The 136110-nt window shown below is 50.0% G+C and overlaps 12 protein-coding genes and 1 pseudogene across 25 annotated transcripts; 7 read left to right on the top strand and 6 right to left on the bottom strand.

Annotated features, from left to right (window-relative positions):
* Window positions 1-14913: 14913 nt before the first annotated feature.
* On the bottom strand, window positions 14914-28395 carry WFDC3 (WAP four-disulfide core domain 3). 2 transcript variants are annotated; one of them, XM_027558419.1, is made up of 6 exons: window positions 28255-28395; window positions 27815-27897; window positions 26139-26373; window positions 16997-17128; window positions 16036-16222; window positions 14914-15138 (listed from the first exon to the last, which is right to left on the bottom strand). In XM_027558419.1, the coding sequence occupies exons 2-5, from the start codon at window positions 27869-27871 to the stop codon at window positions 16053-16055; spliced, it is 594 nt and encodes a 197-aa protein (XP_027414220.1). In that variant the 5' UTR covers window positions 27872-27897; window positions 28255-28395; the 3' UTR covers window positions 14914-15138; window positions 16036-16052. The 2 variants fall into 2 exon arrangements, with proteins under 2 accessions (XP_027414220.1, XP_027414221.1); XM_027558420.1 differs by lacking the exon at window positions 16036-16222 and having other exon boundaries at window positions 14915-15138; window positions 28255-28361.
* Window positions 28396-28407: 12 nt separating this feature from the next.
* On the top strand, window positions 28408-50575 carry DNTTIP1 (deoxynucleotidyltransferase terminal interacting protein 1). Of its 4 annotated transcripts, none has more exons than XM_027558415.1 (13): window positions 28408-28582; window positions 29159-29229; window positions 30283-30379; window positions 36795-36893; window positions 38572-38640; window positions 38903-38959; window positions 39214-39272; window positions 40606-40654; window positions 43606-43664; window positions 43765-43825; window positions 47951-48022; window positions 50048-50103; window positions 50200-50575. In XM_027558415.1, exons 1-13 carry the CDS (start codon window positions 28478-28480, stop codon window positions 50336-50338), a joined length of 993 nt encoding a protein of 330 aa, XP_027414216.1. In that variant the 5' UTR covers window positions 28408-28477; the 3' UTR covers window positions 50339-50575. The 4 variants fall into 4 exon arrangements, with proteins under 4 accessions (XP_027414216.1, XP_027414218.1, XP_027414217.1 ...); XM_027558416.1 differs by having other exon boundaries at window positions 28409-28582; window positions 40609-40654; XM_027558417.1 differs by lacking the exon at window positions 38903-38959.
* Window positions 47213-47318, top strand: LOC113903753 (annotated as a pseudogene).
* Window positions 50576-51620: 1045 nt separating the features above from the next.
* On the top strand, window positions 51621-56309 carry UBE2C (ubiquitin conjugating enzyme E2 C). Of its 4 annotated transcripts, none has more exons than XM_027558425.1 (6): window positions 51621-51804; window positions 52358-52385; window positions 53430-53516; window positions 53956-54160; window positions 54267-54326; window positions 54823-55078. In XM_027558425.1, the coding sequence occupies exons 1-6, from the start codon at window positions 51704-51706 to the stop codon at window positions 54879-54881; spliced, it is 540 nt and encodes a 179-aa protein (XP_027414226.1). In that variant the 5' UTR covers window positions 51621-51703; the 3' UTR covers window positions 54882-55078. The 4 variants fall into 4 exon arrangements, with proteins under 4 accessions (XP_027414226.1, XP_027414222.1, XP_027414224.1 ...); XM_027558421.1 differs by lacking the exon at window positions 54823-55078 and adding an exon at window positions 56136-56309 and having other exon boundaries at window positions 51623-51804; window positions 53430-53537; XM_027558423.1 differs by lacking the exon at window positions 54823-55078 and adding an exon at window positions 56136-56309 and having other exon boundaries at window positions 51629-51804.
* Window positions 56310-60452: 4143 nt separating this feature from the next.
* On the bottom strand, window positions 60453-63438 carry TNNC2 (troponin C2, fast skeletal type). Its single transcript, XM_027558414.1, has 6 exons — window positions 63329-63438; window positions 61656-61710; window positions 61368-61511; window positions 61179-61293; window positions 60862-60998; window positions 60453-60632 (listed from the first exon to the last, which is right to left on the bottom strand). The coding sequence occupies exons 1-6, from the start codon at window positions 63329-63331 to the stop codon at window positions 60601-60603; spliced, it is 486 nt and encodes a 161-aa protein (XP_027414215.1). The 5' UTR covers window positions 63332-63438; the 3' UTR covers window positions 60453-60600.
* Window positions 63439-66628: 3190 nt separating this feature from the next.
* Window positions 66629-73114, top strand: SNX21 (sorting nexin family member 21). The gene is made up of 3 exons (XM_027558408.1): window positions 66629-67239; window positions 67670-67848; window positions 71404-73114. Exons 1-3 carry the CDS (start codon window positions 66978-66980, stop codon window positions 72076-72078), a joined length of 1116 nt encoding a protein of 371 aa, XP_027414209.1. The 5' UTR covers window positions 66629-66977; the 3' UTR covers window positions 72079-73114.
* Window positions 72476-84480, bottom strand: ACOT8 (acyl-CoA thioesterase 8). Of its 3 annotated transcripts, XM_027558410.1 has the most exons (7): window positions 84245-84480; window positions 82641-82777; window positions 78425-78650; window positions 74909-75066; window positions 74195-74389; window positions 73421-73480; window positions 72476-72720 (listed from the first exon to the last, which is right to left on the bottom strand). In XM_027558410.1, exons 1-7 carry the CDS (start codon window positions 84361-84363, stop codon window positions 72602-72604), a joined length of 1014 nt encoding a protein of 337 aa, XP_027414211.1. In that variant the 5' UTR covers window positions 84364-84480; the 3' UTR covers window positions 72476-72601. The 3 variants fall into 3 exon arrangements, with proteins under 3 accessions (XP_027414211.1, XP_027414210.1, XP_027414213.1); XM_027558409.1 differs by having other exon boundaries at window positions 72476-73480; XM_027558412.1 differs by lacking the exon at window positions 73421-73480.
* Window positions 84481-84565: 85 nt separating this feature from the next.
* Window positions 84566-103125, top strand: ZSWIM3 (zinc finger SWIM-type containing 3). The gene is made up of 2 exons (XM_027558406.1): window positions 84566-85030; window positions 100719-103125. The coding sequence occupies exons 1-2, from the start codon at window positions 84876-84878 to the stop codon at window positions 102640-102642; spliced, it is 2079 nt and encodes a 692-aa protein (XP_027414207.1). The 5' UTR covers window positions 84566-84875; the 3' UTR covers window positions 102643-103125.
* Window positions 103126-104038: 913 nt separating this feature from the next.
* Window positions 104039-107228, top strand: ZSWIM1 (zinc finger SWIM-type containing 1). The gene is made up of 2 exons (XM_027558407.1): window positions 104039-104246; window positions 105180-107228. The coding sequence occupies exon 2, from the start codon at window positions 105326-105328 to the stop codon at window positions 106694-106696; it is 1371 nt and encodes a 456-aa protein (XP_027414208.1). The 5' UTR covers window positions 104039-104246; window positions 105180-105325; the 3' UTR covers window positions 106697-107228.
* Window positions 106950-109173, bottom strand: SPATA25 (spermatogenesis associated 25). Its single transcript, XM_027558413.1, has 2 exons — window positions 108947-109173; window positions 106950-108570 (listed from the first exon to the last, which is right to left on the bottom strand). Exons 1-2 carry the CDS (start codon window positions 108999-109001, stop codon window positions 107969-107971), a joined length of 657 nt encoding a protein of 218 aa, XP_027414214.1. The 5' UTR covers window positions 109002-109173; the 3' UTR covers window positions 106950-107968.
* A 973-nt stretch (window positions 109174-110146) lies between these two features.
* NEURL2 (neuralized E3 ubiquitin protein ligase 2) lies at window positions 110147-112597 on the bottom strand. Its single transcript, XM_027558405.1, has 2 exons — window positions 111564-112597; window positions 110147-110381 (listed from the first exon to the last, which is right to left on the bottom strand). Exons 1-2 carry the CDS (start codon window positions 112303-112305, stop codon window positions 110266-110268), a joined length of 858 nt encoding a protein of 285 aa, XP_027414206.1. The 5' UTR covers window positions 112306-112597; the 3' UTR covers window positions 110147-110265.
* Window positions 112598-112650: 53 nt separating this feature from the next.
* On the top strand, window positions 112651-122291 carry CTSA (cathepsin A). 2 transcript variants are annotated; one of them, XM_027558404.1, is made up of 15 exons: window positions 112651-112755; window positions 112981-113171; window positions 113522-113633; window positions 113910-113960; window positions 114053-114139; window positions 114366-114521; window positions 114939-115030; window positions 115432-115516; window positions 116322-116413; window positions 116497-116575; window positions 116669-116808; window positions 117457-117532; window positions 118228-118317; window positions 118491-118595; window positions 122229-122291. In XM_027558404.1, the coding sequence occupies exons 2-15, from the start codon at window positions 112981-112983 to the stop codon at window positions 122274-122276; spliced, it is 1404 nt and encodes a 467-aa protein (XP_027414205.1). In that variant the 5' UTR covers window positions 112651-112755; the 3' UTR covers window positions 122277-122291. The 2 variants fall into 2 exon arrangements, with proteins under 2 accessions (XP_027414205.1, XP_027414204.1); XM_027558403.1 differs by lacking the exon at window positions 122229-122291 and adding an exon at window positions 118841-119286.
* On the bottom strand, window positions 119220-130409 carry PLTP (phospholipid transfer protein). Of its 4 annotated transcripts, none has more exons than XM_027558400.1 (16): window positions 130320-130409; window positions 128979-129089; window positions 128773-128872; window positions 128113-128241; window positions 127664-127819; window positions 126608-126671; window positions 126439-126502; window positions 125302-125393; window positions 123945-124121; window positions 123812-123871; window positions 121836-122000; window positions 121673-121740; window positions 120327-120369; window positions 120158-120221; window positions 119989-120065; window positions 119220-119536 (listed from the first exon to the last, which is right to left on the bottom strand). In XM_027558400.1, exons 2-16 carry the CDS (start codon window positions 129076-129078, stop codon window positions 119405-119407), a joined length of 1491 nt encoding a protein of 496 aa, XP_027414201.1. In that variant the 5' UTR covers window positions 129079-129089; window positions 130320-130409; the 3' UTR covers window positions 119220-119404. The 4 variants fall into 4 exon arrangements, with proteins under 4 accessions (XP_027414201.1, XP_027414200.1, XP_027414202.1 ...); XM_027558399.1 differs by lacking the exon at window positions 130320-130409 and adding an exon at window positions 129716-130061; XM_027558401.1 differs by lacking the exon at window positions 130320-130409 and adding an exon at window positions 129440-129648.
* Between the last annotated feature and the right edge of the window lie 5701 nt (window positions 130410-136110).

The raw sequence follows: 136110 nt of genomic DNA, 5'->3' as shown, positions 1-136110 counted from the left end.
GATGCCAACTTGGCCCTGGAAAGGAAAACCTGACTCCAGGACTCTCCCAGTGTTATAGGGTCAGGCAGATTCACACAGGGTGATGGGCATCAGTAGGCTGAGTCTGTGAGGAGAAGGATGCCAACTTGGCCCTGGAAAGGAAAACCTGACTCCAGGACTCTCCCAGTGTTATAGGGTCAGGCAGATTCACACAGGCTGATGGGCATCAGTAGGCTGAGTCTGTGAGGAGAAGGATGCCAACTTGGCCCTGGAAAGGAAAACCTGACTCCAGGACTCTCCCGCACAGAGTACTGCAACTACCCTCCTTTGTCAGGCAACTGTAAATTAGTTTTGACCAGATTCTACTACAACACTTACACCTTTGTCTGTGAGCCCTTCATCTTCACTGGCTGCGGAGGCAACAGAAACAACTTTAAACAGAAATATATCTGTGAATATTTCTGTCTTCCTGAAAGGTAAATCTCTCAGCCCCCTCTCCTCCAATTCCAATGACACCAAATATTAGTGAACCATGGTTTTTCCAGAAAAATCAAGGAAGAGGTCAGGAGAAATGGAGCAAGGGTGACAAGATATTTTACTTGGGTTGGGCAAAGTCAGTCACAGGCACCAATTTCCAACATCTCAAGTCATTTAGTCCCAAGGAAACTCTTTCGAAATTGTGAAAATTGAGGGACTTTCTTTGTGGCCCAGTGGTTAAGAATCTATGCCTCCACTATAGGGGGCCCGGTTTCCATCCCCACTCGGGGAATTAAGATTCTGCATGCCACTTGGTATGGCCAAAAAACAAAAAAGAAACTGTGAAAATTGAGGCCCAGGGAGGCTAACAACTTGGAAGAAGGACATAGATCCAGACGCCCTGACTTCCACCCCCAGTGTCTCTACTACCATGATGGCCTCAGATCCTGGAGATTCTGCCAAACTCCTTACGTTTGCACAGCTAAAAGAGAAGTTAATGAGAGTGTCAGAAGAGTAGGTGGTTCAGTATTTATAGTGAATGCCTAAACACTAGACTTGTGCTCAAGAGCAGAGCCATCACTTCATTAATTTGTCTGTCCTCAGGGTCTAGCACTTTATTTGCTCATTAATATTTTATGAATAGATAGATACATGGATCAGGAGAGATAGGAGTGTTTTAAGAATAGCTATGAAGTTCTGCTAACATTCAAAAGATTAACGGATTCTTCCAATGTCTGTACGAATCACTAAATTTGTTTATTTTTTTTAACAGCGACAGAGAAAAAGAGATCGAGAAGGAACCATCAGAAAGAAGAAGCCAGGGAAAATAAATATTCCTTATGAAGAATTATGCCACCCAAAAAAAAAAAAGAATTATGCCCAAATTATTCTGAGTAAATAAATTAGGCTATATTGCAAGAAGGTTTTCAGATTTCTTACTTTCTTTGCCCAGATTTGCCCTTCACACTGATTAGATATATAAAATTTTAACTGAAAAACATCTATATGTCAAGCCTTGATCTAAATTCATTCACCTCTCCCACGCTACATTTCTCCAACATCAACTACAAATGATCTCTTTGAGGTACCAACCCACCCATGTAATGAGTCAATCTGTATTGAAGCAATCATTGTTGCCATCTCCTCGGTGTGCCCTTCCAAAACTGAGTTTGCTTCCGTATTTTGTCACTGACTCCAGGGGATTTCCATGTAAGTGGCACAAAAACAATCATCATAAAATTATTTCCTCTGCCCCAATCAACAACTATCCAACCCACAACAATGCTTGTATGCTAGAAAAATGTCTCCAGTGCTCCCAAGTGCCAGAAATACAAAAATTATGACTTTGCAGCTGGAAACTGAAAATCTTAAACCAAGCTGAACCTCTACAGTCAGAGTATAGAGTTTCATTCCCCTTTGCCCTAACTGCCTTATCCATAGTCTCATCAAAACCAGCCTCACAAATGGGTTCAGAGATACAAGTGTGTACACACACATACTCAGTCATGTCCAGCTCTTTGCAACCCCATGGACTGTAGCTCGCCAGGCTCCTCCGTCCACCGGATTTCCCAGGCAAGAATACTGGAGTGTGTTGTCATGCCCTTTTCCAAGGGAATCTTCCTGACCCAAGAAAGGAACCAGCAACTCCTGTGTCTCCTGCATTAGCAGGCAAGTTCTTTACCAGCTGAGCCACCGGAGGAATCCCCTAGAGATATGTGTAGAGTAGGCCAATATGCTAAGGACTATAACAGTAAGAGGAGCCATAGCTTAGAGCAAAGCCACATGTGAATGTGCTGAATATTCCAGCTTAATTCCATCAATGGCAACCCCTGCCTGTGGCCTGTGGAAACAGCCTTGGAGATATCTCTGCAACTGGCAGAAAACATAGGTTAGGGATGTCACCCTAGCCCCTCACCCAGGAATTACTCTTGTGTAAGTGTTGAGTCAGAGTGCAGTATCTTGCCCCTTCTGAGTCCAGATCAGATTGTTCTAGGCCTCACATCATTGGTATAACCTACCTGGTGCCCATCCATGGATTCTCAAGAGTTTCCTGCCTCTGACTATTATGAAACACAGTGTTATAACACAAGACTCGTGTCATTTCCTTGGAAGTCTTTCAAAACTATATTCTGGTTTTCCAAAGAAGGACTCTTGTAATTTTTTTTAATTAAATATTGAGGGGGTGGGGAGAATGTAACATAAGAAGGATAATTTAAAAAAAAAAAAACAGCAGCTTCAGCACTCCCTAGGAGCTTGGTAGAAATGCAGCTCTTGGGCCCACCTGAGAATGTTAACAAGACCCACTTGGAGGAATTCCCTGGTGGTCCAGTGGCTAGGACTTTGTGCTTTCACTGGAGGAAGAGTGGGTTCAATCCCTGATTGAGAAACTAAGATCCTGGGGGGGCGGGGGTGGGAAGGGGAAGACTCCTTGTTGATGTGCATTCTCATTTCACAAATTGTTGTTTGTTGTTCAGTTGCGAAGTCGTGTCTGACTCTTTGTGACTCCATGGACTGCAGCACACCAGGCTCCTCTGTCCTTCACTATCTCCCGGAGTTTGCTCAAATTCATGTCCATTGATTCAGTGATGCCATCCAACCATCTCATCCTCTGCCACCCCCTTCTTCTCTTGCCCTCAGTCTTTCCCAGCATCAAGGTCTTTTCCAGTGAGTCAGCTTTTCACATCAAGTGGCCAAAGGATTGGAGCTTCAGCTTCAGCATCAGTCCTTCCAATGAATATTCAGGGATGATTTCCTTTAGGATTGACGGTTTGATCTCCTTGCAGTCCAGAAACTCTCAAGAATCTTCTCCAGCACCACAATTTGAAAGCATCAATTCTTTAGCGTTCAAACTTCTTTATGGTCCAATTCTCACATCAGTGCATGACTACAGGAAAAATGATAGCTTTGATTAGATGGACTTTTGTCAGCAAAGTGATGTCTCTGCTTTTTAATACACTGTCTAGGTTTGTTATAGCTCCTCTTCCAAGGAGCAAGCATCTTTTAATCTTAAGGCTGCAGTCACTGTCTGCAGTGACTTTGGAGCCCAAGAAAATAAAATCTAGCACTGCTTCTACTTTTTCCCCTTGTATTTGCCATGAAGTGATGGGACCAGATGCCATGATCTTAGTTTTTTGAATGTTGAGTTTCAAAACAGCTTTTTCACTATCCTCTTTCACTCTCATCAAAAGGCTCCCTGGTTCCTTTTCATTTTCTGCCATTAGAATGCTATCATCTGCATATCTGAGGTTGTTGATATTTCCCCTGGCAATCTTGATTCCAGCTTGTGATTCATCCAGTCTGGCATTTCACAGGATGTAATCTACATTTAAGGTAAAGAAGCAGAGTGACAATATACAGCCTTGTCATATTCCTTTTCCAGTTTTGAACTAGTCAGTTGTCTGGTTCTAACTGTTCTGGTTCTAACTGTTGCTTCTTGCCCCCACTGCCCCCTCCCCCACCCCCCCCACCACCCACCCCCCAGCCCAGTACAGGTTTCTCAGGAGGCAGATAAAGTGATCTGGTATTCCCATCTCTTTAAGAATTTTCCAGTTTTGTTGTGATCCACACAGTCAAAGGCTTTAGCATAGTCAATGAAGCAGAATTGACTTTTTTTATGGGACTTTTTTTTAACTGTTTTAAAGAGTGACTTCCCCAGCAGTCCAGTGGTTGGGACTGTGCCTTCCAATGCAGGGGACGCAGGTTCGATCCTTGATTGGGGACCTAGGCTACCACATGCCATGGTGTGCAGCCAAACATTTTTTTTTTTAAAGAAAAAAGTAATAGATGGCTAATTATTTTTTAATTTAAAAAGAAAAGTAAAAAATTTAAACGGGGAGAACACTAAAAATGGAAACACATAAACTCCATATCAAATGGATCATGATGGAGCAAAAGAACCTTAACGCTGAAACCAAGAACACTCAGTATCAAGAAAAACCAATAGCAATCTATCTGAAAGCTCAAGAAGTATTGAAAAAAGATAGAGGCTTTGTTATCTAAACACCTGCTGGCTTCATTGAAACAAAATTGAAAGTAAAAGATTTTGAAGCCATTGGAAATAGAACAAAAACCTTGCTAAATTAAAAAAAAAAATTATTTAAAGAACAGAATAGCAATAAAAAAACATTGTGACACACTGCTGAGTGACAAGAGAATCACAGGCATTTTGGCTGCTTGCTACCCATATCAACACCAGCAAAGATTATCTATGGGCCCGGAAAGATTCCTCCTTGAACTTTTTGGTATGTCTGGATATCTCGACAGTGATTATGCAGCTTTTTTAAGAGATAACAACCCGGAGCTGTGGTACATATATACAAAGGAGTATCACTTGGCCATAAAAAGAATGAAATAATGCCATTTGCAGCAACATGGATGGGCCTAGAGACTGTCACACGGAGTGAAATAAGTCAGAGAAGGAGAAATACCGTGTGACATCCCTTACCTGTGCACTCTAAAGAGAAATGGTACAAATGAACTTACTTACAAAACAGAAAGAGACTCACAGACTTAGAAAATGAACTTAAGGTTGCCAGTGGGAGGAGAGAGAGTTTGGGAAGGTCATGTACACACCACTGCATTCAAAGTGAATAACCAACAAGGGCCTATTGTGCAGCACATGGAACTCCATGCAGTGTCACGTGCCAGCCTGGAAGGCAGAGGGGTTTAGGGGAGAACGGATACATGTGTACGCATGGCTGAGTTCTTTCGCTGTTCACCTCAAACTACCACAATGTTGTTAATAGGCTATATCCCAACACAAAATAAGAAGTTTAAAGTTTGAAGACAATAAAAAGATAACAAACCAGGAAAGGAAGAGGAGACGGAAGAAGGGGAGGAGGGGAAGGAGAAAACTAAAAACAGAAAAGACTGGGTGATCCCAAGTATAAACAGCTCTGACCGTGCGGGCAACCTGAAGAAGAGAAAGAAGAGAGGGACTTCCTGACGGTCCAGCGGTGACGACTCTGAACTCCCAGTGCAGGGCGTGTGGCCGGCCAAAATCTTGGCCTTCCCCGCACCCCAAAGCCGAATGAAAAATACGGAGACAGGGCGTGGAGGAAATAGGTAGATGGCCTTTATTCTAGCCCGAGGAGAGGGGCACACAGTAGGCTCACGCCTCAAGGACTGTGCCCCGCCCCCCATCTCCATGAGGAACCTGCTGCTAAGTCGCTTCAGTCATGTCCGACTCTGTGCGACCCCATAGAGGGCAGCCCACCAGGCTCCCCCGTCCCTGGGATTCTCCAGGCAAGAACACTGGAGTGGGTTGCCATTTCCTTCTCCAATGCATGAAAGTGTAAAGTGAAAGTGAAGTCGCTCAGTCGTGTCTGACTCTTAGCGACACCATGGACTGCAGGCTACCAGGCTCCTCCATCCATGGGATTTTCCAGGCAAGAGTACTGGAGGGGCTTATATAAGTCACCGGCTTGCAGTCAGGAGTTGCTGATGAGGGGCAAAGGTGATAGGCTCTTGGTTTCTTCCTCTTGCATTGTTTCAAAGACAGTCATCAACTGGCATCCATAACCCAGTCATCGAGTCTGGCAGTTCGGGGGCTCTGCGGCCTCCTTTCTGATGTGTTAACTACAAGGGGAAGAGTGTTGTAAGGGTGAGCACCTTGTATTTAGCATGGAGTCAAAGGAAATAAGTGTGAAGCGTGGCTCCTGCGAAGTCAGCGAACAGAAAAGCAAATTTAGTTACAGACATGCAGAGTTAAGAGCAGTTAGAGTAAAAAAAAAAAAACGAGGGATGTTCAGGCCTGCTCACTGTTCTCTTTAAATTCTTTGTTCTCGGGAAAGGGAAACAGGAAAACTCATTCCTCTTTTTCCCTTTTCACTGCAACAGGGGCACGGGTTCGATCCCTGATGGGAAACTAAGATCCCACATGCTGCGCTGAGTGGCCAAAAAAGAAAGAAAGAGAAGAAAAACAAGAGAGAGGCTGGATGAACATAAAGGTTACTGAATTAGGCTCACAGACCCTTGTAGCTGAGAGGGGATTTTGATGCTGACAACTCAGCCCTGTGCCAAATGGAATCTCAAGATAAGAGTTTGAGGGGAAGTAGAAAAGAACAGCTTTAGGGAATTCCGAGGCTGTCCAGTGGCTAGGACTCTTCGCTTTCACTGCTGAGAGTACGAGTTTGAACCCTGGTTGGAGAACTAAGATCTTGCAAGCCACGTGGCACTGCCAAGGAAAAAAAAAAGGAATAGCTTTATTATTTTGCCAGCGGAGTTTTATAGCAATAGTTCAAGGGTCAGGATGCTGATAAGGATCAGGTTTTACAGAGGTCCTGCCTTTCTTTAATCCAGCCTCATGTGGTTTCCTGATGAACTTTTGTAGTTGTCAAAGTTATAAAACTATGACCTTCTCTCTGGAATAAAAAATGCTTCATTAAATAGTTCATCTTCCATTTCCTGAAGATTTTAGTTCTGCAGAAGAGCTCTCAGTTCAGTTCAGTTCAGTCGCTCAGTTGTGTCTGACTCTTTGCAACCCCATGAACCGCAGCACGCCAGGCCTCCCTGGCCATCACCAAGTCCCAGAATCCACCCAAACCCATATCTATTGAGTCGGTGATGCCATACAACCATCTCATCCTCTGTCATCCCCTTCTCCTGCCCTCAATCTTTCCCAGCTTCAGGGTCTTTTCAAATGAGTCAGCTCTTCACATCAGGTGGCCAAAGTATTGGAGTTTCAGCTTCAACATCAGTCCTTCCAATGAATGCCCAGGACTGATCTCCTTTAGGATGGACTGGTTGAATCTCCTTGCAGTCCAAGGGACCCTCAAGAGTCTTCTCCAACACCACACTTCAAAAGCATCAATTCTTTGGCGCTCAGTTTTCTTTATAGTCCAAGATCCAACCAGTCCATTCTAAAGGAGATCAGTACTGGCTGCTCTTTGGAGGGACTGATGCTGAAGCTGAAACTCCAATACTTTGGCCACCTCATGTGAAGAGTTGACTCATTGGAAAAGACTCTGATGCTGGGAGGGATTGGGGGGCAAGAGGAGAAGGGGACGACAGAGGATGAGATGGCTGGATGGCATCACCGACTCGATGGACATGAGTTTGGGTGAACTCCGGGAGTTGGTGATGGACAGGGAAGCCTGGCATGTTGCAATTCATAGGGTCGCAGAGTTGGACATGACTGAGTGACTGAACTGAACTCACATCCATACATGAACACTGGAAAAACCATAGCCTTGACTAGATGGACCTTTGTTGACAAAGTAATGTCTCTGCTTTTCAATATGCTGTCTAGGTTGGTCATAACTTTCCTTCCAAGGAGTAAGCAGTAGAGCTCTCGGATAATGTATATGTGTCTCTTGAGGCAGAACCAGAAAACTTCCCCAAAGCTACACTACTGTGTTTCTTGATTGCTTCTTCCTTGTTTCTGCATCCCCTCCTTCCTTGATTCAGTTCAGTTCAGTTCAGTTGCTCAGTCTTGTTCAACTCTTTGGAACCCCATGGGCTGCAGCACACCAGGCTTCCCTGTCCATCACCAACTCCCAGAGCTTACTCAAACTCATGTTCATCGAGTCAGTGATGCCATCCAACCATCTCTTCCTCTGTTCTCCCCTTCTCCTCCTGCCAGTATCAGGGTCTTTTCCAACGAGTGGGCTCTTCATATCAGTTCACTTCAGTTCAGTTGCTCAGTCGTGTCCAACTCTTTGCAATGCCATGAATCACAGGAGGCCAGGCCTCCCTGTTCATCACTAGCTCCCAGAGTTCACCCAAACTCGTGTGCATCAAGTCGGTGATGCCATCCAGCCATCTCATCCTCTGTTGTCCCCTTCTCTTCCTGTCCCCAATCCCTCCCAGCATCAGAGTCTTTTCCAATGAGTCAACACTTCCCATGAGGTGGCCAAAGTATTTGAATTTAAGCCTCAGCATCAGCCCTTCCAATAAACACCCAGGACTGGTCTCCTTTAGGATGGACTGGTTGGATCTCCTTGAAGTCCAAGGGACCCTCAAGTCTTCTCCAACACCACAGTTCAAAAGCATCAATTCTTCGGCACTCAGCTTTCTTTATAGTCCAACTCTCATATCCATACATGACCACTGGAAAAACCATAGCCTTGACTAGACGGACCTTTGTTGGCAAAGTAATAGCTCTACTTTTTAATATGCTATCTAGGTTGGTCATAACTTCCCTTCCAAGGAGTAAGCCTCTTTTAATTTCATGGCTGCAATCACCATCTGCAGTGATTTTGGAGCCCAGAAAAATAAAGTCAGCCACTGTTTCCACTGTTTCCCCATCTATTTGCCATGAAGTGATGGGACCAGATGCCATGATCTTTGTTTTCTGAATGCTGAGCTTTAAGCCAACTTTTTCACTCTCCACTTTCACTTTCATCAAAAGGCTTTTAGTTCCTCTTCACTTTCTGCCATAAGGGTGGTGTCATCTGCATATCTGAGGTTATTGATATTTCTCCTGGCAATCTTGATTCCAGCTTGTGCTTCTTCCAGCCCAGCGTTTCTCATGACATACTCTGCATACAGGTTAAATAAGCAGGGTGACAATATACAGCCTTGATGTACTCCTTTTCCTATTTGGAACCAGTCTCTTGTTCCATGTCCAGTTCTAACTGTTGCTTCCTGACCTGCATACAGATTTCTCAAGAAGCAGGTCAGGTGGTCTGGTATTCCCATCTCTTTCAGAATTTTCCACAGTTCATTGTGATCCACACAGTCAAAGGCTTTGGCATAGTCAATAAAGCAGAAATAGATGTTTTTCTGGAACTCTCTTGCTTTTTTGATGACCCAGCAGATGTTGGCAATTTGATGTCTGGTTCCTCTGCCTTTTCTAAAACCAGCTTGAACATCTGGAAGTTCATGGTTCATGTATTGCTGAAGCCTGGCTTGAAGAATTTTGAGCATTATTTTACTAGCGTGTGACATGAGTGCAATTGTGCGGTAGTTTGAGCATTCTTTGGCATTGCCTTTCTTTGGGATTGGAATGAAAACTGACCTTTTCCAGGCCACTGCTGAGTTTTCCAAATTTGCTGGCATACTGAGTGCAGCACTTCCACAGCATCATCTTTCAGGATGTGAAATAGCTCAACTGGAATTCCATCACCTCCACTAGTATATTGTCACCCTGTTTATTTAACTTATATGCAGAGTACATCATGAGAAACGCTGGGCTGGAAGAAGCACAAGCTGGAATCAAGATTGCCGGGAGAAATATCAATAACCTCAGATATGCAGATGACATCACCCTTATGGCAGAAAGTGAAGAACTAAAGAGCCTCTTGATGAAAGTGAAATAGAAGAGTGAAAAAGTTGGCTTAAAGCTCAACACTCAGAAAACAAAGATCATGGCATCCGGTCCCATCACTTCATGGCAAATAGATGGGGAAACAGTGGAAACAGTGGCTGACTTTATTTTTCTGGGCTCCAAAATCACTGCAGATGGTGATTGCAGCCATGAAATTAAAAGAGGCTTACTCCTTGGAAGGAAAGTAGTGACCAACCTAGATAGCATATTAAAAAGCAGAGCTATTACTTTGCCAACAAAGGTCCATCTAGTCTGGCTATGGTTTTTCCAGTGGTCATGTATGGATGTGAGAGTTGGACTATAAAGAAAGCTGAGCACTGAAGAATTGATGCTTTTGAACTGTGGTGTCAGAGAAGACTCTTGAGAGTCCCTTGGACTGCAAGGAGATCCAACCAGTCCATCCTAAAGGAGATCAGTCCTGGATGTTCTTTGGAAGGACTGATGTTGAAGCTGAAACTCCGATACTTTGGCCACCTGATGTGAAGAGTTGACTCATTTGAAAAGACCCTGATGCTGGGAAAGATTGAGGGCAGGAGGAGAAGGGGAGAACAGAGGATAAGATTGGATGGCATCACCGACTCAATAGATATGGGCTTGGGTGGATTCTGGGAGTTGGTGATGGACAGGGAGGCCTGGCGTGCTGTGGTTCATGGGGTCACAGAGTCGGACATGACTGAGCGACTGAACTGAAGTCTTATTTTATTACATATAATTCAGTAAGGATCTGTATTATAGATCCAGCTATGTAACTTCTCAAAGTCAATTGAAAAAGGTGGGACTAACTCCGATTTAGTCTTAACTAGGCTTCAGAAGCTGATGCTGAAGCTGAAGCACCAATATTTTGGTCATCTGATGTGAACAGACGACTCACTGGAAAAGTCTCTGATGCTGGGAAAGATTGAGGGCAGAAGGAAAAGAGGGTGTCAGAGGATGAGATGGCTGGATGGCATCACTGATACAGTGAACATGAACTTGGTCAAACTCTGGGGGATGGTGAAGGACAGGGAGAGGCCTAAGGTGCTGCACTCCATGGAGTCCCAGAGTCAGACACTACGGGAGATGGAACAAGGCTTCAGAAGTGGTCTATGACAGACCTCTGCTGCCCTCTGGTGGCTTTAAGCATAAAAGCACCAGCAAAGAACTAGCACTCAAAACTTCCAGACATCAAAGTGCAGCTAAGCCTGGGGTCCCAGGGGAGGAGCATCTGAACCTCACCACCACTCCAAATAGGTCTTGACCCCTCACTGAACACCCTCTTCATCTCCAATCTGGATAATCACCCTCACAAACTATGCTTCATTTCCCTGTCCTGGATGGGCTAGTGTACTGGTCCAGATTGGAGCTAGGGGGTCCAGGTAGGTGGTTGTTGTTGTTGTTGAGTCCCTAAGCCTTGTCTGACTCTTTGAGACCCCATGGACTGCAGCACATCAGGCTCCTCTGTCCTCCACTATCTTCCAGAGTTTACTCAAATTCATGTTGAGTCAGTAATGCTTGCCAACCATCTCACCCTCTGCCGCCCCCGTTCTCCTTTTGCCCTCAATCTTTCCCAGCATCAGGGTTTTTTCCAATGAGTCAGACTGGTCACATTAGGTAATCAAAGTACTGGAGCTTCAGTTTCAGCAACAGCGCTTCCAATGAATATTCAGGATTGATTTCCTTTAGGATTGACTGGTTTGATCTCCTTGCACTCCAAGGGACTTTCAGGAGTCTCTCCAGCACCATAATTTGAAAACATCAATTCTTCAGTGCTCAGCCTTCTTGATGGTCCAACTCTTACAACTGTACATGACCACTGGAAAAAATATAGCTTTGATTAGATGGACCTTTGTCAGCAAAATCATGTCTCTGCTTCTTAATACGCTGTCTAGGTTTGTCATAGCTTTTCTTCTAAGAAGCAAGCATCTTTTAATTTTATGGCTGCAGTCATCATCCAGAGTGATTTTGGAGCCCCCAAAAATAAAATTTTATTAAAAACCCCCCAAAATAAAACTGTTACTGCTTCCACTTTTTCCCCTTCAATTTGCCATGAAGTGATGGGACCAGATGCCATGATCTTAGTTTTTTTAACGCTGAGTTTCAAGCCAGCTTTTTCACTCTTCTCTTCCACCTTCATCAAGAGGCTCTTTAGTTGTTGGAAAAAAACAGTTCAAGAGCTGCTACCTGATAGTCTGATGGTCAGTGCAAAAGAATATGATTATAGAGTACAAATGAGGAACTATGAAAGGGAGAGTCTGATGCAGAGTTACCCTGGCCTGTCCCTCTTTTTCTTACTTCCCAGACTATCACAGGGGATCCCAAGCAACTAGCCTTTCTCTAGTTTATAATGAGAGAAATCAGAATATCAAAATTAGAAGAATTTTGAGGTCAAACAGACCAAGGTTTGAACTAGCCCTCTGACTTACTCTGGGACCTCTGGGCAAGTTATCTAAACTTCCTGACCCTCTAGGAAGAGAAAAACAAATACCAGATGATATAATGTATTTGGAATCTAAAAAATGACACAAATGAACACATCTGTGAAACACAAACAGATTCACAGACAGAGGGAACAAACGTGTGGTTGCCAAAGGGGAAAAGGATGGAGGCGGGATGGATTGGGAGTTTGGGGTTAGCAGATGCAAACTATTATGTAGAGAATGGATAAACAGCAAGGTCCTGCTGTAGAGCATAGGGAACTATATTCAATATCCTGTGAGAAAACGTAATGAAAAAGAGTTTGAAAAATAAAGTATACATATGTATATCTGAGACACTTTGCTGTACAACAGAAACTAACAGACTGTAAATCAATAAAACAAATTTTTAAAAAATTAAAAAATAAACTTTCTGACTCTGTTTCCTCATCTGAAAAACACAGGATTTCTCAGGCCACTGTGAGGATTCAATGAGATGGTGCGTGGAAAGTTCTTAGCTCAGCGCCTGAATGGGATGAAGTCAGCACTCAAATGTTACCTGTTAACTCCTATGGTGGGGACGGGGGGAGTGGGGGGGCTTCTTCATTCTTCGCTGATGCTGGTGAATCTAGATGAGGCTGTCCTCTGCACTGATCCGCTTGTCAGAAGGGCCCCTTGCCCATGGGTTCAGCCTCCTGCCCCTCTCATCCCATGTACCCCACTCACCAAAGACATTCCGCCTCACGGGACAGCAGTGAAATCCAGAAGGATGACAAGGAGAGGATACAGAGGTCCACGGTGCTCTCAGGTCACCTGTGGAGCCTCGAATTTCTAACACCTGATGGTCAGGAAGCAGAGGGAGAAGGAAGACGCACTGGGTCTGGTCAAAGAATGGGTCTTGCTTGACCCACACTGGAGGCCTGGCAAGTGTCGGAGCCTCAGGAAATCCTGCTCAGCATGAGAGGTTGTTAGGGGAGGTCATCGAAAGGATGTGACCGTTGATTGACACGTGAGTTGAACCTGGGCAATCGGAGGCTCCAGCCCTCCCGTCTTTGGAATGGACCTTGTGCCCACTGTTCCCACAGCGGGAGTTCTAAGGATACAGCCTTAAGAGAGGGAGGCTATTAGGTGCATCGGCACTGTATATGCAGCTGAACCCCGCTAAGACCTCCCGATAAACCTTTTAAGTTTCTGAAGGTGAGTGCAGAGATCTGCTGGCCTTGGGGCCGCCCCAGACAAAAATGTAAGTTGCCTTACATGTTAGAACTCCCACCTACCAATCCAAGTGGTCGGCTCTTTCTTTTCTATCCCTCCCTCTGAGTGCTCTCCACTAGGGGTTGGTTTCAGATTTCACCTCGAAAGCGCTCAAGGTGAAACAGGTGGAAGCTTGAGGGTCAGGGAGTGGGAGGTGTGTGGCTTTTCTACCTGGTCAGAAGCTACTTTCAGGGTACAAGGTTACGGAATGGGACCAGGGTCCACAGAGGCCTTCAACCCTCAGAAAGGAAAGGTTCTGATGGCTTCTTTGGTTTTACAATGTGGGAAATAAATAATAATGTCTGCCTCTGCTTTCCCCTCCCCCCACCCTCTCCCCGCCATTCCAGGCAGACAGGATAGGCTGGCCCAGATGAAGAGGACGGGAGGTCTGGAAGGACTCCTCTCCCAGTGCTCAGCCTGAGCTGTACCTGGAGCTCACACCTCCCTCTCCAGTCCTGCTCCCCACCTGGCAGAAAACCATCCTACAGTATTTTAAGATCCTCTTTTTTTTGACTGCACTGAGCAGGATCTTTGCTTCCCAACCAGAGATCTAACCCGTGCCCCCTTAAGTGGAAGCATGGAGCCCTAACCACTGAACTACCTGGGAATTCTCTGTGCAAAGATATTAACGTCCAACAAGGGATAACTGGTTAGTTATTTTTATGGAGCTCTATTAAAAGAATGTATGTGATGGCATAAAAGATCTCCCAGATATAGAATCCGATCCATAAAAAATAGAATTTTTTTTAATTATCTTGGTCTGAAGAACCTAAAGAATGTCCAACAAGAGATAATTGGTTAGTTATTTTGATGTGTGTGTGTGAGTCGCTCAGTCATGTCCAACTCTTTGTAACCCCATAGACTGTAGCCAGCCAGGCTCCTCTGCCCATGGAGTTCTCCAAGCAAGAATACTAGAGTGGGTGGCATTCCTTTCTCCTGGGGATCTTCCTGACCCAGGGATTTAACCTGCGGGCAGATTCTTTACCATCTGAGCCACCAGGGAACCCCAGTTATTTTTATGGAGCTCTAGTAGAAGAATACATGTAATGGCATAAAAGAGCTATATATATATATATATATATTTTTTTTTTTTTTTTTTTTTAATTATCTTGGTCGAAAGAGCCTAAAGACATCCCACCCTATAGCAAAGTTTCCTGGAGGGGACAAAACACCTATCATGAAGCCAAGGGCTGGCCCCCAAGGAAGGTGGACCATGGTGGGATCATCCAAGTGACTCAAAAAACTAGCCATTCACCCCAGCTCCACCCCAACCCTCATTCTCCAACCAAAGAAAAGTCAGCAAGTCCAAAAAGAGGCCTGACTCTCCCCTTCCTGGAGCTGAGATACATGTCTATGGCAAGTCACCCTGGGTTTGGCATCCACCCATCTCCCCCTTGGCCACACCTAACCAATATCCATTTGTTGGTGTTCTCAGAATAAATCGCTTATCCCTCCTAAAGAAGTCAATCCCAGAATCCCACAGGCACACTCAGACCCTTTTGCTCTTTCCTCATCTTAGCCCTCAAACAGCACAGACAAGAGGGTCAGCACCAGCCTTTATTGGGGAAAAGACACACCACACACCCACTGCCCAGACCCAGGGCCAGGCTTCCCACAGTCAAGGCAGCAGTAGGAACAGAAACAGCGACGAGGGCAGTGACAGTGCCCGGGGGTGCCACAAGTCCCAGGACAACAGCCTCTCCCGGCTGCCAGGACAAGCCCCCTCGACGCTCAGGACACACCAGATTGACGAGAGCACCGGGGCCTCTGCAAGAAGAAGAAACATCAGGTCATAACTGTGCCCTCCTGGCTCCAGCTCCCCAGCATGTTCATCTCCCCTTCTACACTGGAGAAGTTAAGCAAAGATTGCTCTCACGGACCTTAAATGGCTACCTGCTTTCCAGACTGGAGAAGGCAATGGCACTCCACTCCAGTACTCTTGCCTGGAAAATCCCATGGACAGAGGAGCTTGGTGGGCTGCAGTCCATGGGGTTGCTAAGAGTCAGACACGACTGAGCGACTTCACTTTCACTTTTCACTTTCATGCATTGGAGAAGGAAATGGCAACTCACTCCAGTGTTCTTGCCTGGAGAATCCCAGGGACAGAGGAGCCTAGTGGGCTGCCGTCTATGGGGTCGCACAGAGTCGGACACGACTGAAGCGACTTAGCAGCAACAGCAGCAGCTTTCCAGACAATCCAGGCTAAACTGGCATTGAAGACTATATATCATGCAGTGATCAACCTTATATTTCCTGTTGTAAACACAGCCTGCCTGGTCCCTTACCCACTCTCTCATATCACTCCCATCTGTTTCCCAAATGTGTCACACACAATCCACCCTCTGTGTCTTTGGTCACCAGGCCACCCTGGTGTCCAGCTTGTTCTCTGTGTTCTCCTTGCTGGGTCACATCTAGCCTAGCCTTCAGGGCCCAGATCAAATCCTACTTCTAGGAGAAGGACCTTCCCAAGGAACCACACTTACTCTGATCACTTGTATGCCCATACGGCCTATACAAGAGTCCTGACCTGTGAAACAGAATCTAACTAGACTCTCCAGGGCAAATACTGCCTTGCCCTTCTGGAGTTCCCACTCAGCATCTAAGTTGGTGTTTTGTACATAGCAGTGAAGACCACTGTTACTGATAACGAGGGACTGTACTCACCTAATTCAGAGTCAGACCTAGTGGTCCAGGTGGGGTTCGGGGCCGGCTGGGGTGATGGGACTGGGTGGGACACAGAAGCGGCCACAGCCTGACTTGCAGCACTTCTCCCCAGCCTGGCAGTTCTCATCGACCATGCAGTTGACAATGCACAGCCCCACTAAGGCTTTTGGACAGTCACCGTCCCACCCTGGCGGATAAGCAGGCAAAGGTATAGAGACGGGACGGTTGGTTCCAGTGACTCCAGGTGGGATCCCACCTGGGACTTAGACACAGAGGCTCAGATGACTCCACCCCTGATTCTGACTAGATCTTAATCAAACATCTGGCTGGGACACCTTGAAGCTAGAGGATCTGAGCCCCCGAAGGGCCCCAAGAGAGCACCTGGATTAATGATTTCCAAATGGTATCTCACAAGGAGTTCCCTAGAGGTACCTTGCTGGTGGCTCAGATGGTAAAGAATCTGCCTGCAACGCGGGAGACCTGGGTTTGAACCCTGGGTTGGGAAAGCTCCCCTGGAGAAGGGACAGGTTACCCACTCCAGTACTCTTGCCTGGAGAATTTCATGGATGGAGGAGCCTGGCAGGCTACAGTCCATGGGGTCGCAGAGTCAAATATGACTGAGCAACAAACACTCACTTTTTTCTTTTTCCACTTCAGGACCTGATATCACTGTAGGTTTGGGGTGGGCCTGGGTGGGGTGCAGAAGCAAGGTCCCGAGCCACCACCCTCAACCCTGGTGTTTGGGCTTCCTACTTCCCACCCCCTGCCATACATGGGCCCCTTGATCCAGGAGGAGGATTGCTTTGGCTTGAAGGGGGGCAGGGTATGAGGACTGGAAGGATAAGGATTTTGACTTCCTCCCACAAACAGAAAGAGAAGACGATCACAGATGGCTCCCTCCCTAACCAGCTCTGGGAGCCCAGGAGCACCCAAGGATTTCTTCCCCAAAGAGCTGACATACCTCCCTTAATGTCTCCGAAGCAGGCATGGCCACAGCCGGTGCTGCAGCACTTATGTCCCTGGGGACAGGACGTGTCCCCGTCACACAGCTCTTCACACGGAAGGGGGTCGGCCGGACATTCACCGCCAAACTCTGCCACAGAATCAGAACACTGGGGCTCAGAGACACCCCAGCCCAGTGTTGCCAGTTATTTTTATCGGGACTCCAGTACAAAATGTACAAAAAAAGATGTAATGGAAAACGATACATTTTCCATTGTTTCCTGTTTGTATTTCATAAATATTTATGCTTAAAGTGTGTATATTATGTGCATTCATGAATATTCAATGCTGATACTTCTTATTCTATTTCTTCTCTTTTTTAATGCTGGCCACAAAATACAAAGTTGATATCCAGATTCAGCTTGAAAAGCGCGGTTGAGGTCTAACAAGTTGTGACAAACTCACTAGTTGCCGCCCCATACTCGTCCTCCCTCCTTGCTTCCTGTGGTTGACATCAGCACTGCTGGCTGCTGAACTCATGCCCACGGGGAGCCCCCTTCCTACCATCTCTGGGCTGGACTGGGTGACTTGCTTTGACCGACAAGACCCCAGCAAGTATGATGGAAGCAGCGTGTGTGCATGCGTGTGTGCTCAGTGGCTTCAGTCATGTCTGACTCTTTGCGACCTTATGGACTGTAGCCCACCAGGCTCTCTGTCTATGGGATTCTCTAGGCAAGAATACTGGAGGGGTCGCCATGCCCTTCTCCAGGGGACACGTTCACGGCCTCTAGACAGACAATGAAACTCAGAGAAGAGAAGCTGTTGGCCCCGAACCGCAGAGTGAGTCAGCGCCAAAGCAGGACGAAACCCAGCCTCTTGGTCTGTAGTGAAGCACTCTTTCTACTACACCATCCCTAAGACAGGTGGGCAACGGGCCAGCTCCACAGGGCAGGCACACCCAAGAAGTCACATCCAAACCATACCCACTCACCGTGACTCACTCCTCTCGGTGTTCCAGTTTTTTAAATGGAGGGAAAATACAGGCCATTCAAGGCTTTGTAGAAAACCAAGACAGGACTGGCCCAGTGCCTCCGAGAAAGAACATATACATACGATTGGACACAGCTGGTTCCGGGAAGTCTGACATGATGGAAAAAGCACGTGCTAGACTCCAAGAGAATTCGTGCAGCTGAACATGTGCTCGGCCGCTCCGCTGTGTCTGACTCTTTGCGACCCTATGGACTGCAGTCCTCCAGGCTTCTCTGTCTGTGATATTCTCCAGGCAAGAATACTGGAGCAGGTTGCCCTTTCCTCCTCCAGGGGATCTTCCCCACCCAGAGATCAAACTCCAGTCTCCTGCATCTCCTGCATTGGCAGGCAGATTCTTTGCCACTGAGCCACCTGGGAAACCTCATACAGCTGGACAATCCAAGGTATGATAACCTAGCATCCTTAGATTTTCTAAATAGCCCCTATTTCATGTCATTCCATATTACAACTATGTGTCTTGATTTTTTTATTCAGAAAATAAGATCATTGTTCATCACCACATGTCTCTCCCCACACCTCCCACTTGTTTGACAAACACTAAAATCCCTCTAACAAGGAACAAACCCTTTTATCCCCAAGGCTGAGAAGACAGCATAAAATAATCTCCCCAATAAAGAAAAAACCCAGCAACATAAACATCTCACCAAATTATACCTTGTACCATAGAGAGTGGAGGTCTAGAATCTCAAACTTCCCAGATTAAACCATTATGCTGGGCCTGACTCTGAAGTAGCTTCCCAGGTGGCTCAGCGGTAAAGAACCCACCTGCCAATGCAGGAGACAGAGGAGATGCGGGTTCAATTCCTGGGCCGGGAAGATCCCTGGAGGAGGAAATGGCAACACACTCCAGTATTCTTGCCTGGAGAATCCCACAGACAGAGGAACCTGGGAGGCTACAGTCCATGGGGTCGCAAAGAGTCGGACACGACTTAGCGACTGAGCGCACACTCACGACTCTGAAGTAACCAATGCCAGGAGCACCCGGCTTCCCCTGCTTTCATCCCCAGGACCAGGAACAGACACCAAAGCCCTATTGTCTCCCAGGCCAGACTTCCTTGAGTTCCCTGGGGATTTATCAACTATCAGAAGCAACAAAGGGACCCTTGGAGGATAGGCTGAAGCCTTGAGGCTCAGAATATATCCCTTCGGACCAGTGCCCAGCAGGGCCACCCAGTCCAACACCCTATCTGATGCCTGAATCCCTGCCAAATGATCCCCCATCCTCAGCTTGGAGAGCTGGAATTAAGGAAGCCTTACTAACTCCAAGCCCGACTACAGCCAGCCATCCTTATATTTAAGCTAGACAGCCTTAAGGAGAAGAAAGTCTTCTTTACACTCAACTGAAATCTGTTTCCCCATCGGTCCTTTACCTGCCCCCAGACACCCGGTAAGATCACAGCTTGCGTCACCTTTGCAGACATCCTCTGCCTTTCTCTGTCTCAGCTTTGCCAGGCTAGGGAGCTCAGTTCCTCCTATCACATGGTTTCTAGTCACCTCAGTTATCTCAGCAGGAATCAAGGTGAGAAATATGAATGACAGCCAGAATAGGGGTGGTCAATCTAGCCTCCGGATATGCCCAATCCCAAGATCCCAAGCTATCAGCAGAAAGGCAGGATACAAAGCTGAAGCCCAGACACACTCACTCACTGAGTCTCCACTGCTGCCTCAGCTCCAACCCTCCACTAGGGAAAGACGCCAGCTGCTGGCGGAAAGTGACATGTCAAAACTTCTTAAGCCAAGAAGGGCCCTGAGTCTTCAAACCTACTCCTTTCTTCTCATGTATATAGACAGATAGACATCCAGAAGGGGGAGAAACTGGCTGAAGTCAGTGGTCCCAGAACTGGGCCCCAAACCCGCAGCTTTGGCACTAGGTCCAGTGCCCTTTAACCCACATGATTACAATCCCCTACACTCTGCAAGGATCACCTAAAAACAAATCAACAAGCACTAAGACTCAGCTCAGTTCTGCCAAAACTAGTAGACAGCTTTAGAGGTTAGGAAAACTTACAAATAAACTAGTGTGTGTCTGGAGCCCCCGCAACCACTCCTAGTTTCGGTGATTCACCGGGACTCAGCATACAGGTGTACATACGGCCATGATTCACACAGCACAAAAATGCAAAGCAAAACCCATCAACGGGAAGAGGCGCGTGACGCGAAGTCCAGAGGAAACCAGGCGCAAGCTTCCAGGAGCCCTCTCCAGGAAAGTCGCACAGGATGGTCTTTATTCTTCTGGCATGAAACTGTGACAACATGTATGAAGTGGTATTCTACCAGGAAACCCACTGGAGACTCAAGATTTTTCCTGGGGGCTGGTCACACGGCACTCTCTGCCTAGCCCATACCACTCTTAATAGTTAGGGTGGCAGGAACTCTCTCAAAAATCCAAAGTCTCAGAAGCCAGCCAAGGCCAATCTTGTGAGCAGGCCTTTCTGGGAATGTTAACGTTGGACCCGCTGTGTTAACTCTCTCAGCTGTACAAACAGCGTGGAGGTTTCAGGAAAGGGGGGCCCAAACACACATGGAGCCCACACCCTCGATCCATACAAAAGGACATAATGCGTATGTCCTAATAAGAAAACGGAGGCTCACAGGGGCTCAGGAGGGGCCAGCCTTCACGCAGTGGGAGGGGGCCATAAGGGACCCAAGATAGACAGTCGTGTCCAACTCTTGGCGACCCCACATACTGCAGCGCACCAGGCTCCTCTGTCCATGGAAGTCTCCAGGCAAGAATACTGGAATGAGTTGCCATCCTTTTTTCCAGGGGATCTTCCCAACCCAGGCATTGAACCTGGGTCTTCCACATTGCAGGTAGATTCTTTACCGTCTGAGCTACCAGGGAAGCCTCTGGGACAACATTAAGGGAGCCAAAGGGGACAACATTAAGGCCATTATCTGAATCTTCGCTCCAAAACCTTCTCCTCTCAAAGTTATCCCCTTCTCAGCAAAGAGTACGACCATCACCCAAAGGCTCCAGCCAGCCACTCAGCATTCTTCTTGACACCTCCTCTTCCTCATCACCCACATCTGCTAACCAGGCCTGTCAGCTCCAACTTCAGAAGTATTTCAGGGACTTCCCTGGTGGTCCACTGGTTAAGAACCTGCCCGCCAATACAGTGGACACGGGTTCAATCCCTGGTCCGGGAAGATCTCACATGCCCTGGGGCAACTAAGCCAGTGAACCGCAACTGCTGAGCCCCTCTGCTGCAACTGCTGAAGCCTGCTTGCCATGAGCCGGTGCCCCGCAACAAGAGAAGCCCGAGTGCCGCAACTAGAGAGTGGCTCCCCCTTGCCACAACTAGAGAAAGCCCACACGCAGCAACAAAGACCCAGCACGGCCAAAAACAGTAAATAAACTTTTTTTTTCCCCAAAAAAAGTACTTTGAGTCTGCCACTTTCCCAGGTCTGTACTGTCACCACCCTGGTCTGAGCCATGGCACCCCCTTGCCCAGCCTGCCACAGTGGCCTCTCACCTGGCCTACCACCTTCTACATTTTCCTCATCCATGCTTCACACACCAGCAGAGAGGTCTTTTTAAAATGAAAACCCAACCAGGTCTCTCCTGCTTTAAAGGCCTCCCATTGCACTTACAATAAAGCCTTAGACAGAGGCCCTGGAGGTTCCCCGAAAGCCTAGACCTGAACCGGAAACACCCTCCTTCCCCGTCTCTCGTCTCCAACCACACTGACCTTCAGTTCAGTTCAGTCGCTCAGTCGTGTCCGACTCTTTTCGACCCCATGAACTGCAGCACACCAGGCCTCCCTGTCCATCACCAACTCCCGGAGTTCACTCAGACTCACGTCCATCTAGTCGGTGATGCCATCCAGCCATCTCATCCTCTGTCGTCCCCTTCTCCTCCTGCCCCCAATCCCTCCCAGCATCAGAGTCTTTTCCAATGAGTCAAATCTTTGCATGAGGTGGCCAAAGTACTGGAGTTTCAGCTTTAGCGTCATTCCTTCCAAAGAACACCCAGGGCTGATCTCCTTTAGAATGGACTGGCTTGGATCTCCTTGCAATCCAAGGGACTCTCAAGAGTCTTCTCCAACACCACAGTTCAAAAGCATCAATTCTTCAGCACTCAGCCTTCTTCACAGTCCAACTCTCACATCCATACATGACCACTGGAAAAACCATAGCGTTGACTAGATGGACCTTTGTTGGCAAAGTAATGTCTCTGTATCTAGGTTGGTCATAACTTTCCTTCCAAGGAGTAAGCGTCTTTTAATTTCATGGCTGCAGTCACCATCTGCAGTGATTCTGGAGCCCAAAAAATAAAGTCTGACTCTGTTTCCATTGTTTCCCCTGGTTTTAGAAAAAGCAGAGGAACCAGAGATAAAATTGCCAACATCCGCTGGATCATTGAAAAAGCCAGAGAGTTCCAGAAAAACATCTATTTCTGCTTTATTGACTATGCCAAAGCCTTTGACTGTGTGAATCACAATAAACTGTGGAAAATTCTGAAAGAGATGGGAATACCAGACCGCCTGACCTGCCTCTTGAGAAACCTATATGCAGGTCAGGAAGCAACAGTTAGAACTGGACATGGAACAACAGACTGGTTCCAAATAAGAAGAGGAGTATGTCAAGGCTGTGTACTGTCACCCTGCTTATTTAACCTATATGCAGAGTACATCATGAGAAACGCTGGGCTGGAAGAAGCACAAGCTGGAATCAAGATTGCCAGGAGAAATATCAATAACCTCAGATATGCAAATGACACCACCCTTATGGCAGAAAGTGAAGAGGAACTCAAAAGCCTCTTGATGAAAGTGAAAGAGAAGACTGAAAAGGTTGGCTTAAAGGTCAACATTCAGAAAACGAAGATCATGGCATCTGGTGCCATCACTTCATGGGAAACAGATGGGGAAACAGTGGAAACCATGACCTTTCACCTCCTGAAAAGAGCAAGCCTGGCCCCACCCCACAGGCTTTGCCCCGGCAGTTCCCTATTCCTAGCATTGCACCCAACAGCCAGATGCTTCTTCTCATTCTCCAACATAAAATGATACCTCCTCTTTCCCTCGCTTTTCTTTCCTTTCATAGCACCAGCATGACTGGTACTTATTATTGTCCGCTTATGATTATTTCCTATGTCTCACATCAGGGGCTGAGCTCCACGAGACCAAGGACCGTGACTGCTCTGTTCACCCCTGGATGCCCAAATGCCAGATAGTACAGACCGACTCAGTGTGTACTGAATCCATTTATAAGCAAGCAAGTGAAATACACAGGCCGGACGTCAGAAAGGTGGGAGGAAATCTGATCAGCAAGGTGCTGGGCATAACTCTATAAGCTCTTGGGCATTATTTGGCAGGTTTTGTACAAGCTTCTTATATACATTTCTTCTCAACTACATGATTGGAGAAGGCAATGGCAACCCACTCCAGTACTTTTGCCTGGAAAATCCCATGGACAGAGGAGCCTGGTAGGCTGCAGTCCATGGGGTTGCAAAGAATCGGACACCACTGAGCGACTTCACTTTCACTTTTCACTTTCGTGACTAGAGAAGGAAATGGCAACCCACTTCAGTGTTCTTGCCTGGAAAATCCCAGGGATGGGGGAGCCTGGTGGGCTGCCGTCTATGGGGTCGCACAGAGTTGGACAAAACTGAAGCGACTTAGCATCAGCATCAACTACATGGGATAGACTGAATACTTGTACTCTCCGAAAATTCTTATGTTGAAACTAAATACCCAAAGTGAGGGTATTTGGAAGTGGGGTCTTTGGGAAGTGATCAGGTCAAGAGACTGGAGCCCTTATAAGGGCTAGTGGCCCTTATTGGCCTTCTGTCAGATGAGGTCACAGCAAAAAGAGAGCAGTCTACAAACCAGGAAGCAGGCCCTCACCAGACACTTAATCTGGCACCCTGATCTCGGATGTCCCCGTTTCCAGAATTGTGAGAAATAAATGTCTGTCGTTTGTAAGCCACCCAGTCTGTGCTATTCTGTTACAGCAGTGGGAATGGACACTACCTTATCGCCCTATGCGATAAATGTCCTTGCATGCACGTGTTTAGTCCATCGGTCGTTTCAGAGTCTTTGCAACTCTTTGGAGTCCACCAAGCTCCTCTGTCCACGGGATTCTCTAGGCAAGAATACTGCAGCAAGTTGCCATTTCCTCCTCCACAGGATCTTCCTGACCCAGGGATCTCCTGTGTCTCCTGCACCGCAGGCAGATTCTTACCTGCTGAGCCATCAGGGAAGCCCTGATAAGAGATAAATATGCTTACCTCCATTTTAAGGATGATAAAAAGAGGCCACAGAGGAGCCAGGCTTCTTACCCATGTTCAAACCCTAACTGCCTCAGGAGAGCAGGTCCAGGGTCCAGCCTGGGCCCTCAGGAACTCTGATGTGCCTCTACCTTACCAAACAGACAGCACAGGAAGCCTCTGGCGAATCAGGGCTTAATGAAAGCGGAAGTTGTTCACAGCCCAGAAAGAAGAGCTCCCAGTGCCGGTCATCGGGTGTAGCAACAAGTCCCATTGGGTGAGTGGGCCAGCCCTGCTCTAGGACTGGAACTGTAGAAAAGCACTTAACTAATAACTCCGTGGCCAATATCACTTCCCACCAGACGAGGAACCCCACGCAGCCAGTGGGCTCCGGGAGATCTGCAGAGAAATCACTGTTCTAGCCTGCTGAGCTCCCAGGAAAGAAGCAGCCCCAACTGGGCTGGCCAGGGCCCAGAGCAGCTCACTGAGGTGCCCGGCTGGGCTGCCAGCCTCACCCTCAGCCCCTATAATTCAGTCATCACCTTCAAACATGGGGAAGACTGTACCAGGCCCAACAAGCTGCCAGGGAGTGACCCGTGGGAGACAGATGCCCAGCCCTGGTTCCAGACAGGGCCTCAAGAGTCCTGGCAACGAGTACAACCCTCTATTCTCTTTTATGGGCACGCTGCCCAAGGGAGCTGCCAAACTGAGGTGCAGACAATCCTACTGGGTAGAGGGAAGGGACCTGCTACATGGGGAGATTTGGCTGGCAGGTCAGCCTTCACAAGAACCCTGAGTTCCAAGTAAAAGAATCACAGATAATCAATGGTCTGTTCTTTCCTGACAGAAAGCAAAGAAGTGGGGACTCTAGTGATTAAAGAAGAGACAGCTCCCCCACCAAAAAAAAAGGGGGGGTGGGGGTGGGGAAGAGGTGCTCTAGGTGAGCTAGATTCCAAGAGCCAACCTTGAAGACAAGAAGCTGGCTGGGTCTACGTAGCCCAGAGGCAAGATCGGAAAGGAGACATGGATTTCGCCTCTCGAGACATCCTTAGGGATGCCTCCTCAGCAGAGCCAACTACAGCATGCACTGCAGCGCATCTGCCTAGCCAGACAGGATTCATCCCCCTGGTATGGCTCTTGGCACAGGTTCTTATCAGGTGAGTATTTTTCTTCTTTCACTGCAAAAGAGATCACCTGAGATTGGGGGTAACTGATAAGGCCTCAAGAAATGGGGAATGGAAGTCAAATGCACTTTGGGGACCTTTAGCCTCTCTGGCACTCCACTCCAGTACTCTTGCCTGGAAGATCCCATGGACGGAGGAGCCTGGTAGGCTGCAGTCCATGGGGCACTAAGAGTCGGACACGACAGAGTGACTTCACTTTCACTTTTCACTTTCACGCATTGGAGAAAGAAATGGCAACCCACTCCAGTGTTCTTGCCTGGAGAATCCCAGGGACAGGGGAGCCTGGTGGGCTGCCGTCTATGGGGTCGCACAGAGTCGGACATGACTGAAGCGGTTTAGCAGCAGTAGCAGCCTCTCCCAAATTCTTATCTGAAATATTTCTGCAATCACTTTCCCCTCCTCCCACACCCCCACCATCCACCAACACACACCCAGCACCACTGAAGGACCAGCCATTCTGCAGAAAGAGAGAAAGGTTGGGCAAAGCCAGAACCTCTAGTAAGCCAGACTGGAAATGTTATCTCCTTGTCCAGAGAGGACAGAGAAAGCCAGGAAGACCTATCCTGGCTGCTCCCAGAATTGATCCATCCAGGTCTGTCCTACAGAGGAGACCATCATCTCCCCAAATGAGGACCCTCACTCTGGGGGGAGGCAAGGGGTGATTTCTTCTCTAGTTATTTTCAGTTACTCTTAGTCAGGGGTCCCAAAGGGTAACTCACCACGCTCTCCTACAGTCAGCCTGGATGCCACAGACCCAAGAGCCACTACTGTCTTCAGGAGGAAGAGGCAGCTCAACATGACGAGGATGCTGAGAGCTGAGATGAAAACTCCAACCCGGCCAGACATGTACATCTTGCCCAGAAGATCAACCGAGGGAAGGGCAAGGCAAGGGGACTGGCCTAAGCCCAGCCCCAGATCCTTCCCTTTCGCAATAATTCCCAAGGATGTCTTCTCCTGACAAGAAGAAGAAAAGTGATTGGTTGCTGGTGTGTGGAACATTCCTGGTGCTACCAAAAGACACATGTGATCAGAATGATCAAACTCTGTACAAGGGACAATGATGAGGAATCTAGGGGGAGCTGGGGAAACAGAGGGATAGACACTGGATCAAAGAGAGCCCCAGAGGGTTTTTCAGGGACATGGCTACAGCTGAAATGAGAGAGGAAAGGACTAACGACACCACGGAAGGAAAGAACCAACGCTAATAAAATGCACTGTGGCTCCTGTCCATCATTGCAACCTAGAAAGCAGAGACTAGAACCAACTGCACACAAACTAGTCAAAAACTATAGAAAAGTAGTGCTTGAATTTCTTCAACTAACATAAATGCACCAAAAACCTACATCTTGGTCCCTCTGGCCCATATAGGACATTTGTGGCCTATATGAAGGCCAGTTGACAAAACCCCAAAGAACAGTTGCTGACTCAAGTAATAACCTAGGCCATACAGACTCCTTTTCTTTATCTCTTCTTCCTATATTTCTTTTTATTTTTCTTTATCTGTCCCCTTTGATCAACCATGATACCTGTGTCCACTGGCATTGCTTAGTCTAACAAGGCTAAAGGGCAGGGGACATTCAAGGCACAAGGTTAAAAACCTCAATAGGGCCTAGGAGTTTGTTGCCAGAAAGTCACCTTATTATTTTAAGGCTGATAAATGAACATTTGTTGATCTAACATGTGCTTTACATATTTTATTTCTCACAATTAACTTGCAAAAGTAAGAAAACTGATTCTTTTTTTAGAGAAAGAACTGCCCAAGGTCATTAAGCTAGTAAGTGGTGGCTGCTGGAATTTAATAACAGTAATGACAGATAGCATTGTTTGAAGGTTTATTACTGCCAAGGGTCTAAGTACTTTACATAAGTTAACTCACTTAATTTCACTGCAACCCTACGAGTTAAGTACTATTATCCCCATTCTACAGACGGGGAAACTGAATCAAAGAAAGAAATGTAGGTCACAGCTAATAAGTAGTAGAATAAAGGTGTGTGTGTGTGCATGCTCAGTTGCTTCAATCGTGTCTGACTTTTTGCAATGTCTGAGTCTTTTAACTCTATGGACTGTAGCCCACCAGGCTCCTCTGTCCATGGGATTCCCCAGGCAAGAATACCAGGAGTGGGTTGCCATTCCCTTCTCCAGGGAATCTTCTGACCCAGGGATCGAACGGAAGTCTCCTGCATCTCCTGTGTTGCAGGAGGATTCTTTAACCACTGAGCCACTTGGGAAGCCCAGAACAAAGGTAAGCAGTCCAATTCCATAGTCAGTGTTCTTTATCATCATATCATAATGAATTTGAACTCAGATCATTCTAACTGCAAAACTCATGCACTTTCTACTACCCCGTATTATGACCTGGTAAAAGAAGATCCAATTCTATTCAGGGATGTCTTACCTCTAATGCAGAGCAAAAGGGGGTCTGGGGAACTCCACAGCTGTGAAACCCCTGCATCCTCAACCTATCCCAGAATCAACCATCTGGGGAGAGAAGCCCAGGATCTTCATTAGATGCCTTCCGAAGCCAAGAGGCAACCCCTGGGATAAAGGCCTGGAGGGACCGCTGAGTGAGTGTTTAGGATGCCATGGGCCAGACCCCCTCCCCCTCTTGTTGGGTTTTGGGGTCCTCGCATGAGGCCCATCCAATTCTGGGAGCTGAGTGCCGGGCATATTAAAATCTAGTTTTCCAAAGACAACCGCAGACGCCCCTGCACCAAACGCTCCCCACCTCTCCCCAGCTCCAGCCCGTGGAAACCTGCTCCCTTCCTCCCGCCCTGCACTTCTCCACGGGCCTTGGCCCGGCCAGAGAACGACCCTTGATTGAACACCCCCAGTCACACCCGAAGCGAGGCCGCCCCCGAGAAGGAGACAGGCCACCCGACGCGCAACGCCTCTAAGCAGCCGCAACCGGACGGGAACCAGCGGTTCGGTTTCCCTGGCAACCCCGCCGCTCGCCGCGTCGCGCTTCCGGAGCCTGAGGGCGGCGCGCTCCAATGACGTCACGGGGCCACTTTCCGGCCGGTGGCAGAGTCGGACTGAAGTTGTGGGGGCCCGTGGCGCCATGGGGGCCACTGGCGACGTTGAGCAGCCGCGGGGACCCGGCGGGGCAGAGCGGGGTGGCCCCGAGCTGGGAGACGCGGGCGCAGCGGGGCAGCTGGTTCTCACGGTGAGGGCGCCCCCGGGGAGGCCCCGGCCGGGCCTGGGCTCGGGCCCGGCAGGGCCTCGGGCTCCTGGGACCCTGGCCCGCGGGGGAGAGAACGCGGCGGCTGATCTACCGAGGGGGTTGGCATTGTCGCAGTCCGACGACCTGGCTTCAAATTCTGGTGCCGCCCTCCTAAAGCTAGGTGACGTGGGCCGGCCCTGTCAAGCCCCTGAGCCCCAGTTTTATCTTCAGGAAGATGGAGATGCTTAGCTCTTGCCTCATAAAGTTGTCGGGGGGAGGGATAATAAATGCGGGTAAAGCTCCCAGCACATCATCTGGCAGAGTAGACCCTCGGTAAACACTGGTCTCCTTCCTCCACCCTTTTCTGAAAAGTAGGGTTGGGACTTTGGAGGCAGGAAACTTTCCCTCGGTTCCTCTTCCCCGGCCGGGCTTTCCCCCGCACCGCCCTACCCCCAAGGTGGCAGAGACGGTGAAAGCACCCGAGAAGCAGGAATGTCTGAGGTGTAACTTAATACCCACGCTCCACCTCCACGCCAGTGTTACGGACCTCGGTGACATCTGCTCCCTTGGTCCCCACAGAACCCTTGGAACATAATGATCAAGCACCGGCAGGTGCAGCGGAGGGGCCGCCGCTCACAGATGACCACAAGGTAAGGTTAGCCCCGGATGGCATGTCTCTTCCAGGCACTGGCGTGGAGGGCAGCTTTGCGGTCCCCACTGCACAGGGCTAAGAAAGAGTTCATCAGCCAGTAGAAAGAGGAGATTCAGATTCTGTAACTCTCTGTGTGATCTTGAGCAAGTCATTTCCCCCCTGAACTCAAAACGAGGGGGAGGGGTGTTGATTAGGGTTAGGGTGTAACCTAGGGACAATGCCCAAGGTCCCTAACATTCAATGGCTCTTGTGTTTAAAGCTGCCAAAGAGGCAGAATAGCATGGAGGTTATGAGAAACATGGGCCTCATAGTCTCCATCTCAGGGAAGGGAGGGAGCACAAGACGGGTCTTTGGGATGCTGGTTGTATATGTTTCCTGACCTGTATATGTTTCCTGACCTGTGTGTGTGTGTGTGTGTGTGTATGCTAATTCGCTTCAATGGTGTCCAGGTCTTTGCAACCCTATGGACTGTAGCCCACAATGGGATTCTCAACCGAAAATACTGGAGTGGGTAGCCATGCCCTCCTCCAGAGGGATCTTCAGACCCAGGGATTGAACCCTCATCTCCTGCATCTCAGGCGCATTCTTTACATCTAGTACTATCTGGGAAGTCTTGACCTGAGTAGTGATTAAATGGATGTTCACTAAAACTTACAGTGTATTAAGTATATCTACTAAAACACTTTAAAAATAATGCCCATTTCATAGCGTTATGAGTATGAAATGAAGTCCCACGTCTTTGTGGTTTGCACAGAACTTGGACACATAGCTAGTTTTCAGTAAAAGTCATCTGATTGTTTGGGGGTGGTTTGTTTTTTTCTTTTTCTAGCCACACTACATGGCATGCAGTATCTTAGTTCCCTGACCAGGGATCAAATCTGTGCTTCCTATAGTGAAAGCATAGAGTTTTAACCACTGGACTGCCAGGGAAGTCCCAAAGCCATCTGTTATTGTTGTTGAAGGATCTTATGTCAGTAATTGGCAGATTGGGAAAGGAAATGTTTGGAACATGCCTTCTGACTGTGGCTTATTCCCCTCCCTCCCTCTGCAGTTTCACAGATCCTGCCATCTCCATGGACCTCCTCCGAGCTGTCCTGCAGCCCAGCATCAACGAGGAGATCCAGACAGTCTTCAACAAGTACATGAAGGTGAGAAGGATGCAGAGACAAAAAAAAAAAATAGGAGTTAAGACTCATGGGTGATCCTTCCTTGCATCACAGTCTTCCTAGCTCTTTCTAGTACCTACACATACCTAAAGTTTTCCAATTTGGAATCCCCACTCCAAGAATGTTTTTTCTCTTTGGGGGTAATTTGAATACCTCTTATTGTTACCAAAGCAAGTTTGGGTCTCCTCACCCATGTGTGTGCTAAGTCACTTCAGTCATATCCAACTCTTCGTGACCCCGTGGACTGTAGCCCGCCAGGCTCCTTTGTCCATGGGATTCTCCAGGCAAGAATACTGGAGTGGGTTGCCACATCCTTCTCCAGGGGATCTTCCTAACCCAGGGATCAAACCTGCGTCTCTTAAGTCTCCTGCATTGGCAAGTGGGTTCTTTACCTCTAGCGCCGCCTAGGAAGCCCAAGCAAGTTTGGGTCTGCTCACCAACACGCAGTAAAACCAATCTACTGACAGCAGGTAGTGGTGAAGGAAAGTGCAACACTTACTGCTGGGCAGCGCCAAGCACGGAGGCTGGGGGCTAGTTTGTTTCTGTTATAGTTACTTAGTCACTAAGTCATGCCGACTCTGCAGCCCCATGGACTGTAGCCCACCAGGCTCCTCTGTCCATGGGATTTCCCAAGCAAGACTACTGGAGTGGGATGCTATTTCCTTCGCCATGGGATCTTCAGACCCTCATCTCCTGCATTGGCAGGTGGGTTCTTTACCACTGAGCCACCAGGGAAGCCCTCCGGGGACTAGACTAGTGCTTGAAACACCCAGACTCCCCAATAAGTTTCAGCAAAGCATTTTTAAAGACAAAGTGAGGGAGGGGCGTCCCAGGGTATGTGATCAGCTTGTGCACAATTCTCTGATTGGTTGATGGTGAGGTGGCCATGTGGTATCACAGGGAGTAACATTATTAACACTTAGGCTCTGCTCATGTTCATCAGGTAGTTCATTTCTTCCACTTCATGGTGGTTTTAACATCTATTAGACAACTCAGGAAATGTGCATCAGATGCTGTTATTGAGGAGTTTTAAAGCAGAGGATATGGGAGAGGAGTCTGCTCCCTGTCCTCCAAGGCCCCACAGGGTCAGCTCCATTAGTTGTGCCAAGCTGTGGTGAGGATGAAATGACTTGAGTGTAATGTGCTCAGCCTGTGCTTGGAATGCAAGTGTTTTTAGTACTTGTTTAATAGATAACCATTGTTACTGTTTAAAATTCATTTTAATATCTATTAATAATCTGCACGGCTCTACCTGAATTTGCCACAGATGCTTCAGTCCCAGCATATTAAGGACTGGACTCGTTTGTTTTTCTTCCTAAATCTTCTCTTGTATTTATTCTTTCATTCGAGAAGTATTTACTAAGCCCTTGGCAATGCACTCCAGTACTCTTGCCTGGAAAATCCCATGGACAGAGGAGCCTGGTAGGCTACAGTCCGTGGGGTCACAAGGAGTCGGACACAACTGAGCGACTTCACTTATTCACTTACCGTAATTCAGGCACTGTTCTAGGCACTTAAGGATGTAACAGGGAACAAAATGGGCAGCGTCCTTGCCCTCTTTAAATAAATGTGTCCTTTGTCGGGGAATGCCAGAGAGAAGGAGAAGACAGTGACCTGTAGGGAACAGAGGTGCTCTTTCATAGATTGTGTCTAGACAGGACATTTGAGCAGAGACCCAAAAGAGTGAGGAAGGAACAAGTCATGCATTTACCTGGAGGGAAAGCAATCCAGGCAAAGGGAACAAGGGCAGAGGCCCTGAGCCAGGAGCATACTTGGCACGTTCAAAGCACCAGAGTGGCCAGTGTGGTGGGAGCCAACCAAACCAGGAAAGAAGTAGGAGAGGTGACCAGACCGCTAACAGACTCAGCTCAGGCAGAACTTCGAAGCCGGAGTGAGAACTGTGAATGAAAAGTATTACCTGCCACATCAGAAAACAAAGGATGCTGCAGCCATCAAGCCATCTCTTTACAGCCCCCCTGCCTGGAGCCCCAAGGGAACTCGGGGTAGAAACAGGATGCCCGCCATCTAGTGGTCAACTGCTGCAACCACCCCCAACAGTGCACCCCGAGGGGACTCGGGACTGAGAAAGCACAGGATTCTGGCCCCAGGAAGCTGAGGCACACGTCAAAAGAATGGTTTCAGTGAGCCCAGACTCTTGCATCTTTCCGTACATAGGAAAGCAGTAAATTCCTTAACTGGACATAGCTGGTTTTCTTTATTTAACGGTAATCTTTTGATGTTCCGACTACCTGCTCTTTGTTGCAAAAATTCCTGTGTCGATATCCTGGCTCCCCACCTTGCCCTCTTGGAGCCGTCTCTCAAAGCTGTCTTAGATGCTGTGTCCTGGACCTAAATCCTCAGTTTTGTCCGCCAAATAAAACATAACTCTCAACTTTTAGGTTGTGCTTTTTTTCCCCCAGTTGACAGAACTTTGGGTTTTATTACAAGTAAAACAGAGGCTCTTGGAGAGTTTTGAGCAGAGTTCATGAGGAACATTTTTTAAAGAGTCTCTCTGACAGTCATAGAGAGAGTAGACTTCAGGAGGAGCAGTTAGGAGGCTTGAGATGATAGTGGCTTGGGTATTAGCAGTAAGGGTGCCAGGAAAAGGTCAGATTCTGTATGTCTCAAAGGTAGCAAACAGGATTTGCCAGTAATTCAGAAGTGCCGGGTAAAAGAAAAAGAGAAGTAAATAACTCCCAAGTTATTTGCCAGAGGCAACTGTAAAGGTAGAATCACCTCTGACTTGGTATGAAGAAGATGGAAACAAGCAGAGGCATCGGGAGCTCAGGGACAATTTAAATGAGATCATCATCCACTTAAAAACCAGAGTCCAGTGGGCTCTGCCCTCCTGCATCTTCCAATTCAGTCCTGGGGTCCCGCACATTCCACCCCACACTCTGACCAGCCTGCCCTTCTTCTTTGCCTCTGCCTTGGTTCAGGCCTTCATTATTTCTCCCACTGTAATCCTTAACTGCCTCTGTTCTTTCCGTTTTTCAGCCCACCCTCCATAAATCCGGTGATTTCTAAAATGTAAATCCTTTAAAATCCCTCCACGACTTTTCCATTTTTTTCTGGGTGAAATCCAAATTCCTTTATGTGGCATATATGGCCCTCTGAGATCAGACCGCAGCCACCCCTTGCTGTATACCTAGTTATTCCTGCCCCTAACTTCTGCACTTCCCAGGATGCCCCAAGTATTCTTATACCTCTGCACCTTTGCATATGCAGAAATAAAGGGGTTAAGCCACTAGGAAAAGACTAGACCAGGATTATCTGTCTCCAAAGCACTTTCCTTGTTGCTTGTCCAGATAGTGGATACCATGATTCAGGAACTTTCTCTCCTGGACACATGCTGAATAAACACAGTTTGTGGCTTCACGTTGTCTGTGAAGATACCTCCTTGCCACGCTTGTTTTTAGAACAAGGTACAAATGACTTGATTACATCACAGCTTCGGATAAGTCCAGGCTGTTGATCAGCCTCATCAGGTCACTTTGTTTAATAGTATTCCCAAATCTCAGCTACCCATTTTCTTAAGAATGTTTAGAATAATAACTTCTAGAAATGGCTGATCTTATCCAAGAAATGTTTAATTTTATCGATTTATTCTTGTTACTACTAAATGCACACCCCTTTAAAAATATTCTAATAATATAGCTTAGAAAATGGAGTGATAGATGGATTAAATGGGATGGGTAGATGGCTATGTGATAGCAAATACAGCAGAAGGTTAATTGTAAACCTAGAACCTATTATACAGAGTGAAGTGAGTCAGAAAGAGAAAGATAAATTCTGTATTCTAACGCATATATACAGAATCTAGAAAAATGGTATTATTTACAGGGCAACAGTGGAGAAATAGACATAGAAAATAAACATGGACATGAGGAGAGGGGAGGAGAGAGTGAGATGCAAAGAAAGGGTAACACGGAAATTTACATTACCATATGTAAAATAGATAGCCAACGGGAATTTGCTGTCAGGCTCAGGAAACTCAAACGGGCTCTGTATCAGCCTAGAGGGGTGGGACGGGGAGGGTATATATATATATACCTATGGCTGACTCATGTTGAGGTTTGACAGAAAACGGCAGAATTTTGTAAAGCAATTATCCTTCAATAAAAAATAAATCAATTTTTTTAAAAAGCTTAATTGTAGACTAGGTAATAGGTATTAGTATCAATTGAATAAAAGTAAAAACCAAAAATCACTAAAACTCACCTTACAGAATCCCAGACTGTTAATAATGATCACGTAGTCTCCTGTATTTATTTGTGTGTATGTGTGCGCACGCACATGCACGTTTAAAAAATACATAGGATCATTTTACACAGTCGTGCAACAATATATTTTGGCCATGTTTCTAGGTCAGCACATAGTCGCTCCCGCTGACTGTTTTGTAACATTGCAGAGCAGTCTAGTGTGTGAACGTGCTGCAGCTCAGTTAGCTAGTCCGTAGAACACTTGGACTATTGACGTGTTTCTCTATTACAAACGGTTCTACATTGAACACTTGGAATGTATATCTTTGTTCACCGGTGAGAGTATTTCTAAAGGATAAAGTTATAAAGATGAAATCGGTGGATAAAGGAGGAAACATTTTTCCCTCAAGAAAACTTCTCTCCAGAAATTCTGTGCCATTTTTGCATTCCTACCAATGGTGCTTGAGAATTCCGCATTTATTCTCATATCCGGAGGTGGCTCACACTTAGCCTACGTATTCCTTGTACTGCCCGCCTCACAGGGTGCTTGTAAAGTATCCATGTTGTTTCATTTAGCATTCACTTAGTCATTAGTCGACATTGAACACCAGTATTAATCTCCAGTTTTTAGTTTTTGTTTTGAAGTCAGACTCACCTGATCACTTAATTTTGCCTGCAGAATTTCCCCCTAAACTCTTTTTTTTTTTTCCTCCTAAACTCTTGAGCTCTCTAATCCAGTGCTTTCACTCTCTCCTCCTTGGTTTGGTGTACACAACAAAGGCATATATGTCAGTGATTGCACTTCCGCATGGTTGTCTCCCTCGGGGGGTTCATGGGTTTTAGGGTTCAGAAGTTTTCTATTTACCGGAGATAACCTGTCTTTTCTCCTAGAGACACGGACTGTCTTTGATGTATTCCCAGGGGGGTTCATGGGTTTTAGGTTTCAGAAGTTTTCTATTTACCGGAGAGAACCTATCTTTTCTCCTAGAGACACGGACTCTGTCTTTGATGTATTCCCAGGGGGGTTCATGGGTTTTAGGTTTCAGAATTTTTCTATTTACCGAAGAGAACCTATCTTCTCTCCTAGAGACACGGACTATCTTTGATGTATCCCAGTGTCTCGGTTTGGACCTCGCGTCACCTTGTCCCTTGGTGCTTTCAGGCTCCAGCTCTCCCTCGTACCTGGTGGAGGAACCGTTCTGCCTTTCCTTTCCCCAGCCAGCTGGGGCTGCTGATAGCCGGGCGCCTGGCCAAGTCTTACCCCTCCCAACCTACAGATGTTTCTCTCAGATTGGGTGAAGTCAGGATTCAAGTAGGCTTTTCTCCCACTGGGTCTTTTCTGGCCTCCCTGACCTGTTCATCTCAGGCACTGGCCTTTTTTTTTTTTCCTTCTATGGAAGTAAAACATGTACATTATAGAAATTGAGAAGAGGTATAGTTAAAAAAAAAAAGAGAGAAAACAATCATGATATCGCCACTTTAATACAGTGTATTCTCACAGTTCTTTTGTCTATGCTTGCTTTTTGCTATTTTAGTCTCATGCTATCCCAAACTGTTTAATAACTTCCTTTCTTCACTTTACTATATATCATGAATACCTTTTTGTGTCAAAAATATATTCTCCTGTACCTTCCTTACTGTGATTTTGATACTTGTCTACTTCTTCATGGTATAGATAGTCCATAATTTACTTCAGTTGTACTTGGACATTTAGGTTATCCTTTGATTTTGTACTGTCTACACATTACTGCTGTGAAGACCCTTCTTTGAGTACCTCCATGATGGTTCTCCTCTGTAAGAGTGGATGAAGAGGGGAAGTAGAGCCAGGGACCTGAATCTAAGTCTGGCTGATCTCACGGCATGGTCATGATTGCCTTTCCCTTCTTCATGCTTACGTGTGTGCTTACTCGCTCAGTTATGTCTGACTCTTTGCAACTCCATGGACACCAAGCTCCTCTGTCCATGGAATTTTCCAGGCAAGAATACTTGAATGGGTTGCCATTTCCTACTCCAGGGGATCTTCCTCGAACCTGTGTCTTGTGTGTCTCCTCCATTGGCAGGCAGATTGTTTACCACTGAGCCACCTGGGAAGCCCCTTCTCTTCTTTATAAGGGTAGATTTTATGTACAATTCCCTTCCCGTTGATGCAAATCAGCAGGACTTCTGGCTCTGTCTTCTATTGTACTTCTCCCTAGTTCTTCCAGAAGGCAGCACTGAATGTACGAGACAATGTCGGGGAAGAAGTGGATGCTGAGCAGCTGATCCAGGAGGCCTGTCGGAGCTGCCTGGAGCAGGTGAGATCAAAGAGGAAGAGAGATGTAGGCACAGGGGTTAGCCCTCCGGGCTCGGCGAAGACATACGGTCTCATCATGAGTGGTATTTGGAAGGAAACCCAGTGAGCTACTTACTTAGGGCTTGGAGCTTTGAAGACAGAGGGAAGGGAGGTAGCTACTAGATGCCAAGTACTATGGTAGACACTTTCACCTGCATGAGTTCGTTTCCATCTCAGAAGAAACCTGTACAGAAGGCACATTTCAATTCCTAGTTTACAGATGAAGAAATTGTGGCTTAGAACAAGCAGGAGGTAGAACAGCTAAGATCTGGCTCGCCTCTGTAAGCGCGTGGTGACTTGATCACGTAGTCACAGCCCCTTTTGGTGTCACGAGAACTACCACCCTTTCTGCCTCCTTGCCTCCCAAGGTGTGGTCAGGAGGCATGACGTCAGGTCTAGAAATGGCTGTGTGCTCAAGATAGTCGTGAACCTGTTTGCATGTGTCAGCTGCTGTTATTAATAGGAATTGTCAACATCACCCAGATTCTGTGCTTGACTGTGAGCCATTAGCTGTCAGAGATGGAATTTGCTTCATGACGACAGCCGCAAGGGCAGACTGGAGTTCAGTCCTCTTATGTTGTTGGTGTTCAGTCGCCAAATCGTGTCCGACTCTTGGTGACCCCACGGACTGCAGTACGCCAGGCTTCCCCGTCCCTCACTATCATGAGTTGAGAGAGTAATGTCTTCTGGGAGGTTGGCTGGCAAGCTGCTCAGGCACAGCCTCAGAAGAGAGCAAGACCAGGGCCTCGAACCTGAGATACGCATCTCATCTGTCTGAGGACCTGTTTTCCCAAAGCACAGAGTGCCTCTTTTTCATCTCGAATTTCCCTCGGCGTGCAGTCTACTTGCGGTGGGTTACAACTTAACCCTCATAGAGCTGAGCGGCGCTCTTTGTTTTGTTTTGTTCACAAATCCCGTCTCGTCTCTGGCTCCCTGTCCTTCCAGGTGCCTTTACCTGGTCCTGTGGCTTTGAAGCCAGTGTAGCTGTTGATGATTCTAAACATACAGCTCAGCCCTGAGCTGCTTCCCCATTTGCCTTCCTCCCCTCTATCCTCAGAGCAGCCAGCCCCAGGTTTTTGAAGATGAGTCGGATTGTGTCTGATCATGGTCCCAAGTCCCCTTTCTATGTGTTTGTTTCTTTGCTCGCCATCCAGATCACCCATAGAATGAGGCTCACAAGAGCAAAGCCCTTGCTTGTGCTATTAATTGCTGTGTCTCCGGCACTGACATACTAGGCACTCAATATTTATTAAAAACAAAACAAAACAAAACAGCAGCTTACTGAGGAACATGTTTAATATCAGTGCATATACTTAGAAAAAAAATGTTTAGCATATGTTTACATGGAAAAAGTCAAGAAGAGTCTTACATTGAAATGTTAATAGTATTCTGTGGGAACTGAGGTTTCAGATTTTTTTTTTTTAATTTTTGCTTATTTACATTTTTGTAATTTTCCAGGAATGATCCTTCATTATTCAGGGTTTTCAAAAAAGGTGTTTATTTGTATAACTATTTCAGGGTCCCTTTGTACTGACCATGAAAAAGTTTTAACAGAGTTTGAAGTTGTATCTAGTGGAGGTAGATAGGTTTACCCACCAAACGAGTGACTGATAACACTTTTTTTTGTCTTTTCCCTTCAGGCTAAACTACTGTTTTCAGATGGAGAAAAAGTAATACCCAGACTGACACATGAGCTTCCAGGGATAAAGGTTAGAGTCCCTGTGTGCCAGTGTTTTGCAGGGAGGACCAATCAGACTGGGAGGCTGGAGAGCTCTGTAGCCCCAAGGAGGCTGCACGGACCCCTGTTTGTGGGACCAGATCTGAATAGCATCGTGCCAAGAGGGCTGCTGAGTCCTGGCTCAGGGGGGTGCCAGAGGGTGTGTTCCAGGGCTTTTGTCTTCTGCGGCCCCGGGGACCTGCAGCTCCCGGGCAGTGGCCTCCATCTGACTCCCTTCCCTTCCCCACCCCCAGCGTGGCCGGCAGGCAGAAGAGGAGTGTGCCCTCCGAGGAAGCCCCATTCCCAAAAAGGTGAACCGTCTCCTCATTTTCTGCCTGGGTAAAGGCCCTGCAGCTCCAGAAGAGGGTGGGCTTCCTCAGCACCCCTTGGGGCCTTTCTAGCGTGAGAGGCAGGAGTCCTAGGCACAGTCACCCTTCCCGCTCACCCCCGAGCGTCATCTGGCCTCGCAGGGAAGTCGCCTCCTTCAGGTGACCCTGGTCCTGCCCGTGGGCTGGGGGCTCCCACAGGGCCAGGCCTCTCACGGCTGTTCTGTTCTCTGTGGCAGCGGAAGGGACGGCCTCCGGGACACATCCTGGCAAACGACCGGGCCGCCACGGGCATGGTGTGAGTAGAGGCCAGCAGAGCCACGGGGAGGAACGCGCGGGGGTGGGCCTGGGCGGGGGGGGGGCCGGAGTCGACCCCGCCGCTGCGGGCATGGTATGAGTAGAGGCGAGCAGAGCCGCAGGGAGGAGCGCGCGGGGGTGGGCCTGGAGGAGGGAAGGCCGGAGTCCACCACCTGGCAGCCTGGCAGACTCAGACTCATCTGTGCAAGAACCCAGGAAGGAGAGTTCTCTAGTCTGAGGGCTGAGGGAAGAAGGCAGCGAGGAGGGTGTCGTATCTTGCTTTTACCCCAGAACAGTTCAGCCCAGCTTCATTAAACACCAAAGTTTTTCTTTAAACACCAGAATTTTGTTTTATTTGTATGTACCAAATGCTTGTGGGGCTTCCCCAGTGGCTCAGCTGTAAAGAATCCACCTGCAGTGCAGGAGGCGCAGGAGATGTGGGTTTGATCCCTGGGTCAAGAAGATCCCCTGGAGGAGGGCGTGGCAACACACTCCAGTACTCTTACCTGGAGAATTCCATGGAGAGAGGAGCCTGGCGTGGGCTACACAGAGTCAGGCACGACTGAAGTGACTTAGCACACACACACGAATGCTTGTAATATGCCATCACTGGTCTGAACACCTAATATATACGTTTCCTTTTAATTCTTCCAACCACCCTCTGACAAAGGTATAATTAATTCTGCAAATAAGGAAACAGACTCACAATTACTTGCCCAAAGTCAGACGGCTAATAAAAGGCAAAACTATACCACATTGCCTCCAGGATGGTCATTTTCAAAGACTGTTGAAGGAACAGAATCTTTTTCAAACAGCTTTACGTGGAAGCCTAATACCAATATGTAAAAAAGATAAAGCCTCCCTGGTCAGGGAACTGAGATCCTGCAAGCTGCATGGCGTGGCCGAGGTTTGGGGGTAGGGTAAGGAGGAGCCGCACTGATCTGGTTAAGAGAGATGGAGATAGTTTGAAACCACCAGCTTAAGAGATGGATTAGTGTAATCCTTATACCTTAGACTTGTCTCCTGCCTGAAGCAAGTTCATTCCTCACTTACACAAGACTGGGAGTTGCTACTGTTACCTCTTCAGACAGGTGAGAAACTGCAGCCCAGAGAGGTTCCCGGACTTGCCCACACGGCTAGATGGTGTCAGAGCGAGTCCTCGAGTGGACTAGGACCCATTCTTTTTCCCTTTGCACCCCCTCTAACGGGGACCAGGCAGCAGTCTCCCTAGGGCTGGAGTGAGAGTGTATGAGGAGCTCCCACCGGTAGCAGCAAACTTTCTTGCAGTCCTAGGCCCTATCTCGGAGAATTCACCTTTCCTCTTTCCCTCCAAGCAGATGGAAACCAAAATCCTGTGAACCAATTCGCCGGGAGGGCCCCAAGGTATGATGCTGTGAGCATGGCAGTGACTGCTGTCCCAGGGAGACCCCAGTCCAAGCTCTGGGCTCCCCCTTGAGGGAAAGGGGGTGGGGCTGGGTGAAGGATGTGTGCGCCAGAGCCATTTTACCCGCCCGCCTACCTCCCCACTCTGGCTTCCAGGAGGATCCCAAGTAAGGATCGAAATTAGGGGCAAAACAAAGAGAGGGCTTGGTCTTTGCTGCAGCCTTCTCCCTGCAAAAGCTCGGCGTCACCAAGACTTACCCAGCACTTAATATGTCACAGGCACTGCCCTACATCTTTGGTATGGATTGCCTCATTTAATCTTTATCACAACCTGTTGAGAGAGATTCTGTTACCTTTCTATGGTTCATGAGCTTCCTTTCCTACCTCATGGCAGAAATTATTTTATCTGTTACCCTACACATTTGATACGCTTGAAGATACTAAGGACTACAGAGTTGCCCAAAGTCACATACCGAGTAAGTGGCAGAGCTGTGTAAAGCCAAGGTCCAGGGACACCAGTCTGGGTTCTTAAAACTTTAGCTTCTGTTGCCTCCAGAACAGTTGTTTGCAGGCTTTTTTTTTTTTTTAATTTTAATATTTTTAACACCAAAAACTTTTTGTTTTGGGGTCTGCCAATTAACAATGTTGTGATAGTTTCAACAGTGAAGGAACTCAGCCATACACGTACATGTATGCATTCTCCCCCAACCCCCCTCCCATCCAGGCTGCCACATAGCACTGAGCAGAGTTCCACATGCTGTACAGGTGTTTGTTATCCATTTAAACATAACAGAGTATGCATGCCATTCCCAAAGTCCCTAGCTGTCCCTTCCCTCCCTGCCCCACCCTCTACCCCTCCGCCAGCAACCATGAGTTCGTTTTCTAAGTCTGGGAGTCGCTTTCTGTTTTGTAAGTCATTCCATTTGTATCGTTTCTTTTTAGATTCCACATGTAAGTGGTGTCCCATGATATTTCTCCTTCTCTGCCTGACTGCTCTCAGTGTGACATTCTCTAGTTGCATCCAGTTTGCTGCAGATGACCTTATTTCATTCTATTTAATGGCTGAATAGTATTCCATTGTGTGCGTGCCACGTCGTCTTTATCCACTCCTCAGCTGATGGAGGTCTAGGTTGTCTCCATGTCTCGGCCATTGTAAACAGTGCTGCAGTGAACACTGAGGTGCATGTATCTTTGGGGAGCAAGTTTTTCTCTGGATATATGCCTAGGAGTGGGATTGCAGGGTCATATGGTAGCTGTTATTAAAGGAGCCTCCATACCGTTCTCCATAGTGGCTATACCAGTTTATGTCGCCAGCAACAATTCAGGAAGGTTCCTTTCTCTCCACACCCTCTCCAGCATTTGTTGTTTATGGATTTTTTGGTGATGGCCATTATGACTGGTGTAAGAATAGAATCTTTTCTTCAACTAAAATCATACATGCAAGCCCACCGTCCAGTCATAAATGATAGGTGAAAGCTCCACCATCCAAACTGAGGCTGTGTCCAGTGGAAATGGTCCCCCTGTTATTGTACTGGCCCGCTGCCTCCCCCAGTGCCCATGCCTGCCTTCTTCACCTCTGCTTCCTTGGAGCCGGTGATCCCGCAGCCTCCTAGAGCTCTGTCTTCCTCTCCAGACACCCCTGCTCTCTCTCCAGTGAGTCCTTCCTCTGCAGTGGCCTGTCTAAGTGGGCATTCCCCAGAATTCTCTCCATTGCCCACTTCTCCACCTCAGGTTTCTCTCTGGATGACCTAAAGCATCCACGCTTGTTAGATCTTGGGGACTAGTACTTGCTGAAGTTGCCTTACCTCTTGGTTTGTACCCCCACCTTTCCCTCTAGTTTAAAACCTGTATATCCTACTGTCTGCTGGAGCTCTTGGCCTGGAATCTCCATAGGATTTCAAACTCAGCGTATCCAGAGTTGAAATCAGAATCTTTCTCCCAGACCCACTTCAACCTTCTCTTCTTGAGGCATCTTTGCCTCTTCCTTCCCTTCCCCTCCCTACATCCAGTCCCGGCTGATTCTGCCTCCCAAATAAATTCCCTAAAGAGGTTCCTATTCCCTCTTCTTCCTTCATCCTACTACTGCGGCCCTCATCTTCCTTTTTTTTTTTTTGGCCAAACTGGCATGCAGGACCTTAAGTTCCCCAACCAGGGATCAAACCCATCCCCCCTGCAGTGGAAGCACAGAGTCCTAACCACTGGACCACCAGGGAATTCCCTCCTCATTTTCCAAACTGCTCTGTACAACTGCCTCTAACTGCCCACCCCTCCTATAGTCGAGCCACTTCACGCCCGTTAGCCTAGTTACAGAAGAGCAAGCTATCATGAACGCAGATCCAGCTCTTCCTGCCTAGAGGCCTTCAGTGACTCCATCACCTCCAGGATAAATAAATAAAAAGCCGTCCACATAGTGAACGAGCGCCCCCAGCCCCGCTCTGCTTCCCCCCAGCCCCATCCATTGCCACTCCCGAATGCTCACTCTTTCAGCAGCACACAGCTGCTGTGGTTTCTCCCACGAGCTCCCCAACCGTCACCTGCCTGTTTGCGCTACCCCTCCTGCCTCCCCTCTCACTGTCCAGCTGTGCTCTCTGCCAGCACCACCTTGGGAGTCACCCTTCAAGGAAGCCCTTCTGTTACCCTCCCCTTGACTCCCATCAGGCCTTGCACTCGTCTGTGTCACTGCCCACCGTATAGAGGTATCATTGTCCACATGTGCATCTGTGACCCTGTGGAGAACAGAGACTGTCCCTGATTCATCCCCTTAGCCCCAGTCCCCCATTCCCCTCGCCACAGTATATAGCACAGTGTGCAGTATTTTAAAAGTATTCAGTTTCTTAAATCAGCTGTTTGTTCAGTAATGGTCAAGGATGATGGTAGGAGAGGGCGGGGGAGAGTTTCTGTCCTGCCCACCAGATAAACCTCCACCTCACCAGCCTCTGTCTTTTGCACAGTGGGACCCAGCTCGGCTGAACGAATCTACCACCTTCGTGTTGGGATCTCGAGCCAACAAGTAAGTCTATACGGAATTGGTGCTGAGGGAGGGGGCCCTGAGGGGTCCCCCTGAGCACCACACCTGTTGAGATCCTCACCACTCGTCTGTTGCCTTGCAGGGCCCTGGGGATGGGGGGCACCCGAGGGAGAATCTACATCAAGCACCCACACCTCTTTAAGGTACGTGAGTGCCAGGAGTCGGGCCAACCCTGTCCGTGGAGTAGGCGGCACTGGGAGCTCTCCATGGCCCAGAGGAACCTGGAGTAAACCCTGACCCAGGAGCCAGGGCAGCAGGGTTCTAGTGGCCCCTCTGCCCTTAACCTTTACCTTTTGTAATTGACTCAACACCTCTGTGCCTCATAACATAGCTCCTGTCCTCGTCTATTTGCTGCGTGTCAAACATGGTTTTAAGTGCTACACTTATGTTACCGCTTGGATGTGAGTCAGGATTCTGTCTCCTGCAAATCCTGAGCTCTTAACCACTGCTGTATTCGTTTGTCTGCAAAATAAAGAGATTGCAAGCAGTTCTAACGTTTTCCAAAGAGGGGACTCCTCGTCTGAGGTATGCTTTGGTCTCCACTATTTGAGAAAATAATGGAGCTGGGAGGGCATGAATTCATGCTCTTAAATAAGTTTGTATTTTATCAGTCACAGGAGCATCCAAATACATTAGAAAAAAGGTAACATGCACGTGTTCAGGCTAATGGTTTTTGCACCTACGTGCAAGACTCGGTGCCCCTTGTCAGAACAGCTCCTGGGGTCTCAGAATCATGGGCTCTGGGCGCTACATTCGGTGCAAGTTCAAGTTCTTTAAAGGGTAAACCTACTTCTATCTTACCGGTCTTAGTTTGGGGATTTTCAACCTGTGTTTTGGCCTGCGTGCTACTACTTCATTTTCCTCCCTAGTGTCTTCAGTCCTGCTGTTCCTTTGATGACCTTCCCCCAGCACCCCCACCCTTTTCTCTGCCTGACTGTTCTGTAAGATCCACCTTGTCCAAGACCCTCGCTGGCGTCATTGCCAAATGGATATGCTCTTAGACCTACTTCCAGTTCCTTTTATGCAATGGTTTAGAGTATCATCTCAGTCCTGTTCCATTACTGACTAGCATGTGACCTTGGGCAAGTGGCTCCACATTTCTGAGCCTGTTTTGTCCTCTGTAAAATGAGAAGGATGCAAACCAGCCTTTTATGGTTGGTGGAATTAAGAGAGAATGCAGTAAAATATAGCCTTTTTTTGTAGTAACTTTTCCTTTTAATACTTACTTGGCTGCATCAGGTCTTAGTTGTGACTCACGGGCTTCGTTCCCTGACCAGGGATCAAACCCACATCCCCTGCATTAGAAGGCAGATTCTTAACCATTGGACCGCCAGGGAAGTCAGTAGTAATAACTTTAAAAGGAGTATAGTCTATAAAACGTTGAATCATTGTGTTGTACACTTGAAATTAGTATGATATTATGAATCAGCTATACTTCAAAAAATAAAAATAAAAAATGGACTTCCTCTATTAAAAAAAAGAGAGAGAGAGATAAAGCACAGTAAAGCCCCCAGACAATGCCAACATAGCAAGGGCTCAGTAAATTGTCATTACCAGCATGCTTTCCCAGTTCTTAGACCTATCGTTGGTAATAAACTCATGGCCAGTAGATACTCTCTTACTTTAATCTTTTCAGAATAATAAGTGGAGGGGAAAAGTTTTTGGTTTTTTACTTTTAATTCTTTACGACTGATGATAAGCATCTTTTCATCCATTTAGAGTTTTTGTGTTTCTTCTATAAACTGCCCGTTATACCTTTTGCCCATTCTTTTGTCCTTCTAAAGGCATTTTGCAAATTTCCTTTTTGTTTTTAACTTTTTTAAATTATAGAAATAATACATAAACCCATTCTTGTAAAAAGATTCAAACAATACACTAAAGCTCATAGGGAACAAGGCACCAAACTCCGCTTCACCCTTGACTCTGACTCTTCTCCCTGAAGGTCACCCCAGCACTATGGTAGCAGTTTTCAGTCCCGTGTGTGTGTGTGTCTCCTTGTCCTTCACTGATGTTTTGTTAATGTTATTGGTCTTATACTATATATATTGCTCTAATTTTTTTTTCACCCCGAAATTCATTCAGTCATTTAAATACCTATTGAGTACTGAGCAGTCTCAGACTGCAGAGATACAGCAGTGGGCAAAACAGACACACACAGCTCCTTGCCCTCACAGAGCTTACAGTCTAATGTAAAGCAAGCTGCATAGCCTGGAGCCAAATCCAATCTGTAGCCTGTTTTTGTCCAACGCAGAGTGATGACGTTTTTAAAGGGTAATTTAAAAAGAAAAAATAAAGATTACGTGACCAGCAAAGCCTAAAGTATTTAAGAAAAAGTGTGCTGACCACTATAAATCTAGGGAATAATACCTTAAGAGATTTGTCCATGTTATTAAGTCCCCCTCATTTAACTTTTTTTTTTTTTAAGATTTATTTTTGACTGTGCTGGGTCTCTGTTGCTGCACAGGCTTTGCTCTGTTTTCGGAGAGCAGGGTCTACTCTCTAGTTGCGATGCACCGGCTTCTCATTCCTTGGCTTCTCTTGTTGCAGAGCTCAGGCTCTAGGACACACGGGCTTCGGTAGTTGAGGCTCCCAGGCTTTAGAGCACAAACTCAATAGTTGTGGTGCGTGGGCTTAGTCGCTCCTCGGCATGTGAGGTCTTCCCAGATCAGGGATGGAACCTACATCCCTTGCATTGACAGGTGGACTCTTCACCACAGAGCCACCAGGGAAGCCCTTCTTTTTTTTGTTTTTTAATATTATTTATTTGTTTTTGGCTACACTGGGTCTGTGTCCAACCTTCTCTAGTTGCGGCAAGCAGGGTCTACTCCCGAGTTGTGGTGTGCGGGCTTCTCATCACAGTGGCTTTGCTTGTTGCGGAGCACAGGCTCCAGGCGCTCGGTCTTCAGTAGCTGCTGAATGCGCGCTCAGTAATTATGGCGCACAGGTTTAGTTTCTCCCCAGCATGTCGGCTCTTCGCCGACCAGGACTGAACCCATGTCCTCTGCATTGGCAGGCAGATTCTAATCCACTGGACCACCAGGGATGTGCTGACTCTGTTAATTTTAACAACAATCCTATAAGTGTTAATACTCTCTGTTTTACAAATGAAGAAACTGAGTCTCAAAGAAATCATTGCCTCGATTTACACCACCTAATAAGTAGAAGAAACTGAGATTTATGAACCAAGTTTTTTTTCCTTTCTTTCTTGTTTTTTTAACCTGCCACCCCCTAAAAGCCCACCAGGCCAAATTGGCTACCTGTGCATATGCTCATCTCCAACCTTCCACGCCACACGCGCTCCCTATGGGCTGAGCTCTGAACCCCACAATTAAGTTCTTACTCATGATGTTCTTCTGCCTCCAGGGCATAAAGTGTCCTCACTTTGGTTTTAGAAAATTTGGTCACCTTAATAACCACATATGTTGTAAGCCACCTCCAATCACTTCTTCACAGAGGAGTACAGCTCTCAAACATAGTCACCAGTCTGACCAGTTGCCAGAGGTGCTATGTTTTAAGGAAGGAAAGGGAGGATACTCTGGTTTCTCTTGAAATCGAATATATCTTTTGCCTTTTACTAAAGATTTCTGTAGAGAGAAACAACTCTGAGTGTTCAACTCAGAGCCCTTGGCAGGGCTAATCTTTGATGTTATGGTGGTGGTTTAGTCGTTAAATCATGTCCAACTCTTGGCAAACCCCCACTGTAGCCTGCCAGGCTCCTCTGTCCATGGGATTTCCCAGGCAAGAATATGGGAGTAGTTTGCCATTTCCTTCTCCAGGGGATCTTCCCCACCCAAGGATTGAACCTGGGTCTCCTGCATTGCAAGCAGATTCTTTACCAACTGAGTTACCAGGGCAGCCCCTTGATGTTATAATAAAAGATAAAAAAGTAAAGTAAAGCAAAGTGGGGAGTTCCTTGGTGGTCTAGTGGTTAGGACTCCATTCTTTCACTGCCATGCCCCAGGTTCAGTCCCTGGTTGGGGAACTGAGATCCCACAAGCCTTGAGTCTTGGCCAAAAGAAAAAACAAAAAAAAAAATTTTTTTTTAAGGGAAAGGAATTAGAAGTGTATTAAATCTCTGGGAATTGGGCCCCTTTCCCTGGCCTCCTGGACTCAGCCCTGTTTGCTCTGAAGAAGTCAGTGAGCCCTCTCTAGCCACCAGAGGTCTTGTTGGTAAGAAAGCCCCAAAGGCTAAAAGTATGTTCTGAACCAAATGAAAAATTCCCATCACACCAGACTAATGTCTCCCCCTGTGGCTTCATCCCTCACAGTATGCAGCTGACCCCCAGGACAAGCACTGGCTGGCTGAGCAGCACCATATGCGGGCAACAGGGGGAAAGATGGTAAGCACTGTTCACACGTGCCACTGCCAGGGACCCACCAGCCCAGGGACCAGGGCTGTTGGTGACAGCTGCCTCCAAACCTGAGAGAGTCCACACCCAACAAATGAGAAAGGAGACTTGTAAGAGTAGAGAGGGCCCGTTCCTTCATGCTGAAGACCCGTCTAGCCCCTGCCTTTCCTCTCCTGTGCCCGGGTCTCCCACACACTGCCCCCTCCCCCTCCCATGGCACCCTCTTATGTAGTTCATATTAGCTGTACGTAAGAATAGCAAGTACAAGACACACTTAACACTCTTTCCCATCATGCACTGCCTGTCGATAGATTTCACCCCTCCATCACAACTCTGCCATCAGACGCAACTATGGAATCTCTTCTCAGCACTGCCCCAGACTGTACCCCTTGTCAGAAAAAATTAGCACATGCAGTGAAACTTGTTTGCCACACCTGGCAGCCCCTTTCAGAATCACTTCTACTTGAAGAGTTCTCAGCTCAGATCAAGCAACATCCTTAGGAAAATCATCTTCTCATGTATTCTAAAACTGTCATGGTGGGGTGTGTCCATCACACGCACTGTCTCTCATCTGAAGATGCACTTAGCCCCACTGCTGGGACTGCTCCTGTTAGAATTCAGTGGCCTTGCAAGCCCCTGCACCATCCCCTACCTGGCTGCCTTTTATTTCCTAATATTTATGCTATACTCTCTTTCAAAAAAGATTTTAGGAAGCTTACTGTGAACACATAACATAAATAAGAAAAGAGAGGAAAAAAGGAAAGGCCGGATCGAAAATTAAGGCAGGAGCAAGACTAGTTATAAAAAAGGATTGTTGTTGTTTTAAGAAAAAAAGGCAGGGGAATTTTAAGTTACCAGACTGGGAGACCAGTGCATGTCTATAGGTTTTCACAGATTCAGTTCCTTTGCCCCTGAGGTGAAGACAGTCAAATGACTCAAGGGACACACAGTTATTTCTGACCCTAAGACTGGAAAGAAACGCCTCCCACAGAAGACTCATGTGATGAACATCATCGCCCACGTGGTAAATTCACAAGAGGGCTCTCCCAAGGCCGATCGTGGCATTGTGCCAAAGCAATTCTGCAGGCCCCGGACCAACACCCCAGCGCCTGGACAGCAGTGCAGTTTGTCGTGTTTGCCCTTTTGCCTCAGAGTTCAAAACCAGCTTATCTTAGTTCCAGGGTTCACACATGGCTTCCTTCTGATTTCCTGTTTCCATGTGTATTTTGCTGGCTCTCTGGCCCTTTTGTGATTGAAGGATAATTACAATATTGTGTTAGTTTCTGTCATACATCAACATGGATCACCCATAGGTACATATGTCCCCTCCCTCCTGAGCCTCCCTCCCACCTCCTACCCCATCCTATCCCACTAGGTTGTCACAGAGCCCCAGTTTGAGTTCCGTGAGTCATACAGCAAATTCCCACTGGCTATCTGTTTTACATATGTTAGTGTATATGTTTCCATGCTACTCTCTTCGTTTGTCCCACCGTCTCCTTCTTACTCCGCACGCCCCCATGTCAATAAGTCTGTTCTCTATGTCTGTACCTCCATCACTGCCCAGCAAATAGGATCATTAGTACCATCTTTCTAGATTCCATATATATGGGTAATATACAATGTTTGTTTCTCTCTTTCCAACTTACTTCACTCTGTATAATAGGCTCTAGGCTCCTCCACCTCATTAGCACTGACTCAAGTGTGTTCCTTTTTATTGGCCCTTTAATTTTAAAACACCTCAGGGTCCCTTTTTACAAGAGATGGCAGCTATAGATAAATTAGTCACCATTGCCCACTCTCGCACCCAGAAAGTTTCAACTTAAGTGAAAGAATGCCTCAAGGAACTGTTCCCCAGACAGACAGTCTCTCCCTACTCTCTCCATTGCTAAATTATAAACTGTGACTACCAGCCCCTCCCTTCCAGCCCTTACTTTAAGCAGACATTTAATAAAGTGCTAATCGAGTTGACTGAAATGAACCGTAGGCAATGATGACTCTCCTTTGCTCCTACTCTAGGCCTACCTTCTCATTGAGGAGGACATCCGGGACCTGGCTGCCAGCGATGACTACAGGTAAAACCAGTAGTCTCTGCTCTCCCCTCCCCACTGGGATGAACATGGACCTACATCCTCCCTTGCTCCAACTCTCCTCCTCAATGTCTGTTCCAGAGGATGCCTGGACCTGAAGTTAGAGGAGCTGAAATCCTTTGTCCTGCCCTCCTGGATGGTTGAGAAGATGCGGAAGTACATGGAGACACTTCGGACAGAGAATGAGCATCGTGCTGTCGAAGCACCTCCACAGACCTGAAACCGGGTCCCCTGGTTACACTTGGCAGCCCTCCTCCAAGGCCCTTGTACCCACATGGCTGAGGCCACTGCTGGGACTGCTCCTAGATGGATCTCAGCGGCATTAAGCTATGCCTGGGCTAGTTTGTAGTGACTCACTGCAGAGCACCCCCAGACTGGCATGTGGTTCTATATTTGTAAAGTTATTGGGATAAGAAGCAATTAAACAGTTTGTAATAAACACAGATGGTGAGCCTGCTGTGAGGTCTGCCAGTGGGGCCTGACAAAATATCAAGGGCTCTAGAGGAAGTGGGTGTAGGAAAAAAGGACCAGGCACCCTCACCCCAGGAAGCCCAGTGCCCCCGCGAACATCTGCTTTGTGAGATGAAGCTGGAGACACCGTGTATTTTGCCAATCTTCCCTGTCCCTCTGTTCCTGTTTCCTCTTCCAACTAAAGCGTGGAATACCAGAATGTGATGGCTGGCACCATGGGAGATTGATGACAAATCAGAAAAAAAAAATGTAAGGTGGCTTTTATTACCCCCGTTTTATAGGTTAAAACTCTAAATTTTGTGCCCAGGGTAATGCAGCAAACTTGGAGAAGCAGCCAGTGAAGCTGTTTTCCAATCAGGACTCTGGCTCTAACCATCAGCTTCTAGTTTTTTCCCTCACCTGCGTGTTCAGACACCTAAGGCCCCAACCAAAGTGCCTAGGACATTAATAACAGGTGGAGGAGCTGGGGTTTCCGGTTTGAGGGACGAGTGTGGCTTCCCAGGTGGCATACTGGTAAAGAATCCGCCTGCCAATGCAGTAGACAGCAAGAGACACTGGTTTGATCCCTGGATTGGGAAAATCCCCAGGAGTAGGAAATGGAAACATACTCCAGTATTGCTTAGAAAGTTCCATGGACAAAGGAGCCTGGCAGGCTACAGTCCGTGGGGTCGCAGAGTTAGGACTGAGCACACGCACACATCACAAGATTGGAGACTCTCGGTAAGGACGTGCAGGGTGTTGCCGACTGTAGCCAAGCGTTTGACCTAAAGGGATTCATCCCACGTGGACGGCTTCTAGGCCCTTTAATGGTTGGCGTTTTCCAAAGGCGACCAATCTATTACAGGTTCGTTAATCAATGACAGCCTCTTCTGCCAATCGCCAGTGAGAAGCCCGATTCCGTCGCCCAATAGTGGTAAGCTGGTAGAGGGTCTAGCGGTTGCGCGATGACATAGCACTCTGGAGTGCCCCATTGGCTGGATCAAACCCAAGCGAGCCACTGATTGGTTAACGCTGCCGGAGGGTTACAATTCAAACGCGGGCGGGCGGGCCCGCAGCCCTGCAGTTGGAACTGTGAGCTCCGCGTACCGCTTTTCTCCGTCTCATCGCCGCCCGGATGGCTTCCCAGAACCGCGACCCAGTCGCCGCCAGCGTCGCCGCCGCCCGTAAAGGAGCCGAGCCCAGCGGGGGTGCTGCCCGGGGCCCTGTGGGCAAGAGGTGAGTGGTGTGGAGGTAACACCCGCCGAGCCTGGCACGCCCTGGGCATTTGGGGCCAAGAGGGAAGACTTCCAGGACCCCCACCTCCTCCTGGAACGGGTGAGATACGGGAGTTAGAGAGACACGCCAGAAGCTCTCCTGCTCTTAAGAGACACTCCCGAAAGAGGACGAAAGGGGTAGGATCACTGCCAGGATCCTCTGTCAGTGAGCCGACATGAAGATACTCCGGCGACCCTCGGTGGCTAGGCCGGAGGGTGGCGGAGGAGCGGGGTGGGGGAGGAAGAAGGGGGGAAATTGAGATCCGGAGAGAGACGCCAGAGAAGCAGATGGGGTTAAGAGTAAGCCAGATCCGTCCTTCGAGATCCTCGAATTAGGGTGAGGGCTCACTAGGACCCTCCTATGGAAATGGAGGTGACTGTTACCCAGGTGAGTCCGACTTCAGGGTAGAGGAAAGCCTCCGTGACAGCTGCTCCAGAGAGACTGGGGTGGGAGAAGATACCTGGAGTCCTGGCCCATCCAGACTCCTAGGTAACTCCAAGTACTCTTTTTGCAGGCTACAACAGGAGCTGATGACTCTCATGGTGAGTGACTGGTGCCCAGATCCCCAACCAATTGGTCTACCCTTCCACCTCCTAGTCACTTATCAGTGGCTTCCTTTCCTACATCAGGCTCTTTGGTAGTCGTGGGGGTAAAAAGATGAGTCCACCTTTCTCTCTTTTGGAAAGAAGTTAATCCACCCCACCTACACGCCTTTTCTCCCACAATCTCTACTCCCCAGTACCATCCCCCCCACAGTGAAGTTATACCTAAAATACAGCTTTTATACAAGGCCTCTCCTTGTCCTGGCTGGCCCTACTTCCCTGCCCTAAGGTTTGAAAAAAGGGAAAATGTTAGTAGCTCAGTGGTGTCCGACTCTGCAACCCCATGAACTGTAGCCTGGTAGTCTCCTCTGTTGAGGGAACTCTCCAGGCAAGAATACTGGAGTGGGTAGCCATTCCCTTCTCCAGGGGATCTTCCCGCATTGCGGGCAGATTCTTTATTCTCTGAGCCACCAGGGAAGCCCTCAGGTTTATCCACACCCATCTCTCCATCCTTCTTAATATTTCTAATCCTGTCATACTTTGGAATGCTTTCTTCCTGGACTATGTTTTCTACATTAACCCTAGATACTCAACTCACATCCTTCAGTGACCATATTGTTCCTCTTCCCAGTCTGCGAATAGTTTCTGGGCTTCATATATAACCAGCACTCAATAGCACGTTGAGGGAATTCCCTGGTGGTCCAGTGGACTCAACGCTTTTACTGCCTTGGGCCAGGTTCCATCCCTAGTCAGGGAATGAAGATCCCACAAGCCAAAGAACAGCCAAAAAAAAATAGCATGTTGAACTGAATTCCTACAGCCAGCATTAAAGGTCCAGAGCTGCCTTCTGCTTCCCTACACAGCATCTCATTTCTTAGCCTGGCAATGAACCTCCACAATCCCAGTACTCCCCTCAGGAAAGCATATCGGTTTGGCCCAGTTGCTTTATTTTGGATCAGAATGTGAGGTTAAGAGGAACGGGTTCACCGACTGGCCCCCCAGGAGCGAACTCTTCCAGCCCAGCATGTGTTGTTTCCTCCCCAGATGTCTGGCGATAAAGGAATTTCTGCCTTCCCTGAATCCGACAACCTCTTCAAATGGGTGGGGACCATCCATGGAGCCGCTGGCACAGTAAGTGCAGGGTTGGGAGAGGTGAGTGTGACTAAGCTGAGTCTGGGTAGAAGTGGGAGGTGAAATCCAAGTGCCAGGTCTGCTTCACGTCTCTTGCCCAGCAGGACACTCCTCTGTGTCTGCTGTGGTGCCCTGAGCTTGTGACCCTGGTCACCCTGAGTACAGTGAGAGGCTGGGTTTAAGGCAGCGCTGTCCATCTGAGACGCGTACAGAGGACCAGACAGCAGAGACAACTGAGCACACTAAGGCTTGTGGGCCTTAGACCAAAGGATCACTGAGGACCCCACCAGATACAAGAGAACACACCAGACCAGTTTCATGCTTCATCTTCTGTTGAGTCCTGATGAACTCAGGGGTCCTGGCAAGTCCTTTATGTGGAGCTTGGGCTGGGAACTGAGGCTCGGGGCAGGAGGGTTAATCCGCGAATCTCTTTCTCCAGGTATATGAAGACCTGAGGTATAAACTGTCCCTGGAGTTCCCCAGTGGCTACCCTTACAACGCGCCCACGGTGAAGTTCCTCACACCCTGCTACCATCCCAATGTGGACACCCAGGGTAACATCTGTCTGGACATCCTGAAAGACAAGTGGTCTGCCCTGTATGACGTCAGGACCATCCTGCTCTCCATCCAGAGTCTGCTCGGAGGTGACTGTCAGGCCCGGCCCCTCCCCCAGAACCTGGGGACCTGTCAGGACTCCCCCCGGGCCGCCTCTCCTATCCACACCTGACCCTTCTTTTCCTCCACCTGCAGAGCCCAACATTGATAGCCCTTTGAACACACATGCTGCCGAGCTCTGGAAAAACCCCACAGGTAGGTCCTTCATCCTGAGGGCACCAGACCATCCCTCCCCAACCTTCAGAAGCTCCTTCAAACAACAGGAGGAATCCAGTGACTTGGCAATGTGTCCTGATGGCTTAAGGGGGCCGGGGAGGAGGGGAAGACGGTAACCCACTTCCACCTCTTCCTTGATGTGTCCGGTTCTCTTGTTTGCTATAAAATCAGAAAAACTAACCTATTCCACATTAATGGACCTTGGGGAGATTTTAAGTAGAAGACAAAGCTTTGTGCAAATGACTTGCTCTCTCAGGGCCGCTAGGCGCCTCCCCTGTCCCTGAGAGCAGAGCTACCCCCTAGAAGCAGAACCCATCCAGGGACCTGTCTGAGTGGCCAGCAGAGGGTTAAGCTGTTGTGCTGGGAAACCCCTCCGAGCTCCCCAAAGTCCTCCCACGTGTGTATTCTTGCCGCTCTCTTGCCCACCTTATCCCCTGCCCCCATCAGTCACCAAGACCCGCCTGTTCTCTTCCAGCCTTTAAGAAGTACCTGCAAGAAACCTACTCAAAGCAGGTCTCCAGCCAAGACCCCTGACCTGGGATGTCCGGCTCTCCTTGTGTTCTTTTTTTTTCTGTTTTTCCTTAGGCAGTCTGCCCATGCCTCAGTTTCTGTACAGGACTCTGTCTTATCTGTGGTGTCATTTTTGTTTTGTTTCTGTTTTTTAAATTAAGTGTGGTTAAACCCTTGTGATAAATATATTAAATAAATACATTTTGGGGTTTTTATAGCAAGTTGCTGTTTTGTCATTACCCAAGGGTTGGAAGTGCCCAGGGTCGGCAGAGATCAGGTTTAGGATTTGGGTTCTCTGCTCCACGGCCCAGGGAGTAGAAACAGCTGATAGGCTGTAGGGCTGAGCAAGGAAATGACAGGATTCCCTCCCTTGTAACCTGAGTTATTTTATGATTCTGCATCTGTTTCCTCATCTATAAAACAGGTGTCACAAAATGCTAGTTTCTGGGAGTTCCCTGGGGGTCTAGTGGTGAGGAGTCAATGCTTTCACTGCTGCAGCCCGGGTTCAACCCCTGGGAACTGAGATCCAGAAGCCACACAGCGTGGCAATAAATAAATACTAATTTAAAGAAAAGCAAAATGCTGATCTTATGGAGTGGTGACACAGACCAGGAACACAGGTGTTGTCCCAGTTGTTTTGCAGATGAAGCTGAGCCAGATCTTAAGACTGAAATGGAGCGATACAGTGTGTGTGTGTGTGTGTGTGTGTGTGTGTGTGTGTGAGAGAGGGCTGGGAGGAGGACCAGCTACCCACTTTAGGACAGTAGATTTTTTGACCCTGAAGAAGGAGCAAGATGACATTCAGGTAACCCTACAGCCGGCCCAGGGTCTGGGGAGACAGCCAGGGGAAGTTTTCTGGATGAAGGTCATAAGTCACCCCTGGCCCAGGTCCTCCACTGGTGGTTCCATCTCCACTGGGGCACATTCACCTGCTCCATCTCCCAGCATTTCCTCTGCTTGCTGCACCACTGGTCCAGAGCCCCAGCCCCCTGGGCCATCTTTCCACTGACCCACCATAGGCCTTTGGGCCCCTGGAAGGAAACCCCCGTGTTGACCAGCTGGGTCCCAGCAGGCCGAGGTGCTAGGCCCTGCCCAGGTCCTGCAGGAAGATCTCCATGAGAAGCTTAGGTGCACTCCAACAAAGCCCGAGCGTTGCCCTGCTCGCCTAGCCTGGTCAACTGTCTGCAGCTGCTTGTGCAGGCCTGGGGTAGGGCAGGAGGAGGAGATAGCAGGGAGACCATCAGGAAGGTTCTCACCCATCTTTTTCTCTTAATCCAGCTAGCCCACATCCCTGTGCCCCGACCAAGCTGTCACATGTGGAAAGAACTGCGGTTGGAACTTAAATGTCCTCTGATCAATTTCTTCATCTCAAATTGTGCTGTTGGCTCTCTCCTTGGAGCTTAGACTCATGTTGTTCAACCTGCTGTGCATATAAACCTTCCTGGGATTTTATTCAAATACAAATTTTGATTCCGTCCGTCTGGGTGGGGCCTGACGCTCTGCAGTTCCAATCGGCTCCCAGGTGGTATCACTGCTGTTGTCTAGTTAAAGGTACAGAGCTGTCTTCTCAAGGTGTGCTCCTTCCACGTGTCACCTGGATCTGGCTAGAAATGCAAGTTCTTGGCCCCAGTAATCTGTCCAGATGATTCTGATGCTGTCAAATTGAAAATCACCAGACCAGGCTTCCCTGGTGGCCCAGTGGTTCAGAATCTGTCTGCCAATGCAAGGGACACAGGTTCAACTCCTGGTCCAGGAAGATCCCATATGCTACAAGGCAACTGAGCTCATATGCCACAACTACTGAGCCTACACTCTATAGAGTCCACCAGCCACAACCCCTGAGCCCACGCATGCCCTAGAGGCCATGCCCTGCAAAAAGAGAAGCCACTGCAGTAAGAACCCCAAGCATTGCAACTAAGAGTAACCCCGCTTGCTGCAAATAAGACCCAGTGCAGCCAGAAATAAATAAAATTAAAAAAAAAAAAAAGTCACCAGGCCAGGAGATGTCTGAGAAGAGCAGCGCTCAGAATCTGACACTAAATTGGTTCTTAAGTGCTGACCAAGGTGGATAAGTCTTTGCCTGCCTTAGGAAGCCTCCTTATGTACTTTGCTAGATCATGGTGTCTGATCCCCCCAGATGGTCACGTGGCCTACAAGTGTCAGTCACAGAGACCCAACTCCACATTGTCATTCAGAACTAATCCCTCCAAGAAAGTAAAATTGCTTTATTGACTACTACTAGGGCTGCTAAAAGAGGAGGGAGTCAGTCTGGGCTGCTGGTGGAGACAGCTGCAAATAAAAAGAATGCCAAGCAGAAACAAATAGCTGAGAGATGACACTGAAACTCTGGCCTCCACTTCACGCCTTGGCATCCCAGTGTCATGAGTCAACAAATCTTTTTCGTGTAAGTCAGTTTGACTTCAGTTTCGGACTCTAGCTCAGTAAGTATGAGAAGGTGGTCGTGGTGGTTGCTAAGTCGCTAAGTCATGCCCGATTCTTGTGAAGCCATGGACTGTAGCCTGCTAGGCTCCTGTGATGATTGTCATTCTCATTCATTCAGTACAACGGTTGAGTGCCTACTAGGTAAAGGCCCTAGGTTGGGGGCTGGGGATAAGGCAGGGAAGAAGACACAGTGCTGTCCTCAAGGAGAGTGAAGTTTAGGGAACAGATAGACATATCAGTGGGGCATCCGAGGTGGCTCAGTGGTAAAGCCTCCGCCTGCCAATCCCTGGAATGGGAAGATCCCCCGGAGAAGGAAACAGCAACCCATTCCAGTATCCTCGCCTGGGAAATCACATGGACGGAGGAGCCTGGCAGGCTACAGTCCATGGGGTCACAAAGAGTCAAACACAACCAAGCGACTGAACACATACACAAGCGAAGGCATGTCAATAGCAGGAATAAGTGGTGGTTAAAGTAGAACTGTGTTAGAATTCCTGATCCACTCCCATATTACTTGTACACACTTGGGAACTCAGAGCAAACCTCTCTGTAAAATGGAAATATTAGTAGCTACCTCATAGGATAGAACAGCGCCTCAGAATAGTGCCTGACACACAAAAAGCACTAAATAAAAGCCGGATGTGGGAGATCCCTGGCAGTCTAGTGGTTAGGATTCCAGGCTTCCACTGACAGGGCTTGGGTTCAGTCCCCAGTCAGGGAACTGAGATAAGCCACGTGGTGTGGCAAAAAAAAAACAAAAACAGCGCTAGGCTCACATGTTGCTATGAGCACTCAGAGGTGAGTGAGGCACCTAACAAAGATGGGGAGGGTCAAAGAAGGCTCTTTGGAGAAAGGAATTGGGCCGTGTGGGAGGTAATAGGCAGTTCATGAAGCCTTGAGCAGGGCAGTGACATGATCAGATTTGGTTTTGGAAAGATCCTTCTGGCCACCATCTGTCTAGGTAGTGAGTGGCTGGAAGGAAGTTTGCTACTGTTATCAATAGCCTGGTAAGCAATGGTGGTGACCTGAGTTATGACGCTCAGTGGGCTTGGAGAGGAGGGATGAAGTGGTAGGGAGACAAAGTGGCAGGGCCCAGTAAGTAAATTAGAGGTGGGAAACGAGTTTCAGAATTTCTGACTTGGGTATCATCCCTGAGAAAGACACCACAAGACAAGATGGAGGAGGGAGATTTATCAATTTACAGCAGAGCCAGTTTGAAGCACTCAGGACGCCCAGAAAGAACTGTCAACTGCTAGTCTTACTCCTGTTTCCACCCCACAGCCATATCGTCTCGGTCAGTGGTCCCCAGCCTTTTGGGCACCAGGGACCAATTTCATGGAAGACAATTATCCACCAACCAGAGTGGTAGGTGGGGGGATGGTTTCAGGATGATTCAAGCACACTACATTTCTATTATTATTACATTGTGATAAATAATTATATAACTCACCATAATGCAGAATCAGATCATCAGGCATTAGATTCTTGTGCAATCTAGATCCCTCACATGCATAGTTCACAGTAGGGTTTGCACTCCTTTGAGAATCCAATACTGCCACTGATCTTACCGGACATGAAGCTCAGGAGGTAATGTGAGCGATGGGGAATGGCTATGAATACAGATGAAGTTTCAATCCTCACTCACTAACTCACCTCTCACCTCCTGCTGTGTGGCCCACTTCCTAATAGGCCATGGACTGGTACCGTACCCGGTACTGGGGATTGGGGACCTCTGATCTAAGTTATCATCTATATGTCTGGGTAAGATGGTTGGATGGCATCACCAGCTCAATGGACATGAGTCTGAGCAAGCTCCAGGAGCTGGTGATGGACATGGAAGCCTGGCATGCTGCAGTCCATGGGGTTGCAAAGAGTTGGGCATGACTGAGCAACTGAACTGAACTGATATGTCTGGGTACGTCATTCCACTCGGTGTTAGTTTCCTCAACTGTAAAATGGAAATAAGGGCATCTGTCCCTGGGGTTGTGTGGATAAATGAGACAATGAACAGCACACAGTAGGCACTCATAGGGATGATAACTAACCTCCAGCACTGTTCCTGGTTGGAAATACCATCCAGGAAACATGAATGAGACAGAAAGGGGAGAAGAAAACACGGAGTTGGAGAGAGAGAGCTAGAGCGATGAATAAGAGTTCAATGTTTTAAGATGATAACGACATTACTAAAAGGATTTACTGTATGCTGACTCTGTGCCAGCCTCTGTTCTAAGCACTTGGTACACATTAACTAGTCCTTCCAACGCTGTGAAAGTGAAAGTCACTCAGTCCTGTCCGATTCTTTGGGACCCCATGGACTGTACAATCCATAGAATTCTCCAGGCCAGAATATTGGAGTGGGTAGCCTTCTCCTTCTCCAGGGGATCTTCCCAACCCAGGGATCAAACCCAGATCTCTGACATTGCAGGCGAATTCTCTACCAGCTGAGCCACCAGGGAAGGCCAAAGATATGTACTGTCATTGTCCCCACTTTACAGATTAGGATAGGGAGCAGAGAGTGGTTTGTCACCGGCAGTGAGGATTCAGACTTAGCTTTACCAAAGCCAAACTACCACCGCACCTAATTAGTTTCAGCCCGACTCTCACTATCATTGAGTTGTGTCCAAAAGAGCTCTGGTCGCCAGAGTGCAGCCAGTCAGCGCACGGATCAAGGAAGGACGCGATGGTATCTGAGCTGGGTCGTGGTATCTTGGAGATGGCACCTGAGCTGAGTTGAAGGATTTGCCAAGGCTTTAATAAGAGGAAGAAGGGGAGTCCAAGGAGAGAGAACAACGTGTGCAAAGGCCCGAGGGCTTAAAGTGCACCCCACCTCCAGAGCAAGAGAGAGAGGCCGAAGCCTGTCGAGGGGAGGGGCAACTGTGAGAAGGAGGGGATGGAATCTGGATTTGCTTCTAGAAGCAGAGGGGACCCTGGAAGCGCCAGGCGCCACACAGCCCCTCAGCTAAGCTGTCACGCACGCTCAGTCGCGAAACTTCCGAGGGCACGGAACGCCACCTCGGGTTCCCGGGTCCCGCTGCGCTCGGACCGGAGGACGCTCGGGCGGCTCCAGCCTTGCGGCGCCCTGGACGGTGGCCCAACCAGGCGGCCCCGGACACACGATCCGTCCCGGTCCTCCCCTCTACTCAAGCCACGCGCTTTGCAATGTTTCCTTTTATTCCTTCCAGACACATCCCCAGAAGGGGCCGCGCCTCCCGCCCGGGGCGGGGGAACGAAAGCGGCTCGGGGGGCGGCGCCGCCCACGCCCGAGGGCCGCGCGGTGTCGATGGCTGCAAGGGCCGACTTCTTACTGCACGCCCTCCATCATCTTCAGGAACTCTGCGGGAAAGGATACGGTGGGGCGCTCACGAGTCTCCCCGCGGCGGACTAGGCCGGGTCCCGGGGTGGGGCGGGGGACCTGCCTCTTAGACGCGGCCCGGGCTGTTAGCCGATACATTGCCCAAAACCAGCCCGCGGGAGGCGGGGAAAAACCTGGCCCCGCCCCGCCCTCAAGGCGGAGGACGCTCCCGTCCGCGGGCCCCGGTCCCCGCGCGCCCCAGACCCTCACCGTCGAAGTCAATGCGGCCGTCGTTGTTCTTGTCCCCGTCCTTCATCAGGGATTCGAGCTCCTCGTCTGTCACGTGCTCCCCGGAGGCTCGGAAAATCTCCGCCAGCTCCTCGGCGTCGATGTAGCCGTCCGCGTTCCTGCGGGAGTGTAGGGCCGGGGCGGGGAGGGGGGCGCTCAGGGCCCGCAGGTGCGATCCGCCCGCGCCACGCCCCCCGCCTGCACCCCCATCCGCCCCCCCGCCCCCCAGAACCTTCCGGCCCTGCGGGCCATATTCAGACTGCTCCGCGCCTTGGCTGCCCCCCGGGCCTCCGACGCACCTGTCGAAGATGCGGAAACACTCAGCCAGCTCCTCCTCGGTCTTGCCCTTGGCGTCCTCTTTCATCTGGCGCACCATCATGACCAAGAACTCCTCGAAGTCGATGGTGCCGCTGCCTGAGGAGAGCGGGTGGTAAGTGGGCCCGAGCCCTGGCTGCCACGCCCCCCACCCCCGAAGGCCGCCGGCTCACCATCCTCATCCACCTCCTCGATGATGGCGTCCAGCTCCTCTTTGGTGGGTGTCTGGCCCAGCATCCTCATCACGGTGCCCAGCTCCTTGACGCTGATGTCCCCGCCGCCGTCCGCGTCGAACATGTCAAAGGCGGCCTTGAACTCTGCCAGGGCGAGGAGGGCAGAGGGCTGAAGTGAGCCTGGCGAGACTGTCAGCCTCACATCCACATACTGTCTCCCCGCCTGCCCAGACTCCAGGTTCCCCGGCACCCCGCCTCCCAGCAGCCAGCCCGCCCACCCCCACTCACCAGCGATCATCTCCTCGCTGAGGTAGGACCGGGCCTCAGCCTGCTGGTCCGTCGTCTGCAGAAGACACGGGCCATCAAAGAGTCGAAAGGACAGCCCGGAGTACATTCCTGCCTTCACCCCGTTCTCCTGCACCCCCATTTCTGTACGTGCCCCCTAAGTCCCTGCAGAGCAACAGCTTCCAGTTGCCCCACTCTGGGCATGCCCCCACAGCACCCAGCTCCACTTTTGAAGAACTGGGGATTATGTCTCGCTTGTCTATCGGAGATCAAGTCAGGACCTCCATCCCCATGACCTTCCGCGAGTCATTAAATGTACCTCATTCCCTCATCTCTTCTCAGCAGCTTTTCCGGGATCAGCTGGAATCAGCCCAGTGAGAAAGAAGGCTTTGTAAAGTGCCAGCACGATTCCAGCATGGTTTTCCAGTTTCCCCTACCTGCTCATCACACTTGGTACTTTAATAGTGAAGTCACTCAGTCGTGTCCTACTCTTTGCGGCCCCATGGACTGTAGCCTACCATGCTCCTCTCTCCATGGGATTCTCCAAGCAAGAACACTGGAGTGGGTTGCCATTTCCTTCTCCAGGGGATCTTCTCAACCCAGGGATCGAATCCGGATCTCCCGCATTGCAGGCAGACACTTTAACTTCTGAGCCACCAGGGAAGCCCGGTACTTTAATAGGTGCTCAATAAATGTTTGCGGTCACACAAATAATAATGTGACAGAAAGTTACTGATTACTGACCAAGGGTCAGGCCATAGACCAGGCACTGGTACCACCAAGGAATCAGGCACATTCCCTCCCTCAGAACTTGCAGAGACAGAGGGTGTAAGCTTCCTTCAGACGACTCAGTCATCGGAGTAAATACCACTCGGTGCTGGGCAGAGTGGGATGTGGGCCTTGTGGGGGTGACAGATGGCTCTGGAGAGTTCCGGTCACATCCAAGCCCAGACACCCAGCTGGGGCTTTGGACTGAGGCTGGTGGTGAGGGAGTGCTGAAGCATCCTAGGAGTCCTTTGGCTGGCTGGCAGCTGCCTGTCCTCCCTGTCTCCCTCCTCCCCTCCCCCTCCCCAGTCCTGAGCCAGAAGGGCAGACTATTTTTAGTAAGGCATGGGCAACAGCAGCTGCCCTGCGGGTCCAGTTACTCCTTGAAGAGAAGTGGGGAGGGCTTTTGGAGGAGAAGCACAGCCTCAAATCCCAGCCCCTCTCAGGGAGGCTGACATCTCTCTAACCCTGCTCTGTCATCTTTGGCCCCTTGGAGCTCTGGGGGTCCTGCTCCTGAGCAGGCCTCCTGTCTTCCAGAGGAGGGCTTTAGCAAGGCTTCCAGCCCATCCCCCCACCACCACTCACTGCCTTGCTGGATAACCCCCTCTCCACCACGAGGGAGACAAGCTAAGGCCCACTCACAATCCCCTGATCCACACTGCTAGAAGCCTCAGAAGATCTCAGGGAACCAGCAAGCCTGGAGGATGGGCCCCTGGAACGTCCTCACAGCCCTCCCCTTCCAAAACAAGTCCAAGGCCCTCTTCCAGCCTTCCTCCCAGACACCGGCGTTCCAGGAGCCTTCAGATTCCATCTTCAAACATCCAAGTGACTGCCCCACCAAGAACCCAGATCTGAAAGATGCCCAGAAGAGCTCCAGTGAGGGCAGAGAGGAAGTCCCTTCTGGTGCTTACCATTTTGCAGGTCAACCTGGGCTCCCACTCTAGGTCACCTTCTCCGTACTCCACCACCCAAAGATGCCCTGGCCCGCTCTAGCCCCTCAGATTTGTAGGGGCACCCTCTCCTCCCACCTCCCTGCTCCCCAGGACTGATGCCCTGGCCAATCAGATCCTGGGGTCAGTGAGCCACCCCCTCCCAGAGTCCTAGCCCATTACCTAATTTAGCCAAGGGCCCTTGCAGAGAAATTTAAGCCTCTGAGCAGGTGGCGGGCTTGACGTCCTAGATTCTTGTGAGGAGAACCCGCCCTGCTCTGCCACTCCTAGTGAGCCCCCCCGCCCCACCCCCAAGAAGCACGCTTGCTCCAAGATGGGTGAGGAAGATCAGGATAGAGGAAAGAGAGGCAGCATAGTAGCATGGAAGAGCACAAGCCTTGACGTTCAAAACCCAAGATCCAAGTCCTATCTCTACAAGCTGTGCATACATGGGCATGTGGCAATGCCACTCTGAGCTTCAGTTTCCTTGTGTGTGAGATGAAGACAGTCATAACCTTCCTCCCAGAGAAACCATGGTAAACAGGAGCTTGGGTTTAAGTCACTGGGCTTGTGCCAACTACTTAAAGTCAGTGCTTTGCAAGTGGAGTGTTTTGTCTTTGAATCAGAGACCAGAGGGGGACGAGACAGGATGAGGGGAAATTGACAGCCACAGTTACTGAACCTCTGCTAAGCGTTTTAATCATCTGATCTCACCCAGTACTCATCCTGTGAGGAAGCAACTATGGTTATTCCCCTTTTTACCAGGGAGCTTTGTAAATCATAAAGCTCTATAGTCACTTTGGGGATTCTTATTCATTCTGACTGAGAGGAAGTTGGGGCAGACGGTCCTCCAGGGACCTGTCTGGAGGGAAAAATGAATAGAGGGGTCCAGGAAACGGGGTGTGCACTTGGAACAGAAATAAACATTGAAAGTAGATTCTTCTCTCAAGCTTACCTTGTCCAGGAAAGGAGGTTTGGGGATTCACTTTTTTAGCGGGGGAGGGGACCAGGGGAGGTTTCACTAAGTAAATGCAGGGACAACTGGCCCTTTGCTGGAGCTCGGGGAAGAAGTCTGGAGGAGTTCAGCTGGCCTCCTAGAGAGTGAAGGGGTGGGTGGATCAAGTCAAATCCGAAGGGAGACCACCCTGAGAATCCACGGGGTCCACCAGGGTGTTGGGATGGGCAACATTCATGGACTCTCATCAAGTAACAGAAAGAGCACGATGATGACTAAACACAGGGGCTGGGGCCAGGGAGAGGGGGCTGGACACCAAGGAAGGCAGACGGACAGTGGCAGCTGGGCTGCCTTCTTGCCCTACATAGATATTCCCAAGGAAAGCTCTGTGGAGCCAGGCCAGGCTAAATAAGGCCTCCCCCATCCAGGCCCAGGGCCAAAGGGTGATGCTCTCCAGGGGGTGCCTATTTGGACACAAACATTGGAACCACTTGATCCTTTAGGAACAGAGTATAGAGAGTATAGAACTCCCAGCAATCCTTTGTTCATTAGTTTGTTCTTTAATATATTCAGGGAAATAGATAAGGTCCAAACTCAGTGTGGCCAAGCAAGGTCCCACTGACCCTTCCATTTTCATTCCCACCTTACAAGTGGTTCTGCTCTGGTTCAAGCTAAAATGCAGCTCCAAACACCACCCTTTATAGCCCTCAAAGCCCTTGCACGTGTAGGTTTGTAGGTGTTTTTTTTAATATTTACTTATTTGGCTGTGCCGGGTCTTAGCTGAGGCATGTGGTACGTTCCATCTTCATTGAGGCATGCAGGATCTTTAGTTGTGGCCTGTGAACGCTTAGTTGCAGCATGTGGGATCCAGTTCCCTGACCAGGGATTGAACTTGGGGCCCCTGCAATGGGAGCTCAGAGTCTTAGCCACTGGACCAGGAGTGAAGTCCCTCAGTTTCTTCGTCTTAAAAATGGACGATTCTTGTCCACTAACAGCCTGTTCCCCAGGAGGTTGTGAGGGTTAGATATGACACCTTTTCAAGTGCCGAGAACCAGGTGGAGGATACCGTGGAACCTCAGGAAATGACAGCCTTGCCTCATGCGCCGAGGGATGGCAGGGAGTGTGTTCCATTCAAAGCCATTCCCCCACCCCTGTCTCCTGCACATTTAAAAAGGGCAGGAGTGGACTTCCCTGGTGGCGGAGAGGATAAGAATCTGCCTCCCAAAGCAGGGGACATGAGTTCAATCCCTGGTCTGAGAAGATTCCACATGCTGCAGAGCAACTAAGCCCATGCTCCACAACTACTGAACCCTCGCTCCAGAGCGAGGGTTGGAGCTACAACTTCCAAGCCCAAGTGCTGCAACTACTGAAGCCCAGGTGCCTGGAGCCTGTGCTCTGCAACAAGAGAAGCCACTGCAATGAGAAGCCTGTGAACCACAACGAAACAAAGAGTAGCCCCTACTCGCCACAACTAGAGAAGGCCAGGCAAAGCAACAAAGCCCAGCGCAGCCAAAGTAAAATTAAAAAAAAAAAAATTTAAAGAAGAAGGAGCTACTATCAGAGATTTTATCTGATCATACAATATAACTAGCAATATCTTCCCTGCTAGGGACTGATAGCTAGGCCTTCTGACAGGAAGGGACAATAAATTCTTGACCTACAGCTGCCTTCTGGATAAAAGATAAAAACACAGCTTGTTAGAGGAATTGCTGAGATTGCAACTGACATCGCAAGATAAAAACAGGATGTGGAACTCAGGAGACCTGGGCTGCAAGGCCCCACTCTCAGAAACCTCTGGCAAGCTGTGTGACTTCAGGCAAGTAACTCAGCCCCTCTGGGTCTCAGTTTCCTCGTTTGTCTATGTGCTATGTGTGAGGCAGGCTCAAATGAGATTGTAAGAACTTGTGAACACTGGAGAAACAATAATCACTGTGTAACTGATGATCCTCTTAGCCCCTGCTCTGAGCTAAGCTCTGGACTAGGGTCCTTTTGGAGAGCTGCAAAATTCGTGCTTCAGTTCTTATTGTTCTTGTTTTACGTATGAGAAAACCTAGGCCACTAGAGGTTAGATTCCATCTCAGATCACATGGCTTCTCTTGGCCTCGGTTTCCTCCCAGAAGAGATGGGTTTCTGACTGCCGCGCAGTGACTTTGTAAAGTTAAAGAGTGCTGGGTGGAAATGAGGGGATAGTCTGCGGCCAGCTTTGGTCTCCGGGAGGGATGGGCGGATTCAAGGAGGGCGTAGCCCCCTCCGGATTGGGGACGATCCCGGAGGAGGCCTGGCCTACCCAGGATTCCCATAGCCCTCCTGGAGCGAAGGGCCCGGGATTCCCGGGCGGCTCCGGGAGCGGGCGGGGCGGGAGGCGGGCCAGCGGCAGGAAGGGGCCGGAGCAGCGCTCGGAGCGGACTGGGCCGGTTCGGTGCAACCCGGTCGGCCTCGGCCAGCCTCCGGGAGCTGCACCGGGGAGAGGGGCGCCCCGGAGTGCGCCGCGGGGCGCAGGAGGCACGGCCGCGGGGAGAGCCCCCGGACCCCTCAACGGGCAGGGGCGGGACCTCCACGGCGCCCCGCCCACCCCCGCCCCGGGCCCCGCCCCGCCCCTTCCCGGCGAGGGGCCGGGGTCCACCTCCCTCCCGCCCCGGCCCGCGACCCGGCGTCGCGCGCTCCCCCCGGGGTGCCATGGCCTCCCGGCTCCTGCACCGGCTGCGGCACGCCCTGACTGGCGACGGCCCCGGGGAGGCGGCGGCCGGCCCCGAGGCCGAGCAGTTCCCGGAGAGCTCGGAACTGGAGGACGACGATGCCGAGGGCCTGTCGTCCCGCCTCAGCGGCACCTTGAGCTTCACCAGCGCCGAGGACGACGACGAGGAGGACGGCGAGGACGATGACGACCCTGACCCCGACCCGCTGTCCGCTGGCGACCGGGTGGCGGGAGAAGACGCAGGCGAGTGCGGGAGGATGGAGGCGGGAACCCTGGGCTCGGTTAGGCCTCCACCCCGGCCGCGTTCCCGAGTTGATCCAGCCGAAACTCGAGACACTTCTTTAAGTGCGTCCAGCTGCCTCTTGGCTGTGTGACCTTGAGAGACTCACAACACCTCTCTGGGCCAAGTTCCCTGTGTCAAATCACTCCCATCTCAGGGTTGTTTAGGGCGTGAAATGTAAGGTCTGGGATACAAACGGTAGTACTGTGCTAGGGATGTTTTGGGGGTGGAGATGTTTATTTAACACCTACTGTCTGCCCGGCAGGTGTTTGGCTCCGGGTCCCTGTCTGGCCCTCGTTTCCATTGATGTCAGATAGGGATAAAGCCTTTGTCATTCGTTGGGAGGAGGATGAATGAGGTCAGGCACCTAATTTACATCAAACCTGGCCCCAGGCCCATCCTGTGCTCAAGCAGAACGGAGTCCCCCACCTGATGGGCAGCGGGGCAGTCAGCTCCTAACCCGGCAGTTGCAAGATTTCTGGAAGAAGTCCCGGAACACCCTGGTACCCCAGCGGCTGCTCTTTGAGGTGACCAACGCCACCGTGGTTAAGGACCCGCCCTCCAAGTACGTGGTGAGTGAGGGTCCAGGACCCTGAGCTATGAGTCTTAGAAGACCCTGGCTTAGAGAAAGTAAGGGAAGCTTCAGCATCCTGGGTGATCTGGCTATGTAGTTATAAATGGCTGCCCCATTTGACGATGGGGAAACTGAGGCCAGAAAAGGGGTGTAATTTGAGCAGATCCTCAGGCAAATGAACCTATCCTATCCCAGTTTTGAGACTAAGAACTACTGTGCATGTCCTCTGCCCCTCGGACTTTTGCAAACTGTCACAAGATGCAAGATACATGGGGAAGAATATTATCTGAGTCAGACTTGAGACCAAGTTGGTATTGGTTGGAAAAATGGGTTTGGCATCCAGATCTTGATTCAGATCCCAGTTATTACCAGTTGTTTGACTTCAGGTGAGTTGTGAAACCTTGACTAACCCGTTTTCTCACCTGAACAATGGGGATAATGCAGGAGTTAAATGAGACAGTACACAGAAAGCCCTTAGCATTGTGCCTGGCATCTTGAAGTGCTCGATAAAATGGTAGTTCTGTTATTACTGTTTTACTTTGGGTTGGCCTGTTGTGGCCTCTTTGCAACTCAGAAGAGTCAGTTCTCCAGCACTCACACCTGTACAGAATAAGCTTGTCCAAAGGACTGGATTTAGGGGATTGGTGTGTGTGTGTGCGCTCAGTCATGTCCGACTCTTTGCAGCCCCATGGACCATAGCCCACCAGGCTCCTCTGTCCATAGAATTTTCCAGGCAAGGATACTGGAGTGGGTTGCCATTTCCTTCGCCAGGGGATTGGTGGATTGGGGTAAAGATTGGTGGGTTGCGGGGGTGTGGGCTGATTTCTTGACTGTGGAAAGGAGGAACACACGGAGGATGCGGTTGGCCTGGTCCTGAAACCCAGCCTAACCTGGCTGGTCATGGCAGCGGCAGCTCCCTGCCTCTCACTTCCCTCCTCTTCCCCACCCTCCTCCATTTCTGACTCAGCAGGAAGGGGACCTGGAGCCTGGTCCCATATCTGGACCTCTCCACCCCTTTCTGAGGCTCTCAGTGAAAAAAGGGCTACACCCACAGGGCAGCTGCTCCAGTTTCAGCGGGAATTAACTCTGATGATCGAGTCCTGAGTGGCAGAAGTCCTGGCTGGGGGTCATGCGCAGGAGGGGGGCGCATGGAGCAGCTGAGAGACAGGGAAGTTGGGAGCAGCTCTGGGAAGAGAATGACAAGATAGAGCCCAGCCTGGCCTGGGCCGGGCCTGGGAGAATCCCAGGGAATCAGGAGCCTGGGGGTGGGTCTCAAACAGTCAGACCTGACTGAGTGACTAGGCAACAAATCCTGCTTCAACATCTCCTGGAAGTTAAGAGCACAGACTTTGGAATTAGGTCGGCCTGGGTTTGAGTCCCAGCTGGGCCATTTACCAGCTGTGTGACTTAGAGGAGGTCTTTAAACCCTTTGCCTTCTCTGGGAGCCTGCTTCCTGAGCTGACAGAGGTATGGACACCTTCCTCGCAGTGAGGTTGTGATGGTGAAATAGTGGCTGTGAAGAACTCACACCACGGTGTGGTGCAGGGTAGTGCTCAGTTAATGATCCTCATTATTACCTGTCATGTAGGACAACAGAAGGATCAGGCAGTGGATCTAAAATGGGTTTTTGTCCAAAAACTACCAATGAAAATAAAAGCTAGATGAGCATAAGGAGTCACTATAGATGAGGGCTTCCTGAAATGTGTTCTGAAGAAAACTGGTTCCCTGGAATATTAATAACTGTCCCTTTAAAGAAAAAACAAAAGCTTTACAGTCAATATGTAATGTTTTGGGAATGTGGAGTTGAACTAGAGTAAAGTAAGTTTCTTTATTGTTAAACTTTCTAATCCTGAATACTAATGTAGACTGAATCTTCCAGAGTGAGCAGGCAAACCTGACTGAGCAGGGGTGGCTCCGATATTGGCAGTTTCACAGAACAGATTTGAGAGTAAAATCTGGGTTTGGTGTTAGTATACTTTTAACATCTATGTGTGTGTATGTGTGTGTGTGCGTATCAGTTGCAACCGATTCTTTTTAACATCTAATGCTTGCTAATCCCCTTTTTAGACCTGTTAGCTCAGCATTATTATAGATTAAGGCATATTTGGGTTCTCAAACCTGGTGGGAAGCTTAGTGATCATCTTGTTCAGCATTTCCCAAACCTCCGTCACCCTCACAATTTTTGTCCTATCTAAATGCTACTTTTACCAATTGGTGCTTATCATTTTTCTTCAAATAAACATATTTTTTTAAATAACTTTAAAAAACAACTTTACAAAACAACTGTAGATGGGAAGCTTGACTGCTGCTGCTGCTGCTAAGTCACTTCAGTCATGTCCGACCCTGTGCGACCCCATAGACGGCAGCCCACCAGGGTCCCCCGTCCCCGGGATTCTCCAGGGAAGCTTGACTAACTCACCATAAAAAGAAGATAACCATAAAAATAAAAGCAGTGAAACTGTCATTAAAGTCTGGCTGGATGCTGCTGCCTGGAGGTGGCGCTGACAAATTCTCTTTCTGGCTCTTTTCTAAAAATGGAGCTGAGAAGTGTTGGAAAGGGGCTTTTGTGAACCAAACTGAGAGCTTCTCAATTTGTAGTCAGAAAGATTCACAGAGAATGAGAGGGGTATCACCTCCTGCCTCTATTCAAGTGTTATTCACTCCAGTACTTACCACCTAAACATCCCGGGGACCGACGTTTGTTCCCGTCCCACACCTGAGTAAACACTGAGCTGAGCAGGCGCTCCATTCACTCAAGTGGAAGTGGACCCAAGAAGGGGACCACCCTGCCCGACTCCCATAGGGAGGGAGCGTCTGACCCAAGGGTAGAACTTGGGTCCCAGTCCAGTGTGCTTTACACTGGTCACTACCGGGACTGTCTGAAGACCTGTGTTGAGGGTCTGGATGGGAATAACCTGGCCATACGGAGCCATGTGTCCAGAATGGAACAAAGCTCCAAGCTGGTCCTAAAGGTTGGCCTGGAGATGGGCCTGGGTTTCAACACACGGCTGGTTTTCCAGAGGGGCTGTCAGAAGAGCTCGCTTCCCAATGGGAGGGGCTTTCCCAGGTGGCACTAGTGGTAAAGAACCTGCCTGCCGAGGCAGGAGACATGAGGCCTGGGTTTGATCGCCGGGTGGGAAGATCCCTTGGAGGAGGGCGTGGCAACCCACTCCAGTATTCTTGCCTGGAGAATCCCATGGACAGTGGAGCCTGGTGGGCTATAGTTCATAGGGTTGCAGCGAGTCAGACGCGACTGAAGCAACTTAGCACACACTCCCTAGAAGGGGTGAGGGGGGCAGCCGTCCAGGCACTAAAGCTCATCCCTGTCTTTTTCTCCCTGTGCTGCCTTGGGCCTGGGTCATTTCAGACGAACCTCAGGTAAGATGAGACTGGGCTCCCCGGCTGCAGCCCTGGCAGCTCCCACCCTCCAGGCTCGATCTCCAGGGTGAAGGGAAGGGGTAGGGAAAGAGAGTTGGAAGTGGGGGTGGGGGGTCAGGGAGGGAAGGGGCCTGGGGACACCCTGCCTCTGCCCTAACCCCCGCCCTCCCTGCAGCTCTACACCCTCGCCGTGATGGGCCCGGGGCCACCAGATAGCCAGCCAGCCCAGATCTCCCGCCGCTACTCGGACTTTGAGCGGTTGCACCGAAACCTGCAGCGGCAGTTCCGGGGCCCCATGGCTAGCATCTCCTTCCCCCGCAAGCGCCTGCGCCGGAACTTTACCGCCGAGACCATCGCCCGCCGCAGCCGGGCCTTCGAGCAGTTTCTGGGCCACCTCCAGGCTGTGCCTGAGCTGCGCCACACTGCAGACCTGCAGGACTTCTTCGTGCTGCCCGAGCTGCGGCGGGCGCAGAGCCTCACCTGCACCGGCCTCTACCGCGAGGCCCTGGCGCTCTGGGCCAACGCCTGGCAGCTACAAGCCCAGCTGGGCGTCCCCTGTGGCCCAGACCGACGTCTGCTAACCCTGGCGGGGCTGGCCGTGTGCCACCAGGAGCTGGAGGACGCCAGTGAGGCCCGGGCATGCTGTGAGAGGGCCCTGCAGCTTCTGGGGGCCGAGAGCCCGCACCCTCTGCTGGCCCCCTTTCTGGAGGCCCACGTGCGGCTCTCCTGGCGCCTGGGCCTGGACAAACGCCACTCCGAGGCCCGGCTCCAGGCCCTGCAGGAGGCAGGGCTGACCCCCACACCACCCCCCAGTCTTAAAGAGTTACTCATCAAGGAGGTGCTGGACTAGCGTCACCTAGACTTAAGGCCACTGTGGGAGAGGCGCCGCCCCCAGATGGGGGGTGGGCTGGGGTGCGGACGAGGACACAGACAGCTGCTGAGAGGCTCCCTGGGGTGCTGGGAACCCCAAGAAGGTCCACAGAGAATTTGCAGCAGACCAAGGAAACGTGCTCTTCTACTGAGCTGCACTCAGGACAGGCTGGGATGGTGCAGGGAGAAAGTGAAAGTCTGACGCTGCCTCTCCAGCTTATGAATACCTGGGGGCCGTGACCCAGGTCAGGGTCGATGATCTGTCTTCCCGCAGGCCAGCCTGGCGGAAGGGCCAGGGACTGTGGCCGTGGAGTCCTGGAGTTGATGGCTGGAGGGAGAGCTGCGATCCTGGCCCAGGGGGATTAAAGGGCAGCAGCTCCAGTGGTTTGAGTCTCTTTATTGGATGTCCTGGACAGAAGGCCCAGCCCTGGATGGTAGTCCTGCCTCAGGAGTAGGGGGAGAAGGGAGATCCTTGAAGCCCCAGGCCCAGCTGGCACCTCTGGCTACAACTTGCTCGTTGAGTCCCAGGGCTTAACTCGGATCACGCCCTCCTGGGCACAGGACACAGCCAGGACCCCGTCCTGACGCCACAGCCGCCCGTGAACCAGGCCCCGGGAGCCACCTGCGGATGAAGAGAAGAATCTCAATGGCCTTCTGTCTCCCGCTGCCCAGCCGAACGTGCTCCTTGCAAGAGGTGCAGCTCGGGTTGGGCTGCCCCATGCCAGAGCCATGCTTGGTGGTGTGATCACTCCCAATTTCCAAGCACCCCTTTAGGAGCCTATTATGGTTGCTCAAGGGTGTAACTCCTCCCAAGGGAGCCCCACTTGATGGTTTAAAAGCACTTTCATGTATCTGCTGACTTCCTCAAAAAAAAAAAATCCCAAGGGGAGAAGTTCTGAGAACAGTCTGGTTCAGTAGTTCAGCTAGGTGGATCTGCCCAACCTCTGGCCACTTGTGTAAGGAAACCCATCAGTTCCTTTTCTAATAAATCTGGCCCTCCAGGCCAGTCATTCATATTATTAAAAAAAATAATCTTCCACAATCACGGGGACAAAGGGGCTCAGGGGAGAGGACATGAAGCCATGAGGAGCCTAGGCACTCCCCTCCGCACTTGGAGATTCTCCCTTGCTACCCAGGGCCGGAGTCTGATGTTTAGGAAGGGAACTGCTGGTTTCTTTTAAACACAGTATAGCCCACTTAGTTCTCACGGTAGCCAAGTAAAGCAGGCCTTGTCCTGTGTTCCAGGTGATGACACTCAAGCCCAGAGAGGCTCGGGAACTTGGCCTTAAGGATCAGGTCAAAGCCGAACCCAAGAGACCTACCATCAAGGTGGCAGCTGTTCCTGTGCTGTGATGCTGTTGGTTCTTGAGAGTCCCTCTTCCCTGAGTATAAAGAGTCCCTTAAGTTTTGTCTCTGTTTCACAAAACAAGGTTTCTCTTCGTTTGAAATGCACTTCCTTGGGACGGAACCCAGGGCTCTGAGACCAGGCGCTGATGAACAAGTCTGGGTTTCTTGCTTCACAGTATAAGGAGGGTCCAAGCAGTGGGGCCCCTACACTGCTGAGGGCCCCAACCCCCAGGCCAGGCTAACTGTCAGAATCACTTAGGGAATCTTCGTAAAAATACCTTCCTGGACCTCATCCAAGCCCTGCAGTCAGAATCCTGGGGGTCAAATCTGGGAATGTTTTGAAAAAGCTCTCCCGAGAGGTGGAAGAATAGGCCCCCAGCTTTGGATCCCTCTGCTCTGGTGCAACCCTATTTGTGTAGACAAGGAAACAGAGCGGAGATGGGACTTGCCCAGCATCACACAGAGAATCTGAAGTGGTTCTGGGACTAGCGCTGAGCCTCAGATAAAGTGAATCATGTCCCCAGCATGTCACAGAAATGAAGAGCTAAGCGGGTGTCCTGTCCTCAGGCCGCACCCTGTCATTTTGAAGACAAGGATGCCGCAGCCTGCGGAAGCAGGAGAGGAAGTGATCTGTGCGGTGCTCCACAGCAAGTGGGTGGGGCAGCATCACCCAAGACAGCAGGCTCCCTGCCCTCCCCACCAAAGGCACCAAGGTCCGCACCCTCGTCCCCCGTGGCCCCAGTACTCACCAGCCCAGGGGCTCTCACACTCATAGAGCATCCAGTGGTCAGCTCGGAAAGGGGCATGGAACCACATGGAGTGGTCCAGGGAGACCATGAAGCCCACCTTGTACTTCCAGTGGTGGGGCAGCATTGCTGTGCCCAGGAAGGCAAAGTCTGAGATGTAGGCCGCCACGCAGCAGTGCATCTTCATGTCGCCCTCACCTGCAACAGGTTCCAGTCCCATCAGCCCTGGGCTCCTGGGCTTTATAGCTCAGGACCTGCAGGGAGGTAGGGAGAAAGGGGCTGCTGTGCACAGATGTGCAGACTCTTCACAAGGGCACCTGGCCCAAGGGGGCGGGTGCGTGTGTGTGATGGAGGTCAAGGGAGATGAAGACTGGAAGAGGGCAGGGGTGGGTGAGGACTGAAAGCCTCCCCCCGTATCCCACCCTGGACCTTGTAAGTATCTTTTTCCAGTTTTGCACAAAGGTACCTTATGCTCAGTAGGGGACCTGGAGAAGAATCTCGGCTAGGTGCCTTGCCTTCCCCAGGAAAGGCCCACGTGAGGATTCCCGTCACTTCCCCATTCTCCCCCTGCAAAAGGCTGAGCTCACTTCTCCATCACTCAGATAAGAAAATGGGCCCATAGTGTGGGAGGACCATGCCCAAGGCCACCCAGGGCAGAGGAGGTACAGGTCTAGACCCCCAAAGAGAGTTTCCTTTCAGGCCAAGGGGTCCGCTTACCAATATAGCCCCGGGCTCGCACCCAGAACATCTGTTTGGGCTCCATTTTCTTCAGCTGGCTTGGAGTGGATGGGTTTACCACCTTGATCTCAATGGGCACTTCCTGGGCAGCAATTCGGTTCAGCCCCACTCGGTACCTCTCCTGGAGCTCCGGGTCCCTGAAAGTAAAGGGGAGAGGGGTGGGGAGACCCCGGAAGATGGGGAACCTGTCTGAGCTGCCTCTTCGGACCCCGCTTGTTCCTCCACAGGAACTCCTGACATCCCCAGACCTCCCCTCCCCTCCAGCAGGCAGGATAGGACAGTATCTGCATCCTTTCTTTGCCGCTGAGGAGCCCTGTGGCCTGCTGCAAGTTAGTCATCATCAGCCCTTTCCCATCTGCAAAATGTGGATGATGACAGTCACCTCCCTCATAGTGAACACTGGGGAGGAGACAACATAATGCATGTGAGGCCAACACGTCACCCAGCCGTGGGGCTACCCTGTAATGGCCCAGCTCCAGGCTATCATCCCTGAACTCAGGTGCTATCCTCCCTGCTCTCTGAGAAGTAGAGTAAACACAGAGGGTGCAGATAGCCAGCTCAGGAAGTGCCTGAGGGGGGCAGGAGTTAGACCCAGGCAGTCTGGCTCCTCCTCCGTTCCTGCTCTTAACCGCTTCTCTATTCTAACCCTCAGGAAACAGGCTGCCCTACTTAGACACTTACCTAACCTGAGCCACTGGGGAAACCGTCTCCCAGGGCAAGGAGGCCATTTCCAGGGAAGCCCCTTCGCCACAGGGACCACCACCCCTCATGCCCCTAGCGCTCTTCCCCAGTATTTCATTTCCCTCCCTTTCCCCTTGAGCCCTGTCTGATGGAAACTTCTGTGATGATGGAACGTTCTGGTCCACTGTGGTGGCCACTAGCCACATCGGGCTGCTGAGGGCTTGACATGTGGCCAGTGTGACTGAGGAACAGATCTGAATTAACTCTCTTTAATGTTAATAAACTCAACACAGCCCCCTGTGGTTAGTAGTTTCCTTATGGGAGACACAGTTCTAGATTCAGGGACCTTTAAGAACAATGTCCTCCTTTCATTCTCAAAGTTTTTTATTTAATTTATTTTTGTCTGCGGCGTGTAGGATCTTAATTCCCCGAACAGGGACCGAACCCCAAGCCCCCTGTAGTGAAAGTTAACCACTGCACCGCCAGGGAGAAAAGAGAAAGAAAGTGAAAGTTGCTCAGTCATGTCCAACTCTTTGCAATCTCATGGACTGTACAGTCCATGGAATTCTCCAGGCCAGAATACTGGAGCGGGTAGCCGTTCCCTTCTCCAGGGGATCTTCCTGACCCAGGGATTGAACCCAGGTCTCCTTCTCAAGTATTTTGGAGCTCTGACCACACACCAGGCTCCATGTTTATTCCTCTCTGTCAAGAGTGGCCTAACTGTAATTTACTGAGCGCTCACTGAGTACCTTGTTATCACTTATCTCTGTCATCCTCACAGCAGCCTTACGAGGTAGGGATTCCGATGGAGTTTAATAACTGATCACAAGCTCAAAGTGGGAAAGCAACTTGCCAGACTCACAAGGTGGCCAGTGACAGAGTCCAGATCTGAGCCCAGGCCTTTCCCAGGTTCGGACGCACATTCGCTCCATCTCACTGGGCTGACTCCCCTGCACGGGGCACTAGGCAGTGGAGCCCTCCTTACCGCTCAGCTGGGAAGCAGGCGGGGCAGAAACAATGATCCCCATTTTTCATATGAAGAAGCGGGGCTCTGAGAGGTAGGAGAGGGGCAAAGCTACACAGCAGGTGGGCACCAAGAGAGGTGGAGCCCTGGCAGGAATCAGTAACCGACCATGAACCTGTGGGCACCTCTGTCAAGTTTATGATTAACTTCCATATCTGAACCTTTATTCCTTTTCTTGTTCAGAACGTGTTCTCCTCAAGACTGAAGAGTATTGAAAGAAAGGTGGGAACTGTAATTGAGCAGGACCCTGTGGGGCCTTCCGGGGACTGGTCTTCATCCACTTCCTCGGCTTTCGCTCCTCTCTGAGGTACCCAGGTAACCAGCATTTGATGCACATTTCCTGAGTTGTTTTACAGCTGTGAAAACTCCCCACCAAATGGAAGATGTCAACTACTGACGACCATGAGCACTTAGCCCTGAGGCCTTCTGGAACCTGGGGACTGATAAGGTTCACCCCTGAGACACTGCCCTGTTACGTCAGCATCAGCCAATCAGAGAAGTGCGCATGAGCGGATCACGTGCCCTGCAGCCCGCCCCACCCTGCCAGTCTAGCTTTTTTCTCCTTTGAATATTTACTTATTTACTTTTATCTGGCTGTGTGTGTCTTAGTTGTGGTAGGGGGGTTCTTTGATCTTCGCGATACTCAGGATCTGTTCGTTGTTGTATGCAAGATCTAGTTCCCCAACCGGGGATTGAACTCAGGCTCCCTGCACTGGCCGCACAGTGTTAGCCATTGAACCACCACGGAAGCCCCCAGCTTGCTTTTTTTTAATTGGAGGATAACTGCTTTACAATGTCATGTTAGTTTCTGCTGTACAACAAAGTGTATCTGATAGGGACAGAGTTAAGGGACAAACAAGTGATTAAATAGTGAATCCCACTAGGGGATTGTGGGCTTCCCTGGTAGCTCAGCTGGTAAAGAATCCACCTGCAATGCAGAAGACTAGGGATCGATACCTGGGTTGGGAAGATCCCCTGGAGGAGGGCATGGCAACCCACTCCAGTATTCTTGCCTGGAGAATCCCATGGACAGAGGAGCCTGGCAGGCTACAGTCCATGAGGTTGCAAAGAATCAGACATGACTGAGTCCCAACAACTAAGCACTAAGGGATTGTTAAGTAGAAAAAGTATGGGAAACCCTGGTAAGTTAATGATTACTCAAGAAAACAGGTTTGTTTAGCAACAAAGCCATGCAACAGAAGCACGAGACCTGCCCCCAAAACAATGAGACCCACATCCTGCCCAGTGAGCTCAGTAAGTTAATGATCCCTGGGACATACTCTGCACACATGAAAAACAGTCATTTATGGACATAGCTTGACCACGCAGGGACAAGAAAACTTCCTGCTCAAGCTGGAGGAGAAGCTGATGTTGGAAGCATGACATCTACTCAAGAAAGACAAAGACGTTCTCCTCCCCACTTTTCCTTCGATTATAAAACTGTAGCCCAGTAAGTTCTCAGGGTGTGTGGCATGTCTCTCCCACCCACTTATAAGCCTCATAAGCATCCTCTCCTAATAAATCACTTATCAATCACTTTGCCTCTTGCTGAATTATTTTCTGTGCTGAGCCATAAAGGACTATGGTGCCGAAGCTCTTCAGAGCCCCTGAAGTGACACCAAATGGTTTCAAATCAGCTGTAAGTATACCTATATTCCCTCCCTTCCACTCCCCAAATCCCCAATCTAGCTTTTTAAAATGCTAGTTGGGATCCACTGAAGGAGGCCGTGACCCACCAATGGGTGGCAACGGCAGTTTGAACACTGTCCTGGGGCCTCCAGGTCTCTCACCTTAAAAATTGGCCAATGAAGTCCTCACGGCCAACCACCTCCTCCGGCGGGGGCACAGCAGGCATGGAGAACTGGTGCTGCACGGGGCTGGGCTGGGCCTTCTGGAAGGAGGCCTGGCAGATAAAGATGGGCCTGCCATGTTGCACGGCCTTCACGAAGCGCACAGAGAAGCTTGCCCCTGTCCGCGTCCGCTCCACCTGGTACAGCACCGGCACCTTCGGGTCCCCTGCAGCGGGCACAAGGCACACAGTGAGCCCAAGTGAGCCCTTCGGGCCCGCTCACCTAATGGTTCTCCGTTTCTTTACTGCTCAGTAGCTACTGACTCGGAGAAGGCAATGGCACCCCACTCCAGTACTCTTGCCTGGAAAATCCCATGGACAGAGGAGGCTGGTAGGCTGCAGTCCATGGGGTCGCTAAGAGTCGGACACGACTGAGCGACTTCACTTTGACTTTTCACTTTCATGCATTGGAGAAGGAAATGGCAACCCACTCCAGTGTTCTTGCCTGGAGAATCCCAGGGACGGGGGAGCCTGATGGGCTGCCGTCTATGGGGTCGCACAGAGTCAGACACGACTGAAGTGACTTAGCAGCATCAGCATGAATGAGTTCTAGACCTGTTCTTTAAAATTTGTATTGGAACAAAGCAGGTAGGCTCTGCAGTATATTGAAGGAAGAGAGAGAAAGAGTTATGGAGTTGAGTGCATTTGTTACATTGACCTGAAACAGATAGCCAGATACTTTTCCAGCTAAGTTATGTTTCTTCAGGATCAGCAGAGAATTGCAATTCGAGGTCTGCAACCATGGTGAGCCAGGTACAAGTCCCCGCCCAGCAAGGGAAGGAGCCCGCTTTTATAGAGGGGGGTGGGGGGGGCGGTGAGGGGGGCGGCTACTGTACAGTGTAATTGGGAGGGTCCTAGTAAACAAGGAACCTGTGGTTTTTCATTGGCTGATTCCTTGCCAGAAAGGAGTCTTTCTTTTTCCTCTTGGGCTCCATTGTCACAGGGCACGAGGGCGCCCTCTTCTGGCCTCCCAACACTCCTGAATGGAGGTTTCCGTTTAATTTTTTACAGTTAAACTAAGGTATCCTCTCATGTTGGTTTCACATTAACTACGCCAAGTGGGTCTTATCCCAATTGTATAGATGGGGAAATTGATGCCATAAATAACATTTTTGGAGAATACAGCCAAGCCCATTTGTTTATGTATTTTGACTATTGTTTTGCCCATAAAATCGAAAATATTTATGATCTGCCTTTATAGAATGTTTTTTGACTCCTGCTGTAGAATCTCCAAGCTCTAAACCTATGCCAGGGCTTCCCTGGTGGCTCAGCTGGTAAAGGAACCCACCTGCAATGTGGAAGACCTGGGTTCCATCCCTGGGTTGGGAAGATCTCCTGGAGAGAGGAAAGGCTACCCACTCCAGTATCCTGGCCTGGAGAATTCCATGGCCTGTACCAAGCCAGATGACAACTATCTAGAGAAATACATTTTTTAAAAAATAAACAAAAACCCAAACTCACATTCTCTCCTAGGCATCAAGAAAAAGAATTGGTATGATAAATGGCCAAGAACCAGACCCCAACCTCACAGTATCTTTTAATTAAAAATATCACTGGAGGACTTCCCTGTAGTCCAGTGATTAAGATCTGTCCTTCCAATGCAGAGAACAAAGGTTTGATCCCTGGTCAGGGAATTAAGGTCTAAGATCATTGGAGCACCATCACTGTTTATAAATCTTGATGTACCTGATAGAGGGGGCTTCCCTGGTGGCTTAGCAGTAAAGAATTCACCTGCGGAGACTCAGGTTCAATCCCTGAGTCGGGAAGAAACCTTGGAGCAGGAAATGGCAACCTACTCCAGTATGCTTGCCTAGGAAATCTCATGGTCAGAGGAGCCTGGCTGGCTAAAGTCCATGGGGTCACAAAGAATTGGACACAACTTAGCAAGTAAACAACACCCTGGTAGTGGGTCACATCAGAAACTAATAAGAGCTTCCCTTTCTGCCTTGCTGCCAGGAAGCTTGGAACTAACTTTTGTATAAAACTGCGATGATATGCCTTAGCCTAGTATTCTAACACAATCATTCCCCCCAAATCCCAGTCTCCTGGCCCTTTAATTTATTACTTTTAAAACTTTTGCCCCAAATGTTTTATTTTTTCCCCACACTTTATTTTCTTGCAGATTATATTCCATTACAGGTTATTAAAAGATATTGAATTCTCTATGCCTCACAGTAAATCTTTGTTGCAGATCTATTTTATGTATTAATAGTTTGTATCTGTTAACCCCATACTCCTAATCTGCCTCACCTTTTATTTTATTTTTTAAATTAAAGAATTTATTTTTGGCCACATCACACGGCTTGCAGGATCTTAGTTTCCTGAACAGGGATCGAACCTAGGCCCTCCACAGTGAAACCATGGAGTCCTAACCACTGGGCTATTAGGGAATTCTGACTTTTAACAGCCAGTTATTTTAAGCTGTCTTCTTTCAAGAAGCAGAAAGGGGATACAAATAACTGGTGATTATTAGGATATAGTGGTGTTGGCACCATTCATTTCATGCTGCTCCTGGATGGAGAATTTCCAAGAAAGTGGATGCCTCCCACAGAATCTGAGATGGGCTCTCCCATGGTTTTGGAATTATTTCCCAAGAGTGAAAGAGAAAAGCACAGAAGGAGAACAAAGCACAGAGCTTGGAGTCACCCAACCTCAGGTTCAAAACCTGGCCTTGCCTCTCTGAGCATTATGGAAGCTCCTTACATAATCTCTTTGGGTCCAAGGTTCCTTACACGTAGAATAAACACCTCTCGGGTTTACTGAAGAGGATCAAACAAGACAGTGTAAATAGCTGTGCACTATAACATGCAAACTGTAATCACTCCAATAAATTCATCGTCAAAAAATAAAGGTAAGTACTGTTTATGGAGAACTCACAACCTGCCAGGCCCTGCACTAGATACTTCACCTACAAAGACTCAGAATTCTTTTCAGAAACTGGATAATGAAACCGGTTCAAAGGGATCAGATAATGCTCCTACTTCCACAAAACAAAACAAAACTGTCTCACTGGGTGAGAAGGATTACAGTATCAAAAGGCCAGGATTTTTGGAGTTTACATGCAAACTGAGGGAACCAAGGGCACAAGGGTACGTCTGCCTCCAACTGGCATAAAGGTTAAGAACAGGGCTCACCTTAAAATAAGCATTCAAATACTTTATAGCAATGACTATCAGGAAAGGACAGGAAATAAAGGGATGGGGAGTGACCAACAGAGTATAGTACGAAAAGGTATATTTACTATTAAACTATTCTATATTTGTATATATGCTGGGAAAGACTGAAGGCAAAAGAAGTGGGCGACAGAGGATGAGATGGTTAGATAGCATCACTGACTCAATGGACATGAATTTGAGCAAACTCTGGGAGATAGTGAAGGACAGGGAAGCCTGGCAGGCTGCAGTCCTTATGGACACGACTTATCGAGTGAACAACAACGATTCTATATTTGTAAAATGAAGGGGGGAAACCCACTGTCTTTTTTAATACCGATCACATTTCATAAAGTTGCATAAATTCTTCTCAGCTGATGGGACCACGCAGAAGGCAGAAACTCTTAAAATTGGGAGCATCTGCTTAGGAGTGAGATTTTTATGTTTCTCAAAAGAGCATGAGTTTTAAAAGATTATGCTCTTTCTTTGATTTGATCCCAGAGTTGTAAGCAGCTAGAACAATCTCGCTTGGCCCAGGCCCTCCTGCATTTTTCAGGTGGGAAGAAGGAGAGGGTGAGGAAGAGTGGTTATCTCACTCAAGGGCACCTGGCAAATCAGTGACAAAGCTCCATCTAGACCAGAGGTCTCTTGATTCCCAGGCTGGTCTCTTTTCCAAACTCCCAGCAGAGATTCCAGTACTTCTCTGAGGAACCAGCACCAGGACTGGCATGAGAAGGTGTGTAAAGGATAAAGAGCAAAAGACCCACTGGGAACAGTTAAGCACCAACAAGTACCTAGTATCTCAACAGGTACTGGGCCTAAGGTTCTTCCTGGCCCCTGCCCTTCTTCCTCTAGGCTCCCCTGAGGTTGATCAACTAACCTCACCATCCCTCTCCCTTCTCCTTCTCTCCTGCTTTCTCCTCAGTCACCACCCCCATCCCTCAAGGCCAGAATTCTTCTGCTGAGCCACCTGTGCTGGGGTGGGGTAGGGAGGAGTTGGTTTACCTGTCCGTACGAAGTAGCAGTGCAGGGAATGCACATGGACATCTTCACTCACAGACTTAGCTGCAGCCACCAGGGCCTGGCCCACGATCTGACCCCCAAACAGCCGCTCAGTTGAGGGTACCCAGTAATGCGTTCCTCTGTGGGGAGAGGGGGACAAGAGGAAAGATTTGGGGGCTGAGCCAAATCCTACGACCTTCCGTGAGCCTCCAGTGTAGGATTTCTTAACCTGATTGGGGTATGTGATCCTTTGAGAATCCGGTGAAAGCCTTTCCCTAGACAAATATCCTAACATCACTCTATCTACAACTCCAAGGCCTTATCTGTGGACTTCAGTAAAGGGATCAGAGAGGGAAACTGACTTGAGAAAGGTCACACAGTTCACAAACTACCATCCTGAGCAATATCTGGGTCTTTTGATCCCAAGTCCAATATGTCTTCCATTGCCCATACGAGGCTAAGACATAAGCTTGTCTCAACGCCTTGAGTAGACCAAGATGAACCCCACAAGCTGCAGGTGGACTGCATTAGCTCTGCCACTTACACCCCTCAACTTTGATAGACCAGTTCTTAAAAGAACTAAATTTAGAACTTGGAGACCCTCAGACTTCAAGTCTAACCCATTCAGTGCACAGATGAGGAAACGCAGCCCCCAGAGGTCAAAAGTCTCCCCCAGTGAAAGATTAAGGATTACGATTAAGTCTCAAGCTTCCCACTGCCCAGCCCAGCATTTTTCATATAAGGCACTGCAAAATTCCTGGCAGTTATTTGTAGTTGGTTAAACAGGGGAAATTAAGTTAGTGCCTAAAACAGCTTCCAATAACCCAGGAGGAGCCTTGGTAGCTGGAACTGTTACACCCCGTTACAGTCAAGAAATTTAAGTGACATCAGGAAGGAAACTGGCTCAGGCCTCAGAATGAATAAGGAGCTACTAGACGCCACCTCGGAGAAGGCGATGGCACCCCACTCCAGTACTCTTGCCTGGAAAATCCCATGGACAGAGGAGCCTAGTAGGCTGCAGTCCATGGGGTCTCGAAGAGTCGGACACGAGTGAGCGACTTCACTTTCACGCATTGGAGAAGGAAATGGCAATCCACTCCAGCGTTCTTGCCTGGAGAATCCCAGGGACGGGGGAGCCTGGTGGGCTGCCGTCTATGGGGTGGCACGGAGACGGACATGACTGAAGCGATTTAGCAGCAGACCCCACCTAGTGGTGGTGGGGATGGAGTATGTAAAAGGAAAAGATAGTGACTGTGCAAGGAGCTGGGGATAAGTTTGTTCCCTCGGACAAATCACTGCCCTTTCTGGGCTGGCTCTCCCAGGGACCTGACCCTTCCTGGGGAGGCTGCTGAGAAGGATACCTCGGATCACCACTTTATCTGCCCAGATTGCCAGGACCTCCCGGGGATGAGGCTGCACAGATCCCCGCGCCGAGGAAGCCGGGGCAGCTTCTTCAGACACAAGTTCCCTCCCAATTACGACAGAGGCATCGCGCACAGAGCCCATCCTCGTTCGGAGGGGTACGAGCAGAGGCAGTGGGGTTGCAGCAATCAAGATCAGAAGACTCTGACCCGATGCGGGGTTGCGGACCAGATGCGGCCGGCTACCTGAAGAGATCCTCGTCCAGCGGCTCGAGGTTGAGCACGCTGGTGACCAGGACGCTGCGGAGGTCCCCGGGTGGATCGCCGCCGCCCTGTTCGTCTTCCGGGTCCTGAGGGGGCGACATGTAGTTCACCAGCTGCCGGCACGGGCGCTGCGCTGGAGGGGCACACGCGGACACCTGCAACAGAACGCGCAGCCTCGGGAGGACGCTTAAATAACCGGAAGTCTCCCTCAGGCCATAAGAAAGAAGGACAGCTTGTATCCTCTTTGTGATTGGTCGGTGCTCCTGTCAGTCTTCGGATGGGCGCGCCCATCTGCTCTCTTGCAATTGAGGAAAATGAGTGCCAGTTCGGCGAACCCATGTGTGATTGGATATGACTGTGAGGGGGCGGAGCCTCGAGACTGGATAATAAGGGCTCAGTGTCATTTTTTTTCCCCACTTGTCAGAGAGCAAACCCACCTAACCCACGATAACCCTCTCAGGCCGAGGGCTTCTCCTGAGCTCCGTAACAAGGCACCCAATAGAGGCCCGCTCTTAAGGCATCCTGGGGACCAACAGCCTGTAGACCCTCCTAGGTGACCTCTGATCCCCGGTGTTGATCTTAGTCAGCCCCTGGGTGGGCCGAGGGGGCGGCCATGGAGCTTGGGAGCTGCTTCAAGACCTACGAGGACTTCAAGGAGTGCTTCAGCGCCTACAAAAAGGAGAACAAGTGTTCCTTCATTCTCAGGGACTGCATCTCCGTCCGGTACCACAACCTCAACCATGGCACCTCTATCCGCGAGGACATCCTGTAAGGGCGTGGCGGGGGCGGGGCAGGAGGTTGGGGAGGAGGCCGGACGGTCCCAAAAAGAAGGGCGGCGTGGAGGAGGGGGTGCACCTGGGCGCCCCCCGACCCCGCCCCGTCTCTGAGCAATTCCACATTGAGCACCTGCTTGGTGCCTGGGAAAAGCGCAAAACCTCCACAGGCATCGCCTTTTGACCACCCACGTCACCTCCACTCATTCACGCCTTCATTCCCAGCTTTTCTGAAATTCATGACGACTGCAGTTTATCTCATTTTTTGAGCACCTGCCATATCCCAGACACAAAGTATGGCCTTCACAATGGATAAAAACGCCTTGGCTAGAATTTTGTTCATGTCTTCTCTTTACAAAGCAGTAACACTGGTCAGTTATTGGTTGGTTAGATTGGTCATTCATTCTTTCATTCTTTTCTTAGTTCTGTAAATGGTTCTCGAGCTCCAGAGATTAACAAACCGGTTTTCAAACACTTCCCATGTCCCAGGCAGAGTTCTCTATTCTAGGCACGCTTTCACCCACAGGGGTGTATTGAAAATCACAGGTAAATGTTATTTTTCCCATTTGGCAGATGAGAAAAGAGGCTTGGAGGCTAAGCTAAGGGTTGAAAACTCAATTGCCTTCAAGACTCAGGTGAAACGGCCCCGTGTAAGAAAACTGAACTTTTAATTTAACTATCTGAAAAGGAATGATGAAATAATCAACTCCAGGTCTTTGTGCTAGGGAGAATAGACAAGTAAACTGGGCAAAATGGAGAGCAGGCCAATTAAGTCCAGCCGATGGCCTCAATGTGGGGGTGAAGATCCAGTGTTCCCAGATATGGGCAAATGGAGTTAGCAGTCCAGGCTTTATGTGAATGTGTCCACTTTTTAAAAATTGGAAATCAATTCACATGTGAACACGCAGTCTATGGGCCAACTCTGAGAGTCAAAGTGTATCTGAGTTTGAGACCTCTAGGTTGAGACATTTGGCCAAAGCTCACTCTCTGGCCAGGCAGGCGGTGTTTATTTCCCTGTTCTGGAGTCCAGTGCTGTGCTGGGTACAGATAAATATGAATAAGTAATTAAACTTGTGCTCAAAGAGCTTGAGATGGCATAGTACATGGGCTAGTATGTGACAAATGCTTTGTTAGATATGTGTAGAGGAAGAAGGGACAAGTGTCTGGGAAGACAGGAAGGGCTTCACACTGGAAGTAATGGTTTCTGCTGGGCTGTGAATGAAAACAGAAGGCTAGAGCAGAAGTTCAGTGGTTAATATCAAGTATCACAGAGGGGTTTGACCAGAAGGAGCTGTGGAGTGAAGACACAAATGTATGAAAGAATGTGGTATGTTTGAGAAACAGTGTAGGAGGCCATACCTGTCAGGAGGTCGTGTCAGTTGCAGTTCACCCATCAAGAAAAGCTTCCCTTGTGGCTTTACTGTAAAGAATCCACCTGCAACATGGAAGACCTGGGTTCGATCCCTGGGTGGGGAAGATCCCCTGGAGAAGGGAAAGGCTACCCACTCCAGTATTCTGGCCTGGAGAATTCCATGGACTGTATAGTCCATGGGGTTGCAAAGAGTTGGACACAACTGAGAGACTTCCATCAATAAAAGGTCTTCGAGCTTCTCTGGTGGCTCAGATGGTAAAGAATCTGCCTGCAATGCAGGAGAGTGGGGTTGGATCCCTGAATCGGGAAGATGCCCTGGAGAAGGGCATGGCTACCCAATCCAGTCTGTGAGGTGTTTGGACTTTGATCTATGCCATCTTTCTAAGCAATGAAAGAATGCAAAAAAAAAAAAAAAAAAATGCCCTGCTTCAAACTGCTTAACAGTATAGGCCAGATAAAGTGCAATAGCCTCCCCGTTGCCCTCTTGATTAAGTCCAGGACTATTATTAACCTGGCTCGCCAGACTATCTAACCCTTTTGACCTCCCCATCTTGCATTGTGTGCTCCATACTCACCGACTCTTACTCCATGATCAGCCCCTGTCCCAAGCCCATAGCTTCCTAGTCCTTGCACTTAACCACTTCTACTTGTTAGGATAACCTTGTCCATCACTTATCTTAGCTCTCTCTTCCTCAAACAGTTGTTTTGTATACTAACCTTTCTGTACTGTATATCCTGAACTACGATTTACCAACATTTTTCTTTAAATTGTTCTAATATTCAAAGAAACTCTAGAACCAATCTAAGTAATACTATATAAGAAGGAACAGTATGGTGGCCAAAAAGTAGTATATCTTTTTTAAACGTCCTTGTGTTCTCTGCAGTCATTTTGGACCACTTGTGGAAAACTCTGTCTTAGCTAATTGTTACTTTTCCTTCAGATACTAGCATAATTTCCAAAAAGCCTTTCTTATGTTAGGTTCAGTGCTCCTACTCTGTGTTCTGACAGCGCTTGTTATAGCTCTTTGCACATCCTTTTGGAATATAGTTTACAGAGGTTTCCCTGGTTTGCTGAGCTCTTTGAGGGAGGGACTCTAGTTTACTATTTTTTGCATTCTCACTGATTGACACCATGCTGCTTGCTTAGAATCAAGTCCAAACCCCTCACAAATGCACCTAGACACCCTTCGGGGGGATCACCTCCAGGGTCTAGCATAAGGCTTGTCCCACAGCAGGGCTTAAGTAACCGTTGAATGAATGAGTCATCAAATATTAAATGTATAACTCAGTGAAACTGGTGCTACAGGGACTCAGAGAAAAGTCACAGTGGGCTGCGGAAGTAAGAGAGACAAGGAGGCTTGAGCTGGGCCCTCAGAGACAGGGAGGTGTCAGGAGGTGTATTTTCTATCTGCTGCTGTAACAAATTACCCACAAACTCAGTGATGAAAGCAACACAAATTTAGTAGCTTATCCTTCTATAGGTTAGAAGTCAGGCACAGATCTGACTGGGCTAAAACCAAGGCATCAGCAGAGTTGTATTTCTTTCTGGAGCCCCTGTACATGCGTGCTAAGTCACTTCAGTCGTGTCTGACTCTTCTCGACTCTATGGACTGTAGCCCTCCAGGCTCCTCTGTCCATGGGATTCTCCGGGCAAGAATACTGGAGTGGGTTGTCATGTCCTACTGGGGATCTTTCTTACCCAGGGATCTAACCCAAGTCTTCTGAGGCTCCTGCTTTGCAGGTGGCTTCTTTACCTCTGAGCCACTGGGGAAGCCCCTGGAGTCCCTGTAAGAGAGTCCATTTTCAAGCCTTCCAGCTTCTAGAAGCTGTCCACATTCCTTGACCCATGGTCCCCTTCCTCCATCTTCAAACCAGCAGTGTCTGGTGTAGTCCTCGCATCATATCACTCTGACCCTGTTTTGTTCCATCTCCTTCTCTGGCGCCCCTTCTGCCTCCCTCTTCCATTTTTTAGGATCCTGTGGTTGTATTAGGCCCGCCCAGATAATCTAGGATAATTTCCCTTTTAAAAAATCAGGTAATTAGTAACCTTGATTCCATCTGCAATCTTAATTCCGCTTTGCCGTCTAACCCAGCATATTGACAAAGTTTAGAGATGAGGCAGTTGGCATCTTCAGGGGCCCATCTGCCTATCACAGGGGGTTAACATGCTGCCGGGAGAAGTGGTGTGTGAGCCAGTGCATATGCTATACCTGGAAGGCAGTGAGGAGACACACTTGACTAGAAGGGAGATTTATGCTGGAGCAGTACCAAAAAGAGTGGCAGGGACTTAGCTAACAGAGGTGCAGATTAGTTTCATTTATTTTTGCAGGTTGAACAGTTTTTTAAATGAATTTGTTTTTGAGTGGTCAATATAGTCATCTAATTTTTTAAAAATTTCAAATTACATCGAAGTTTGCAAAAGGCAGTGTCCCTTCCAGTATATTATCTAGAGACAACCACTCTTATCTTCCTGACATACTCTGAGCTTGAAAAAATATATCTTGTGTGTACATATGCACCTTTAAAAAACACACACAGGTGACTGACTCTTTTTTTTTTTTTTTTTGGCGGCAATGTACCACATGCGGAATCTTAGTTCCTTAACCAAGGACCGAACTTGGGGCCCCCTGCATTGGAGTCTTAACCGCCGGACCCTTGGGGAAGTCCCTTGCATACTACTTTTACATATCATTCTGTACCTTGTTTTTCTCACTTATCAATGTATTTTGGAGATTACTCCACATCACTCCATTGTATGAGCCATTTAATTCTTTGATTCTGGCGATTGTCAACTGAAAACTTACTCCATGCTAGTGTCTAGAAAGAGTGTTGACAAACATAAGTTGAGTCCCTGCCTTCATAGTGCTTGCCCTCCAGGCAGGGAGACAAATATTAAACTCTAATTGCAGAAATAACAATTTCCTTAAAAGAGTGGTAAGAGGGAATTCCCTGGCTGTCCAGTGGTTAGGACTCTAATTCCACTGCCAAGGGCCCAGGTTCCCTCTCTGGTCAGCCCCAAAGCCAATCAGTCAATCAATAAATAACATAGTAGTAAGAGTCTAGGAAAGACTGGTAGTAAGAGCCAAAGGAAAAGTCTAGGGTGCCGTGTGGGGAATGGCAAGGGACTCTAATCTTGTACGTAGTGTGGGTGTTGGCTGACACTTGATGCTGGTGCAGGCTCTTGGGGAGGAAAAAACGGCCATCCCTGATATTTTGTGGAAGTAAGTTTACAAAGCACATTCACCTCCTTACCTGACTTGGCCCTCTGAATCCCCTTGTCAGAAGTAGGTTTCACTCCCATTAAATGAGTTAATACATGTAAAGTGTTTATCACAAGGCCCACTACACAGAAAATATTCCATAAATATTATTGCCTTTATAATAATGTTATTGTGCAGATGGGGGAAATGGCCAGGAGAAGTTGAATGTTCAGTTCAGTTCAGTTCAGTCGCTCAGTCGTGTCCGACTCTTTGGGACCCCATGAATCACAGCACGCCAGGTCTCCCTGTCCATCACCATCTCCCAGAGTTCACTCAAACTCACTTCCATGAATCAGTGATGCCATCCAGCCATCTCATCCTCTGTTGTCCCCTTCTCCTGCCCCCAATCCCTCCCAGCATCAGAGTCTTTTCCAATGAGTTAACTCTTTGCATGAGGTGGCCAAAGTACTAGAGTTTCAGCTTTAGCATCATTCCTTCCAAAAAACACCCAGGGCTGATCTCCTTCAGAATGGACTGGTTGCATCTCCTTGCAGTCCAAGGGACTCTCAAGAGTCTTCTCCAACACCACAGTTCAAAAGCATCAATTCTTCCGCACTCAGCCTTCTTCACAGTCCAACTCTCACATCCATACATGACCACTGGAAAAACCATAGCCTTGACTAGACGGACCTTTGTTGGTAAAGTAATGTCTCTGCTTTTCAATATGCTGTCTAGGTTGGTCATAACTTTCCTCCCAAGGAGTAAGCGTCTTTTAATTTCATGGCTGCAGTCACCATCTGCAGTGATTTTGGAGCCCAAAAAAATAAAGTCAGCCACTGCTTCCACTGTTTCCCCATCTATTTGCCATGAAGTGATGGGACCAGATGCTATGATCTTCGTTTTCTGAATGTTGACCTTTAAGCCAACTTTTTCACTCCTCTTTCACTTTCATCAAGAGGCTTTTTAGTTCCTCTTCACTTTCTGCCATAAGAGTGGTGTCATCTGCATATCTAAGGTTGTTGATACTTCTCCCGGAATCTTGTTTCCAGCTTGTGCTTCTTCCAGCCCAGCGTTTCTCATGATGTACTCTGCATATAAGTTAAATAAGCAAGGTTAAGAGGACTAAAAGTTCTACCTCTCTGCTTTACATTAAGGCTCCTAGTTTCATTATGTAACTCTTTGAAGGCGGTTACCCCCTAGCTCCTCTGTTCTTGGGCAAAAGGGAGGAGAGAAGGTAGATAGAGTCAAGGCAGGCAAGGAGCAGAGGCCTGGGTAGTCAAGACTTAGAAGAGGAAAATAAGATTCAGTAACAAAAACCACCCCCAGCCCCAAAACCACCTGGTGGGAGCCAGGGAAGTCTGAATTTGGGGTACAGTTGCAGTCAAGGAAAATAAGAATATGCAGAAAGGAGCAAGCAAGTCAGAGCAGGGAGTGGGGTAAGATTTCTTTCTTTTTTCTTTTCTGGCCTCACCATGCAGCATGTGGGATCTTAGTTCCCCAACCAGGAGTTGAACCTGCGCCCCCTGCATTGGAAGTGCAGAGTCTTAACTACTGGATTGCCAGAGAAGTCAGAAGGTTTTCAGAAGTTGTAGGAAAGCATCAAGGTGTTAGAACTGAAGATCAGACCCATCCTGTTTATTGCCACAGCTCGAAGCTCCCTCCTCAACCACTGGGTTATAACAGCATCCCGGTATTGATTCAGTCAACAAACTTCTAGTGAGAGGTAAAAAGGTTTACCCCTGCAGGCTTGAGCTAGGATAAAAAGATTGAGTGAACTGTGGTCTCTGCCCTTGAGGATAATCATATGCCAGAGCTAGTTTGGGAGGAAGTGAATTCTGAGCAGCTCAGGCCTTCAGCAGAGAGGGAGTGACTGCTTGTTGGGGTGTTGTAAAGGGTGTTCTTGGAGCTTGTGTTGGATACTGGCTCTGTGCCAGAGTGCACTGAGTTGGGCTTTTTGAGTGATGTATGGACGTGTGGGATGAGCACTTCTCTTGTGGGACTGGAGGGCAGGTAGGGGAAATGCTTTCAGGGAGTAATTTAGCAGAGCAGTGTTTCCTGCAACCAGATAGACAGGTCAGGCGAGATGATTTTAAATGTTTATGTTAATATCTAAACATAAAGGTCCTTATTAAATAAAGTGAGCTGATTTAAAGAAAACCATTTGAAAATACTGATACAAAGGTTATAGGAATGGCTATGGCAGATGGAAAGGGGGTCGGTGATTCCTTGAAGTTCAGGAAAAGCTGGCATATCTGTTAAAAGTGAGAGCTCTGAAGTCAGAAAGACAGGCTTTAACTCTGACCCGGGGCAAGACTTTTAATTTCCATGACACAGTTTCATCCTCTGCAAAATGAGGAGGATGTGGTGAAGATTACATAAAATACACATAGTGGTTTAAAAGTGAAGTCGCTCAGTCGTTTTCGACCCCATGGACTGCAGCCTACCAGGCTCCTCCGTCCATGGGATTTTCCAGGCAAGAGTACTGGAGTGGGGTGCCATTGCCTTCTCCAGAGTATCTTCCCGACCCAGGGATCAAACTCAGGTCTCCCACATTGTAAGCAAGACGCTCTTGCTAGTGCTTTAAGCACAGTAATATTTGCTAAAGTCATAACTGTAGTACATGACAGAAAATGGTAGGTATTTTTAAAAGAGTCAGAGAATTGTGTTGTGGGAGTTATTTCTAAATGACCCAAAATCCCAATCAACCGGGAGATTCTGTGATTTTTACACCCAGTTTCCCTTCCCATATTTTTATGTATGGCTGTTACGTGTGTTTTTATTTGTGTTATGTCTTTGGAGAATTGATAGTCTTCAAACATTCCGTGAAGTGTTCTGTTGTCTCTCTCCACTGCTGTTCAGTCTAATAGCTACCTTTTTTGAACACTGGAACACGTTCCCAAAAAAGTGTTCAAAAAAGGTAGCCATTAGATTGAAGACTATCGACCTCAACATGAATCAGTCATAGGTATACATATACATATATGCCCTCCCTTTTGAACCTCCCTCCTCTGCTGAGGGTTTTAGTTTTATTTAATCCCCATCACACCCTTTGAACTAAGCCTTTGTTATCTGAGTTTTCATTTTCCACATATCCCTGGTGACTCAGACAGTAAAGTGTCTGCCTACAATGCGGGAGACCTGGGTTCGATCCCTGGGTCGGGAAGATCCCCTGGAGAAAGAAATGGCAACCCACTCCAGTACTATTGCCTGGAAAATCCCATGGGCAGAGGAGCCTGGTAGGCTATAGTCCATGGGATTGCAAAGAGTCAGACATAAATGAGCAACTTCACTTTCTTTCTTTTCTAGTCACAAGGCTGTGTGGGAAAACAAAAATCATGCTAACAAACTAGCCACTTTTAAAATTAGTTACTACTTAGTCATTCCTTCTTGCTTGTCTCCACCAATTCCATCAACATCTTTGGTAGTCAGTTTCTGGCTAATGAATAGATGAGGTAAACCTCAGAATAATAACAGTGCAAATAAAATTGATTGCAAACTGAAATAGCAAGAGCTATTCCAGAGCTATGGTACTTGGTGAAGTCCCTATCATGAAGAGTCATGATAGAGAAATCCTTACATTCCCCACAGCCTTATGCCAGCTGACAGACAGAGAAGGAAAATCAAGGACAGTGACTGAAATACAGACTTGAAAAGCAAAGGATTTGCAGAGCAAAAAATTAAGTTAGGCCCTTGGGAAACATGATAAAGCACAGGAATATTTTGGTAAAACTGACCTTTATATATTGCAAAGGTGAGCTAGGAAATAAAGTATAAGAGTGTTTGGGGGAAATACATCAGGGAAAAAAACTGATTCTTCAAGTGGTTCTTTGATTATTTAAGAATTGGCAGACAGCCACCATTACAGCCTGTTGTTCAGTTGCTAAGTTCTGTCCAGCTCTTTGCAACCCCATGGACTACAGCACATCAGGCTTCTCTCTCCTTCACTATCTCCCAGAGTTTGCTCAAATTCATGTCCATTGAGTTGGTGATGCTATCAAACCATCTCATCTTCTGCCACCCTCTTCTTTTGCCCTCAATCTTTCCCAGCATCAGGGCCTTTTCCAATAAGTCAGCTCTTCGCATCAGGTGGCCAAAGTATTAGAGCTTCAACTTCAGCATCAGTCCTTCCAATGAATATTCAGGGTTGGTTTCCTTTAAGATTGACTGGTTTGATTTCTTTGGCAGTCCAAGGGACTCTCAAGAGTCTTCTCTAGTGCCACAATTTTAAAGCATCAGTTCTTCAGTGTTCAGTCTTCTTTATAGTCCAACTCTCACATCTCTACATGACTTAAATTTCATTACATATAATATTTTCATAATTTTCATCACATTTTTTAAAGATCTGCTCAAATCTTTTTTTCTACTATTTTCTATAAAACAGGGATTCTGAAAATGTATTTTGGGCTGCAATTAATTGAAAATCCTGACTCAAAATGCCTTATTTCTTAGCCCAGAGAAGGTGATTGTTTCAGCGGCCCAGGCTTTTCCTTTCTTTCCACTCTCCATCTTCAGTTCTCAGCTTTGTCCTTAGAGTGTCTCGCCACATGGCACATATGTAGGGGTCACATTCAGAAGAAAAAGCCTGCCTTGGTTTCTTACAGACTTCCTATCATGTTTCTTTGCAGAATTGGGCCGGTATCCATGGTCATTCTTAACAAGATTACTTTAATTGGCTTAGACCAGCCCTGAAGCACTTAGCTGTGTGGGAAGGAATGACAACCTGAATGAAACTGGCCAGAAGGAAGGAAGGAGGGAGGGGGATGGGGGATGTTGGATTAATTACCAACCAATCATGCCTTTTTTTTTTTTAATTGAAGAATAGTTGAGGGAACTCCCTGGTGGTACAGTGGCTAAGATGGTTAGGACATGGGGTTTCATTACCATGGGTCCAGGTTTGATCCCTAGTCAGAGAACTAAGATCCCATGAGCCTCAAGACGTGGCCAAAAAAAAAAAGAAAGAAAAGAATAGTCACTGTACTACATAAGTGTACAGTATAGTGATTCACAATTTTCAAAGATTTTATCCCATTCTTTTTATAAAATATTGTCTATATTCCCCATGTTGTACAGCATATCCTTATACACAGTATAGTGATTCACAATTTTCAAAGATTTTATCCCATTCTTTTTATAAAATATTGTCTATATTCCCCATGTTGTACAGCATATCCTTATGGCTTATTTTATACCTAAATAGTTTGTACCTCTTAGTCCCCTACCCCATCCTGCCCCTCCCCCCTTGCCTCTTCCCACTGTTAACCATTAGCTTGTTCCCTGTATCTGTGAGTCCGCTTCTTTTTTGTTATATTCTCTGCTGCTGCTAAACCGCTTCAGTCGTGTCCGACTCTGTGCGACCCCAGAGACGGCAGCCCACCAGGCTCCCCCGTCCCTGGGATTCTCCAGTCAAGAACACTAGAATGGGTTGCCATTTCCTTCTCCAATGCATGAAAGTGAAAAGTGAAAGTGAAGTCGCTCAGTCGTGTCCGACTCTTAGTGACCCCATGGACTGCAGCCTACCAGGCTCCTCCGTCCATGGGGTTTTCCAGGCAAGAGTACTGGAGTGGGGTGCCATTGCCTTCTCCAGTTATATTCTCTAGTTTGTTATATTTTTTAGATCCCACATATAGGTGATATCAGATTGTAAATTATCTTTCTCTGCCACAGCCTTTTAAACAAATTCACTTTTGTGCATGCTAAATCACTTCAGTCGTGTCCGACTCTGTGCAACCCTATGGACTGTATAGCCCACCAAGCTCCTCTGTCCATGACATTCTCCAGATAAGAATACTGGAGTGGGTTGCCATGCCCTCCTCCAGGGGATCTTCCCAACCCAGGGAACAAACTTGAGTCTCTGACATCTCCTGCATTGGCAGGCAGGTTCTTTACCACTAGCGCCACTGGGAAGCCTGAATTCACTTTTAGTTGTAGTGATTATTCTTGGATCAGGTACTGATTATTCAGAGACCAGTGCTCTGGTTATTTCTGTATTTATAGATTTGGAGGCTGAGAGGAAATGAAGTGACTTGTTCACTTTCACACAGCTAAGTGGTAAAGCTGGAAATTCAACTCAGATCTTCTGAGTCTTGTTCCTAACTCAGATTATGTTGTCTAAAATGGGTTGACTTCACCTGTAAAAATTCTGTTCTTTGCTCGAGGTACAGTTTACATGCAGCAAGGACACAAATCTCATGTGAAATTAATCAAAAGCTTTAGATCTGCTCCAATCCCCATAGTCAGGGGGAATTAGTCTTTATTCAGTTATAAGTGTGTTGCTCGTACCTCTGTTTAACCTTTCACTTACTTCTGACTTTACCGATCATCTGTGTACTCATCTCCGTGCTCAACAGACTTTGACAGTAGAGCCTAATTTGTCTCCATCACCTTCTGAGCAACTAGTGTTTGGTACATAATAGACTTAGTACACGTTTGAAATTAAACAAAGGACTTGTCCAAAGTTACAGTTCATAGTAGTGCTGGGCCAGAAGCCAAGCCACCTGACAGAACTCTCCTGGCGATCGTCCTAATGTGCTGCTCACACTGTAAGATGAATTTCTGTCATGCAGTCGCTCGTTCAGTGTGTGTGTTCTGAGCACCTACTCTGTGCCAGGTACAGTACCGGGCGCTGGGAGTACACTGGGGGCACAGTCCAGTTAGAGGAAAATAAACACCTACAGAGCAGATTTGGCTGACTTCCTTCCTTCACGTCCTGGCTGAGCATGCTGGGATAGAAGCACTAAGGGGGATTCAGAAGTATAAAACCCTATCCCTGTCTTGAAGAGAGTCTGTGCCTTCACTTGGGAGATAGAAATAAATATAGATTAAAATTACTACAGTGCTCCAAGAATTCTTCCGAAAGACCTGTGTATTTCACTGTGTGTAAGTTACAGCTCAATACCAAAGATTAAGGGAAGCAGGAAAAAATGACAAAGACTTTAACCTAGTGCCCCTGAAGTTTGAAGTGCTTGATGCCAACAAGCACAGTATGTTTAGAGATCTTTAAGGACATTATTGAACCTGAATAAAGTATTGAGGGTCAAGTTGAGGAAGATAAAAATGAGAATTCAGAAGGAGAAATATTTTGGAAGAAGACAGGCAACATAATGGTTAACTACATAGACTGTAGCCAAGCAGACTTAGTTCAAATCCCAGATTCTCCAGTTTTAGCCAGAGGATTAAATCCCAGATTCTCATGCTCAAGAACCTCTTTAAGCCTGTTGCCCCATCTGTAAAATGTAGATGGTAGAACCCTTTTATTAGAATGAAATGATGCATGTAAGGGGTTTACATGGAACTTGGCATATAGTAATCCTTATACATGCAATAGTGGGAGAAATGAATTTAAAAGACATAACATAATGGATATAAACCTGGAGAAGGAGGAATTAAAAAGAATGCTGATGTCTCCACAGGGAGGTGCAGTCGTTAATGAACCAGAAAAGGGGGAAAGAGTTTTATGCTTGGCACTCACCAGTGTCTTTTTTTTTTCTTTTTTTGACTAGGCTAACAAGCATGGATTATGAGCACATAAAGTCAATACAATGTGATGAGCTAAGATCTATGCCAAGATGTTGAGCCAGCGGAAGGGTAGGGCCCATCCTGAGGGCTTGGGGGAGGCCTCCTAGGAAAGAAGGTAGTTGCATGTAATCCTGAAGGATGAGTAAGCTCTGAGATGAAGACAGGTGGGTAGGGCATTCCAGACAGAGAGACAACACGAGCAAAGGCGAAGAGGTGAGACACAGTGTAGGGGACCCTGGAAGCAGTTGGTCTTTCTCAGTTCAGTTCAGTTCAGTCGCACAGTCGTGTCCGACTCTTCGCAACCCCGTGAATCACAGCACGCCAGGCCTCCCTGTCCATCACCAACTCCCAGAGGTCACTTAGACTCACGTCCATCGAGTCAGTGATGCCATCCAGCCATCTCATCCTCTGTCGTCCCCTTCTCCTCCTGCCCCCAATCCCTCCCAGCATCAGAGTCTTTTCCAATGAGTCAACTCTTTGCATGAGGTGGCCAAAGTACTAGAGTTTCAGCCTTAGCATCATTCCTTCCAAAGAAATCCCAGGGCTGATCTTCAGAATGGACTGGTTGGATCTCCTTGCAGTCCAAGGGGCTCTCAAGAGTCTTCTCCAACACCACAGTTCAAAAGCATCAATTCTTCGGCACTCAGCCTTCTTCACAGTCCAACTTTCACATCCATACATGACCACAGGAAAAACCATAGCCTTGACTAGACGGACCTTTGTTGGCAAAGTAATGTCTCTGCTTTTCAATATGCTGTCTAGGTTGGTTATAACTTTTCTTCCAAGGAGTAAGCGTCTTTTAATTTCATGGCTGCAGTCACCATCTGCAGTGATTTTGGAGCCCAGAAAAATAAAGTGACACGGTTTCCACTGTTTCCCCATCTATTTCCCATGAAGTGATGGGACCAGATGCCATGATCTTCGTTTTCTGAATGTTGAGCTTTAAGCCAACTTTTTCACTCTCCACTTTCCCCTTCATCAAGAGGCTTTGTAGTTCCTTTTCACTTTCTGCCATAAGGGTGGTGTCATCTGCATATCTGAGGTTATTGATATTTCTCCAGGAAATCTTGATTCCAGCTTGTGCTTCTTCCAGCCCAGCATTTCTCATGATGTACTCTACATATAAGTTAAATAAGCAGGGTGACAATATACAGCCTTGACGTACTCCTTTTCCTATTTGGAACCAGTCTGTTCTTCCATGTCCAGTTCTAACTGTTGCTTCCTGACCTGCATATAGGTTTCTCAAGAGGCAGGTCAGGTGGTCTGGTATTCCCATCTCTTTCAGAATTTTCCACAGTTTATTGTGATCTACACAGTCAAAGGCTTTGGCATAGTCAATAAAGCAGAAATAGATGTTTTTCTGGAACTCTCTTGCTTTTTCCATGATCCAGCGGATGTTGGCAATTTGATCTCTGGTTCCTTCCTTTTCTAAAACCAGCTTGAACATCTGGAAGTTCACGGTTCACGTATTGCTGAAGACTGACTTGGATAATTTTGAGCATTGCTTTACTAGCGTGTGAGATGAATGCAATTATGCGGTAGTTTGAGCATTCTTTGGCATTGCCTTTCTTTGGGATTGGAATGAAAACCGACCTTTTCCAGTCCTGTGACCACTGCTGAGTTTTCCAAATTTGCTGGCATATTGAATGCAGCACTTTCACAGCATCATCTTTCAGGAGTTGAAATAGCTCAACTGGAATTCCATCACCTCCACTAGCTTTGTTCGTAGTGATGCTTTCCAAGGCCCACTTGACTTCACATTCCAGGGTGTCTGGCTCTAGGTCAGTGATCACACCATCGTGATTATCTGGGTCGTGAAGATCTTTTTTGTACAGTTCTTCTGTGTATTCTTGCCACCTCTTCTTAATCTCTGCTGGTCTTTCTAGGGTACAATAAAACAGGATGGTGGGGGCAGTGGAAAACAGGCAGGAGACCAGGCGGAGGCTGTCCCGCGGTCACAGCCTGCTGGCCTTGCCGTACCACCGGGCCGCTCCCTGAGCCAGGGATGACGTGGCCGCCTGGCTGCTGTGCACACAACAGGTGCAGGCATTTTCAGCCTCCGGCCCCTCCACCCTGTAATTTCAAGCCTGACATCCTATTTCTCTAAGCTTGCCCCACAGGGTGAGCAAACAGGACCAGCTGGATTAGAGTGTTTGGAACGGGTTGCTGAGATGCCAGCGTTGTGTCATGTCATGCCAGAGGCTGAGATTTTTTTTCCCCTTCATTAATCTTTGGGTTGGGACCTCTCTGAGGAGTCAGGGGTGTGACCTGTCCCACCCACCTGCGGTCCCTGAGTCATTCAGCCAGCCCATCTTTGACAAGCATCTGCTGAAAGAATAGCATTTGTGCTAGGTGCTTAGAATACGCTGAGGATTGATTTACTCTTGACACTTGAAAACAGCCCCATCCAATTGGAAAAGTACTGCATAAACGCCCAAGAATAGGTCACAAGGCTTAGGAGCTGTAATAACAGTAGATGACTCCTATTTAGAATAAATAAAAGGCTGAACCAGGCTCTGGGCTAAATATTATGTCTGTGGCTTATTTAAATCTCATAACAACCCTATTTAGTTTTATTTTATGATGTTAAGGAAACTGCATACAGAGAGTTGAAGTAACTTGCCCAGAGTCAAACAGCTGCTGAGTGGTAGAAGTGAAGTGAAGTCGCTCAGTCGTGTCCGACTCTTAGCGACCCCATGGACTGCAGCCTACCAGGCTCCTCCGTCCATGGGATTTTCCAGGCAAGAGTGCTGGAGTGAGGTGCCATTGCCTTCTGGATTCAAATCCAGGAGTCAGCCTCCAGCCTCCCCACTGTGTAACCACTACTGCTACCCAGAAAATCTGCTAAGCCTTTTGTTTCAAATAAATGCTATGAATCTTAAGTAAGGAGCAATTACTGTGGCTTGAGGGCATCCATAAAGGTTTCCTGGAGAAGGTAGGACCTAATTTGGGCCTCAAAGATAGAAAGGAGGGAGAGAACAGATATTCAGTTTAATTACCAGTCTCCTTTGAGTGGGCACGTTCAGCCTAGAACGGCAAAGCTAGCAGAATCCCGGGGATCATCTAGCCTCAGGGTTCTCACTCTCTCAGGATGTAGACATTTTTCTTTAAGTCAAAGATGAACCCAGATCTTTCCTGTTAGAGAGGAAGCCCAGATCTACCCTAACCCTGAGACCTCTTTTATTTTTGCTGCCTGGAGGAGGAAACAGAGAAGGCAATGGCTCCCTGAGGGCAGGAATGAAAGACACTTTAGACAGCAGGTAACTAGTTCTGCTGTTGCTGTTCATCTATTTCCCCGTATATCTTTGCCTCAGATTGACAACTGCAGATGGGAAAATGAGAGTAAGTAAAAGGAGTTGGAGCTTAGAACTTCTGTAGATGCAAATGAAGGGTGTTTTAATTGGATGGGGTCTTGAAGAAAGACCTGACTACTTTGGGACTGGAGCGTGAACGTGAATCTTTCTTTCCCATATCCTATACCACACTGTGGTCTCCAGGAAATGTATCAGGCACTGTGAGTCCCTACAGGGCCTAGACTTGTAAGAGAAAACTGGGTGGTCAGCACCTGTTTCACTGTTGCTTCTGCCTTTCCCTAGATATGTGCAGGTGAAATTTGTCTGTATTCGGACCCAGTCAAACAGGAAGAGAGCAGCAGAAGCAGACATGTGCCCAGCATACTTGCTCCTGCGGTACAATGAGAAACTGGATAGACTGTTCATCAGTGAACTCAACACACAGCATATACACATTGACCCCAAAACCACTGGTCCTAGAGGAGATGCCACCGGCAAATCTCAGAAGAAACTCCTGTCTGCACAGCCCGCGGTCAACAAAGACCTTGGCACAGCTGCAAAGTCCCCAGTTGAACCATTGTTTTGCTTAGACGAGGTCCAGATACCCGCCAAGCCAGAGCAGGAGGACATCGCTCCTTCTGACCTGGCCAAGATAGCCAAAGTGATGAAGAACTTTCTTAAGGTAGATGTGGGTTCCATGGCCTCCTTCAGTGTGGGCAGCAGCCAAGACCTGGACCGGCTCAGTTTCCAGAGCAGCAAGATGAGCGATCTGTTTGTCCGCTTCCCAGAGAATCTCTTGCTGCACCGGGTGGAGAACGCTCAGGGCCACATCCTCTACGCTTTCCTGGTGGAGAGCAAGGAGCGAGAAGGGCGGGTGGTACACTTCGCGGTGCTCAAGGCCGAGACAGCCACCTCCGTGGCCAAGATGCTAAGCATCTTTACGGAGTTCAACTCAGATTGGCCCAAGGTCAAGGTGGTCTTCGTGGACCCGTCCTTCCCTCACCGAGCCATCCTGCAGGAGGTCTTCCCTGGTGCCCGCACCCTCCTCTCCGTCTATCACACGACCCGACTCTTGGAGAAGAAGCTGCATCGCAGTTCTGCAGATCCGTCCTTTAAACGGCTCATGAAGGAAGCCCTGCGGGAGGCCGTGTTTGTCACCTCCGAGACCAGCCTGCAAAATCTCTGCCAGATGTCCCGGACCCTGCTTGACGAGCAGCTCTTCAGCTTCCTGCAGGCCCACTGGTTCTCCTGTGAACTGCTGTGGTACATGCACGTCAGGAAGGGCCTGCACGCCTGTAGCACCTACATGGACAGCCTGGACGTTGTCACCAGCAAGGTGTCGAGCCTCTTCCGGGAGCAGCAGTCCCTGCTGGACTGCATCCTCCACTTTGTGGATTACATAGACTTCTTTAACACCAAAGGCGTGAAGAACTTTCCCACGGCTCCCCCCAAGTTAAAGAGAGCCCGGTCAGCAAACACGGCCCCCAAGTCCAAGAAGCCTTCTGGCATCTGCGGAGGGAGCCTCAGCAGGCCCCCCGTGCAGGAGGCCAAGCCAGAGCAAGTGCGGGGGCCGCCACGGCAGCCTCCCCAGGGGCAGCCCTTGCAGGGCGGCATGCTGGCCTCCTTACGCCAGAGCGGCTCCGACCTGGCCTACAAGCTGTGCCACAATGAGTGGGTAGTGGTGCAGAGCTCCACGCACCTGGTGGACGTGGCTGGCTGCGCTGTGGACGTGCAGCTGCTCGAGGACTCCCACCAGGTGAGCAAAGACGGCTGCAGCTGCAGCTGCTACTTTCAGCAGCGGTACCACCTGCCGTGCCGGCACATCCTGGCGCTGCTGCACACCAGCCAGAGGCCTGTGAGTGAAGCCATGGTGTGCCGCCGGTGGCAGAAGAGGTACCAGCACCTCCTCGGGCCCTGCGGGGAGCTCCGGGACCCCATTCTGATCCCAGCAGATGCAGGCCAGCCAGGGGAACCGGGACGGAACGACATGATTCAGGACCTAAGCAGGGAGCTTGCAAATCTGCTGATGCAGAGTGAGGGACCAGAGCTGGAGGAGCGCTGCTCCACGCTGCGCAAGATTGTGGACATCTGGGCGGCCCCCCGCCAGCCTCCTGAGCCCAGTCACCAGCCGAGGGACTTCAGGGATGTGGGCTGCCTCCCTTTCCTCTGGGGAAAGCAGGAGGAAGGGGAGGGACTGGCTCCTGCTGGCACCACCATTCATGGTTGAAGCACTTGCACTGGCATGCTAGGCCGCCAGCCCCTCTCCCTAGCAGTCCAAGAGCTCAAAGTGGGCAGGACATGCTCGGGGTCAGCGTTTTAACCAATGTCTTTCTGGGTAGGGTTAGGAAAATGGTTCCAAGAGAAAGAAACCCTACTGTGTGACAGTCCTTTGAATCTGCCCCATTTCTGCCCTGCCTTTGGTTTTCCTTGGGAGCCTCATTCATTGTTCAAGGCCAAAGTTATTTCCATGCAGAAAGGTCATTCCTCTTTCTCCCTCAGCCCCTGAGATCAGATCTAACTAACTTTACAGAGATGATAACCCAGCCCCAGGATAGGGGGAGATAAAACAGACCTGGTTTCAGGGACTATATGAAAGGAGTGTGCTACTTGGCTGTTGCTGCTCTTTACAAAGAATTTGTTTGTACCTATTTTTACTCATATTAAAGTTTTGTTTTGTTTCTGTTCTTTAAATAAAAGCAAATAAGCAAGAGAAATGTGTTCTGCCTGAACAGGGAAGGAATCTGGGTGTTGTGCAGCCAAATAGAGTCCAATGCCTCAAATTCAATGATTAGCGATCCTTCCCTTGCTTCATCCTCTTCCTGCAACCAAGTCTTCAACATTGACTTCAGGCTGCCTCATATTCTAGCCCAAAGAAGCCAAATAGATTGGGAGGGAAGAAACCTGGGTCCAAGACTTGACTGCCCTCAACTTGCTGGGCGACTGTGCGCAAGTCCTTAATTTGACCCCAGTTTCCTCATCTGCAAAAACGAATCCATTGGCATGTTCTAATTCCAGTTTCACTTCTAGATTCAATGGAGATTTAAGCATCAACACAGACTTTTGTTGCTGTTGCTAGTTTGTAACCTTAGTCACCTAAAGCCTGGTAGCTTCCCAGCTTTCGAAGAACCATCTTCAACGGAACTGAGGTCAAAAGATGGGAGTCAATCCTGCTTCTTGCACTAGTTCACCATGACCTTAACAGTCACAACACTATTCTGGATCTTGCCTGGAAAATACTGGAGGGGTTGGGCTGAGCATTACCCAAGCTCAGCTCTCTCAAGAAGATCTTGATCTCCTCAATTCCGAGAGTTGGGCCCCTCTGACCCTTGTTGGAGAAGCAAAATTTGAGACCTGGGCCTCAGCCTCCCCATAAGACAGAGGACACAGTACAATCACACAGGCACCACTTCCTACCCTCCTGGGGCTTTGGAATTTGACCAGAAAAGACAAAAAAATTTTTTTGAAACACTGCTATTTATTTTCCTTTTGTTTTTTGGCCTCTGAGGGAGTTTCCATAGTAACCCACCCTTCCAGCCCTCTTCCCAGATGTGTGGTTCCGCAGTTTCAGCTTCAGGGTTCAGACTCCAAAGGATGCTAGTGTCTTCAGACTTTCATTGGTTGCCGCCAGCCGAGCCCCTCGTAACCCTGGTAACAGCGCCCGCCCACAAGTTACCGGGCTATGATTGGTCGTTGCCACAAAGTCCTAAAGCGAATTCCTCAGGCCATTGGCCCGAGTCACGGGAAGCTGGCACCGCGGTTGGTGAGCCTAGAGGTCAGTCAGAGTCAGAGGCAGGGTCAAATAGGGAGAAATGGCGACGGAGCCAAGCTGTGGTGAGTAATTCCTGAAGGGGTGGTGTGAGGCAGCTGGTGACCGTAGTCACCATGACACAGCCCCCAAAGGGGTGGGAGGTTGACTTCTCTTCTGGCTCTGGCCAGACCCCGAATGCGAACGTCAGACATCCACATCCTGCCACCTGGGTTAGAGGTGAGAGGTCAGAGGCCGTATCCCCTCTCTGTCTCTGGTTTTTTACTGTGGCAAGCTGTCAGAATCCCGAGCCAAAGACAGCTTCCAACTACTTACTGAGTGATGGTAGGCAAGTCACTTAACTTCTTTGAGCCTCAGTTTCTCATCTGTAAAATGGGGACAGTAACCGGTTTGAGGAACTAAATAGAGGAAACATTTGAATAAAGTATTACAGTTAATCGAGGGATTAACGTAGAGGGAGGAAAAACTTAGGAACATTTGTTAACCCTGTTTTCGGTTGAAGGGATTGAGGCTCAGAGGGATCACTGACCGGCCCAAGATCACACAGTAAGTCTGGAGCAATTGCAGTTCTCTTGTATATACCAGTACCAATGAAAGAATGGAGGCCAAGAAGTAAATACAAAGTGCTGTACAAATATTTTAAATATTTAAGGAGAATATTAAATATTCCTTCACACTCACTCAAATTTCCTGGCACCAAATCCTTCCATGCTGACTTCTTATCAATTAGCTCTCAGCTCCGAGTCATCCTCCCACCACTCAGAGAGGGTTTACTTGGCCACCTTGGCTAAGGCATCCTTCCCTCCTCCAGCCTACCCTTACCCCATTCTAGGGTCTTTATAAACTTCATTATCTGATACATCCTTGTTTGTTTACATGTTTATTGCATATCCTTCAGAACAGTGCTGATACATAGTTAAGGAATAAAGTATTGTCTGGGTGAATAATTGAAGAGCCAAACCCCTACTGGCTCCTTAAAGCTCTTTTCTTCTCCATAGGCCCATCTTTGGATTAAGATCTGGGGTCTACAGCCTAGCCTCAAGCCTTGACTTAGTTGGAGCTTGAGAGAGTGGGAGCCTTCTGTTTGGCGGCCGCACAGAGCAAATATTTTGACCTTGGCATCGAGACATTTCCCATCTTCCCCATGGCGCTGACAGTGCTGAATGAGCTCCTGATTGAGGACCCAAGCCCACCTCTGCTGCTCTACCAGCTTAACAAGACTGCCCAGTTGGGGACCCTCAACTATCAGAGCTGCTATATGCAGAGGGTCTTTACCCATTTTCCTGAGATCTTATTTATCCACCGGACCTATAACCCGAGGGGTGAGGTGTTATACACCTTCCTGGTGGATGGACCCCGGGTGCCGCTGGAGGGTCATCTTTCCCGCGCAGTCTACTTTGCCATTCTTGCCAAGGAGGATGCTGAAGCCTTGGCCCATATATTCCAGGTGTTCAAGAAGTTTAACCCAGCATGGGAGAGAGTCTGTACCATTCTGGTGGATCCCTACTTCCTCCTGCTGCCCACCCTCGCTATGGAGTTCCCCGCAGCTGAGGTCCTGCTCTCGGCCTTCCACATCTGTAAGTTCCTCCAGGGCAAGTTCTGTCAACTGGCCCTCGAGCAGCCGGTGGAGAGGCTGCTCCTGACTGCCCTGCGGAGCACCATGTGCTCGGCCACAGCTGGGAACCTGCGGAAGCTGTACACGCTGCTGAGCACCTGCATCCCGCCAGCCCAGCTGCCCGCGCTCCACTCACACTGGCTGCTCAACGACCGCATCTGGCTGGCCCATCGCTGGAGAAGCCAAGCCGAGAGCAGCCGCTATTTTCAGGGCCTGGAGGTCACCACCCGCCTCCTCAGCCAGTTCTTTGGCACCACCCCAGTGGTGGAAAAAGGCATGAGCGCCCTGCTGCAGTACCTGCAGCAGAACTCAGGAGACAAGGTGAGTTTCAACCTGGGCCCGAGTCCCCTGAACCGTTACACCCCCTTGGAGGGCAGTCCCGAAAGCCCCAAAGTGGAGCAGTTGGTGGAAGCCCGCATCCAGCACTCACTTAATGCCATCTGCACGGGGCCAGCCGCCCAGCTCTGCCTGGGCGAGCTTGCTGTGGTCCAGAAATCCATGCACCTCATCGGCTCGGGTTCCGAAAAGGTGAACATACAGATCCTGGAGGACACCCACAGGGTGCAGCCCCAGCCCCCAGCCAGCTGCAGCTGCTACTTCAACCAGGCCTTCCGCCTGCCCTGCCGTCACATCCTGGCCATGCTCAGCGCCCACCGCCAGGAGCTCAAGCCCGACATGCTGCCTGCTGAGTGGACGGCAGGCTGTGCCCCCAACCTCAGTGACATCCTGGAAAGCACATGGAGTGAGACCCTGGAGAAGCGCTTGGCTGTGGCTCTCCTCACAGAGGAGGTGAGTCAGCTCCTGCAGCATTGCAGCCAGGAGGAGTTTGAACGGCGGTACAGCACTCTGCGGGAGCTGGCCGACAGCTGGATTGGCCCTTATGAGCAGGTACAACTCTGATTACCCGTGATGCTTATCCTCGTGTATCACTTACATCCCCCTACACACACCCTTCCCCCAATACTCACTGCTATACTTCCTCAGACCCTCCTTCCAGGGAAGAAGCACAAAGGTCTTCTCTTCTGCAGCCCGCTACCCATGTGTCTAGATTCCTAAAACAGGAGGCAGCAAAGCTGTCCCGTAAAGGGCCCGGTAGTCAGTATCCTAGACTTTGCTGGGCACTTACAGCCTGTTGTATATTCCTGCTTCTTTGTTGTGTGGGTTGTTTTTTTTTTTTCCCTAACAACCTTTTCAAAAAGTAAAACCCATTTTTAGCTCAAGGGCCTTAACAGGTAATACCTGCTCTAGGATAAGAGATAAGACACTGAGTGAAGATGAAGATTAGGACTTGGTAAGAGCTTCCACAGTCATGAGACGACACCTTACCCACAGAGGAAAAGGCCCCCCAGAGGCTGAGAGCCAGGCTCTCAGCCTCACCACCTGCCAAGCTCCCCCCATCCTGAGGTTATTAAAGTGAATGTTGTCTGTTTTAGCACTTGTCTAGTTTTTTGTCTCATAGAAGGAAGTTTAGGAAATACTGGGTTGGCCAAAATGTTCGGGTTTTTCTGTGAGATGTTAGGAAAAACCCAAATGACCTTTTTGGCCACCCCAATACTATAGAACGACTAGACTCTATAGAGTCTTCCATTACATTGCAAATTCTGGTTTCTTCCCTGTCTGTTTTCTGAGGCCTGGTGCTGCCTTTTACTTGTCCTGGGACTTGAGGCAAGTCACCTCTCTAAGCCACAATTCATTCACCTGTAAAAATGGAGCTTTCCCAGAGCACTGGTAAGATGAGAGGAGAATGGGAATGTGATGGGCTGATTCCCAGTGGGTGCTCAAATAAGAGTTTATGTTCCTTCCTTGCCTATGGTCTCATCACCTGCCCTCAGCAGAGTGAGAAACAAAAGGCAAGAGAAAAGTGCACGTTGCCTAGGGCTTTGCACAAGAATTCTGATGGGAATACCAAAAGGGTACAAAAGAAGCCTCCACTGTTCAAGCAGGGCCGCCTACCTCAGTAGTTCTCATTGTAACTACTCTGATCAAAGACCCATCTCCCAGCTTAATGGTTTCTGGGAACTTCCTGGAGTCTGGGCCCTGAATGGGCCAGTATTTGTCAGAGTGGCTCAGACCACCACCTTATTCCAGTCCCTGCCATAGGCACCACCAACCCTGCCTGCCCAAAAACCATACGGAGAAGCCACCCTCTGTGTCTGGTGCTATTTCATCCAGCTACAAGTAGGAGCCAGGAGGCTGGCCCCTCCGGGATCTTGCTAAGGCCATCGGCCCAGAGGCTATGTGGGTCTGCGCCTGTGCCCACTGGGCCCCCTCCACAGCCCCGTCCGGCTCCGGATGGGCCATCATGAAAGCTTGAGCTGCCCGGATCAGGTCCTCCTCCCGCAGGCCTGGGACGGGCACGGTGGGGATGCCAGCAATCATCATGGCCAAGGTCAGGATGCAGATGTCAGGCTGGGAGGTGGCCTCCTTCCCCCCTGCTTCGGCGGGCATCAGCGGAGCCCCAGGTGACAGCCCACACAGCAGCAGGGGTGCAGGCCTGCTGAGGCCACCCAGCTGGGGGGCTCTGCTTCTGGAGCAGCTATCCTCCCGGCCCAGGTTCTCCAGCTGCCTCGCGGCGGGGAATTTGTGGCAGTACCAGTTGTACTCCTGCCTCGGTGGCTCCCAGCCAGTGCCCCCAGGGGCCGGGCCCCAGGCCTGGGCAACAGGTGTCACCTGCTCAGCTTTCTGGCTCAGTGGGCCTTGTCCACCAGAGGCTACCATCCCTGGCTCTATAGGACTATAGAGGCCAAGAGATGAGCCCGGAGAAGCGGCCCCACCTGCAGAGACAGGAATGGGATGGAGTGTTATTCTTGGTCTTGGAGGAGGAGGCCCTGAGGGGCAGGGCATAGGAGCAGAGCACTGGGTTCGGGAGCAATTAAGACCAACCCAAGAGGGCGGTCTGGTGGTTGGGAACTGGGTTTTACTCATATCCACACCCCAAATCAGTCCCTAATGTAGGTAGGTGATGGAGCCGTGTTTGTTGAATGAATGAACAAGTGGGTGGCTCTTGGCAAGGACTTTGGGAATGGCTTTCTTCAAAGAGAACTGACTCCAGGGCAAGCCTAAAAATGCCCAGTAGAACCGCCACCTCCCCTGAGCAGGACTCAGGTTTTCAGGACGTTGTATACCCCCCAGTTTCAAGAGCCCCCTCACCTTGGCCAGAAGATGGAAGACCTGGCTGAGTCTGTGGAGACATGAAATAGGACATGGTTGCCCCAAAGCCCCTATTTGTGAGGGAACAGTCACCTGCCTCCTGTCCTACCTTCTCCACCCTTCTAGAATGTCACCTCATAGTCATAGTATAGTGAAGTCGTTCAGTCGTGTCCGACTCTTTGCAACCCCGTGGACTGTAGCCTACCAGGCTTCTCCGTCCATGGGATTCTCCAGGCAAGAATACTGGAGTGGGTTACCATTTCCTTCTCCAGGGGATCTTCCCGACCCAGGGATTGAACCCAGGTCTCCCGCATTGGGGGCAGACGCTTTAACCTCTGAGCCACCAGGGAAGTCCCCTCACAGTCCTTCCCTTTTACACCTGGAACCCCCCTCACAGGATTGACCTGTTCATTCTAGAACCTGTACATGGATGGCGCTAAAAGAGTGCTGGACCAGGAACTGGGCATTCTAGGTTCTTGCCTTTACCTTGGGCAAGTCACCTGGACAGTTCTGTTCCTTGATATCCTCATCTGTAAGATGGGGGAAATGACTGCCCACTACTTCACCAGAAGTTATGAAGGTTCAAATGAGATCATTTGTATGGAAGAAATGATCAGAGATGCCAAAGGAGTCGGGTGCTTTGTGCCCTGTAGCGTGTGAGGAGGAAACACCCTGTGTTCATTCATTTGCTTGTGTCCTTAGACAAACACGTTCCCATCCCTGGGCTTCCACTTCCCATCTGTGAAATGATGTAGTTGGTCTAGGGCATTGGTTCTCACCCCAGGCTGCACATTAGATTCTCTTGGAAGCTTTTAGAAATCCTGATGCTCAGCCTTATTCTGGGGTTAACTAAATCAGAATCCCAGGGTCAGACCCAGTTAGCAGTATTTTTAAAATATTATTTGAAAATATAGGGAAATGTTTGAAATGTTTGAGGGAAATGCTTCTTAACCCTGGCTATTCCTTAGTATCTCGAGGGGAACTTTTGCAAAAACAATGTCCTTTGACAAATCAAATGAGAATCTCTGGAGACAGGGCCCGGAGCGCTGGCAATCTATCTTAGATCACGAGTAGTCAGGCTAGGAGTCACTGGTCTAGGTGATGTCAAAATGGTCTTTCTCTCACCTGCCCTGCTGAGCCCCAGTGATTCTAAAAGAAATGCCCCTCACAGACTTCAGGGGCAAGGAGACCCTCCAAGGATCAGTGGCAACATCGGCTGTGTTTATTTCCATCCTGGCTGGCAGCAGCATGGCCAGCTTCAGGGCAGGCATGCCTCTGGGGCCAGGATGCATGGCCCTGCTCCAGGGCGGTGCAGGCCTTCACTCATACTTGCAGAAATCCTTAAGTCCTTTGGGCAAGTGGAGCCCATCAATGGCCAACCGGTGCACCACGCTCCTCTGGATCACCAGGCGGCACAGGGTCTGCAGCGACGGCACTGTGGAGAGAAGGCTGTCTAAGGCAAAAGCAACCGGGTGGCGGGGGGCGCGGCGCGGGAAGCCAAGGCCGGAACCCAGATCAAGGTCTTGGTCCCTTCACTCTCTGGCTCGGGGCTGTTTACATGATTGCGCAGCACTTCCCCAACACTGCAGCTCTGTCTCCTTGATAACATCACCCTGCTCCCTTCCCCTCCCTTATCAGCTTCTGGGGGCAGGGGTAGTGTCTGATAAACCTGCGCAACCCCAGCCTCCAGCACAGACCTGGCACAGAGAGGGTTCTCGTCTACTGAAACCATAAAATGTGAATTCGGATGTATGGATTCCCAGGCGGTTCAGTGGTAAAGAATCCACTTGCCAACACAGGAACTGCAGAAGCTGTAGGTTCCATCCCTGGGTCAGGAGGATCCCCTGGAGGAAGGCATGGCAACCCACTCCAGTATTCTTGCCTGGAAAATCCCATGGACAGAGAAGCCTGGTGGGCTGCGGTCCATAGGGCCGCAAAGAGTCGGAGGCGACTGAGTGCACACGCACACACACGCTCAGATGTATAAATAAAGGGGCTTAATGGTGCTATCATGAACCAGACCTCAGGATTCAGAAGCTCTCAGGAGTTGAGAGGTGATGCCTTTAAACTCTGTATACTCAAATTGATGAGTATTTGTCTAATAGACATAATTCTCAGAGGACCAAAATCTAAAATTGGTTTAGAATTCATGCCCTAGGTTAATACAGAAAATAATTGGCAAAGCTAGAAAGAGGATTTAGAGGACATCCTAATCAATCACAGCCAAGGTGGGTAAATTGAGGCCCAAAGCCAGGGGAACTGACTTGTCCAAGGCCACAGGCAGAGGCAGAATCTGAAGTCAGAATCCCCCCTCCACCTTTTTTTTTTTTTTTAATATTTATGTATTTATTTGGCTGTGCCAGGTCTTAGTTGCAGCACGCAAACTCCTAGCTGTGGCACGTGGGATCCAGTTCCCTGACCAGGGATGGAATCCCAGTCCCCTGCATTGGGCCCATGGAGTCCTAGCCACTGGACCACCAGGGAAGTCCCAGGTTCCCCAACTTCTAAAGCAACGCTGGACAGACCAAGGTCTTGCCAGCTGGTTCAGAAGTCCTAGCAGGTTCCTGTCCCCACTGGGGCCCAGGAGGGGTCGCTGCCCAGAGGATGGGATACCTACAGCCATACTCCAGCTGGATCAAGCGCACGCTCTTGGTGGAGGCGAAGACGTCCACCACCGCGTAGAGGGGCTGGGCGGCTGGCAGCCCCCGGGCGCTGGGGCCCATGTCCTCGCCGTTGATGACGATATGCATGTCAGCTGTGCCGTCCGGGCGCGGGCAGAAGAGAACGCCCAGGCGGCTGCGGCGCGCGGTCGGAGGCAGCACATTCAGCTCATAGAGCTGATCCAAGAGATGGCTGTACAAACCCGGCCGGCTGCGGCCGACCAGGCGATCGCGGGGAATACGAAACTGCTCGATGCAGAGATACGGTTCCACCAGGAGGGCTGGGGGGCGACTCGGGGCCAGGGCCTCTGCCTCCGGCCGGCCCTCCCGGGGCACGCGGTTATGATGGCGCGTGATGGCGAAGACCCAGGTGTGCCCGAGGCTGACCAGGTCGGGTAGCGAAAACTCGGGCACGGCGGCCAGACTGGCGGGGTCCAGCGCGGTCAGGCCGAGGCGCAGGTGCCCGCACCAGCCCAGCTCTTTCTCCTCGATCTCCACCAGGAACACCTGGCCGGGGGCCAGCGGCTCGCGACTGAAGCACACACCGTGGGCGAAGCTCTCCACGCGTGTGGCCCGCGTCCCGGAGAGGTCCACGCGGATGTTGGCACCGTGCACTGGGTGGAAGCGGGTGGGAGGGGGCTCGGGGCGCGCCGGTCCCCACGGAGCACCCAGCCCCACGGGGTCGGAGACAGCAGCCATCTCCCGGCCATGGGGCAGACCGGCGGGCGCCGGGGGCTATTTTGGGCAGCGGACTCAGATGGTGACCGCCGGGGGCGGTGGGGTAGTGTACCATGTAAGGTATTGTCCTCCGCCCACCGACTCCCTTCCCCGAGGCTCTGCCCAGGGGTCCTAGCGCCGCTAGCTCGGCCATCCCGCCTCGAAGCGAGTCCCGGGAGGCTCGAGGGTCCCGGCCTTCCACGCTTGGGTCATCTGACCGCCGGCGCCCGGGATGCGACCTGCCGAACCCGCTGACCTTCGCCGAGGTGGAACCTCCGCCGCCCCCGTCCTGTACCCCTGGGTCCATAGAGGCCAGAAAGGGGCAGGAGGCGGCCCGTCACGTGACGCCGGGGCACACGTGACTCGGAGTACACATGACTTCCCGTCGCTGGGCCGGCATCTCCAGGAGAGCAAGGACGCGAGGGAGCGGAGGTGAGAGGGATCCCGGGGCTGGAAGGGATCCCGGAGGCTGGAAGCGATCCCGGAGGCTGGAGGCGATCCGGGAGTCACCCGGGCGGGGCGCGACGGAGGAGGCACGGCGGGTGGGAGCTGGGGCAAGGCAGGGGCTTCCCTGGAGGGTGCGCCGCCAGCTCCCCGCCAGGGGCGGCCGAGCACCGAGCGGGCGAGGCAACAGCCGGCACCCGCTTCCTGCCGCAGATGTTCCGAGCCGCGCTGTGGCCGCCGGTTCTCCTCCTGCTGCAGCTGCTGCTGCTCGCCTGCGCGCCCGGGGGCGAAGGGGCCCCCGACCAGGACGAGATCTGCTTCCTGCCCGGGCTGGCCAAGCAGCCTTCTTTCCGCCAGTACTCCGGCTACCTCAAAGGCTCCGGCTCCAAGCGCCTCCACTACTGGTCTGCAGCCTTTTCTTCCCGGACGGGGTTGGGAGGGGGGCACTGCAATGCCCACCGTGAGGGGAGATGATGGTGTGTGTGTGGGGGGGGGTGTCTTTAAGACCCCTGAGGGATCGGACTTACCTGGGGGTTCTCTGGTTAAGGCTCCAGTGCTTCCAGCTGCAGGGGACTGGGTTTCCATCCCTGGTTGGGGGACTAAGAACTCGCATGCTCTGCCGTCAAACTGAGATTAAGAAGAAGAAGAAGAAAAAAAAAAATCCCTGAGGAAATCCAGGAGTAGGGAAGGCTGGAAGACTGAGCTGCACCCAGTCCCCCGCACCAGCACCCACCCTAGCCTGACTGGCCCCCAGGTTTGTGGAGTCCCAGAAGGATCCGAAGAGCAGTCCTGTGGTTCTGTGGCTCAATGGAGGGCCAGGCTGTAGCTCCCTTGACGGCCTCCTGACAGAGCACGGCCCCTTCCTGGTGAGTGGAGAGCAGCGGGGTCACCCCCTGGTCAGGGGCAGGGAGGGGACAGTTCCCAAAGGAAAAGGCCCGGGAAGAGGGAGAAAAGGACTTTGTGGTCTTCCAAAAAATGTGTCCCTTTCCTGAGCCTCGGTTTCTTCATCCATACCCCTGACTTGACAGTTTCATACCTCAGGGGGTTTTGCCTGGTTGTGCAATACCCAGCAGGATGACCTTCCCCCACTCCACCCACCACCCAGCTGACTCTGGGAATTTAGCCATCTCTTTCCTCCACAGATCCAGCCAGATGGTGTCACACTGGAGTACAACCCCTACTCCTGGAACCTGGTATCGCCGCCCCTTTGGGTCCTGGGTGGGTGTCTCAGCAGTTGGATGGGGAAGGGAACAGCCCCCTCAACCCATTTCCACTTCCCCTCTAGATTGCCAACGTGTTATACCTCGAGTCCCCAGCTGGAGTGGGCTTCTCTTACTCCGATGACAAGTCTTATGCCACCAATGACACGGAGGTGAGTCCAGTGTCCACCCACGTGTCTCAGTCTCCCTGGTTGGCATGATGCAAGGAGAAAAAGAGCATGGTCTTGGAGTCCATTTGTGGCTCTGTCACCAGCTCTGGGGTGTGGTCTCGGACAAGTCACAGGCTCTTGCACAAACAGGGTGGGTGGGTGTCATTATCTCTGAGATTGTAGCTCAAGCACCACCACTTTCTGATTCCCTCTATCCTGCCATCTCCAGGTCGCCCAGAGCAATTTTGAAGCCCTTAAAGATTTCTTCTGCCTGTTCCCAGAATACAAGGGCAATGAGCTTTTCCTGACGGGCGAGAGCTATGCCGGCATCTACATCCCAACTCTGGCAGTGCTGGTCATGCAGGACCCCAGCATGAATCTTCAGGTGCAGGGAGGCTGCAGGAGAGGAGGGAGGCCTAGACTTGTGATTAGCAAGGTCAAATAGGTCCGCTCTCCACCCACTTCTTGGGCATTCCCCTGCGGCAGGTCTCCTCCAGGCATGTGATATCCCAGGTCCTGCCTCCCCTGCTCTACGAGCAGAAGGTCAGCTCCTCCGTCCAACTCTTCCTTCATGACACCCCTTGCACTCGCTGGCCCCTCTGGGCTACGTGCCTCCCCTGACCGGAAGCTCACTCATCAAGCTGCCAGCTCCATTCTTTACACTGAGTGGCCTCCCCCGCCCAACCACTCCCTCAAACCACCCTGGGTTTCAGCTTCCAGACTGCTGAAGGTTTGGGTGGAGGTCAAAGGAGGCTCTTCTGGCCCACATCCAGATGAGCTGAAGGCCCTGGGTGTTTCACAGGGGCTGGCGGTGGGCAATGGACTCTCTTCCTATGAGCAGAATGACAACTCCCTGGTCTATTTCGCCTACTACCATGGCCTTCTGGGGAACAGGTATGGGAGAGGACCACTGGGCAATCCCTGGGTGTGGCGGGTCATGGGGGTCTCAGGTCTGTCCTCCAGGCGCATGCTATCTCGGGTCCTGCCCTGGTTTATGAGCAGAAGTTGGGGGGCGGGGGAGGTGGGTGAGATGGGGTTGCTAGAAGGATTTTGGTGTGGAAAGATGAAAGGATCTTTCATGTAAAGATCAGAACATAAAGAAATGAAGGACGGCTGGCAGGATGGCCCCAGGGCAGCCAGGTTTGGGAGCTACATACCACGCTCTCTGATAAATATCTTTGTCCCCAGGAAACAGGTCCTTTGGGTCCAAGCCCTGACGGGGAAGTTGAGAAGGCGGGATACTTGCCTTCTCTGGCCCACCATGGGCCTAAGCAATTATCATTCATCTCTTACAGGCTCTGGTCTTCCCTGCAGACGCACTGTTGCTCTCAAAACAAATGTAACTTCCACGACAACAAAGAGCCAGAATGCGTGGCCAATGTGCGGTTCTGCCCCCGCCCTGCGCCACCCCCGACAGCCCCCATCCTGCCATCCCCCACCCCCTTCATTTTATAGCCTGCTTGGTGTTGGTTAGTCGGTTGTGTCCGACTCTGTGACCCCATGGACTGTAGCCCACCAGCCTCCTCTGTCCATGGGATTCTCCAGGCAAGAATGGGGGGGGGGGGGTGCCGTTTCCTTCTCCAGGAGATCTTCCTGACTAAGGGATTAGCCTGTTTCTCCCGCCTGAAGGCAGATGCTTTGGAGTGTGGGTGCGGTCCCACACCACTGCCTGTGGTCTCCCTGTGAGGGGAAAGGGCGTTTCCCTCATCCAGCGTCTGATGTGCCATGGCTGTGCTCAGTGATGGCCATGCAGATTGTTCCTCCTCCAGAAGTCCCTTTCGAGGGAGATCGTATTATCCACATTTTCCAGATAAGGAAACTGAGGCCAAGCATGTGGAAGTCACAGTGCTAGGAAGGAGAGGCACAAGGATTTGGACCCAGGACTAGCAGATTCCTTCCACTGAGGCTCAGTTTCCCTGGGGGAGGGGGGGAAGGATAATGACCAGGCCAAGTAGAAGAGCAATAAATCTTGGGATGTGGGACTTCCCTGGTGGTCCAATGGTTAAGACTCCTTACTCCCAAGACAGGGCGTGCGGGTTTGATCCCTGGTCTCTCGGGGAACTAAGATCCCACGTGTCACATAACAGGCCCAAAGAAAGAAAAAAAAAGTCTTGGGGCGCTGTTGGGGAGGTGGTGGGAGGCCAGGATTCTGTAAAGCATGGCAGCTTGGGGGGTGTCATTGCAGCTTCAGGAAGTGTCCCACATCGTGGCCAGCTCCGGCCTCAACATCTACAACCTCTATGCTCCATGTGCTGGGGGGGTGCCCAGCCACGTAAGGTAGGCCCTGCCAGGCATCCTGTTTGCCAACCCCAGCCCTATCTGGGGGCCCAGGCACCCATTTCCCCCCATTGCACTTGCAGGCATGAGAAGGACACTGTCGTGGTCCAGGATCTGGGCAACATCTTCACCCGCTTGCCACTCAAGCGGGTGTGGCATCAGGTGTGCAAGGGCCCAGGCTTCCTCCCAGCAGGGACGGGGAGGGACAGCGGAGCAGGGAAGCCAAGATCCTGACCCTCTGTGCCCCCCTCCCAGACGCTGCTGCGTTCTGGGGAGAAGGTGCACCTGGACCCCCCCTGCACCAACACCACGGCCGCCTCCAACTACCTCAACGACCCTCACGTGCGGAAGGCGCTCCACATTCCCGAGCAGCTGCCCCGCTGGGACCTGTGCAAGTGGGTTTCTATGGGTGCTCGTGGCCCGAGGGGTGGCGGACTGTTGGGGCTTGTGGGCCTCAGAAAGGTCCCCAGGCATCCTGTGCCTAGGGTTTCTCATTGAGGACACCATGCACATCTGGGTTGTGATCGTGAATTGTTCCAATAGGATTTCAAGGTCCCTGACCCCCAGATGGACGGATATTCAGCCACTTAACTCTTAAATGGCCACACTGGTGGTTAAAATGTCAGTTGCTTACACTGGTATTTAGTAGACACTCCCATCCCCTGCCCCTCCCTGACTTTAGTACCAGCCCAGCTGCCTGCAGCTGTCTCCTGTGACACCTACACGTAAGAAGGTGACCACAGCAGGGGCCAGTCAGGTCCATTCTGATTGGTCAGCACGAGTCCTTACACCTTAATGCCAGTGGCATCCCAGCCACAGTAAAAAAGGATCCCTGCACATTTCTAAATGGGGGTGATTTGGGGTCTGCTGGATTCCAGCCCCACCTCCCCTCATCTAGGTGAGTCCCAGAGAGGTTACATGCCCAAGGAGGGGCTGGATCCCAGCTGTCTGTCTCTCTTGGGCTGGAGCTTGGGAATAGGAGCAGGTAGGGGATGAGGTCTGATCTGTGGTCTCTTTTTCTTACTGCCCACGTGGTCCTGCAGCTTCCTGGTGAATATCCAGTACCGCCGTCTCTACCAAAGCATGTGTTCCCAGTACCTGAAGCTGCTCTCTGCACAGGTGAGTGGGCAGCAGCCACAGCTGGGTCCATCAGCAGCCTCAGGACCCTGGAGCAGCGTGGCAAGGTGGGGGCTGCTTTAGGGCGCCAGTTGGGGCAGGGGAAGCTGAAACTCCCCAAAAAAGTGAAGTCCCTTGCCAAGAGCCTGTGGTCAGCAGGGTCAGGATTTGAACCTGGCTCTGTCCCCACCTGATGCTGCTCTGTGGCAAGAGTCTGAGGGGTCTCCATCAGTCCAGGAGCCTTTAAGGTGAGAAGAGCTAGTCAGATCATGTTACAAGGGGCAAACAGAGGTCCAGGGTGGGAGAGGACCTTGTCCAAGGTCACCTAGAAGATACGGTAGGTTACCTAGGAGATACTGGCTGAGCCAGGGCAGGACCAAGTTCTGCAGAGCACAGTGGGTAGCGTATGGGCTCTGGGGTCACTAGCCAGGTTACCCTGGGCAAGTTTCTCACATATCTGAGGCTTGATTTTTCCATCTGTAAAATGGGGTTACTAATGGTATCATAGTAAAATGCTGCATAGGTAAAGCATTCAGTAGGGCTCTCGCCTTGAAGGAAGTGGTCAGAAAACAAGGGTTTCCTGGTTTATGCAATTTAGCTGGATTCCTTGAATTTCCTGGTGGGTAGGGCTTGAACCGGGGGAGGGCTGGGGTCTGGGCTTATTCCAAACCCTCATTTTCCCCCTTGTGCTGCTTCAGAAATACCGGATTCTGCTGTACAACGGCGATGTGGACATGGCCTGCAATTTCATGGGAGACGAGTGGTTTGTGGATTCCCTCAACCAGAAGGTGAGGCAGGGGTCCCAGCCCCAGGGTCAAGTAGGTGCGGGGGAGGGCAGACTGGCTGGGGCAGACAGAGAGAGCAAACCTGGAGGCGTTCTCGGCCCCTGAGGCCTGGCCGGTGGTTGCGAGCAGAGGCGAGGGGGCAGCTGCAGGCTGCTAAGTCTTTCGTGGCGGGGCAGATGGAAGTCCAGCGCCGGCCCTGGTTGGTGGACTACGGGGAGAGCGGGGAGCAGATCGCTGGCTTCGTGAAGGAGTTCTCCCACATCGCATTCCTTACCATCAAGGTAGGACCTTGATGAGGACTGGGGAGGAGGGAGAGGATGCAGCAGGACCTGCCTGTCCTTTTCTTCCGACCTTTTATGCTGGGTTACCACGTGGCCCCTGGAAGGGCAAGTTCTGGCCAGGGATGGGATAAAGGGAGGGACCAGAGGAGGAAGGTCATGGGCTAGAGGGTTCTCGTAGGATGAAGGAAGCACCCAGGGGCAGGGGTCGTCCAGGGAGGGAAATCTCACAAAGCTTTGCCCTTCAGGGCGCCGGACACATGGTCCCCACCGACAAGCCCCAGGCTGCCCTCACCATGTTCTCCCGCTTCCTGAATAGGCAGCCATACTGAGAACCACAGGACCAGCCCCCACTGCCTGATCTAGTCCTTCCCAGACTCTTCTGCCAGAAGAGAGGGCCCCCTTTATGCAGAATACCCCTGTAGGGCAGATCCCTGCTTCCAGAACGGCTCCCACCCCGCTCCACTGCCCTGTGCATCCCAGACCTGGCCCCAGCGCCTCACTTGGGGGGAGTTTGCACTTTATAACTCACCGGGGTGGGGCTTAACCCCCTCCCTGCTGAAAGAATTGCCCTCATTGCACTGATAGCATCCCACAATCAAAACAAAGCTCAGAACACCCCACAGGGAGAGTGGACGGACTGTAATTGATGGATTGACTGTGATTATGGAATTAAATTGGGTACAGCTTAAAACCCCGTCTTCTCTGTGGCACTGGGGGTTATAGAGGACACTAGAGGCTGTGATGGGGTGAGGGAGGGGATGAGAGGTGGTGGAGTCCTGAATGCAGCTGCCAGGGTAGGGGCTGAGGGCTCAGACAGCTGCCGTGGAGGGTGGCGGGGCGCTGGATGTTCGGGGATCCCTGGTGTCAGCGGGCCGGTTCTTCTCAATCACCTCTCTCAGCCCTTTGGCAAAGTGGAGGTCAGCCCCGATGGTGAGGAAGCCCTGTGCAGGAGGGAGCAGAGAAAGGGGTCTCTTTATTCCATTACTAAGAATAGTGTCTAGAGACACAGACAAGAATCACTGGCCTCAATCTAGTGGGAGAGGCAGAGCACCAGAGTGGTACTTATAACTCCCTGTGATGGGTGCTGAAATAGAGGCTGCAGGAGGTCCAGGAGGGCTTCCTGGAGGAGGCAAGCTTTTAGTTAAGACCTGATAGATTAGTAGGCATTGGGGATGGAATCAGGGAAGAGTGTTCCAAGGTGAGGATGCAGCCTGTGCGAAGGGCTGGAGGAATCTGATGTAAGGTTGAGATGAGAAGAGGCCGTTGAAAAAAAAAATTAGTTAAAAAAAGATGTTGATAAGGGAGAAACGGCGATCAGGTCATGGAGGGCAGAGGAGAGCTGTAGAGGGAGGGGAAGGCTCTGCCCTCCTTCCCCACGGTGCCCCCTACTCACCGCGTGGTTTGTCACCACTTCACGCACAAAGTCGATTCCCTCGGGGAGTGGGATCTGCACCCCACGCCAGGTCCGCTCTGTGGGCAGGAATAGTCAGCTCAGTCTGAATCCACCCAGCTCTTCCCCTGACCTCTCCCCAACGCTCCTCACACCCCGACCCCAACCCTACCATTGAGCATGGGCATCACTGCAATCTGCAGCAGGGTCTTCAGAGGGGTCTGCAATGGTATCAGCTGGGAGCGGGGAGACAAGAAGTCAGGGCAGTGAGGGGATGGGCTGGCCTTCACTGCCCTCCCCAGACCCCAACCTTGTGCCTGTACCCCCTCTTCCCAACTCACTGCCAGTGACTCCAGTGCAGATTGGTTTGAGTAGATTCGGAACCTATGGGAGAGAAAGAAGGGTCCCATGGGCAGGGGCCCTTCCCCAGGCCACCCAGGCCTACCTACCCCAAGCCCTTGAGCTTCCGTCTTGGATGTTCCACCCACACACCTTGCCAGGGGGTTCTAGCACTTTCCAGATGTGCATCCTTGGGTGAGTTGTTTCTCCCTCTTCAGTCTCCTTTCTCCAAGTCTACTACCTTTTGTTTTTTGTTGTTTTGTTTTGAATCTCAAATCTGCTGCTTTTTATTTGTAGAGCACCTCCTATAGCCAGACTTTTGCTGATGGCTTTCCGTGTGTTGGGGCTTCCCTGGTAGCTCAGACGGTAAAGAGTCTGCCTACAATGCAGGAGACCCGGGTTCAATCCCTGGGTCGGGAAGATCCCCTGGAGAAGGCAATGGCAAAACCCACTCCAGTATTCATGCCTGGAGAATCCCATGGACTGAGGAGCCTGGTGGGCTACAGTCCACGGGGTCGCAAGGAGTCGGACACAACTGAGCGGCTTCACTTTCACTTCCGTGTGTTATTTACCTTTATTTAGCAAAACTGTCCATGCTTGCTTCCTGCCAGATACCAGGCATGTTAAAAAGCTAAATACTGAAATATTTTTAAATGCCACATGATTTAATCCTCATAACAACCCTAAGGAATAGGCACTATTAAAATTTGCATTTATAGAGGCAGCATAGGAGGCCCAGAGAGACAGTGATTTGCATAAGGTCACACAGCTGGCAAATTCCAGAACCTGCCTCTAGAATCTAGGCTCTTGGACAGTGTTCTACACCAGCCACACAGTAGCCACTAGCTGCCGTGGTTATAGAAATGAGCAAGTGAGGAATTGTTTCATTATAATTAAATGAATACAGCCACCAGTGGGCTGGCACCTGCTACACTGAACAGTACAGCCTTAGACAGCAGATGCTACTATTTTCTATATTTAATACATGAAGAAAATGAAGCTCAGAAAGATAAAAGAACTTGTTTCAAGATCGCAAAACTAAGTTGTGCCAAAACCTGTGTTCTTACGCACTTTGCTGTGTGACAGTGGGTGTGTCATTTAACCTTCCTGGGCCAGCTGGATCATTTCTCATCATACCTGCTCTGCCTGCTTCTGGGCAGTTGAGGATGCAGAGAAATTACACTGTAATGAAACGCTTGATGCATTAACAAGACCCTGGCTTTCAGGTGGCTGATAGCTATGACTGAATTTTAGCTCCCCAGTATCGCTGGGCAGGTATGATTATCCTGAAGGCACTGACACTCAGAGAGGTTATGGGCTCATCCAAGACCCTCAGACACCTGCCCACCTGCGCAGGTCCAGCTGGGTGCGCAGCGCCTTCCCCCGGAGGGCCATCTTGGCGCTGAGTCGGGCATCCTGGGTGGGAAAGCAGGGAGGGTGGTGTTACTGCCCCAAAGTGGGTGGTGGCCCCCCTCCTTGACCCTCTGCATCCCCTGCTCTGGTGTCCGGACCATGATCATGCTGGACAGCTGGACCTCGGGCTGGTTGGGTGGCACCAGGGCGATGGTGACACTGGCGGTGACAGAGACAGTGGTGCCCGAGGGCTTGATGGTGCAACGCGGAGGCTCCATGACCCGCAGCTCCAGCTTCAGCGGAGAGTCGATCACTGCCGGGCTCTGGGGACACAGCAGGGAGGGCCGGTCAAGTCCTCCCCGAGGAGTCCCTGGGGAGGAGTGGGTAGTTTTACCCTCTGGGGGCACACAAACACAAATAGGAAGACAGCGATGGCTTCCAGAACCCTCCAGGACTGTGTCCAGCCTCTACCTTTGCTCAGACAGGGAATGTCTCATTCCAGGAATGCCTCCTTCCTTCTCTCTCTGTTTTCCCATGTTCTCAATATTCAAGACCCAGCTCCAATCCAGACTCCTCCAGAACAGTCTCTTTGCACTTAAACACCCCAGGGAATTCCCTGGTGGTCCAGTGGTTAGGATCTGCCTCCAAGTAGGAGGGTCCGGAAGATCCCCTGGGGAAGGAAACGGCCACCCACTCCAGTATTCTTGTCTGGAGAATCCCATGGACAGAGGAGCCTGGCGGGCTGCAGTCTATGGGATCACAAAGAGTCGGACACAACTTAGTGACTAAACCACTGCCACAAGCAGTGGTTAGGACTCCGTACTTTCACTGCCGTGGGCCTGGGTACAATCCAGGTCAGGGAACTAAGATCCCACAAGCCACATGACTTGACAAAAAAATTAATAAATAACAAAACTCAGCCCCCTGCCATACCTTTCTTCTTGAACCTGCTGAGCTATTCTACAGGCAGTGTAGTGACCACCTGCTTGCTTTTCACCAAACACTTCACACATGTTCGCTCATTTAAACCTCACAGTAACTGTGAAGCAGGTATTAACTTACACCCACTTTTGAGATGGGAAAATTGAAGCAGAGGGAGGTTAAGTAACCGTCCAAGTTGTGTTGCTCAGTTGAAGAACTGGGACTGAGACCCAGGCAATCATGGCAACAGAGTCCATGCTCGGCCACGACGATGATGCCACTGATGACGACAAGGATAGTGTTCGTAGCAGCTGGTGTTGTAATTATAAGTATTAACGCATTCAACCCTCATGACAACTCTGGGAGGCTACATAGTATAGAGAAGTAGGGTAACCTTGAATCACCGAGATTCATACCCAGGTTCAAATCCCAGCTCCATCATTTTATAAGCTAGAACCAAGGACAAGTCCAAAGACTCTAATGCTGGGAGGGATTGGAGGCAAGAGGAGAAGGGGACGACAGAGGATGAGATGGCTGGGTGGCATCACTGACTCGATGGACGTGAGTCTGAGTGAACTCCAGGAGTTGGTGATGAACAGGGAGGCCTGGTGTGCTGCGATTCATGGGGTCGCAAAGTCGGACACGACTGAGCGACTGATCTGATCTGATCTGAAAGTAATGGACATCGGTTTGGGTAAACTCTGGGAGTTGATGATGGACAGGGAGGCCTGGTGTGCTGCAGTCCATGGGGTCGCAAAGAGTTGGACACGACTGAGGAACTGAACCAAACTGAAGTATTTCTTTAAAAATTTTAACTCCATTAAACAAGGGAAAAGAAGCAAAAAGGATAATACCCGGATCTCCCACATTGCAGGCAGATTCTTTACCATCTGAGCCAGCAGGGAGGCCCAGATTGATATTTCATTTGCTATTAAAGTCCCTACACTGGCTTGCCTTGGGTTCTCAGCCCAGCTTCTTCATCCTGGTTTTCGTGAAAGAGACGAAGCAAGAGTAGCAAAGTCTTCCTTGCAGACCTGGGAACCTTCATTGACTCTGGCCAAGTCAGGGGCTGTGGCCACTGGCAGGAGGCCAGGCCTTCTGTCTACTCTGTGGCTGCCGCTGGGGGCCCTGCTCGCCTCGCCAGTCACCTCGTGGGTGTACACTTGGTGTGCCCACCCACCTGACCAGGCTCCCACCTCCCACCCACACTCACCATCAGGACGATGCTCCCAAAGTAGGAGGCCCTCAACACCATATCCAGGTCATGAGGCACCTGCACAGGGGAATCGGGGGTAAGGCAGAAGGCCCATCACAGGCCCCCACCTCACAAACAGATCCCGGCTTACCTTGTCCCCCACCAGCGAGAGCTTCAGGGCTCCTGCCCGGAAGTAGCTCTCCATGGCAGAGTCAAAGAAGAACTCAGAGAAGGCCACGTACACCATCCGCTCTTCCTCCTGCAGCTGGGGCTCCACCGCCCGGTTGGACAGACTCCAGTTGGCCTCAGTCAGGGGATAGAAGGCCCCCTGGTTTTGGAGGATTGGGGTCAGGGCCAGGCAGACTGGTCCGGCACCCAGGTGTCTCGAGGCATATAATTCACTGTCCCCAGACAACATGGTGGAGGATTGGACCTCGTTGTTGACCTTGGGGGACTCAACAGGTACTTTCCTTAAAAAGCATGGAAAGGAGGGCAGCTGGAGTGCTCCGAGGCCGCAGTCCCATCCGACTGAAGGAGGGACACAAGAAAGGGCTCAAGGGGGAGGTGGCCCTTGAGTGGGCCTTGAAAACTAGACAGTAATAATGATGGCAACTATTGCCTCCGTGTACGGAGTACTTCTGTGCCGTTTACCTAGACCAACTCCTTTAATCCACGTAACATCCCATGAGATTATCTTTTCTTACTGTATTATTTCTATTTACATTTGAGGAAACAGGTACAGAAACGTTAAGCCACTGGCTTAATATCACACAGCTAGTAAGTGGCAGAGCCGGGAGCTGATCTTCTGGCATTCTAACTGGACTCTGCTCTGAAACTCTGCAACACTCCATTAGGAAAAGCAATGGCCATGGCTACAGACTAGCTGAGGGGCCTTGGACAAGGGACATGGCCTCCCTGAGCAAGTCTGCACATCCCTAAAATGAATAAAACATCAGGACCTGATTTACAGGGTTGTGAGAGGAGGGAATGAGATTGCGTGCATTAAAGCTAAATGTTCAGTTCCTTCTGGGAGAAATGGGGGAAGACAGTACATGAACAAAGGCCCTGAGATAGGAAGCGAAGGGCATCTTTGGCAAAGAGTAGGAGTTTCCCAGGTGGCACTCGTGGTAAAGAACTCGCCTGCAATGCAAAAGATGTAAGAGACGTGGGTTCGATCCCTGGGTCAGGAAGATCCCCTGGAGGAGGGCATGGCAACCCACTCCAGTATTCTTGCCTGGAGAACTCCACGGACAGAGAAGCCTTGAGGGCTACAGTCCACAGGGTCGCAAAGAGTTGGACACAACTGAAGCGACTTACCACATACACGCACACAGCTGCAAAGGATGAAGTTGGAAAGGTGGGACCAGACAAGATTAACAAGGCTCAAGTGTCAGACCCAGGAGTTGAGCCTGAGGCCACAGCATCCCCACCAGTGGAGTGGCCACATAAGAGTGTGCTTTAGGAAAGAAGGAGGGGGTCCGGTTGCACACACCAGCTGGGCAGCTCACCCGGAATTCCATGTCCAGGTTGCTGGTGGAGGCCACGGGATCCTTCAGGAGGGAGTAGTCGATGCCAACGAGCTCATCCACAGCACTGCGCACTGTTGGGAGGGGCTGGAGTCATGCAAAGCCGTGTGGTGCTGGGCTGGCTGCTTAGGCTCTCTGGGCCTCAGCTGCTTACTCACAGAAGGGGGATTAGAACACTTCCCTCATAGGGTGCTTATGAAGCTCAAATCAGTTTTACTACAAGTGGAAAGTATTTAGTGCCCGGTGTGCAGTGGTCAACAGTGTTAGCTATTATTATTGTGGCTTTTGTTGTTCTCTCGGTTTGTTTTTGGTCGCAGTGCTCAGCTTGCTGCATTTTAGTTCCCCAACGAGGAATTGAACCTGGGGCCATGGCAGTGAAAGCACTGGGTTCTAACCACTGAGCCACCAGGGACCGCCCCCCCCACCCCGATTATTATTATTGTTGTTGTTTGCTGCTACTACTACTACATAGGTTTCATCAAGTCACTAAATAATATTGCGAGGGAGAGACTTCCCTGGTGGTCCAGTGGCTAAGACTCCATGCTCCCAATGCAGGAGCCCGGGTTTGATCCCTGGTCAGGGAATTAGATCCCACATGCCGCAATTAAGAGTTTGCATGCTGCAACTAAAGATCCTGCGTGTCACAATTAAGACCTGGCACAGCCAAATAAATAAATAAAAAGAAATTTAAGAAATACTCTAAGATGGCAAGGGATTCCCTTCTCTCAGTGGCTTGGTTTCCCCTGCCCTCTCCTTCCCATCCTGTGCCCCATGCATGTGACATGATGATCTCATCGCTTAGGGAAAGGGAAATCATGTTTACTGAGCTCCTGTTAAGTGCCAGGAGTTGAATACAAATGAGGCCCCCACAGCAGACACGTATTAAGGATCACGACAACCATGCCTTCAGTCAACCCTCACAGCGAGCCCTGAGGAAGCGCTGTCAGCCAACAAGGAGGGAGAGAGTGAGTACTGACCACAGGGAGTCAGTGGCAGGAGGCCACCTTTGAACCCAGGGCTGTTCCATCAAGTGCTACCTGACAGCTGCCCACCCAGCCTCCTCCCCACCTCCGCGCCAGGGTGGGGCCCAGAGCTCCCCACCCCGTCTACACAACTCACCAGGCACGGTGTCCAGCAGCGAGTTGAGAAGCACAGTCCCTGCGTGGTAGAGCACGGGGCAGATCTGGGAGGTGGCAGCCTGAGTCAAGGTCTTGGCAAGAGAGGGCATACGACCCCCACCCCGCCATTGTCCTCCAACATGCCCCCCCCCACCTGCCATTGCCCACACCTGCTGGTTGAGGAGGAAGCGCATCCCTGAGGTGATGAACGTGGAGAGGAATTCATACACCTTCCTGTGAGGAGAGGAGAGGCCAGGTGAGTCCAGACCCTGCCCTCACCCCAACCCAGTTCTAGGAGAAATCACAGTGATTAGAGATGGGGGTGGGTGGGCAGAATACCTCTACTTCAGCTTAATTTACCATGTCTTTAGTGGAGTTTCCATTAAAGATGTGGGCTCAAATTCCTTCTCCAGACTGGTTCTCAAGACCTCTTCTCTCACCTCGTCCCCCACCAATCAAATGAATGGACCCAGAGTTCCTCAAACCTCTGAGCATCCTCAGCTCCATATCCTTACTCCTGTCTTCCCTTACATCCTCAGTGCTCCCACCCTGTATTTTCCCATCTGGGCACAGATGCTTCCTCTTCCAGGCAGTCCTCCTAGATTATTCTCTGAACTCCTCCTCCTCCTCCCAGAGTACTTTCTTGGTCCCTCTCTCAAGGCCGCAATGACAAATGTTTCATCCCTCCAGCCAGGCTCTAGTGTCCTTTCTGAATCCTCAGGGCCTGGCCTACACTTCATTTGTTGAATGAATAAAAAAACTGTGTATCAACACCAGATAATAAATCCACCATTTTCTCTCCTCCACCTTCTTTCAGAACCAGCACAAATTCCCCTTCTCAGCCCCAACCCTGGAACTATGTTATTATTTTTGTTATTAATGGTAAGAGCTACCGATTATTGAAAACCCAGTACATGCCCACTGTATACACTAGGTCCTCACAGTGGTTCTTACCTAAGTGGTGAGCCCACATTATATGTGAGGTACTGTTATAAATATTTTTACATAAATTAAGATGAACAGTCCTCACATCTCATAGAGTAGGTCCTATTACCATCCCCATCTTAGAGAGCTTCAGCAACTTGCTCAAGTTCATAGCCAGGAAGTGGTGGGGCTGCGACCTGGACCCAGTTGATCTGATTCCCAAGCCGTGCATTGTGCATTGCCCTAGGCAAATGGGCTGTGCGGCTGAAAGGGGGGACAGTAGGATTGGGGACAGAGCTTACTTTAAGGTTCCCCCAAAGGCTGCATGCATTCTGGATACAGAGGCCTGGCAGGAGACGTTGGACACTTTGATCCGGCCAATGGTATCCCGGGAGAGTTGCAGAGCAGTGTGGATGGATACACCCTCGGCAGAGGCGTTGATATAGCCCCCATCATAGCTGTGGCAGGGGTGGGAGTGTTAATGGTCACTCCAGCTTGGAGCTTAACCAAGTCTTTACTGTCCTCCTCCCCAAGCCATATTGGTCATGGTGGGAGCCCTCTTAATAAGGCTTATGTGCTTCTGCACAGTTCACCTGACTGTGAAATGGGTATGATTGCCCCTTTTGTACAGATGGAGAAACTGAGGCTCAGAAAAGCTAAGGGATTGCCCACAGGTCCACAGTTCCCCAGGCTTCCCAATCCACTCTCCACTCCCAGGTGTGGAGTGGAGAGTCTTGCGCCAGGTCCTCACAAGAACCAGTAGAGGAGCTGTCTCCGGAAGCGCAGCCCCCAGGAGGCATTGTTGATTTGTAGCACCAGCTCCTGGTCTGGCTGGAAATGGAGCTCAGAGAATGTCAGCTGCAGTTCTGTGACCTTCACCCTGTGTGGGAGGCCTCAGGGTCAGATTCATGACCAAGAAAAGGGCATCCCACCCAACCGTAGTAAATTCATTTGCTCCTCTTCCGTTCCAGGTCTGGGGAAGCTGGGGTGAGTGGAACGAATTCTCCCATTGCCCGTCACGTGCCCAACCTGGACCTGGGTGGCTAAAGACCATGGGTCTTTATCTCCTGTCCTTCGGACCTCTCGTATTAGCTCCACCCGGGTACCCTACACCCCACTCTCATCCTTGGCCAAGTTTCTTGACTCCGCCTCTAGGACCAGCCCCAATTCCACAGGTTCGGCTTCGCTTTTCTTGGTCCCGCCTACTTCTAGGCCACGCCCATCGGTTTGGTCCCGCCTCGGTAGGCGGGCCAGGCCTTTATCTTTTCCGGCCTCATCCGGTTTCTTAAGTCCAGCCTCGGCGATCGGGCCACGCCCCCAATCCACTCAGCCCTCCCTTCTCCCGAGACTCCGTAGGTATTTCCTAAGCCTCCGCCCCTGCCCAGGCCCCGCCCCCTTGACCCCCACTTACTCAGAGATGTTGTAGAAGAAGTGGCCCTCACTGCCCCGCAGGTCCGGGATGGTCACGGTCTCCAGCTCTTGTTCCAGAAAGCGCAGCCCCTCCTGCTTCACTGAAGCCGTAGTGAGGTCCTTAGTTCCTGCACACACACACACACAAACACACACACACCTCCCCTCCTTACTCCCCCCACCCCCCACCGCACCCCCGCGCCTTACCCAGCTCCAGCGCCTTGGAGGTGATGCGGATCTTGCAGCCGGGGAGCTCGGCGTGAGCGCCGGCCAGCAGCGCTAGGATCAGGGCCCCGAAGAGGGCCATGGCGAGCGGGCCTGGGGATGGGGTGGGGATCGCAGGAGTCATCCAGGCCGCTAAAACCCACTCCTCGGATGGCCAACCAGAGGAGGGGGATGGCCCAGCTCGTTAAGCTCGAGATCGCTCTTCGGGGAACTTGCAACCAGTAACATTGCCTCCATTTGACAGATGCGGAAACTGAGGCTTAGGCGACGTGCTCGCTTACGCTCGGAGGATTTGGGGCACCGGGGGAGAGCAAGAGCACCTTCTCTGTTCCCCCGTGCAACCGCCGCGTGACGAGTCTGGACCTCCCGGGGATCAAGCCCCCCAGCCCCCACAGCAACCTCCCCTTTTCCTCGGCGGAGGGCGGGGGCAGCTTGCACGTTACCGTGGGAACGGCTGCACGCGCATTCCTGGGGGGTGGCTTGCGGTCTCCTAGGCCGCGAGTCGGAGGAGGCGAGGGAGCAAGCGGCCGACCCGACCTCCGGCTCCCGGGGCTCCCGGCTCCTCCAGGTCCTAAATCCCTGTCGTTGGGCTTCTGCCTGATGCCCCCCACCCCAATCTCAGCGCTCTCCTTCAGAGGCCCTCTTCCTCAGCCCGGGTTCAGTAAATCAGGGGGCTGGGCGAGGGTCTGAGGGCAGATGGGGGCGCGCCCCCAACTCACTCGCGGTGCAGCCGGTGGTCGGCGCGGTCACGTGGGGCGGCGGGCAGCGCAAGGGATCCGGGCAGCGGGGTCTGGCGGGCAGCGCTGGTCCAGCCGCCTTTATAAAGCCGAGCCTCCCCGAGCCCCCCTCCTCTCTCCCACTCTCCTCTCCTCCCTCGGAGATTGGGAGGGGATGGGGCGGGTCGCTGGCAACTGGGAGGGTGGAGAGGGCTGTACGGAGCCCCGTGACAAGCCTGGCCTTGTCAAGACAAGTGGGGGACCCAAGCGGGGCAAGAGGGAGGGAAGTGCAGAAGTCAGCCCGCCCGACGCCAGCAGTCCCTGCTTTGCTGGGACCTTGGTTCAGTTTCCCCCACCCATCTCTTCCTGTGTGATCCTAGGCAAGTCCCTTCCCTTGGGTGCCTGAGCCTCAATGTCCTCATCCAGTAAAATGTGTGTGATAATAGGAACCACCTCTTGGGCCCCGCGGCAAGCCTCAAAGGCAATGCCCAAGACGCATACTTCCCTTTCCTTCCACCGAGCATCATCTCAAGACCTCTCCTTGCCAGGCTTCACTGTGGGAAGCCCCCACGGCCACCCCACCCGCAACTGTCTCTGTGTCACTAACCTGCGGATCTTCAGGGCCCAGAGACCTCTCCAACTGGGGTTCAAGCAAACACTGCCAGCCCAGGAGGACACACGCAAGCTGCTGGAATCACCCTCAGGGAGGCTGGCATTTCCCCAAGGGCTGTGGGTTTCTGGTGAGCCTCTGAAGCTAGGTTCTCTGCACGTGTACTGCCTACAGATGGCCCCAGCTCCCAGGACAGGCTCAGGGCATGCAACCTTTTTGTTGTCAAATGTGTGAAAGCGGGAAAGAGAAATAATGATGGTTCACATCCATTGAACATGTATTTAAGCACAAAACACTAGTCCAGACATGATGACCAACTCCTCCTAATTTCTCCAGAACTTTCCCAGATTTTGAAACTCCAAGTCTCCCTGCCTGGGACCCCCCCTGCCCCACACAGTCCCAGGGAAACTAGAATGTTCAGTCACCCTGGATCTAGATTAACTTGTTTAATCTTCTAACAACCTGTGAGGTTGGCATTATTATGAACCCTCTTTAGCAGGAAACTAGAGGTAAAGACAATCCTTGGCTGCTCTGGGAGCCCATAAACTGTTCATGGCAAGGTGGGAGGTGAGAGGTGGGTGCCTACAGCCCAGTAATTGTGTCCAGACCCTGTGTCTAGCAGATCAGGGTTAAAATTCTAGGCTTGCAGCAACATGAATGGACCTAGAGAATGTCACATTGAGTGACGTGAGTCAGACAGAGAAGGAGAAATATCGTATAACAACCCTTAGATGAGGAATCTAAAAAGAATTGATAACACAGGAACTTCCCTAGTGGTCCAGGGATACGACTCTGTGCTCCCAATGCAGGGGGCCTGGGTTCGATCCCTGATCAGGGAACTAGATCCCATATGCCACAATTAAGAGTTTGGGAAAAAAAAACACAACAGAGTTTGCATGCCAAGACCAAAGAACCCACATGCCAAAACTAAGAGCCAATGCAGCCAGATAAATACATATTTTAAAAAATAAAAAGAAATGATACAAATAAACTTACATCCAAAACAGAAACAGACTCAGACTTCAAAAACGAGATTATGGTTGCCCGGGTAAGAAAGGTTGGGGGAAAGGAGAATTAGGGAGTTTGGGATGGACATGTGCTAATGCTAAGTCGCTTCAGTCGTGTCTGACTCTGTGCGACCCCATAGACGGCAGCCCATCAGGCTCCCCCGTCCCTGGGATTCTCCAGGCAAGAACACTGGAATGGGTTGCCATTTCCTTCTCCAGTGCATGAAAGAGAAAAGTGAAAGTGAAGTCGCTCAGTCGTGTCCGACTCCTAGCGACCCCATGGACTGGCAGCCTACCAGGCTCCTCTGTCCATGGATTTTCCAGGGAAGAGTACTGGAGTGGGGTGCCATTGCCTTCTCCGGGGATGGACATGTACACACTGTTATATTTAAATGGATTAAACAACAAGGATCTACTGCATAGCAAGCGGAACTCTGCTCAGTGTTATGTGGCAGCCTGGATGGGAGGGGAGTTTGAGGAGAAAGGATACATGAATATGTATGGCTGAGTCCCTTCTCTGTTCATCTCAAACTATCATCACATTGTCTGTTAATCAGCTATACCCCAATACAAAACAAAAGGTTTTTTTTTTTTTTTTTAAATCCTAGGCTATCAATTCTTAGGTGTATGACCTTGTACCCCATACTTTAGCAACTCTCAGCCTCAGTTTCTAAAATGAAGACAATTAGATTATTGCAAGAATAAATTAAATAGGCATAGTGCATGTGCTGGGCATGATACATGACACACCATTAATGCCAAATAGATGCTAGCTATTGTGATTAGGGTCACAGATTACAAACAGACAAGGCGGGAGGGCTGTAGAAGGGGAACAGAGAAAGTGGTAAGGATATCCAGAGGAGGAAGTGCCTGAACGCCTTTAAACTCTAGTAACCCTGGCTCTTCCGGGAGTCTGGCTGGAGAGAAAAACCTGACGGATGTTAGTTTTTCTTTCCTCACATTTTCCTAACTGGCATGCAAATGTCTTTTGTATCATTGCTATCTTTTACAGGGTCGAGCATGCCTGCTAAGTCACTTCAGTCGTGTCCGACTCCAGGGATTATAGCCCGCTAGGCTCCTCTGTCCATGGGGATTCTCTAAGCAAGAACACTGGAGTGGGTTTGCCATGCCCTCCTCCAGGGGCTCTTCCTGACCCCGGGATTGAACCCGTGTCTCTTATGTCTCCTGCATTGGCAGGTGGGTTCTTTATCACCTGGGAAGCCCCTTACAGGGTCTCCCCCCTAGAACCCCAGTGAACTTTACATTTTTAAAATTATTTATTTATGTATTGTTTTTGGCTGTGCTGGGTCTTCATTGCTGCGCACGAGCTTCTCATCGTGATGGCTTCTCTTGTTGTAGAGTATGGGCTCTAGAGTACATGGGTTTCAATAGTTGCAGAGTGTGGGTTCAGTAATTGTGGCTCTGCGGCGTGTGGAATCTTCCCAGATCAGGGATCAAATCCATGTCCCCTGCCTTGGCAGGTGGATTATTAACCGCTGGACCACCAGGGAAGTCCCAGACTCAGTGAACTTTAAATATAGCAGTGTGACCCTGGGCCAGTGGTTTAATCGCTCTGGGCCTTTGTTTCCTCATCTATAAAATAAGGACAAAGCACCTCCTTCTTAGGGTTGCTTGTGAGGATTAAATGAGTTAATGTATAAAAAGGACTTAATAAGCACCTGGCATTTAGTAAGGGCTCAAAAACTAGCTATAATTATTACCATCATTAGCCATCAACAATTACTAGTGTCATTAGCCTTCAGTCAGTGACTTTCCACCATTCTTGAACTGCCCCTGTGCCCAGATGTCTAGACACCTGAAAGGGCCTTTCCCTGTCTCCTTTCCCACCTCCCTCACCCTTTTCCTTCTGCTCCAGCTACACTGATTTTTTTGGTGCCTTGAACGTGCAAATGAAATTCTTCTTTGCTCAAGTCCTTTGCCGTTGCTGTTCCCTCTGCCTCAAAGGCTTTTCCCTCTGATTTTCCCAGGGCCTGGCCCCTTGTCCTTTTGGTCTCCGTCTAAATGACCCTTCTTCAGAGAAGCCTTCCCTGACTACTTAGCAGTTAACTCTCAATTGCAATAGCCCTTTTTTTTTTTTTTCCTTTTTACCCTTTTCTAGTTGCAGCATATGAACTCAGTTGTGGCATGTGCAATCCAGTTCCCTGACCAGGGATCAAACCTGGGCTCCCTGCACTGGGAGGACAGAGTCCTAGCCACTGGACCTCCAGGGAAGTCCCTGGTTTATTTTCTTTATAGATCTTATTCTAATTTAATATTGGTTCGTTGTCTGTCTCTGTGAGAGCTGGGATCTTATTCACCCCTTACTCCCAGCGCTAGAACAGTGCCTGGTACAGATTAGGTTGTTGCTTAGTCGCTAAGTCGTGTCCAACTCTTTTCGACCCCATAGATTGTAGACCGCCAGGCTCCCCTGTCCATGAGATTTTCCAGGCAAGAATACTGGAGTGAGTTGACATTTCCTTCTCCAGGGGATCTTCCCGACCCAGGGATCAAACCCGTGTCTCCTCCATTGGCAGGCAGATTTTTTTTTTTACCACTGAGCCACCTGGGAAGCCCACAGATTAGGTACTGAGGCGTGCTGTGATTCATGGGGTCGCAAAGAGTCGGACACGACTGAGCGACTGAACTGAACTGAAATGTATTTGCTGAGTAACTGGACTGGTTTGGGAGCGCTTGAGTATCCCTGGGGAGCAGGCGATACCTGTGCTGCCCCTTGTGAGTCACAGTCTAACTGACTCTAAACACAGCCTCGACCTGGGCTGGGGGACATGAAGGTCACCTCTGACCTTGATTCCAGAGACTTGCCTACTCAGCCCGATCCTCTCTGTCACCCTTTCTCCCACAACTTGTGCCCCCAACCTTCTCACTGCAGAATGAAGTTGGCAAACATCCAGCCCAAATGGAGTTCTTTTTACTTTTTTTTTTTTAATTTATTTATTTGGCTACACTGTGTCTTAGTTGCAGCATGCAGGATCTAGTTCCCTGACCAGGGATCAAACCCGGGGCCCCCTGCCCTGGGAGCATGGAGTCTTAGCCACTAGATCACCAGGGAAGTTCCCCACGCGGAGTTTTGGCAGCCTCCCCGAGTCCTCACCACTTGGCTTGAGAGATGGAGCGATCAGAATCCCCAATCCCTTTCTACTTTCACTTCTGTCTTTGAAATGATAAGAAAAGCCTTCCGAGCATTCAAAGCGACAGGAAAGAAATGGTTTTCCAGACTTTATTTTACACCCAGCACACTGATAGTGCAAAACACCAGTGCTTTGGATCCAGGCCAACCTGGTTCAAATCCTGCTTCTGCCGCTTTCTAAAGCAGAGGTCAGCAAGCCTTTCCTGTAAAGGGCCAGACAGTACATATTTCAGGCTTTGTAGGTCCTTTAATCTCTGTCATAGCTCCACTCTGCTACTGTAGCATGAGAGGAGCCATACACAGTCCTTTAAGGAAGAGGCTGCTTGTTGGACTGGGCCCACGGGCTGTAGTTTGCCTACTCCTGTCCTAGAGTAAAAATTAAAAAGTAAATCTCCTGGGACTTTCCTGGCGTTCCAGTGGTTGAGGCTTTGCTTCCAATACAGGGGTTGTGGGTTTGATCCCTGGTTGGGGAGCTAAGATCTCACATGCCTCATGGCCACAAAAATCCAAAACATGAAACAGAAGCCATATTTCAACAAATTCAATAGACATGGTTCATATTCTTAAAAACGTTTAAAAGAAAAAAATTAAGCTTGTCTCGATCCTCAGTTTCCACATCTGTAAAATGGGGATGATTTAGTACCTGCCTCCCCCTGCCGGGTGGCAGTGACATTCCAATGTCATAAAATATATCAAGTCTAAATCTAGTACTTGGCCTACCAAAGGCCTGAATAAATGTCTCTGGTTATTAGTATTAAGCAGTTGTTTAACAAACAAAAAGTGCTTGCCAAATAGGAACTCACTTGAACCTCAAAACACCCTACAAAAGAGCTATCATCATACCCCCTTAACAGATGTGGAAACAGAGGTCTAGAGAGGTGAAGTAATCAGCTCAAGTCAGCCTGGCTCCAGAGCCCACGCTCTTCACCCCTTCAGCCTGTCATCTTTCTTTCTTTTTTTAAATATTTATTTACTTGGCTGCTCTGGGTCTTAGTTGCGGAATGCAGGCTCTTTGATTTCAGCACGCGAACTCCTAGCTGTGGCTTGTGGGATCTAGCTCCCTGACCGGGGAGCAGACCCCAGGTCCCCTCATTGGGAGAGTGGCGTCCTAGCTCCTGGGCCACCAGGGAAGCCCCTGTCCTCTTTCTTTTTGAATGATCCCCTTTAATCCTCACAGCCACCCCTCAAATTATCCAATGTCCCTGTTTAGCAGACTGAGATACTGAGGTACAGCAGGAGGAAGTAACTGGCCTCAGTCAATAAACACAGGCTCCACTGACCACAGGATACCAAGTTGGATTTCTGCCCAAGAAGTCAACAGGAGGGTAGCCGGGCTCCCCGCTCCCTCTCCCTGTCTCCAGCTGTGTTGTCTTTGGATACTTGTGTGGCTTGGAGAAGCTGCGTGCGGTCAGCCCATCTCCCTTCCTGACCTTTCCCCTACCCCGCAACGCCCACCCAAGCGACCCCCACAGGCAATCATCCTCCTCTCTCTCATGAACCCTGCAGGCTCTGTGCCCCCCGCTGCTCAGTGAGGCTGTGCCTGGGACCATGTGAGGGGGGCCAGTTGGAATGAGGGGAGGGGTGTGTGGTGGGCGGTGGGGAGGGGGCACAGATGTCAGATCAGGAAACCCTG

Source organism: Bos indicus x Bos taurus, chromosome 13 (assembly GCF_003369695.1).
Source record: "Bos indicus x Bos taurus breed Angus x Brahman F1 hybrid chromosome 13, Bos_hybrid_MaternalHap_v2.0, whole genome shotgun sequence".
In the NCBI taxonomy this organism is placed as follows: Eukaryota; Metazoa; Chordata; class Mammalia; order Artiodactyla; family Bovidae; genus Bos; species Bos indicus x Bos taurus.
The sequence above is the reverse complement of the archived record's forward strand: the minus strand, read 5'-3'. Positions and strand labels throughout refer to the sequence as shown.

Bases quoted from the DNA above. Each gene is read 5' to 3' on its own strand.
- DNTTIP1 (XM_027558415.1), top strand. From the start codon at position 28,478: ATGGGGGCCACTGGCGACGTTGAGCAGCCGCGGGGACCCGGCGGGGCA. The intron at 38,641-38,902 runs GTTAGAGTCCCT...CCCCACCCCCAG, and splicing joins ATGAGCTTCCAGGGATAAAG to CGTGGCCGGCAGGCAGAAGA. The intron at 38,960-39,213 runs GTGAACCGTCTC...TCTCTGTGGCAG, and splicing joins GAAGCCCCATTCCCAAAAAG to CGGAAGGGACGGCCTCCGGG.
- ZSWIM3 (XM_027558406.1), top strand. From the start codon at position 84,876: ATGGAGCTTGGGAGCTGCTTCAAGACCTACGAGGACTTCAAGGAGTGC. The intron at 85,031-100,718 runs GTAAGGGCGTGG...GCCTTTCCCTAG, and splicing joins TCTATCCGCGAGGACATCCT to ATATGTGCAGGTGAAATTTG.
- CTSA (XM_027558403.1), top strand. From the start codon at position 112,981: ATGTTCCGAGCCGCGCTGTGGCCGCCGGTTCTCCTCCTGCTGCAGCTG. The intron at 116,809-117,456 runs GTGGGTTTCTAT...GTGGTCCTGCAG, and splicing joins CCCCGCTGGGACCTGTGCAA to CTTCCTGGTGAATATCCAGT. The intron at 118,596-118,840 runs GTAGGACCTTGA...TTTGCCCTTCAG, and splicing joins TCGCATTCCTTACCATCAAG to GGCGCCGGACACATGGTCCC.
- SNX21 (XM_027558408.1), top strand. From the start codon at position 66,978: ATGGCCTCCCGGCTCCTGCACCGGCTGCGGCACGCCCTGACTGGCGAC. The intron at 67,240-67,669 runs GCGAGTGCGGGA...ACCTGGCCCCAG, and splicing joins GGTGGCGGGAGAAGACGCAG to GCCCATCCTGTGCTCAAGCA. The intron at 67,849-71,403 runs GTGAGTGAGGGT...CCCTCCCTGCAG, and splicing joins ACCCGCCCTCCAAGTACGTG to CTCTACACCCTCGCCGTGAT.
- PLTP (XM_027558398.1), bottom strand. From the start codon at position 129,120: ATGACTCCTGCGATCCCCACCCCATCCCCAGGCCCGCTCGCCATGGCC. The intron at 128,873-128,978 runs GTAAGGCGCGGG...CTACGGCTTCAG, and splicing joins CTCCAAGGCGCTGGAGCTGG to TGAAGCAGGAGGGGCTGCGC. The intron at 120,066-120,157 runs GTAGGGTTGGGG...TCCTGCCCACAG, and splicing joins AGTGATGCCCATGCTCAATG to AGCGGACCTGGCGTGGGGTG.
- ACOT8 (XM_027558409.1), bottom strand. From the start codon at position 84,363: ATGTCGCCCCCTCAGGACCCGGAAGACGAACAGGGCGGCGGCGATCCA. The intron at 78,651-82,640 runs GTAAACCAACTC...TGCCCGCTGCAG, and splicing joins CTGCTACTTCGTACGGACAG to GGGACCCGAAGGTGCCGGTG. The intron at 73,481-74,194 runs GTGAGTACTGGG...CTTTATACTCAG, and splicing joins GTGTGAGAGCCCCTGGGCTG to GGAAGAGGGACTCTCAAGAA.
- NEURL2 (XM_027558405.1), bottom strand. From the start codon at position 112,305: ATGGCTGCTGTCTCCGACCCCGTGGGGCTGGGTGCTCCGTGGGGACCG. The intron at 110,382-111,563 runs GTAGGTATCCCA...TTCTCTCCACAG, and splicing joins GATCCAGCTGGAGTATGGCT to TGCCGTCGCTGCAGACCCTG.
- WFDC3 (XM_027558419.1), bottom strand. From the start codon at position 27,871: ATGCAGGGGTTTCACAGCTGTGGAGTTCCCCAGACCCCCTTTTGCTCT. The intron at 17,129-26,138 runs GTGAGTTACCCT...ATTCTGTGGCAG, and splicing joins GCTGACTGTAGGAGAGCGTG to AGTTTGGCGGTGAATGTCCG. The intron at 16,223-16,996 runs GTATGTCAGCTC...CTTATCCGCCAG, and splicing joins CTTCGGAGACATTAAGGGAG to GGTGGGACGGTGACTGTCCA.
- UBE2C (XM_027558421.1), top strand. From the start codon at position 51,704: ATGGCTTCCCAGAACCGCGACCCAGTCGCCGCCAGCGTCGCCGCCGCC. The intron at 53,538-53,955 runs GTGAGTGTGACT...CTCTTTCTCCAG, and splicing joins TAAGTGCAGGGTTGGGAGAG to GTATATGAAGACCTGAGGTA. The intron at 54,161-54,266 runs GTGACTGTCAGG...CTCCACCTGCAG, and splicing joins CATCCAGAGTCTGCTCGGAG to AGCCCAACATTGATAGCCCT.
- ZSWIM1 (XM_027558407.1), top strand. From the start codon at position 105,326: ATGGCGCTGACAGTGCTGAATGAGCTCCTGATTGAGGACCCAAGCCCA.
- TNNC2 (XM_027558414.1), bottom strand. The intron at 61,512-61,655 runs GTGAGTGGGGGT...TCGCCCTGGCAG, and splicing joins CAGCGAGGAGATGATCGCTG to AGTTCAAGGCCGCCTTTGAC. The intron at 61,294-61,367 runs GTGAGCCGGCGG...CGCTCTCCTCAG, and splicing joins CGAGGAGGTGGATGAGGATG to GCAGCGGCACCATCGACTTC.
- SPATA25 (XM_027558413.1), bottom strand. From the start codon at position 109,001: ATGTCCTATTTCATGTCTCCACAGACTCAGCCAGGTCTTCCATCTTCT. The intron at 108,571-108,946 runs GTGAGGGGGCTC...CTGTCTCTGCAG, and splicing joins TCTTCCATCTTCTGGCCAAG to GTGGGGCCGCTTCTCCGGGC.